General features: G+C 47.2%; 10 protein-coding genes across 10 annotated transcripts; 4 read left to right on the top strand and 6 right to left on the bottom strand.

The window, feature by feature from the left end:
- Nucleotides 1-29,424: 29,424 nt before the first annotated feature.
- PtA15_17A33 (uncharacterized protein) lies at nt 29,425-80,150 on the bottom strand (the record flags this gene model as incomplete). The annotated part of the gene is made up of 4 exons (XM_053164446.1): nt 29,425-29,528; nt 29,658-29,751; nt 79,306-79,607; nt 79,826-80,150. The coding sequence occupies 4 exons, from the start codon at nt 80,148-80,150 to the stop codon at nt 29,425-29,427; spliced, it is 825 nt and encodes a 274-aa protein (XP_053028107.1).
- Nucleotides 80,151-80,938: 788 nt separating this feature from the next.
- PtA15_17A32 (uncharacterized protein) lies at nt 80,939-81,397 on the top strand (the record flags this gene model as incomplete). Its single annotated transcript, XM_053164435.1, has 1 exon — nt 80,939-81,397. One exon carries the CDS (start codon nt 80,939-80,941, stop codon nt 81,395-81,397), a length of 459 nt encoding a protein of 152 aa, XP_053028106.1.
- A 17,833-nt stretch (nt 81,398-99,230) lies between these two features.
- Nucleotides 99,231-99,827, top strand: PtA15_17A31 (uncharacterized protein; the record flags this gene model as incomplete). The annotated part of the gene is made up of 1 exon (XM_053164424.1): nt 99,231-99,827. One exon carries the CDS (start codon nt 99,231-99,233, stop codon nt 99,825-99,827), a length of 597 nt encoding a protein of 198 aa, XP_053028105.1.
- An 877-nt stretch (nt 99,828-100,704) lies between these two features.
- Nucleotides 100,705-101,133, top strand: PtA15_17A30 (uncharacterized protein; the record flags this gene model as incomplete). Its single annotated transcript, XM_053164413.1, has 3 exons — nt 100,705-100,779; nt 100,868-101,002; nt 101,089-101,133. 3 exons carry the CDS (start codon nt 100,705-100,707, stop codon nt 101,131-101,133), a joined length of 255 nt encoding a protein of 84 aa, XP_053028104.1.
- A 209-nt stretch (nt 101,134-101,342) lies between these two features.
- On the bottom strand, nt 101,343-102,405 carry PtA15_17A29 (uncharacterized protein; the record flags this gene model as incomplete). The annotated part of the gene is made up of 4 exons (XM_053164401.1): nt 101,343-101,580; nt 101,654-101,754; nt 101,813-101,965; nt 102,049-102,405. The coding sequence occupies 4 exons, from the start codon at nt 102,403-102,405 to the stop codon at nt 101,343-101,345; spliced, it is 849 nt and encodes a 282-aa protein (XP_053028103.1).
- An 8,985-nt stretch (nt 102,406-111,390) lies between these two features.
- PtA15_17A28 (uncharacterized protein) lies at nt 111,391-112,763 on the bottom strand (the record flags this gene model as incomplete). The annotated part of the gene is made up of 4 exons (XM_053164390.1): nt 111,391-111,438; nt 111,858-112,038; nt 112,119-112,320; nt 112,550-112,763. 4 exons carry the CDS (start codon nt 112,761-112,763, stop codon nt 111,391-111,393), a joined length of 645 nt encoding a protein of 214 aa, XP_053028102.1.
- A 5,747-nt stretch (nt 112,764-118,510) lies between these two features.
- Nucleotides 118,511-119,421, bottom strand: PtA15_17A27 (uncharacterized protein; the record flags this gene model as incomplete). The annotated part of the gene is made up of 3 exons (XM_053164379.1): nt 118,511-118,929; nt 119,094-119,150; nt 119,358-119,421. The coding sequence occupies 3 exons, from the start codon at nt 119,419-119,421 to the stop codon at nt 118,511-118,513; spliced, it is 540 nt and encodes a 179-aa protein (XP_053028101.1).
- Nucleotides 119,422-121,548: 2,127 nt separating this feature from the next.
- On the bottom strand, nt 121,549-125,380 carry PtA15_17A26 (uncharacterized protein; the record flags this gene model as incomplete). Its single annotated transcript, XM_053164368.1, has 14 exons — nt 121,549-121,897; nt 121,988-122,172; nt 122,293-122,306; nt 122,371-122,542; nt 122,611-122,675; nt 122,747-122,930; nt 123,020-123,281; nt 123,429-123,538; nt 123,627-123,752; nt 123,821-123,928; nt 123,995-124,672; nt 124,734-125,079; nt 125,145-125,233; nt 125,303-125,380. The coding sequence occupies 14 exons, from the start codon at nt 125,378-125,380 to the stop codon at nt 121,549-121,551; spliced, it is 2,766 nt and encodes a 921-aa protein (XP_053028100.1).
- A 162-nt stretch (nt 125,381-125,542) lies between these two features.
- PtA15_17A25 (uncharacterized protein) lies at nt 125,543-126,657 on the top strand (the record flags this gene model as incomplete). Its single annotated transcript, XM_053164357.1, has 4 exons — nt 125,543-125,563; nt 125,621-126,375; nt 126,440-126,584; nt 126,655-126,657. 4 exons carry the CDS (start codon nt 125,543-125,545, stop codon nt 126,655-126,657), a joined length of 924 nt encoding a protein of 307 aa, XP_053028099.1.
- Nucleotides 126,658-132,827: 6,170 nt separating this feature from the next.
- PtA15_17A24 (uncharacterized protein) lies at nt 132,828-133,467 on the bottom strand (the record flags this gene model as incomplete). The annotated part of the gene is made up of 3 exons (XM_053164346.1): nt 132,828-133,083; nt 133,149-133,346; nt 133,391-133,467. The coding sequence occupies 3 exons, from the start codon at nt 133,465-133,467 to the stop codon at nt 132,828-132,830; spliced, it is 531 nt and encodes a 176-aa protein (XP_053028098.1).
- Nucleotides 133,468-139,229: the final 5,762 nt, after the last annotated feature.

The raw sequence follows: 139,229 nt of genomic DNA, 5'->3' as shown, positions 1-139,229 counted from the left end.
CTACGCCCCCATACGCTGCGCTCCTGAAAACTTCCAGTACACAAAACACAGTCGTTGACATGAAATAACAGCAAGACTTGAGACTGAAAAAAAAATTCAAAAGTGAGAGGTGAGAGGGACAAAACAAAGGAGAAAAGAGGAGAAAAAGAGGGGGAAATCATCGAGGGGGGAGGTGATCTGAAAACCGGTTTGTGTTGCGTAAAAAAGTCGCCACAGCCAGATCGGCCTTCCGAATGTTGAGAACCTTTTCAAGCCTCTCCGACCTGAAACGGACCTTCATATGCCGGAGATGCTTTCAAAGAGTCGCCCGTTGACCTTTGGCGCTTGGGCAAAAGTTCATCAAATGAAAAACCGTCTCTTTCGCCCCACAATTAGGGCACAGAGGATCGAAAGCCCTACAAATACAAAAAAGATGTCTTTTCAGTGCACAATGACCTGAATCAAGTTGATTGATTAAGGCGCTATAGCCTATGGGTAAGTCCGAGGGCGCCGGCCTTTTGGAGCACAAGCCTTTGATTGCTCTGCGGTGCACATTCCGATAGTTGCTCTTGGATTCCAGGGTTTGCGTCGAGGGGGACTCCAACGCCTCCTTGGCCAACTGATCCGCAAGTTCATTGCCTAAGATATCACTGTGGCCCGGACACCACACAAAAGATATCCTTAAAGTTGCCGGAAGTTCCGAAATAGCCTCATCTATTGGGGCAAAGAGCCATTGCCCAGGCTTTGGAGTATAAGGGTTCTTGGTCCTTAAAATGACTCCTTGGTTATCAACGAAGATTACAAGGTGTTGGTGTTGCGAATCCACATATAACTCCTTAGCCAGCCTTTGCCAGCATGCCAGTGAGAAATCCCGGCGCGTGCTCACTTGGCTATGAAAGGTTATCTGGTTATGTAATGGCTCATCCATGGTTGTGTTTTTTTAGTCATACATAATTTTTTTAGCCTTTTTTGCAAGTTGACAACCATATTCATTTATGATTGTTTAGGCTACATTCAGGTATGCCACACTCTTGAGAAGGGAGGAGAGAGGAAGAATTGTTGTAGTTGGGGTCGGGCTTTTCTACGAATCAAGAAGTGTTGCATGAAGGGCACCTTCTCTCTTCATATTCTTGATTGAGCCGGAGACTGTAGTACATAGATCGCAGTGATTCAAAAGGATGCATTAGCGGGATGAATGTATTTAGTTCACTCAAGCAGCCCACCACCCTGTTCAATGCAAAAGTGACATTCCTCAAAAGTTATCATCTCTTGACAAGATAACTCACTTGATCCAATCTAGAACCAGGGAGTTCATGTTCACCCCCGAGCTTAACTAAGCCTCTCCAAGGAAACGCTTGCACCCTGCGAGCATGGGAGGGGCTTGTGTTAAGTTCGGTTCCTCTACACCAGGGTTTGCAGTTGACACAGTGTCAGCCTTAGAGATACAATAAGTATCCTAAAAGACTGCAATAACTAAGAAAATAATAATAAATACTAAAATATTATTACAGATTCCGCTTCCTCATCATAAATTAAGGCACTGTGAAAAAAACTCAAGAAAGCGCTGCCAGTTGACATGCAGCATACTCAATTCAATACTCAATTAGAACCAGGTTCATACAAACTAATCCCAGGCTGGGACACCCTGGAATATTTGGAAGTTGCTCAACTTCTTGTAGGGCACAGTGCACTAGACAAGCTGAGCTTTGAGGCAATTGATCAGCTGGGATCTGCATGGTGTCTGAGGAAAATGCTCAGCTGGGATCCATTGGGCTTGTCAGGCAGCATCAGCCCCTCCTCCCCGGTCAAGAGGACCAGACAAACAAGCACTTGGAGGACTCCCTCCCGGTCGACATCAGCATACACATGTCTACCGGAAGGAGTCCCTCCCGGTTGAGAATTGAGGAGTCCCTCCCGGTCAACATCACCATACACATGTCGACCAGGAGCAGTCCCTCCCGGTCAACAGTCACCTCCAACAGGCGACCTGGAGCGGCCCCTCCCGGTCAACATCAACATACACATGTCGACCGGGAGGAGTCCCTCCCGGTTGACATCACCATACACATGTTGACCGGGAGGAGTCCCTCCCAGTCGATAATCGCATACCACAGCCGGCCGGGAGCAGTCCCTCCCGGTCAACAGTCACCTCCAACAGGCGACCGGGTGCGGCCCCTTCCAGTCGACATCAACATACACATGTTGACCGGGAGGAGTCCCTCCCGGTCGACATCAAAATGTTGATGTCTTCCGGGAGGGACTCCTCCCGGTCGATATGTGTATGTTGATGTCAACCGGGAGGGGCTGCTCCCGGTCGCCTGTTGGAGGTGACTGTTGACCGGGAGGGACTGCTCCCTGTTGACCTGTGTATGGTGATGTCGACCGGGAGGGGCCGCTCCCAGTCGCCTGTTGGAGGTGACTGTTGACCGGGAGGGACTGCTCCCGTTTGACTGTGGTATGCAATTCTTGACCAGGAGGGACTCCTCCCGGTCAACATGTGTATGGTGATGTCAAACGGGAGGGACTACTCCCGGTCAACATGTGTATGTTGATCTCGACCGGGAGGGGCCGCTCCCGGTTGCCTGTTGGAGGTGACTGTTGACCGGGAGGGACTGCTCCCGGTCGACTGTGGTATGTGATTCTCGACCGGGAGGGACTCCTCCTGGGCCACTGTTGTGTACAGTGGTCAACAAGGGGGAATAGTTGACCCTTGTCCCAGCTGAGGACTTCTTAGGGGGCGCAGTCATGAGCACTAATGACTGAGCTGCACAGATCTGGTGGGCTTAGCACCAGGCCATGCTGAGCGAGTCTGGAAGACTCGTGGACTCAACAGGGAAGGAACAGGGAAGAACCCTTGTACAAATCAAAGTAATATCAAAGACATCGCATGTCAACTGACACCAATTTCTCGAGTTTTTTTCACAGTGAGGGGGGTTACCCACTTGAAGTAACCCTTTATTCCTACTCCTTGTAGTACAATAATATAAAAGGAGTAGCACAGAGAGCACACTACAAAGCGCTGCAAATAAAAAACCCTTACATAAAAAATTGTTACATAAATATAAAATACATAAAATTATATTAGAAGAGATATTACCTGTACACCGTGAAAAGAGAGCACGGGTGAGAAAATATCCATTGTATTATTCATGTTACTTTTCACACATAGTTTTTTACACGTGACAATTGGTTATAAAATGTCACGTGTCAAAGCAAGGGAAGTTAAGTAACATAGTACAAATAATTGCCCACAGCCAAGGAAGTTAACACGCCAAACTGTGGCCAATTCCCGTAACCAAAAAGTGACTGTGTAGCGTGTACAAGGTCCCCTCCAATATTTAAAGGAGCCCTTAGGGCCTCAGAAATTAATCCCCCAGACTATTCACCCACCATAACCTGCAAGTTACTTGTGAATATTCTCCTCCTGCTTCCAGAGCAGTGTAAACCTTATAAAACTCCACCTAGCACGTCACAAATACTAGAATCTACCCCTAAAATTCAACAAATTCCCTTATATAGCAATTTTTAGCGTAAATTCTTTAAAAAATAACTGCAGTAAGACTACAGCCTCTGTCAAGCAGCCAATCAGCTTAAGCTCTTACCAGTTATTTTTTACGTCTCAAACTCCCTGTTATTAATAATAAAGTTCTTTACCTCTTACATAAGAGAGAAAAACCCTTGTAGTGGCTAATTACCATGTAACAAGCTTGGTATTATATTACCAGTGTTTTATTTCAGCACAGTTATAGTGCAAGGGACTATAAAGCCTTAATTTACATATAAAATTTACGGTTTTGACCCTTAGCTTCATAAACAGAGCTGTCAAACAGCGACGACGCAAAGAACTGCGCCGGCGCGACCTCCCCAACGCCACCAAAGAATTTTGGGGGCTGAACTGATGTCTCTACGCGGGAGGCCGTCAACACCGCGGTCGGCATTGCTTCCTGCGCAGGGCTTGCGTCAGAGTCCGCCGTCGGCACATCATTGACGGGGGGCATGCGCAAAGGAACTGCATCAGGCTATCAGCATTTCCTTTGACCAGGCGTTGCGCAACGCCAGTGCATTGGCATTTCCTTTGCGCAACGCATGCGCAAAGGAATTGCATTGGCATTTCCTTTGCACAACGGGAGTCGGAATGTAATTCTTGGGAATTAATTAGGGCCTGTACCATAGCTTTCCGCGGATTAGGAGCTTGGATTCCAAGCCCCCAAAAATATTGGTTTGCGGGGATTATTTTCCCTCCTGATTTATCTGAGCTCACAATCCCTGATGTGCTAAAAAGCGTACCATAGCATCAGGTATACCAGTACATAACCTGAGCAGCAATCAATCACTCCATCAAGACCAGCCCTCAGCCCCTCACCACTGATCAACCGCTTCAAAACTACCATGGACAACCACCACCGGAGGACCATTCTAGTACGGGCAGAAATCACGTTTGTTGGCATATTCTTCCTCTGGGAGTCAAGCAATAACAAAGCATATTGCAGCAATGGCGGTAAAGCAACCATAGCTCAATTCCTCCTTGAAGAAGCAAGGCCAGAGCTATTCCAAGAAGTCACGGCCCTTGACCTCCTATGTACTTTTGATGCCCTTGTGGCAGAATTCCGACGACAAGGTCTCCTCGTGAACGGTGTGGTGAGCGCAATCAACGCGCACAGCGTGCAAAATAGCCAAAAAACTTAACATTTTTAACATAAACAGGTGTAAATATACTTTATATCACTTTCACAAAGATGTTACATAGTTTTCTCATAAATTTAAGCGCTTTAAAAAGGTATTTTCTGGCTATAAATATAAGAAACACTCAATATATGTAATCCTTCTGAAATAGCCACTTACATATACAAAAGTAGTATAGAAAGAGATTTACAGTAATTTTCTTTACACTTCAATCTAGTATTCAATTCTAAGAATTGTTTAACATCTTTGAGAAGTATTCCAGACTAAAAATCATAGAAAAGCCAAGGCTCATATGTAACCACAATTTCATTACATAGTTGTAAATCTTCTAAGATTAAAAGCTAGTCTGATATTGGTTCTTTTGTCTATAAAAGAAGGCCATTTTGGATACTATTTCTCCCCATGCTTGCATTAGATAGTAATATTATAAATTACTAGCATTCATCACACTGATAATTTGAAATTGATAATTTAACTGATAAATTGAAGATAAATTGAAATTGAACCCCCTTGAAAACTTGTAATCCTCAATTCTCTTTGAGCTGCGCCATAAGAGCTCATTGATCAGAAGGTATTCAGACGTAGCAACACCAAGAAAGATAAGAAAGTGCCAAATCTTTTTTCTTCGTGTTACATTCTCCCAGAGTTATTCCGGAAGGCAGCCCTTCAAGCATTTTATTCCCTTCCAAGCTCATCTCCCCGCCGTGAGTAGTTCCACAACGGTTGCTCTGTCACCGTTGAGGAGCAAGTATTGATGTTCCTTGATGGTGTTGTCAGCAACAACTTGATGAGGCAAACTGCCGTCAAGTATCTTTGTGGTTTATATACTGTCCAAAGGTACTTTCTATCAGCTCTATGGATCCCCTTGGGTGCTAACAATTGGATTTTTTTTGCAACCAGGTACTTTCATGATGTCCTTGACGCGTTGGGGGCCTTGTACCCAAAATATGGCAATTTAAAACCGCCCAAAGGTACACCGGAAGGACTTCAAGACCCCAAGTACGCGCCTTTCAAAAAATGCTTGGGAGCGCTTGACGGGGTCTTCATCCCAGTCACCATTCCGGTCCACCTTCAAGCTCCGTACCACAACCTCAAACAGTTTACTGCACAGAATTTCCTCGCCGTAGTGAAATTCAACTTCAAATTTGTTTACCTACTTGCCAGTTGGGAGGGCAGTGCCCATGTGTCAGCCTACGTGTTGCCAAGGACTATAACCTTCTAGCTACACGTGCTGCAAAACTAGTGTAAAAGAGTATAAACCTCTGGGACAAAAGTACAAGGGATAGTTCCAATGATATATTGATAATTATTGCGTAAAATTATGGGCAAAAATAGAGTAATTATATGAATAAAATTAGGGGGTTAATTATAACAGTACCCGGTTTTTCCGCGTTTGTACCTGGTTTTTGCGTACCCCCTTTTCCGCGTACGTACCCGGTTTTTTTCTACTCATTTCTACGCAATGCAAGTAATATCAAAATCTAAGTTCACTAAAACCTATAACTCATGGAACTTTGGTTCAAAGGTTTCCCCTCATCAAAACCAAAAAAACCATGATTTTTAACTCAGTAGGGCTGGCGCGAATTCCGCTAACCAGTATCCTAAGCCCCCATTGCCTTTGACACTCCCCTGTGGCTTTAATGTGCCTAGGTGGGGGAGCGTGGGAGAAAGCCATTGTTGAAAATGGAGGCCCTATTTATATTCTTTTCTACTGGAAGGTCTTCCTTCCAGTTGGTAGGGTTTACAGCCCTTTTGGACAGAAGGGATTCCCTCCAGTCAGAGAGGCTTTAGATCCTCTTCGCCTGAAATGATTTACTTCCGGTCAAAGAAGCTGTAGAGCCCCTTCGACCGGAAGGGAATCCTTCCAGTCGAAGAGGCTGTAGAGCTCCGTTGACCGGAAGGGAATCCTTCCAGTTGAAGAGGCTGTAGAGCCCCTTCGACCGAAAGGGAATCCTTCCAGTCGAAGAGGCTGTAGAGCCCCTTCCTTCCAGTCGAAGAGGCTGTAGAGCCCCTTCGACCGGAAGGGAATCCTTCCAGTCGAAGAGGCTGTAGAGCCCCTTCGACCGGAAGGGAATCCTTCCAGTCAAAGAGGCTGTAGAGCCCCTTCGACCGGAAGGGAATCCTTCCAGTCGAAGAGGCTGTAGAGCCCCTTCGACCGGAAGGGAATCCTTCCAGTCGAAGAGGCTGTAGAGCCCCTTCGACCGGAAGGGAATCCTTCCAGTCGAAGAGGCTGTAGAGCCCCTTCGACCGGAAGGGAATCCTTCCAGTCGAAGAGGCTGTAGAGCCCCTTCGACCGGAAGGGAATCCTTCCAGTCGAAGAGGCTGTAGAGCCCCTTCGACCGGAAGGGAATCCTTCCAGTCGAAGAGGCTGTAGAGCCCCTTCGACCGAAAGGGAATCCTTCCAGTCGAAGAGGCTGTAGAGCCCCTTCCTTCCAGTCGAAGAGGCTGTAGAGCCCCTTCGACCGGAAGGGAATCCTTCCAGTCGAAGAGGCTGTAGAGCCCCTTCGACCGGAAGGGAATCCTTCCAGTCGAAGAGGCTGTAGAGCCCCTTCGACCGGAAGGGAATCCTTCCAGTCGAAGAGGCTGTAGAGCCCCTTCGACCGGAAGGGAATCCTTCCAGTCAAAGAGGCTGTAGAGCCCCTTCGACCGGAAGGGAATCCTTCCAGTTGAAGAGGCTGTAGAGCCCCTTCGACCGGAAGGGAATCCTTCCAGTCGAAGAGGCTGTAGAGCCCCTTCGACCGGAAGGGAATCCTTCCAGTCGAAGAGGCTGTAGAGCCCCTTTGTGAGACCCAGCCTACTATCACTTCGCTATGTGGCTATGAAACTATCCAAGAGGATAGTTCGCCGAAATGCTTGATAGTAGATCTAAGTTTTTATGCTTTTAAGTTTCGGATAACTTTGACACGATATATTTATAAGCTTTTGATGTTTATGCTTTTCTCGAGAATGAATTACTCGGATAACTATAAGGATGAAGTAATGATAACAAAGAATAATCCGATAAGGAAAGAAAGAAAAGGAAGGAGAGAAAGACAACAACGAGGAGAAGAACATAGGGAAAATCCTGATCGTCCCAAATGACGACATCGCTGATTAAGATACGTCATCGCATGATGAAGGATAAATTATGCTTACTAACCCCGCAAAGTTGATCGAGTTGATCAACGATTTACCAGCGGCCTAATAATCCACCGCATAACAATACGCAAGATTAACAATTAACTATATTCATCAGCTCGGGTCGTTACAAAATAAGACCTGCCTACTACCCTAAACAGGGAGTTTCTTTACCTTTTTCTTACCTTTGGCGTTCTTTAATTCCGCTAGTTTTCGGAAATCATCTAAAAATTTGTTAGCAGAGACGGGAATATGATTCTGGGAAACCCAAGTATCTTCCCCAGGTGTAGAATTCTGCCACGAAACCAAGTAATCAAACTTACCTTTCGCCGTGGATCGCACATCCAGAATTCCCTTAATTTTCGACCAATCCACGATCTGATTATCAGTGTAATATTTGTCCTTAACCCCCAAATTAGTCAAACGACCAGCTACCACTTCCGGACTCACATAACGCAGCAGCAAAGAAACATTAAAAACAGGATGAAGCTTTGGGTAGTCAGCCGCCAAATCAATCTCCACCGCATTAGGCCCTACCATCTTAACCACAGTAAAAGGACTGATGTATCTGTAATCTAATTTAGAGTTAATCCAACAAGACTGTATAAACTTTTGCAGCAATAATACTCGATCACCCGCCTTGTAAACCGGCGCGTCCCGCTTTCCCTTATTATAGTAAAGAGATTGTTTGATGCGAGCCTGGCGTAAGCAATCCACTGCCGTCTCTTGTATTAACTGCAAGTCAACTATGAAATCATCCAAACTTTTCCGGCCCGTATTCTCAGTCATAATATTAAACCGCGGATGGAAACCGTAAGTGAAGAAAAATGGGGAAATCTTCAAACTTGCCGAGTCAGAGTTATTAATCAAAAACTCTGCCATGTCCAAACACCTATCCCAATTGTCTTGGTAATAGGAGCAAAAATGACGGAGGTAATCTTCCAGAACCTGATTCATCCGCTCCGTCTGCCCATCTGTTTGCGGATGATAAGCGGTCGACAAGGCCGACTTAATTCCCAACAAACGCATCAAAGATCTCCAAAATTCACTAACAAAAGTGCTACCCCTATCCAAAACAATCTTGTCGGGTAAACCATGCAATCGAAAAATATGCTTTTTGAACAAACCCGCCAAGACTGCCGAGGAAGCCGCCTCTTTGCATGGAATAAAATGTGTCAGCTTACTTAGCAAATCCACAACAACCAAAATAGAATCAAAACCTCCGGACAACGGCAGCTTGACGATCATATCCATACCAATAACACTCCAAGGTTTAGAATCAGCTACTATAGACACCAGCTTACCGTGTGGCGACATCCGCCTAGCCTTCACCCGCTGGCAAGAGTCGCAGCTCCCGACGTATTTAACCACAGAAGACTTTACACCCGGCCACGAAAACGTCCGAGTCAAGGTGGCCAAAGTCCTAGCCACTCCTGGATGCCCCACAGAAGGGGAGTCATGATACATAATCAAGACCCTTGTCCGTAAAGAAGTAGGCACTAAAACCCGGTTGTTGCCAATAAATATTATCAACAAACCGTACGCCTTTAACCTCTTTATCCTTCGGCGTATAATTACTGCTAAAGTAAGCCAACAAATTAGCCGTTGGACGCTGAAAAAATAAGTCATGCGTAGAAAGCGGTGAATCAGACACCACCTCATTAGCCGCATTACAAGAAACCATGCGCCTCGCAATCAGATTAGCGTCTTTACTTAAAGCCTTACCATCATAATAGTCCTCTCGCCGGCTCGGACCATCCGCTGGATTTTTAGAACCAGCAATATGATAAATTAACATATTGAAGTTATCCAAAAACAAGGCCCATCGAGCCTGCTTAGGGGACAAGTACTTAGCCGTTTTGAAATAAAGGAGATTAGAGTGATCAGAATACATTACCACCGGGTTGAGAGTTCCCATCAACCACGCCCTCCATTCATGGCAAGCGGAAACAATTGCCAATAGCTCCAGATCAAACACTTTCCAAGAATGTTCCCGTTCCGAAAGCTTCCTGGAGAAGTAACTGACCGGCAAGTAGTCACCTTCGGAGTTCGGCTGACTTAAAACAGCCGCGATTGCGTATCCCGAGCTGTCGACATGAACTATTCTGTCTTTCTCAAAGTCAAAGTGAAGCAACAATGGTTCCTTAATAAACAAATCCTTCAGCGCCTCAAAAGATTCCTCCGCATCAGGAGAGTTTAGCAGAGTGGAATCCGAATACTTTTCCTGGGTCAAAGTAGTTAATGGGCCCGCCACTGTTGAAAAACGCGGTATGAAACGCCTATAGAAATTCGTAAACCCCAAAAACTTTTGCAGTCCCCGGACAGTTGTTGGAAATGGCCAATCATTAATGGTCGTGAGTTTACTCCTGTTCATTTTCAACCCTTCATCGGTAATATCAAACCCTAAAAAAGTTACCTTTCTGCAGAAAAATTCACACTTGTGCAGAGAAGCCTTCAAAGAAAATTTACGCAGCATCTGCAATATATTAGTTAGGTCAATTAAGTGTTGTTCCTTGGTCTTTGAAAAAATCAATATATCATCAATGTAAACGAAGCAACAAACATCCAAAAACTCACAGAGAACGTGTTGAATGAAGCGCTGAAAGGTCGCCGGCGCGTTAGCCAGTCCGAAAGGCATGACCTGATATTCATAAAGTCCCCAAGGCGTCCGGAAAGCCGTCTTCCACTCATGACCCTTGGCCACCCGTAGTAAATTAAAAGCCGCCTTAAGATCGATTTTAGACAGGAACTTGCAACCCTGTAAATTATTAAGCAGATGAGCAATCACCGGCAAAGGGTATGAATCCCTAACCGTCATTTGATTCAGTAGTCGGTAATCAACGCAAGGCCGGTTAGCTTTACCTTCCACCTTAACATAAAAAATAGGAGCCACCGCCGAGGACGAAGATACCCTAATAAACCCTTTAGCAAGATTATCGTCAATATAAGATTTCAATTCTTCACGCTCCGGTTTACTCAAGTTATACATCTTGCCAAACGGAGGAACCGCCCCCTTCTTTAAATTAACCTTACAATCAAACTGAGCCCTATGCGGCGGCAGGCAAGCCAACGCCTCCGTGACAAAAACATCGGCAAACTCATCGGTAAGCAACTTAGCTTCATTACAAGGGAGCGTACAAATCTCTTGTAAACATTCATACATTACAACATTGCTATCCGACCCCCCAACAAATGTTCGCGAGTCTTTTAACCACGAATTTCCTAAGATAACATCCGCTGAAGCTAATTTAGTTAAGTACAAGGTTACATGCGAGCGCAGAAAAGAACCACAAACGGTGGGGATCAAAACATCCCCTTTTGTATAAGACACAATTTCGCCCGAAGCCGCCGTTGACCCGTCAAACGATTTGCATTGGACCCGGGTCGCCAAATTGAGGGTGTCTATTTTAATCTTCTTTGCAAAATCAATATCAATAAACGACGCGGATGCGCCCGAATCAACCAAGACATAAACGTCAGTAACATAATCCCTATCAACTAACAACCGTCCATTAAAGAAAGGCCGATTGTCCGAAACAGATGCCTTCTTTATTACATGCGACTGCTTACCCTCGGCCACATTCATCTTCTCTGACATGCAAGTGTTGAAGAACACCTCCCCCGCCGACATGTCTCCCATAGTAACGACATCAGCAGACAACAATGGGTCGGTTTGCGCGTCCGCACGAGACGGCCCGGTTTGCGCCTCCGCATGAGGAGCTCTCTTCTTGAAAGGCAAACCGTCGATTTCAGATAATGATTCTCGCTTTTTGCCTTTATCAGGTCGAGCCGGTTCGACAGGGGAGGAAGCCTCACTGCCGTCGGTGGATTGTTGACCAGCCTTAACGCGAGAAGAGCCGGATCCACGTTGGCGAATATTTTCAGGCGCCCATTTGGATTCACTTCTCTTACTCTTCTTTTGGCGAACCGCCCCTCCCCACTCCTTCCACAACTTCAACATTTCGGATAGATTCATTTTCATTTCCCGTCCCAAAATGCAACCGCGAGCTTGATAGTGAGCGTCATCAAAAGTGCCTCCACATCGAATACAGATACCTCGATCGACACACTCCTGACGAAATTCAGGGTACGAAAACTCCATCTCACGCATAGCCGACGAAACATTGTCGATCTCCATGGAATCACCATCCGGCACCTTGACTTGAGGTTGATGAGTTGGCGGCTTTGGTTGAGTTGGATTTGCCGATCGAGGCTGATTTCCTTTTGGGTCGAGGATCCTGCTGACGCCCGCCACCAAATTTCGAGAAACGGTAACCGCGATTTCTTGCTTAGCACCTAAATCAATCAAATCAGTCCACGGTCCTCGAATGAGTGCCAGCTTGACAAGATTCGCATCGATGGCCTTGTCGTAAGATTTGCACTTGGATCGCTCGTCCAACTGTAAAGGACGGAGTAAAGAGTTGAAAAGAATGTTGAACTCCTCAATAGTTCTGTTTCCTTGCCGAGCAGCATAAAAGGCCGATTCCGCTTCTTCAAGCTCGTGATGATTAGCGAAGGTGTGTTCAATGGCGTTGATGAAAGAGTTAACGTCACGAAGCTCAGCTAATACATAAGTCATACTAGCCGAAGCTCTGAGAGTCGGCAAGTGAAGAGCCTCCGCGTTGCTTGAAAGAAGCCCTCGCCACCATGTGTACAAAGGGACCTCGCCATCCATTCGTCCAGAGGCAGACCAAAAGTACCCGGAGATCCACATAATTTTCTGTTTCTCTGTATTAAACTGTTCACCGATCCGTTCAAAAGTATTCCTTATGGTGAAACAAAAATTATTAGTTTCACGAGGCGAACCAGTGAAATAAATATGAGATTGGTGGGGAGGCTCAATAAAGATCCTAGCAGGCGCCGAAATCGGCTGAGTATTTAAAACCTCCAAACGCCCCAACCGACCACCCAACGCATCGTTAGAACCCTCCAATAGACCCCGAAGATGCGCGATCAATTGCTGATTTTCAGATCGACTCTTCAGTAATTCATCATGGAAGATATCCTTGATTTTCTTCGTTTCCGCTTGTAGTGTGGCGATCGCCTTCTTGTCCTGTCGCGCCTGTGCGGTTAAAAGAGCAATAGAAGAAGCCTGCGCCTCAATCAATGTCGATTTTGTCGAGTTATCGACTCGAAGGTTTGAAAGAAGTGCCGTAATGTCGTCCTCCGCGTGACCAGGATAGTCGAATGCTTGAGAAGATCCTTGCTGAGGAAGTTGAACACCCGGTTGAGGGGTAGTCGTTGGAATAGGTCGAGGCGAAAAGGTCATGAATGCCGGGGAATTATGGTCGATTGGCGAAGGTGTGTTGATCGAAAAAAATTGATGAGAAGGTCCCGGTATCGGAAGAGTTGAAACGGGAGGTGGAGTAGGAGTAAATGTAGGAGAATTTCGGATTGGAGTAACAGGTGCGAATTCCGAATTATCGGACATATTTAGATTTATAAGAGTAATTTTTGAAAAGATCGGATTATAATTGTGAGACCCAGCCTACTATCACTTTGCTATGTGGCTATGAAACTATCCAAGAGGATAGTTCGCCGAAATGCTTGATAGTAGATCTAAGTTTTTATGCTTTTAAGTTTCGGATAACTTTGACACGATATATTTATAAGCTTTTGATGTTTATGCTTTTCTCGAGAATGAATTACTCGGATAACTATAAGGATGAAGTAATGATAACAAAGAATAATCCGATAAGGAAAGAAAGGAAAGGAAGGAGAGAAAGACAACAACGAGGAGAAGAACATAGGGAAAATCCTGATCGTCCCAAATGACGACATTGCTGATTAAGATACGTCATTGCATGATGAAGGATAAATTATGCTTACTAACCCCGCAAAGTTGATTGAGTCAATCAACGATTTACCAGCGGCCTAATAATCCACCGCATAACAATACGCAAGATTAACAATTAACTATATTCATCAGCTTGGGTTGTTACACCCTTCGACCGGAAGGGAATCCTTCCAGTCGAAGAGGCTGTAGAGCCCCTTCGACCGGAAGGGAATCCTTCCAGTCGAAGAGGCTGTAGAGCCCCTTCGACCGGAAGGGAATCCTTCCAGTCGAAGAGGCTATAGAGCCCCTTTGACCGGTGTAGGGACTCCAAAGGGATGGATGAGTGGTAATCGAAGTTCCGTTGAGGGGGAGATAAGTTGTGAATAGGTTGAAAGCCTATTACAATTTACGGGTGGTTTGAAAGACCTGCCCCTCTGATGGTACTATGCAAATAACCAAGAGTCTTGTAATCAATATTTAAATGGTGTGGCTGATTCCAAATATAGCTCTTACTTTTGTATAGTAATCTCTATCTGACCTAGATCACTTGCATCAATAGTTGAGGTGAATCTTTTGTAACTTGGTTTAACGTGGTGGGTGCGATAAAGTTTGATATATGTTGTAAGAATTTGTGATGTTAAATTGCTGACACTATGTTGTTATAAATAATCTGTTACAAAGTAAATATATATATATATATGGGTTGGATGTTGGATGTTGGTTGGTTGGTTGTTGGTTCTACTTCCGTTCTTGACACACACTACAGTTCTCTACACTTCTCCACTACTAATAACCACAATAAAACAGACCTTCCTAGGCTGCTACAAACTAAAACTAACCACAGTGACCAAACCTCTATAGGCTGATCCTAACTAAACTAACTAACCACTTGTGACCAAACCTCTGTAGGCTGATGGCGAAAAAAGAAAATTATAGTGGGGAGAGGCCCTCCTTTTATGTTGGAGGATGAGGGATTTCTGCTGCAGGAAGCTCCTTGTGAGGGATTTCTGCTGCAGAGGTTCTCACCTACACAGCCTTTCTACACAGCCACAAATACAAACAACACAGCTTTGCTGTGCTAGATACACTTTAAATCCACAGCCAAACATCTATGATATACAAACTAACAAACAAATACACAGCCTTCAGATAGATACCTTCTAACTCCACCTCCAAACAAAGCAGCCTCCTGATAGATACCTTCTAACTCCTCATCCAAACAAAACAGCCTCCTGATAGATACTTTCTAACTCCACCTCCAAACAACACAGCCTCCTGATAGAATCTTCCCTGAACAAACAAATACAAAGACTCCAGCCAAAGATGCTGTGCAGCCTGTGTTAGATACCTTCTAACTCCCCCTCCCAAACAACACAGCCTCCTGATAGATGGTTCCATGACCAAACACCTGCCTAGAATGCAAGTACCCTTGCCTGTCCAGAATTATGGGGGTCTGGGGCTCTCCTCCTCTGCCTCCTGTTCCTTCCTTTCTTCCTTCCCTGTTGAGACAAGTTACTATAAATCTTTTAATAAAATCATTCCACCTCCCTGCCATCTTACCTGGTCATTTCCTCCGTTCAATCCCTGGTGAAATCATCCATCATATGTAATCCTGGTCTGCTGTTCCATCTGTGATAAAACCACCTATCCTCAACCACCCTAGTCCTCCATTCCATCTATAATAATCCATCTTTTCCATTTACACATACACTGCTTGTATTATACATACCTTCCCCCTCTTATAATGAATGATAGCTGTATCTATGCTGTCCCAATACATCTGAAATGTGCTTTTGGCATTGTCACGCAAATGGAGCACCACACCGGAAGGGAATCCTTCCAGTCGAAGAGGCTGTAGAGCCCTTTTGACCGGAAGGGAATCCCTCCAGTTGAAAAGGCTGCAGCAATGGTGAAAGGCTGCGCTGCGCTACAAAAAGCGCCCGTTTTAGCGCAGCGAAGCGGGTGCCCGCTACGTGCCCGCCCCAAAAAGCTGTAGCGCAGCCATAAACCGCTGCGCTACGGCTAAATGTAGCTCACTTGCGCTATTTCCCCAGGTGAAGAAGCGCAAGCGCAGCGGAAAAAGCTGCGCTTTTGAGCTAATATAGTGCAGCGCAGCTGGAAAAAGGTTTTTGGCGCTAAAGTTGCGCTGCATGCGCTTTTCTGCTGTGAAAGCGCAATAGCGCAGCAGCTCTGATTTGTTTCGAGGCGGCAGCATAGCCCACAGTAGAGGTCTTTGATATGATGGATCCCAAGACCTCTGCTGTGCACTGCGAGAGACTCTGGAGAGGGTGGCCGCTGGCTTTGCAAATACCCCTTGGCTCCTCCAATTCATACATCCCGCTGTGGTTTGGTTCCTCAAGTTCTACTTCCCTCCCCTTCCTCAGTCTGTCACCCCCATCATCTGTTCTTTCAGAGTTTTTGCTTCTCAATTTTTTTAGTTATGGCTGCCAAAGACAAAGACCCCAGACAATCAACCCCTCCAAACAATCCCGAACTCACCAGTGATCAACATCAATCAAACCGCAGAGAATCTTCCCGTATGCGCACCCCAATTACAGCTTGCAACTATCTTTCTTGTCCTGCGAGCTCTTCTTTGGTCAAACAAACATTCTTTGGCGCAGCAAAGGTGTGCTCATCAGGTCGGTCTATTCTTTTGGTCCAAACAATCAAGCACTGCATTAGCAGCCACATGTGGCTGTGAAACAATGTTATGATGGAAGGCGAGTTTAAGGATTGTCAGAAACTTATTGATGTGGTGCTTAAGAACCCCAAATTTGGTGAGGCCGCAAATATAGCAAATCAAGGAACATCAAAATAGATTATTGGGACGAATAGCTTGTTCCATTATATATCCCCCCTCTACAAATTTCTTCCTTTTTCTCCATCTGTACTACCAAATCAACCATTAAAATAAAATAAAAAATCTACTTCCTCCCTCCCCCCAAAAAAGCGCAAAAAAGCGCTATAAAATAGTGTAGCGTGCTGTTTAAAAGCTACTTCCTCCCCTTCCCCAATAAAAGTGCAAAAAAGCGCTATAAAATAGCGTAGCGTGTTGATTTATAGCGGCAGTGTAGCACTTTTGCACTATTTTATGGCTACAAATAGCGGCTAAAAACAGAAAATCTACAAGCTTGCTCCAAAAAGCACAAGCGTAGCCCAAAAATGCTATAAAAAAGTGCAGTGCATCCGGGCCAAAAAGCGCTGCGCTATCTGCAGCCCAGCCCTTTCATCAATGGCTGCAGAGCCTCTTTGACCGGAAGGGAATCCTTCCAGTCAAAGAGGCTGCAGAACCCCTTTGACCAGAAGGGAATCCTTCCAGTTGAAGAGGCTGCAAAGCCCCTTTGACCAGAAGGGAATCCTTCCAGTTGAAGAGGCTGCAAAGCCCCTTCAACGAGAAGGGAATCCTTCCAGTTGAAGAGGCTGCAAAGACCCTTCAACCAGAAGGGAATCCTTCCAGTTGAAGAGGCTGCAAAGCCCCTTCAACCAGAAGGGAATCTTTCCAGTTGAAGAGGCTGCAAAGCCCCTTCAACCAGAAGGGAATCCTTCCAGTTGAAGAGGCTGCAAAGCCCCTTCAACCAGAAGGGAATCCTTCCAGTTGAAGAGGCTGCAAAGCCCCTTCAACCAGAAGGGAATCCTTCCAGTTGAAGAGGCTGCAAAGCCCCTTCAACCAGAAGGGAATCCTTCCAGTTGAAGAGGCTGCAAAGCCCCTTCAACCAGAAGGGAATCCTTCCAGTTGAAGAGGCTGCAAAGCCCCTTCAACCAGAAGGGAATCCTTCCAGTTGAAGAGGCTGCAAAGCCCCTTCAACCAGAAGGGAATCCTTCCAGTTGAAGAGGCTGCAAAGCCCCTTCAACCAGAAGGGAATCCTTCCAGTTGAAGAGGCTGCAAAGCCCCTTCAACCAGAAGGGAATCCTTCCAGTTGAAGAGGCTGCAAAGCCCCTTCAACCAGAAGGGAATCCTTCCAGTTGAAGAGGCTGCAAAGCCCCTTCAACCAGAAGGGAATCCTTCCAGTTGAAGAGGCTGCAAAGCCCCTTCAACCAGAAGGGAATCCTTCCAGTTGAAGAGGCTGCAAAGCCCCTTCAACCAGAAGGGAATCTTTCCAGTTGAAGAGGCTGCAAAGCCCCTTCAACCAGAAGGGAATCCTTCCAGTTGAAGAGGCTGCAAAGCCCCTTCAACCAGAAGGGAATCCTTCTAGTTGAAGAGGCTGCAAAGCTGTTATGACTGGGCTAGGGGAGAGAAGGACCGGACTCTGGTGATTGACCTAGGATGATGTAGATTGCTAGATGGGGAGAGTTAGAGGATCTCTCCCCTGCTCCTCCTTATGGAAGGGAGCTGTGACATGTATGTACAATGGTGACATGTCCCTCAGAGTATGGTATGGCGCGCGGTGCAGCTCATAACACTACTCCGCCCCTAACACCCAAGCCCCCGGCTCTGCGTTCTCGTCCCCAGGCAGCATTAAAAAACCCATTGGGTAAAAAAGGTTAGCCTTCATTTAAACCTCCTGGACCTCCTGTGCCTCGCCGCCGCTGTCGGGAATTTTGTGTTGAAGTCCTTGAGTAGTTCCTGTGAATGCGCCAAATGATTTTCTGGTTCCCAAGAGTTTTCCTCGGGCCCGTAACCTTTCCAACTAATCAGGTATTCGCGCCGTTTCCCCCTCTTTCTACAGTCTAAAACTTGTTCCACCTCCCATTCCTCGTCCCCCTTGATTACCACCGGTCCTGGTCCATCCGCTTTCCGGCCTGGTATTGTGTCTGTCTTGTGTTTTCTAAGCTTTTACACATGGAAGACGGGGTGTACGCCGCGCATGGAAGCGGGAAGGGTTAGCTTATAAACAGACGGCAATACTTTTGATGATACAAAAAAAGGTCCTAGCCATTTATGCGCCAGTTTGGCGCTTGGTCTTGTTGTCGAGATATGGCGACTGTCCAGCCACACCGCGTCTCCGGTCTTCCACTCCGGAGTTTTCCTAACTTTGCGGTCGAATTGCTTCTTCATGTATTCCTGTGCCGCTTCCAGGCCGGCCTTCAATTCGTCCTGCGTTTCTGTCAGAATCTTCATGCGCGCCTCCACCATCGGCAGACACTGGTTGGGGCTTGGCACATTGCCAAAGGTGGGATCGAATCCGTAGTTGGCTTTGAACGGCGACATCACTATGGATTGGTGTTCGCTGTTATTGTACGCAAACTCAGCCGTTGCTAAAAGAGGCTCCCAATTGTCTTGTCGGTACCCAATAAAATGCCGCAAGTACTGTTCAATGGCTTTGTTCACGATTTCCGATTGGCCATCTGTCCGTGGGTGGTAGGCCGTTGACGGGGCCAGACAAATTCCCATGCGCTTGCTCAGCTCTTTTGTGATTTGGGATATGAACACGCTCCCTCTGTCCGAAATGATTGTTTTGGGCGTCCCGTGGAGCTTCCAGACGTGGCGCGTCATCAGATCCGCTAGTCCCTCTGCGTTGGTTGATTTCTTGCAGGCGATGAAGTGTGACAATTTCGTCAGTCGGTCCACCACCGTCAGAATGCAGTCTGCGCTGTTGGATTCAGGCAGATCCGTTATTAGGTCATAAGATATGTCCGTCCAGGGCCCCGCCGGTATTGGAAGGGGCTCCAACATCCCAAAAGGCAGTTGGAGTGATGGCTTCACCCGCTGACAGGAGTCACAACCGTCGACGTATTGATTAATGAATTTTTTCATTGACGGCCATGCGAAGCAGCGTCGGACCAGCGCTAAGGTTTTAGCTCTCCCGGGGTGTCCCGCCAGGCGACTGTCGGTCGTGACGGCCTCTGAGAATTGCTGTCTTTAAGCTGTCATTGGCTGGCACTTCGATCCGACCCTGTTGATAGACTAGCCCCTTGCGTAACGTGTAGTCCTCCGCACAGTTGTTTATCAGGCTTGTCAGTCTAGGGTCCTTAGGTGTAGCTCCGCGGATCAGACTCAGTAATTCTGTATCTGAAAGGACTTCCCCTGTCTTTGTGACTGCTTCGCCAGTCTGTTCCTCTTGTACTCCAAGCACATCCACCTGAAACCATCGGTACGCGTCTTCCAGGTCCACTGATTCGTCGAGGAACCATTCGTTGATCTCTGCCGCCTCCGCGACCTCTGCGAATGTCCGTGGCGTTATATTCTCCGGTCGCAGCAGTTGCCCAAAACTGAGCCTGTCTTCGCGCTTTGGGGCCAGATCTGGGCGTCTTGATAACGCATCCGGTTTGCCGGCCTGTCGGCCCGGTCGGAATACAATTTCGGAATCAAAGCAACCGAGGGTCTCGGCCCATCGCGCCTGGCGGAGCGTCAACTTCTTAGTCGTCATGAAACTCTCCAGATTACGGTGGTTGGTATAAACTATGGCTTCCAACCTATTGGGGTTTCCCTCCAGGTAATGTCGCCATTCTTTGAAGGACGCGACGATAGCGAGAAGTTCCTGATCAAAGATCTTGTAATTCCGCTCGGCTTGAATTAGGGACCTAGACAGGAATGCTACCGGGTGAAGCTCCCCGTCTCTTTCGCAGACCTGAGACAACACCGCTCCCAAAGCAAAATCAGAGCAGTCACACTCCAATATGAATGGACGGTACGGGTCCGCTATCTTAAGCACCGGTGCCGTCGTGAATGCTGTCTTCAGAGTGTCGAAGGCCTTTTGACACCGCGCGTCCCACCTAAATTGCTGGTTGTCCTTCATCAAGTCATGCAAAGGCCGTGTAGTCCCAGAGAAGTGGTTGATGAATCTCCGGTAGAAGCTGGCGAACCCAATGAAGCGCTGCAATTCCGTAACATTTGTGGGGTTCGGCCAGTCGGATACCGCCTTGAACTTCCCTGGGTCCATTTGCACTCGGTTGCACGAGATCAGTAAGCCCAAATATTCCACTTCATCTTGCAAGAACTTGCATTTTTCCGGCTTGAGCCACAGTGTGTGTTTACCAAGAATATCAAGTATACTACTGACAGCAGCCTCGTGGTCTGAACCCTTCTGGGTGTAGATCATGATGTCGTTGAGATACGCCGCCGTGTCTTTGCCGATGCGCCCCAGTAGAATGTCTTGGATAAAGAACTGGAAGAATCCGGGGGCCCCCGTAGGGCCAAACAGCATGGTTAGCGGCGCGAACTGGCCGGCCCTACACATGAACGCCAGTTTTTCCTCGTCACCCTCCGCCACTTGTAGGTTACCGTATGCGTTGCGGAGATCAAGCTTGGTGAACGTGTTTGCGTTAAGTAGGCTATCCACTAAATCCATGGTTAATGGAAGAGGATACTTATTTTTGACCGTAACCGCGTTTAACTTCCTGTAGTCAAAGCAAGGCCTAAGGTTGCTGTCCTTCTTCCCCGTGAATAGGACCGGGGCTGCCCATGGGGATGTTGTCCTCCTGATGGTCCCGTGTTCCAGGCCTTCCTGAATCAGCACGTCGAGCGCCACATTTTTGGCCAGCAACAACGGGATAATCCGACTGGCCTGCGGCAATGCACCCAGAACCAGGTCCACGCTGTGGAGTTCTGGCGCGTACACAAGATCAAGACACTGGGATAAAGTCTTCAAGATCATCAAGACCCCTAACACCCAACGGCACAGCGCGCACAACACCCGCAAGGCTTTGTTTTAGGCTCCTGTTCTTTTTCCTTCCCCTTTTTCTCCTCTCTTTCTTTTTCTTTTTCTCCTCCTTTTCTTCCTTTGCTTCCTTTGTTTGTTTCTTTCTGTTGCTGTTCCTTTCTTTTTCCCTGTTTCTTCCTTGCGCACGTTGGAGAGGTTGAGTTGGAGGAGGGTTGGTTTTGGTTTTGTTTGTTTTCTTGGCTTTTGTTGTTGGTTGTCTCTTTGGTTGTTCTTTCTCCTCTGCTCATCTTAGTTGTACAGGCGCGGCGGGCACAAGGGCTCGTCGCGCAGCATGTTGCGGCCCTGAATCCAAGTTCAGCTGAACTTGGAGGAGGGATCCGCATGGTATCCACCTCTGAACCACGAGGAATATCATCATCTTTTTGAGTTCTGAAGTTTATTGATCCTGGATTGTGTCGATCCATCCCCGCATCCTTCTGAGTTTTGAGTACCCGAGCCTTCTGAGTTTCTCCTATTCTGATTCACCGGCCTACATTCCGACGAACACGCCGGCTTTCCTCTGATTTTCCCACTTTTCCTGAGCTTTACACCCAACCAAACCGCCGAGGGTATTCCAACCCCCTCGTTCCCTCTCAATAATCCCCCCCACCGCTATCACATCTTTCGACCCGTAACCGATACATCTTGCAGGATCACCGACAAGGGCAGCACTCAAGCACCATCCCCTCAACAGACTGCCTCGGCTCAGACCCAACAGGAGTCCATAACGCGGAAATCGTACTTCCTTCTGGGGGGCAGTCTCTGGGCCCCAGACTTGTGGAACATATCCAAGTACTGGTGGTACCGTCGGGGGACTAGCTTTCTGGTCTTCATTTCCGGGTCGCCCTTCCTCGCCTCCGCGGCTATTTTTGCGGACGTGGACCATGCCACCTTTGCGGCGTCGACGGACGGCTGGGTTCCTGCACTTTTCAGAAGGGATAACTGCTTGCCAGATGTCCCTAACAAATTCAGATGTGGAAGGAGGGTCCTCGACTCACATTGCGGGGGTGTTATCTCACACAAAGTGTGCACCCCCTCGTCATTTAACCTAGCGTGCCTCACGGGCTCCTCCCCGTCCTTCAAGGCTTGTTGCGGTAAAGACGAAGCCACCGCGGTGGCTGAGACGGGGTCCCTATTGTCGCCGTTGCGCGCAGGACTCGTTGTCTGTAGGGGAAGTTCTCAAAGGTGTGCCCGCTTGCCAGCGGTCCCTAATAAATCTGGGTGAGGATGGATGGGCCTGGACTCACATCGCGGGGGTGTTATATCACACAAAGTGTGCACCCCCTTGTCATTTAACCTAGCGTGCCTCACGGGCTCCTCCCCGTCCTTTGAGGCTTGTTGCGGTAACGACGAATCCACTGCGGCGTCCGCGACAACGTTCGATACCTGCTGTAGTAGTTCCAGAAGATGTGCCCGCTTGCCAGCGGTTCCTAGGATTTCTTTTGGAGAATTGGGGGTACTGGACTCACATCGCGGGGGTGTTATCTCACACATAGTGTGCACCCCCTCGTCATATTGCCTCGCGTGCCTCACGGGCCAGTCCCCGTCTGTCAAGGCTGTTGTCGGCAAAGACAAAACTGCGTCTGCAGCCGCGATGGGGTCCACGCCGTTGGTCGTGGGGTCTTGAGCCAGGCGTCGGCTCCGCCAGTTGATTAGGTGGCCGTGTTGTCGAATCCAGGGCATTCCGAGAATGCCGTCATAGGGGTCCTTGAGTTTGGTGATGATAAAAATAGATGGGGTGGGGTCGCTGTCCAGGAAAATTTTGATTTCTCGGGAGGCCTGGCTCCTTGAGCCATCAAAGCCCAATACGGTCCTCTCAGACTGGGTGGTGCTTTCATGCAGCCCCATCCTGTCAATAAAGTGGTCACTCATGACATTGTGGGTGGCCCCCGAGTCAACAAGGAAAGTGGCGCGGATGGGAGTGGCTAAAGGATGATGTGTGGTTTTGATTGCTACTGATAAAAACAAGGGTCAGTCTAAATGCACCCCAAAGATTTACTTCATGTACACCAACATTTTGGTGTACCCACATTTGCACCCCAATATTACTGGGGTGCACTTCTGGAGTACCCCAATTTATTGGTGTGCAGACCTGCTTACCCCAAAACAATTGGGGTGCAGGTGTTAAAACCCCTAGACTGCTTCAATTTTTGGGGTGAAATCTATTGTACACCAAATGAAATGGTGTACATAAGTAGCGCACCCCATCAAGGCGAGTTACTCCCCCACCCACCCGCCCGGCTTGTTATAACTGCACACAGCTTTCATCGAGGGGAGTAGCACCCTTCAATGACCAACACAGACCGGTCATCAAGGGTGCTACTCCCCTCAATGACCAACACAGACCGGTCATCAAGGGTGCTACTCCCCTCAATGACCGGAACAATCATTCATCAAGGGGAGACAAAGCACCTCCCCTCGATGGCCGGCACATATTGGTCATCAAGGGGAGGAATCAATGACCAATCTGTGCTGGCCATCAAGCGGAGGGAGCGTAGCACCCCCCCCCCCCCCCCCCTCAATGACTGGTCTGTGTTGGTCATCAAGGGGAGGTGCTACTCCCCTTGATGACCAATTGTGCCGGGCCGGTCATCCAGAGGAATAGCACCTCACATCAATGACCGGCACAGATTGACCGGGTAGAGATATTCCAAGTAGGAATTCTTGGCCATTTGAATCAGAAATAAGACAAAAAAAAATTAACTGAAAAGAGAAATCTGAATGATGCCCCTCTAGAGCATTAAAAACAAAAAAAAAATTCTGACCCCCGCAAATCAAGAGTTTTGGGGATCATATTTTGAAACCGTATGACTGGTTCACAAACTAATAGATAATCATATAACTGTGATATTCACACTCAGACTCTCAATTTTTTTGCTGCAGACAAAGTAAATGGTTGGAGTAAATATTAAATAATTTCAGTAATTACTATTTACATGTCATCCATTGCACCTGTTTCATTTACAAGTTCCTCTATCATGGTCTGATTTACCAACTCGTCAACATCATTGAAGTAATTGTTCTCATCAAATGTGTCATCATAATCACCATTGTCATTGTCAAGAGCCGTATCAGCCGCATGTCTTTCTTGAGGAACTGGATCAGGAATGCATCTTTCTAAAGCAGCTAATAAATTTTTGTTGTTGCCGGGTATCTGGGAAACATTGATAGCAAGGGTTTCCATTTGGGTAGACCATTCGCTGCGAATTGTCGCGTCATCCTGGTGGCTCGCAATATCAGCAAGAACTTGGAGACAATATTTGTTCTACAACATCTGGAGACAACATATACGGATAAAGTTTGAATGAACTAGAACCTTGGATGCTAGTACCCGACTGGCTTGGGAGAGAGATTGCAAGATAGGATGATTGGTGAGTCTGGCAAATTGCTGGTTTGGTTGGATGGAACCGGAGAACTCGGCGATCAAGTTCTGTAAGCAATTGTGCTCCCTGATTGCCCATTAGCACTGTTCACGTGAGAAATCTATGACCATGGTGAGAGATATACATCAGCATACTTTCCCAGCCAAATTGGCTGGCACAATGGGATAAACTTTATTTCAATCTTGCTGATGTTTAGCTTACGTGAACAGTGCCATTTCATTGATCTTCGTACCTCCCAACCAATGCGACGCTTCTCCTCAAGACCACGATTGAGTGATGCCAGCAGCCTTATCCCCTTTTGAGTATTTGGATCCATGGCCCACGGTTTGTTCTGATTGGTAAAAACTCCACCATTCCAGAACAAATCTTCCAAATCCAGCTGCATTAGATGTGTGTATTCAATTTTGCGCGGTCGAGGTTGGTCAGGGAAGCATTGGGAAAAATCTTGGACTCATTTGTTATACTTGTTTAAAGTTTTGTGAAGTTTCTTGGCCTGTTTTTGTATTGCACTCAAAATTTTCTGCTGCCAGTCAGTTCCTAAAATGATGAATAATGAGTACACACAAAATTAGCTTCCTGATTATAGAAACACTCACCAAGGGATGACTGCTCTCCCGGACGACACACTTGGACCAGCGGAGCCCTTTCCTCAACTAAAGCCAAGAACCTCTGTCGCATCTCAGTTTTAGGGTGCCAGATTTTGAGAAGCTGGTCTTGCTGGGTTTCTGGGATGCTTTACAAATCAAAAACTAATTTGGATTATATAGCTTGAAACACACAAAAGGCAACTTACGAGTCAAGTTGATGAGAAAAAAGGGATCCCCAACCTTTGCCCACTGTGCCTCAATATCCTGTGAGAGTTTTGAAACCAGCCGCGCACAATGAATTGCTTCTGCCACATTGAATGTATCTGCAGAAAATTCTGCTTCAAGCTGATCTTCTATCCGTAGCAGCCAACCAAGCTCTTTCTCTTGCTTCTCCCGGAACAATATATTGGTTTCAAGATGATATGCCTGCTTGTTGTCCCACTGAGCTTGAAAAAAGTTGTTTGTATAACGTCCGCGAGCCAAGTCATTGAGAATGAGCTGCTGGTGAAGCTTTTGCAGGCCTTCACGAGATTTTTTGATAGTGCTAAGCGCCATTGATAGCTTTCTATGGAGCCATTCTCCTGTTGGTCAAGACAGGAGACAGGAATTTTAATTTTTTCACCAGAATTATCCAAATCAAACTGTACTGCACTTACCTGCTGATTCAGTCAACTCTTTGGCTAAGTATTGTGAGAGTAGATGAATTGCGTGTAGCCTGTGGAGCCAAGTAGAAACCCAAAGGGAGTGTATCAGGGGAGACAAAAAAGACCATAATCTTTCCAGCCCTTCCCCATCTGATAATCCCCACCACTTATTGAGCTGTGGGTTGTATTTTACCTGACACAACTATTTGTGGACATAGGCGTGGAATACCAACGTACCAAATAACAGATTTGGTTGGTTTTCAACAAAAATATGGTGCTGTTGATTGTTTACACATTATAAGATGATTGAATCATTTCATGTAATATAGAAAATCATACCTTTTTTATATGAGTCTCTAACTGGCAGCCAATGTCATACAGTATTCCTATTTTTGACTCTGGAAAATCGGTTAATATCCTTCTAAGCAGTGAGACTGGGTAACAACGGTGTAACCATCACAATACATTGAGCGTATTGGGTAAACGTTTTTCATTGAAGATGCATACCTACATGTCCAATTTTTTGTTTTTGGCTGTTATTGTATGGATAATGGCTAAAAACAAAAAATTGGAGATGTAGGTATGCATCTTCAATGAAAAACTTTTACCCAATACACTCAATGTATCGTAATGGTTACACTGTTGTGGGTAATAGAGCCTGAAATGTTTTTAAGATAGACTTCATTCTGGGTGAAATGCCAATTTGATTAATTAAGTAACAATTATACACACTTTTCTCCCGTTTTATATATATTGGCATATAGCAGTGGCACATCATGTTGGCACGCACTCCCAAAAAGCCCACTGTCATCAAATTTTTCCCATGTTGTTGCATCCCAGGTGTTGTTGGCAACTTTGTGTGACTGCGCACATGGGTCCTAAGGGTTAAATGCAAGCACAGTGGCCTTAGTAACAGCAGGAGTAGATCAAAGGTAGATCAGTGAGGACTTACATCAATTCCGGCTACAGGAACCTCAGTTTCCTTGCATAGTGTGGTACTTGAACTTATCTCTGATGGCTGAAGGAAGATTGGTGGGTATTGGTTGTTGAATGGGGAGTCTTTACCAGCATGAGAATAGTGCCTCTGTTGATAGTTTCCATCCATTGCCAGGATGAAGTCTGGCTCTTGAGGGTTTGCTTTTTGCTCATTCTCATTGGGGCCAAAACATCAGGGACATTGATTGGCCCACTTTTGATTGGTAGAGTAGTCAAGTCCCTGCTCAAGTAATTGATCTTTTGCTTACATAATTTTACAAAAAAAGTTGGTACTGTGTGAAAATGGAACTTGCAGCTGCCTCGGTTTCTTGCTTCCTTGAGCTAACATCGGTTGTTGGTGTCGGGAATCCAGAAAGGTTGAGAGCGCTTTGACAAACAATACGGTCAATATTGTTGATGCTTGCCACAGTGTGTGATGGAACTGGATAAGTCCAACAGAGAATGCAGTTTGTGGTTTTGTTGCCAAGCTTGCAAGGAAGCCAAAGTGTAGGAGTCCGATAACATTGGGTGTACATTGGCAGAATGGAATTTGAAATGCTACAAATCGCTCTGTAAGAGTCAAACATGTAATAGCAATATCCATAGCCAAAGAGCAATAAGGAATATTAATTGATTGACCAGTTAGACCAATTAAATCCACTGATTAATGATGTGTTGCATCAGGTGGGCAGGTGCAATCATAGGGTACACACTCTGTGGGGAACTTGACAGTTGTCCAATTGTGGCTTGACTGCTGGCAGAATAGGTACGTGGCTGTTGCTTGGTTGACAAGCCGCTGCCATTCTTTGCTTCTCTGTTGTTGTAAGGCGGCATAGCGTTGAAGTCAGTGATACCTAGCGTGCGCAATGGCCCGGCAGTAGGCCTCTTGATCTTTGGTATGAGTTTGATCAACATCCATGGGATGTTGGTCTTTGTTGGTGTCAGCCTACGTGATGCCAAGGATATTATCCTTCTAGCTACACGTGGTGCAAAGCAAAAGTTTTAGAGTTATAAAGCTCTAAGACAAGGTTATAAGGGATAATTCCAACGTAAATGTTGGGAATTATGGCGTAAGAATAGGGCAATTTGGGCCAATTTGACGTAATAAAATTGATATAATTAATTTTAAGAGGGGCCTGATAAATCAGGGGTGTTTAATCCCTCTAGAATGAAGAACTGGGGCCTGTAAACAGGGGTGTTTCAAATCCCAGAAAGAAATAGCGGAGAATCTCAAGAAAAGGGGCTTAAACTTACTAGTATAAGACCCTAGAGTCACTTGATGTTCTTCAGGTGTGAAGTTGGGCAGTTGGAGGCGCTCAGAGGAGGTAATCTTGAGGGCAGGGTGGTTACTGGACAGCTTCAGGGCGGAAATTGGGGCTAAAAATCACGAAAGTAGGTATTTTACCTGGCAAATCACAGGCTCATCAGGCTGTTGAAGGCGGGTAAAATTCTAATGGGTAATGTAAAGCTGGGGAATCTCCTTTTGGGCGGAGAAAGGGCCCTTTTTATAGCCTAGGCAGGCCTCCAGGGGCGCCCAGGGGACAAGGGGACACTCGTGGGCGCTTTCTGAGGCAATTTGGTTGCGCTAGGAGGCGCTGTTGGTCGTGGAACCTTGGGGCTTGGATACAAGGGTTGCCAAGGACCATTTACAGAGGTTCTGCGTGTTTTTACACATGCTTTACACGTCATAGGGGCTGGTTTGGGGTTTCTGTGACGCTCATTTCCGTGGAAATGTGCCACAGGAGGTACTAGAACTAGCCTCTGTGCATTTGTACACGTGCAAGCAGTGCTTTATACATGTTCTGGAGGCGCTTATTGAATGCTCCAGTTCATTTGACCCCTTCTACATATTTACTACAGTTGTAATTTACATGTAGTGAGGCTTGTGAGAAGCTGGGGCGCTTTCTAGTCTCTCCTGAGCACGCTACAAGAGTTCTTTTCAGTCTAGAATGTTTTTATATTGAATGACGTGGTAATTACATCTTGTTTGGTGTTTAATTACATGTGTACAAGACATATAACACATGTAATATTGCTATTGGGGCGTATTCTGGCCCATTCTCACTTACTAGTAGCCTAGGCGCATTGGTTACGGGACAGTTCATGCAATATGCATATATGTACACCTTGAGTGCGGGCTTGAGCTCTAGGCAACAGAGCATGCGGGCTTGGGTGCGCCACGCAACAAATAAAGCCATCTTTTAAACTATACACAACACCTCAGTTACGTCACTAAAACTGGGTGTAAACATATGTACTTATATATATATGCATACAAGTGCATTCACGCGGGGCGTGATGCACTTGCTTAAACTTTGAAGTTAGTTTACACAAGGAAGGGATAATAATTAAGGGTACGTGTAAGTGAGGTAGCCTAGGTTATTTTACCTGTAGAATCAGAATCTTCTATAATATTTTACTTATTGATTACACAAAGCTAAGTAATCAATTATTTACATATGTATTTAATATTTTTGCGTAGTTTTACATATGTAAGAGTAATAATGTCTCTTTCATATGTAAAGCTACTTTTTATATTTTCATTTGTATCTTGTCACGGTGTCTCTGCCATAGTAGCCAGCTGACAGTTGGCTGCTGGAGGTGGGATGTAAGTTGGCCTATGTTCGCTTGGCGGAATCATACCATAGTCCTCAGCGGTTTGGTTTGAAGCGGCAATACGGGCTGCCTCAACCTGAGGATTTATCCGGGACCTTCGGGCTCAGAATCGTCCCCTTGTGGGTTTGTTGAGGAGCATAGAGCCTGCGGCGAGTTGACGGTTCCGGCGAGCTCTGGCCATAGCAAACCTAGATGGGCAATGGCCGGAAGTCAAAAGCAATATAGCAATATTTGAGCCGAGTTATTTAGAGGGCCTGGCAGAGTGGTCAGAAATAATACTGAGTATTACTACTGCTAGGGTCAGAAAGAATACGTACCAGTAATACCACTGATAGGAGGTACTTGGATTTTGCCAGCGATTGAGCATCCAAGGTCCTTGAGCGGATAGTGCTCAGATGAGCAACCCGCGAACTGGAAGTTCGAATATATAAACATGTAGACCCGAACTTAACTAAGTCCCTCCTGGGCGCGAAGCGCCCGCCTCCAGCTAAGTTCGATGTAGACCCCAAGTTGTGTAGCATGGTTGTGAGCGAGGTCGAATTACGACTCTACAGTCATCTATAGGATCGGGGTATGTAGCTGTCAGGGTAGTCATATGTAGATCTTATGTAGTGGTCTGTACCGGCCATCCAGAGTACACAACCCTCTCAATGACCGGTAGAGACCGATCACCGAGAGGAATTCAACCCTCTCGATGCCCGGTACAGACCGGCCATCGAGAGTACGCAATCCTCTCGATGACCGGTCCCGGCCATCGAGAGTACGCAATCCTCTCGATGACCGGTCTGTACCGGTCATCGAGAGGATTCGACCCTCTCGATTCCCGGCACAGACCGGCATTGAGAGTACGCAACCCTCTCAATGCCAGGTAGAGACCAGTCATCGAGAGTACGCAGGCCTCTTGATGCCCGGTCTGTACCGGTCATCGAGAGGATTCAACCCTCTCGATGGTCGGCACAGACCGGTCATCGAGAGGATTCAACCTTTTCGATGGTCGGCACAGACCGGTCATCGAGAGGACAAAGCCCTCTCGATGACCGGCATGTCGCTCGAGAGGACACATCCCTCTCGATGACCGGTCTGTACCGGCCATCGAGAGGGTATGGGGACGTGGCACTTGGTATGTCAAAAAATGAAGCATGCTGGGGGTTTTCATGAAGGAACGAAATCTTTCAAGTAATTTAATGTATTGGTGGAGATAGGGTTTGATCCTGTTTGATCTTATGACAAACCAACCACTACGGGGGACAATGGCCATGATTAACTGCACGGCACAAATTCACGTGGGGATCATGCTGAGTTGATCTGGCAGCCAAGTTCACAATGTTCGAGCGTTTTTTCCCATCAACCATCTGCAGCAGGTAGAGTTGTCAAAATAAACGGACAAGACAAAGCTCAGATGTAGTCTTCATGAGAATAATCATGAGTCTACCGGAAGGGGCTGCACCTACGGGGGTTGAACAGATCGACATAGGAACCAAAGTCGCCAAGAGAATTCGTCTGACTGAAAACATTGTAGGGGCTGTTAAAAGTTATAAACAGAGGTCAGTAATCGGATTGGATGACATAAGCGATAAGCCGTGATCCAGAGTAACGACCAAGGAGAAGCTCACTTTATGTGCTGAGGCTGATGAAGGAGTTGAGGAGCAAGATCTTGCAAGTGTTAGAGGGAGCTGCTTACGATGTTGGAACGAGTGTGTGTTGTGTGTGGTTGGACTGCATGATTGGCGGCTAGGATGGTGGGGCTTATATAGACGTCTCCGAAGATCTTGAGCGAGTTGTTTATGTACATGCATACCTCATCCCTTTCGTTTGTAAATTTATGGTGTTCAAAGTTGGTTTGCATAATTTTATGCATGCATAAATCATAAAATCATAAAATATTTTTTGCAGGGGATATGACTGTCTGATTATGTAATACAAAAGTTCCTCACCAAAACATTTTTATGATTTTATGATTTATGCATGCATAAAATTATGCAAACCAACTTTGAACACCATAATTGCCTGTCTCCGTATTTATGTATTGTGTCTCTTCCTCTGTGAGTCTGGTAATTTCTTTGCGGCCAGGCTCACATGCCACGGCTTGACAGCTGGCCATCGATGATGATGCGACGCGAGCTTGGCCAAGCGCACCGCGATGCCGAACTTAACACAAGCGTACCCTCCTCGGGGGAGCGTGGCGACCTCCGAAGGAGGGACTTGCCTCTAAAGTCGCATGTCTCGCCCTACAGGATCGAGACAAATGGCAGGGAGGACCCTACGCTCCCCCATTTTCTCCAATATCTCCCTGTTTCCTTTTGATTCATCCCGCGCCCTTTGCACCATTGGAATGGCAAGCTTCTTAGCTTATTTTCCCCCACTTCAAACTCCCCCGTATCCATCCCCCCTTGTAAGAAATGTCCTGTAAATGTTGTTACATGGTGGATTTCTGTACCCAATCCCCCCCTTCGAGCCCACGCGGGCTCAGGGAATTTCAAATTTTGAGCTCAAAAACCGCTGGATCACCTCTCCAGAACCACTTCACAGTAGGTGGAGTGGGCTAGTAATTATGTGTGTCAGCTAGGTAAAAAACTGTGAAATGGAAGCTGAGATTGCAGGCTACAAGTCTGTCTACTCAGATTTTTTTTAAACTACAAACTACATTTTTAAAAACATTTTGAAAATAAAACATGTGTTTTTTTGCCAGAAATTCTCGAGTCTGTAGGGCCAATGGTGTGACTTTAGAGGTAAGCCTCTCCTTCGGAGACGCTTCGCGCCTCCTCGGAGAGGCTTTGTTAAGCTCGTCGCGATGCGTGCTCGCTTGTCTCAGGCTTTTTAGTCATTTTTTCCGGCTGGGGTCATGGGAGGTGCCCGAAGAGCGCAGCTCCGAGGGCCCCGGTGTCCACGTAGCCACAGGGCCAGGTCCGGTGCTAAGTACCTGAGTCGGGGTTCCTATTTCCGTCTAAGCTAGTCGGTGACACAATCAACTAGCGTAGAGCCTGCAGCTAGATTGGATAGGCTTGGGAGTGTCCCAAGACAATGATGACGTCATGAGACCAGTGCAAGACATGCAGCAAGGTCTAGAGCCAGGCAAGCAATGCCTGGGCGTCCGTTTCCCGGAGAAACAGAGAGCCTCATAAAGAGGCCGGCAAGCAAGCAAGGCAACAGGTATTCCCCTGTTCCAACTCGTTTCTGCTTTCCGTTGTGCTGCTTCCCGGGAAACACTTTCCTTTTTTGCACCACCCACCCACCCATCAAGAGACAGTCCAGGGAGCGGGCTTAGCGCCTCGTCCCCCACTCCCGGGACTATCAGTTGCTGTTTCTGCTCGGGAATACGGCTCAACACTGCAGGCCAGGGAGAACCTCGCCTCAGAAGCAATGAAGAGCCACCTTTCCCTTCGACCCACACGCAACTAGGCACTTTGTGAGACACGGGCTCCCTTCCCAAGGGAAGGTTGAGCCCATACAGCCTAGCCACTTCAGACTCAGTAGCCCACACAGGTGAGCGGCGTGAGAGCTGATTCGCTGCGCTGCGCAAGATGATAGCACGCCGCGCAGCCCGCATCCATACGGACGCCAAGCCTTGTGCGCTTAGAGCATCCGCATCGGTGCGGGTGTAACTCGAGGAGTAACAGATCTGCTTACTCCTGGATTAGCGCTAATCCTGGCCGGCAGCCGCATTGGTGCGGGATAAAAAGCTGTGTAAGTATGTGGTATGCACCTACAGCTTATGTAAGCTGTGTTTGGTGCATACGTTTGGGTGGGGAGCAGTGTCTGCATGCAGCACTTACTCCCAGGATTAGCAAGGAGTAACTTTACTCCCGCTTACTCCAAATCGTACTCCCAGGAGGAGTTTAGTCCGATTAAATCGGACCCAATGCGGTTGCCAAGGAGGATTAGTTACGCTAATCCTCCCTTAATCCGCAACCAATGCGGATGCTCTTAGTGGACATGCCAAGATGCAGGTCTTCCCAATTGTGGGCCACCGCAATGCGAGTTCGGTTGTCTCAGGCTTTTTGGGCATTTTTTCCGGCCGGTGTGGGAAATAAGAGTGGTTAGCTAGTGTAGAATGTCCGCTGACCGCCTTCTTCAAGAATATTGACGTCCGGGCTTTGTGATTGTTGGTAACTTGAGCCCACACTGCTACTTTCCGCTAGCCTTCAGCGCTCCTCTACCAAGCCTGATCTATAGCGTAATAATCCGCAAGTGAATAAAGCTCCGCACTTCGTAAGCGCCAGAATCCGCAGTAACTCTCTAATAAGAATAAGAACACAGATAATCTTCCAATAACGCTTGTACGTCCGTAGTTGTAAGTACAATGATGAGTGAAAATCTGTAATAATTCAATAGGATAAAGATAATAGGATGCTAGAAAAGAAGAGAGAAAAACCCTGAGCCACCCCCGTCCTTCCCTCCACGCATGTCACCGTTCCCACCCGATCCCGCACACCTGACACTTTCCCGCACTAGTCCTCCAGCCCCACCCGCTATCCCGCTTGTCACTCTCCCAGACTCCGCTCCTCTCCAACGCTTGTCCTCCCACCGTCCTCTGTCTAGCCCCCGTCAGTCGTTCTCTTGCCACCGCCTTCACCCCGGTTCCACCCGCTGGTGGAAACCGCTCTGGCTGTCATGGCTCACCCGCTGACGCGCCGCTGCTACCAGTCCACGTGTGTAGTCCCGCCGCAGTCCAGCCCTGTCTTTTCCGCTCCGATCCAAATACCCGATCCGAAATCCGCAATCCGCAATCCATGATCCGTGCATTCCAATCCGCGCGTGACTTTCCGTAAGCTTTCCTAGCGTGCTTTCCTGACCTCATCCTCAGTGCTTATGTCACCGGAATGCACTCTGCCTGAGCGGCTTTGTGCATTCCCCGCCTGCGCTATCCCCGTGTGGACATTTCTACCGCGCTTGCCTATATAAATCACCACATCCGCCCCAGTTTTGAAGTCCTGCCCCCAGGATCTTCCCACCCATTCGCCCGCTCCCACACTCGTCACACATACCCATACCCCATCATCCTCCTTTCCCACACATCTCCTCCCGTTCAGTATGGTAGCTTGCAATCGCTGCACTCGACTCGGACTACCCTGCGTCTACTCCTGCGCTGGTCGTGCGTGTAACAACTGTAGAGATTCAAAACGCCGCTGCTCCGCCTTCACTCTCAAATCCGACAGCTCCCCCAGAAACCGCGAATCGCAAAACCGTCCACCGCCGTCTGGATCCCGAAGCTCTTGCGCGGAACGTTCCCCGTCTGTTATCTCGGTCAGTTCCCGCACCAAGTTGCCCTCCGCACACGGTGAAGACCTTATGACGCCGCCACCCAATTGTGCCGACTGCTCAAGCGCCAAAGAATACGTCCAACAAGCCCAGGCGTGGGCCCGTAAACACGGCGTCAACAGACCTTTAGTCAACAAGCGTCTCAAATGTCCTCAAGAACCCGCATTGACCCCTGCCTCTGGACCTTCATCGCCCCCAGGCCTTCTCCCACTACTGGTTCGAAGCGCCCCTCGGCGGATTCTACGGATCGGTCCTCAAAGCGTCCATGTCCAGCCGGTCCGGCGGCTCTAGATCTCGCAGCCCGTTTTTCCGCTCGTCCGCGTGACCCAACTCCAATCGTCCTTTCTCCAGAGCCCTCGTTTCCCCAGGCTCCCGGTAGGTAATCTTTCTGCTTCTGCTTGTTGCGTCCCCGCTAACCATTTTTTTTTTTTGCTCCAGCCACCCCAGCAAAGGACACCGAGATGGCACCTGAAGACCCGTCCCATACCCCTTCCGGCTCACCGCCCAGTTCCCCGCAGTCCGTTCCGCACGCTGAGACCCCGCAAGCCAGAACTGCCCGCGCCGCCTCAATCCACACTTTGGAGTCCACGGACCCGCCTTCTCCGCCGGCCGATACCACTCCAAAGGCACCTCGACTCCTTTCCCCGCCTGCCACTACTGTTCGAGCCGCGTCTTGTGACTCTCCGGCTCCACGCCCTTGAGCCTCATCGGTTCCTACCCATCTACCGCCGCCTGCCAAGTCTGCCGCGGAAACCGAAGCTGGGTTGCTAAATCGCCAACTCGCGGAAATCTCCCGCGACCTACGCGAAACCTTCCCCAACAACCCCCTCTGGGAGCAAGCCGTGTTCCCCGCCACCGCCGTACTCAACTTCGTAGGCGCCTTCCGCAATATGTACCGCGCCCTGCTTCACATCTCCGCAATATTGCCTGCACAACGCCGCCGTAGGTACGCATTCCTCCTTGTCGGCATCAACCAGCTTGTCGAACGACTCGAGCTAGCCGTTGTCGTTCCCGCCAACAAACGTACTCTCCGAGCTTGACAGAACATGGAGGACGCGCTACGGAACGAACCGCACCCCGCACAACCTACCACCGCGGACTATGACGCTCCTATCCCTGCAGAGCACGTTCGTACGGAGCGTACCCGCCGCTCCTCTGACTCCTGACTTCCCTAGCTTCCCCTTTTTTTTCGCTTCCTCTTCTCCTTCTCTGTTGTTGTATCCCCCCTTTGTATATAGTCCTACCCTGCGGAAACAATGCTCAAAATACACGCGCATCCTGAGCTCCGCACCCAGATAATTTCCACCTAGAGGGAGAAAACTGCTGAGAATCCACGGCAAAGTGAGCAAAAAGGTCTGCCATCCCAAAAAAATATTTTTTATAAGTGCCTGGACCGCCCCAGAATGAGAACCACTTTAGTCTTTGCACTACGTTTTCCATTTTTATCCTTCTTTTTTTTTTTTTTTCTTTTTTTTTTTTTATCCACCACCCTTTTACCGTAACACAATCCAGAAAGAAACCACAATCCACGAGAGAAAAAGTCCGCAATCCACAAGAGAAAAAAATTCCGCAAGGTACCTGGTCCGCCCCAGAAGGATTTTTCCACACAAAAATCCCCGTACCCCGCACCTAGAAATACAGATAGACAACAAGCCAGTGAAACGTATAACAAAACTGAAACTGAACTCTATAAGATAACGAACATTCTGGGGTGGCTATGTAACCTGGCTGTAGACCAGATAGCGCACCCCCTCACCAATGATCACTTGTGGCTTTTGCCTGCCACGGCTTTCCCCGCCCCAGCCTTTTTACCGCTGTCCCCAGCGGTCCGCAAAATGGTGGATGTGCCTGATCCGCACCGTCCTCTTCCGACACCGCTCCCGAACCAGAATCCTCATTGCTAGATGCCGCATCCGTGTCCTCCGCACCATCTGAGCTCGCTGAAGACAAGACTTCCTCAGGAACCCAAACCTCCTCCTCGGAGTTGTCAGATTCCGCGGTCTGGTTGAAATCCGTAGAACCCCGTGCATAAAACCGCTTGACATGCGTTGCCGCCGCCTGCCGCTTCAGAAGCGTCCCGTCCAGTTCCTCCAGCTCGCAACTTCCCCCAAGAAATTGCGACACAATGTGATAAGGACCATTCCATCGGTTAGCAAACAGCTTAGGAAATTGCGACACAATGTGATAAGGACCATTCCATCGGTTAGCAAACAGCTTACCCCACTGAGACTCGAGGCTACAATTGTAAAGGAGAACCAATTCCCCCTTGCGGAGAGAATCCCGCAAGCAATGAGAACACCGACGGTCCCAATACCGGACCGCCTTAGCATGACTCTCCTTAAGGCGCGTCGCCGCCTTTGCGATAACTGAATCCCTCCGCAACAGCTGCTCTGTTCGCGCCAAAAGCAAGTCGTCCACTGATTTAACTTTCCACCAGTCTACCGCCAGATACGTGAACATCTCTATATCTACCGGAAAGACCGGCTGACACCCAAACAACATCTTGTACGGCGAATAAGACCAATCAAAACCAAAATCTTTGAAAATAGGTTAAAAATACATTTCACATACATTAAATTTATATACATACCATCAAAAAGCGTGGAAGAATTCAGTTTACAAGTCATAAGGCTATTACATACAAATTACATAAGAACTGTTTATCTTAAAGAGCTCAAAAGCGCTGAACACCCTTGAAAATCACATGTACACAATTTTGTTTTCACATGGTGTTTATTTTATCACAAGTTCACTTAAAAACCACTCATATCTTGGCAATCACCTGAATTAGGTCATATTTTCCCCAATAAGAAATTTCCCCACTTTGATCTTCAATCACATGTAGCAAATCACTTCTTAGACGTAATTTTCCTTCCCAATTAGTCCAAGCCAAGTGATCTTAACCCAAAGAGGAAAATTGTTTTCATTACATATGTAAATCTTTCCCAACTGGTACATTTATTTCACATTACATTGAACAGCTTTCCTCATTAGTACATTTATTTCACTACATTGTAAATCACTCTCAGACGTGATTTTTCCTATAAAAGGAGGCCTCTCTTGCTCCTTCTTGTTTTCTTTCCCCCTCATGCTTGCATTAGTGAATGAAAATTGATATCATTCAGCAGACATCACTTCAAAAATTGCCCCCTTCCAACATTGCCTTATAAAATTGCCCCCTTATCAAATATTGCCTCAACTTCTCACTTGACTCGAAAATCTGACTTATTAATTTAAGTTCAGGAATCTCCCAGAGTACTCATCACGCCAAACTCTTCTAAATTATAACATTACATCCAAATTACATATTACAAGGTTTAAATAGTAACAAGATTTACATAGCTAAATTCAGGAAGATTGCGCCACACTTAAATAAATAGTGTATCTCCTAGAGCTTAATTACAGGAGGGCAGCCCTTCAAGCACCCGTGTAAACTGTCAAATCCTTGATATCTTGCATATCCCCTCCAAGCTCTGCTTACGCCTTGCGTGAGAGTTCCACATCGGCCAATCCGGTATCTTGTTCCGCTTAGGTTCCGCAACCCGCTGTCCGTCTTTGGACACCTCGTGCCCTAGGACCTCCAGCGCCGGTACACAAACCGCAAACTTCTTTCCTGAAACCGTAAGGCCCGCTTCCTCAATCCAAAACAAAACCCGCTCCAGAGCCACCGCGTATTCCCAGATAAACCGACAAATATTAGGATTCTCCGCCGTAGTCACTCCTCGGTCCTTTTACGGCTGCATCGTCAATAAATATCTGCGCTGTATGAGGTAACTCATCCTGAAGGATCCAGGACATCTGCGCCTGATACACCACCACCAAATTCGTAGCCCCCTGCGGAAGCCGAGTAAGCTGCAAGCGCCCCAATTGCGTCTTGAACGCCGTCAGCGGCCTTGACTCCGTATGCAATTCCCGCTGGTCATATCCACCCATTACGTCCACCAGACCATAGCAAACCCGCCCCGCCATAGTGTCAATGAGCTCCTCTATGCGTGGCGGCAACCCAGCGTCCAGTATAGTGACCGAATTAAGCCTCTGCAAGTCATGCACAATCCACAGACTCTTCTTGTCCTGCTTAATTACCGCAAAGATTGGACTAGAATAGCTGGAGCATGATTGCTCATACAACCCCGTCCGCAACCGTTCCCGCACCAGCTCTTTCATCTCTCCCCAAATTGCCGCTGGTATAGGGATGGGCCGTATCTGCCATGGCTCATGCGGAACCGTGGGTATTCAATAAGGATCCCCAATACTCCGCTTTAGTAAGCCCTGATCTTCCGGTCCGAATGACAACACCTTCTCCCGCAATGTGATGGCTTCGGCCAATAAGTGGAGCCATCCCAGTGGCCCAAAGTTGAGACTAGCCAACTGTTCTGCCGTAATCCGCATCGTCGGCTTGAACCTTGGCGGGACCCAGTGCAGAGGTGTCTTGAACGGATCCCGGCTCCACTTGATCTCCCTCAATGGCGGGTTGAGCTCCTGCGGCATCGCCACATTCCGCGGCCGCACCTTCTTCGCCACCGGTTTATACCTTCCCCTGTTGACTCAGCTCATTCTTGCTTCACCGTCGCCGCCAATCGTCCTGGCTAAAATCAAACCCCTGTGCGGACGTCTCACTTCGCTCACGACCATGGCACAATGGTAGGGTTTTGTAGAAAGCCGACTCGGAAGTGCATACTTGGGAGGACTTACTTGTACACTGCTCGCCTCCGCCGCGCAGCTCCCAATTTCCGCACCAATTTTTCTGCTCTCGTCCATTCCTGCTTTCCCCTTGTTGCTCGTCCCTGTCGCAGAGTAGCGGCTCACCACAGTGGCGCTGTGGTAGTGCTTTGATCCTTCCACACTCAGAGATGCACACAATGGAAAGCTCACTTTGGTATTGAACTGCCCCGCCGTGCCTTCGCCAATACCCTCCCGCTTCTTAAATGTCGACCGTCCAGGCTGAGTCAAAGCCTCCTCCGCCTGGATAGCTCGGCCAACAACTAAAAATCCTCCGCGGGAGGCTCCGCACAGTGATGCAGTGCCCCATTGCCCACCTCCGTCACCCAATCTCCGCTTTGAGGCTGGCAGATGATTGTCTCGTACTGCTTCCCGTGAGTTCCTTCCACCCGCATCACTTCCTCTTGCCTTGCGGGACAGAAACGCAGCTGCGCTTGAAAGGCAAAGAGCGCTGGTCGACCAAGGATGATCTTGTGAGACCTAGTCACCAAGAACAATAACTTCTTGACCACTCTTGCCACCTCCACAGTCTCCGCCTCCGCTACCCCGTCCACTTCACAAGTAAACCCGCCCATTGTGCAGATTTTTATGTGAGTCTTCCGCAGCACCAAGTTAGCCTCCGACGCCAAATCCGCTGGGAGAATGTTGATCATGGACCCTGTGTTGATCATAGCCCATTTCGTGACGTTTCCTACCCTCATACTCACGTATCCCAGTGGGCAGGACACGGCCGTAGATGGTAGAACGGGAATTGAGTCCAGCGAGTGTCCAAACTCCGCAGTTTCCGCGTTAGTGGTGACAGCCCGGTGGGCGAAACTAACAGAAATAAGTCGAGGTAAAATGCATAATGACAACAAAAATCTTCATTACCCAATGTGGAGTGATGAATTTCTTGAGGTGCACTAGCAACACACTCATTTACAATATTCCCTTCAGGAATGCACCCGTCCGCCAACTAGGAACTGTTCCTGGTGAGTAGGACCGAGGTGTTCTGCAAAGATAAGCCTTCCCCAAGCTTGTACCTGCTTTCTGGGGAAGAGCGGGTACAAGGTGCTCGCCAAGGAGGGATCCTCCCCGGCAAGCAGGTGATACATACATCTTGAGGTGAGTACACCTTGTAGCTGCTTGGTGTGAAGGAAAAGTTCTTGGTCAGCAAGGACAGCGTTAAGGTGGCATCCACCCCGCCACACTCTCTTACAAGCTGGCATCCTTGCCGCCGTTGTTTTCGTCGGTAAGAAGGTATACAACCTCAAAGCTTTTCCAAGGCATCATTGGCAAGCGGGTTTGGCCCGGTCGCCGGCTAGCGACCCGCTTCATGGCAATGTCTTCTTCTGTGAAAAGATAATATGTCCTTACACCCGTGGTTATAGATAATTTATCCCAACAAGCGGGTACACCTAGCTTAGCTTGTCAAAAAGTGTATGCCGCTCTCGCCGGCAATGTCTTCTTGGGTGAGAAGGGTCAAGTTGCTCGTGCCTTCCGGCCATTCCTTCCAAAAGGAATAGGTACGTAGTGGGTAAGATGGGTGTTTCATTACTTGTCACAGATGGTTGCTCTTGGTAACCGCTACATAAGGATCGACCCATTCAATATGCACTCCAACGGACTTATTGTTGCTAGTTTCGGCAACGCGTGACAGCCGTCGCCGCTGGCTTCCTTTCACCCGACGCCTCTTTCAACACACTGATCATTTCATCCGCCATCACCGGGGAAATTGCCGCCAGCTCCCTCAAGGTAAGGGCTACCGTGGTTTACGCACCCATTTCTCGCCGTGCAACTTCTGCCGCCTTTTTCTTGTTGCCCCCCGCCACCGGAGCTACTGGAAGCTGCTTGGCCGGCTCCGGTCTGGGTCTAGGAGCGGGAACGGGATCCAAATTCATCTTCTCCAAACGCTCCCCTAAGAAGACTTCCCCCGTTTGCATGCACTTCACACTGCTGGCCACTGCTGGCGGCTTCCACACCACGCCCTTGACCATCCCAATATTCACTTTCCCTTCCACCTCTTTTCCTTTCGCCAAAGGTTGCCCGGCCCGCACCACGTCCCTCGGAACCGGTCCATCCACTGGCGTACAATCCGGCCAAAAGAAAGCGCGCCCCCACGAGGAAACTTTTCCCGCAGCCCGATCCGTTTCAAAGTACTCGCACTGATTCCGCATATGGCCAGTTTCCTTGCAGTAGTCGCACACCGGAGGTCCTTGCCTCCACGGCGGCATCCCGCCAGCTTGCGGAGCACTGTCCGTCGGAGGAGCCGCGGAAGCGGCTGCTGGTGCCACGGCCACCTGTTGTTCCTTCGGTTGCTTGTGCGCTGCTTTCTGCATGAACAGCTTCAATTCCTTCAGCGTATCTGCCAGGTCACTCACGTCTTTGACCGTCACCGGCGCCTGCGGAGCCGGTTCCGCCCTCACAACTGCATCTCCTTGGCTGTCGTTCATGAGCTCCAACACTTCGAGTTCCGCCTTGACAGCGGAGCGCAGCTCCTTCATGCTGGGCAGCAGTTTCGGCCCACCTAGTCGTGGTTTGACCATCAGTCCTCGCTCGTTAAGTCCCCAAAGCACCTTCTCCGTGAAAGTCCGGTTGAATCCCTTCAAGAAAATCCGCTTTGTCGTACCCATATCGGCCGTCACGATCTCGTTCCGCTCCAGATACTGCAGAACCTGGTCGAAACTGGTAATGTAGGACACATACTCCGCTCTTGTCCGCACACCGCCCTTTTCCGCACGCTCCAAAGCCACTTTCTCCAAGTCACTCTCCCAATACCTGGGTCCTCAATCTTCCCACCTCTCAAGTATCTCCTCCTTGAGCTTGGTCCAATCCTTACTCTTAAACCCCTTCATGTCCTCCACTTCCCGCAAGTCCTTGCCTTCCGGAAAGAAGTTGACCACCTGGTACGCTTTATCCGCATCCGTCAGACCTTCTTGCAGAGCCGCTCTTTCGAACCGGTTGATAAAACGCTCCACCTCTGCCTCTGAAAACTTAAGGTGCGGATAATCCCTGGGCCGTATCTTTGCTCCGCTGGGCGCAGGAGCCGCGGGTCGTTGTCCACCTAGTGCTTCTTCCATGGTCTCGTCTTCTGTCTCCTCTGGTTGAACTCCGTAAGTTCCGCTTGTCGTTCCTCCCGCTGACACCGCTGGTTGATCGTTCAGGGTGCTCCGCTGATACAACTGTCGCCTCCTCGCTGCAATTGACTGATTAGGTGAAAACTGACTCCGCGCCGACAAAAAATATATCTGTCCTAGTCTTGGTCCTCCCGCTGATCCTAACCACGATTGTCTTTTGGCTTGTCTTGAAGAAGAACCTTCTCCATTTTCCGCAACTACTGTGTCTCCGCTGTCCAAACCGCCTGATCCGATCTGAGATTCTTTGTCACCTGGAGTAAAGAATTTGCCTTCCAAAGGGTTCATTCAACGTTTCCGCGCAAGTCTAGTTCCCGAGTATCCGATAACGACACAAAGTTGGGTTCCCGGCCAGACCCCCACTTGTGGGAAATAAGGGTGGTTAGCTAGTGTAGAATGTCCGCTGACCGCCTTCTTCAAGAATATTGATGTCCGGGCTGTGTGATTTTTGGTAACTTGGCTCCGCACTGCTACTTTCCGCTAGCCTTCAGCGCTCCTCTACCCAGCTTGATCTATAGCGTAATAATCCGCAAGTGAATAAAGCTCCGCACTTTGTAAGCACCAGAATCCGCAGTAACTCTCTAACACTACCAAGATGGATGAATTTGCAATGTCGTATATTGATCAATTTATATTGATCAATTTTTTTATTTATTTGTTATTCCTCTTGATACCTTTGTCTGTTTTCCATGTCTCCTTGATACTATCATATAATCTCTCTCCTTCTGCCTGTGTTAGCTTCAAGCCACAGGAATTTTTTTTTCTTTTGCCTGATAACATTCATAAATTTCTACATACACCACTCAATTCTTCCTGAAAAAAAGACGTTGCAAGTTTTAGGATTAATCCAGGGTAGCTGAGGGGTCTCAATTTTTTTTTCTTTTTTTTTTATGTTATCAGAAGTCTCCAAATCGACTTTTTTTCAAAAGAGGAAAAACATTGACCCCTGACCTCTCTCATGATACCATCCTGCACACATTTTTAATTTGGTTGGCAGAACTTGCTCAGGATATTGCATATCATACTTGAAGTGCTACATGCATAGAAGGCCTTTTTGAAATTAGTTTACCATGGTTTAGCATATTTTTGTCAGGTTCTTTTTTTTATCTACTTTTGTTATCAACCATAGATTAATGAGGAATATTTCCACATAAAATTTCATTGGATAATTTTTCTGCATATGAAACCCAGAAATATTTTAAAATATAATTTATTTGGGGTCGCATCCATTATGCAGCAGCAACAATGTGATCAGTTCCCAAATATCACTAATTTGGTAGTTTCTGGCCCTTTCTGCCACTATATCTCAACACAGCGTGGGAGTTCTTCCATGATATTGGTACCAAGATGATCAAATGCCCTCAAAGACTGATTAAGTACCTTGAATGACCACAAAACCCCCAAGTGTAGCAGCCAAGATGTGGTCAGTTGCCAAATATCACTAATTTGGTAGTTTCTTGGTGTTTCTGCCACTATATCTCAGCGCAGCATGGGAGTTCTTCCATGATATTGGTAACAAATTGATCACATGCCTCTGAAGATTCATTCTGTACCTTGAATTACCACAATACCCCGAAATGTAGCAGCCACACTGTGATCAGTTGCAAAATATCACTAATTTGGTAGTTTCTTGGTGTTTCTGCCACTATATCTCATCACAGCATGGGAGATCTTCCATGATATTGGTACCAAAATGATCACATGCCCTCGAACATTCATTTGGTACCTTGGATGACCACAAAACCCCCAAATGTAGCAGCCACAATGTGATCAGTTGCCAAATGTCACTAATTTGGTAGTTTCTTGGTGGGTGATGTGGGTGAGAGGGAGCTAAGCTCAACCAGGAGTGGAACCGGGGACTGGTTACTGGTGAAAGGTGTGTGAACTGAGTAGTGATATAAATTCCAATAAAAGTGTGAAAGGTATGTGAACTGAGTGGTGATATGTACTGATAACTGTGATATGGATAGAGGATAATATGAGTGGTGATATATAGACTGCCGGATGGCATGAGGAGGGAACAACTGGCAGGCAGAGGCCTCCTTATATAGACAATGATGAGGGAATTTGGCTGGTGAGAAAGTACAACTGAGGGAATTTAGCTAGTCTATCTACAATGCTTCCCTTTGATATGCTAACAGGAACATATATATTCATACAAGGATTTTCCAAGATCAAAGATATGCAAATGGGAAACAAACATATGCAAGGGGAAATAGGAGGTGAGGACTGATAAAAGGAAGGAAGAAAAGTAATTCTTTTGCTGTATGCATTATGCCAAGTATGGTAGCCAAGGGTTGAGTCTGTGTGTGAACCCGCTCGGGCTGGTGCGTGAAAGGGATGATTTGAGTATCTTCTGATCCGGTAGAGATATGAGAGTGGTTCCAGTGGGTGACTAGGAGTTATTTTGGTCCTAGATTCCATTTCTGATGTCCATTTGGCCGTATCTTGAGGATTTTTGTGAGTACACATAAAAGTTTGAATTTATCTACTACAAACACAGGAATAATGACCAGTGTAGAGGGTTATTTCAACTAAAATCTTTCTGCAGTGAGTCTATGCTGGCTACCACCTGGTAGTTAAAATATATATCCTAAATGCTCACAACAAATACGTCAGTTCTAGCTGGTCCTTGTCTCCTGACCTTATAAGTGATTTTTCAAGTATTTAACTATTTAATCCGGAGTTCTACTAGGAACATGTTAAAGACTGATTTGTTATAATGATACCAGAAAGTGTTTTGACAGAGATATTTTTCTTCAATTTAATGTAACAAGTTAGTTTTCCTGCCACCAACTAATCAAAATTCGCTAAGAAAATACTTATAAAATTTGCAACAGTGGTTAGAGATATGTTAAGCCACGTGTTCAAAAAGAGAAATCCTCTATCACGTTGGGGACTCCCTTGTAAAGCTCAAAAGTGTTCCTGAGAAACTTTTGCTGAGTGCAGAAAGGGATGAATGAGGTTACCTCTGCCTTTCCTGGGTTACTAGACACTAAAACAAGCCCCCCAATCTACAATTGGAAGGTTTATGTAGTGATAGTGGAGGTGTATCAAAAGATAGCCTGCGTTGAACAAGTGGCTTAGGGGATATGGATGATGTAGCTGGTGCTTAGTGAGTTGTAAGTTGATATGGTCCGTGTGTTGCCGCAAAAGGGGGTTGTGGAACACCCTGACAGAGGGGTTAAGGGTGACTGAGCAATGTAATAGAGTTGATATGTATGTAATTGTGATGTAATAAGGGTAAAACCACAATATAGTGGGGGCTAATACTGTAGAGTGAGCAAGTGTTGTACTGTTATGGGGTAAGCTGAGTGCAAGCAGTTTGCTGAGAGAAATTACAACTGGGTGGAGGAGAGCCTCCTTAAATAGAAAAGAGTGAGGGATTTTAGCTCCAGGGGAACCAGGGAATGAGGGATTTTAGCTGCCCTGAGCTATCAAATGAGGAATTTTGGCTGGTGGTACAGCCTAGATGAGGGAATTTAGCCCAATTGACAGGTCACATGATGTAATGATGAGGAAGTTGAGCTGGTGAGAAAGTGGAGGTGAGAGGTTTGAGTTTGGCCTATGATGTCATTGATGTATGATGTCATTGGGTCATCTGATCATCTGTACTGCCCCTGTCTGTCACCTGCTGTCAAATGGTGTCATACGAGGGAATTTAGCTAGCCTGAGCTCTCAACTGATGTCATTTGCAAGCTGCATGAGGGGTTTTTGCTAGCTTGAAACCTGCATGAACTGCAGCCCCTATTACACTAGTCTGCATGCACCTGCATAAGCCTGCATAATACTGCATAAGCCTGCATCTAGTGTGCATGACACTGCATGACACTGCATGAAACGTGCATAACACAATTTAATGAGTGCAGCTGATGAGGTAAAGCACATGTAAAGGGTAGACAAGTGTCAGAGTGGTCCATGTAACGGATTACATGGTCCTGGGTAAGGGTGGTTCATGTAACGGATTACATGACCTGAGTATGGTGTTTTGTGTGTATGAAACTGACTGATGGTATCTTGAAGGGGTTGTATCTTCTGATCCAGAGGGGATTAAGGTGTGTTGTCCATGGTGTCCTGTGTAGTTTTAGCTGTAGAATCCAGTGATGCCGCCGTATTGGTTGATTTGTGAGTGTACATATGAGAAAATGGAAAATTTTGAAATGGGCTAGATGGGTAACAATAAAGCATACCACATTGGCGTCCAAGTTGGGGTGGCCGGCAAAGCTCGGATGATGGCCGCGGTCGCCTGGTTTAGGAAATCCCAAAATACCTTTGGCTTCAGATGGGGGAGGGTACCAATGGGGCATGGTGATTGGCGCGGGTGCATCAAAGTACTGGGCAAAACTGTTTGAGTTAGACATGTTGAGGTTTGGGTGAATTGGTATTTGAGATTTTGGGATTCAATTTGGTGGCGGGAAGTGGTTGAGAATGAATTTGGATGGTTGGAGGCAAGGGTGGGGGGAAGGGGGGGGGGGGGGGGGGGGGGGGGGGGGGGGGGTACCTGGCAGAAAGCAAGACCAGTACCCCGCCAGAGTCAATGGCTCATTTGCGTATGGGAGCCGGCCGGGGCTGGATTTTCAGGATTGCAAATAGCGTCCAATATCTGCAGCCCCACAGTTCATATGCAGGCGCATGCACGACCTGCAGGCTCTGGTTTTTGGATTTTGGGAGCCAGCGACATCCTTTTCCAAAACTGCTGTACCTTCCAGGATGAAATTTACGGGACTCCCAGAGTACGTATGTACTGCCGACTGATTTGAATATTGTCAAGCTTGTGGGACATGCTTATGAGTTCTTATGAGCCTGTGAGGAGACACAGTATCGCTGAGAAAAAGGATTGGGAACTGCAGAGGGAGGCAGAGGGATGGGATAAGTGTCAAACTCGGGTTGGAAACCATGAAACAAAAGTTCAAAAAAAAATCAAGACAAAAGTTCTATTATCTACAAATGGTTCTATGCAAAGCGCACAGATCAAAGGATGCGCTCATTAGACAACAACAAAGGATCAATTTTATGTTACAGTTTCTGGACCTTAAGATGTTCTCTCAAATTCTAAAAATTAATTTCATATATATATATCTTCAAAGAATCGTTGTAATTTCCCTTTTCTTTTGTCAAACTTGGGTCGAAAACCATGAAACAAAAGTTCAAAAAAAAATCAAGACAAAAGTTCTATTATCTACAAAAGTTCTACGCAAAGCGCACGGATCAAAGGATGCGCTCATTAGACAACAACAAAGGATCGATTTTATGTTACAGTTTCTACACCTTAAGATTTCATATATATATCTTCAAAGAATTGTTGTAGTTTCCCTTTTCTTTAAGAGATTTATTTTGTTATTTTCTTTATCATCTCAAGATATATTGTTACACAAATCATCTCAAGTTACACGTCAGAAAGTTCAAATAGACAAAAGTCCAAAACACATAAAAGAGTAAAAGTTCTAGGGTTTTGAAGTGAAAAGGGCCGTGTTCTTCACATTATAAATCTCTCATAAAAATCACTTGACAGTAGTAGAGTATAAATATAGGGTCAGCCTAAATGCACTCCAAACTTTTACTTCATGCACTCCAAATTTTTGGCTTTGGGGGGCCAGCACTCCAAAAAAGTTGGAGTGCCTTGATTTTGTACTCCCAAAACATGGAGTCCCCAGATGGGCACTCCATGTTTATTGGAGTACACAACTGGGTACTCCAAGATTGACCAAAATAGGGGAGTGCAGCTAGATGCACTCCAAAAAAAATGGAGTGCAAGCCCAAGCACTCCACCTTTTCAGTGGAGGATTTTGGCTTTGCACTCCAGCTGGCAAATACCAAATGGAGTCGAACTTAACACAAGTCCCCTGCTGCGGGGTGCGCCAGCCAGTTGGCTGGCTGGTTGGTTCGCGAAGCGAACCCCCCCGCAGGGGGGACTTGCGCCTTAGGTCGGCAAACCCGCGTGATGAGTTTCCCACCTTTTGGTGGGAGAAAACTCCAGCCTCGAATTACACAATGTCCTCAAAACTTTGAGGATCTCTGAGCAGGTTTTATGGAAGAGCAGCATCTTCCTGTTCATCCAACCCAAACTCAGAACAAGTACATAAACTTGTGATTTTATAATGATTTTCATAAAATCACACTTTGAACTTTTTTTTGCTCGAACGAGCGGTTTGAGTACCCCGCGCACACCAAAACAAGTCCTCGGGAGCTGAAAACAGACAGTTTTCAAAAATCTTTATAAAATCAGTGAGGACCAGTACAACAGGATACATAACACCAAAAGAAAGACAAGAAGCAGGCCTTCATTGCCTGCTAAGGAAATCAGGTGGATATGATCAAAGAAGCGGGTACAGGAGGAGGAAGTCAAAAAAGAGGGTTTTCCCGCGAAATCGAAAAACTCATCACGCGGGAATCCCGACTTAAGGTATAGGCCTCCACTGGCGTGGACAGCTCCGCTGCTCGCTACCGCTCCCGCCTGGAGGCCTAGTTAAGCTCGCATCAAGGGGCACACGACCGGTCATCCAGAGGACTCATACCTCTTGATGACCAGCGCGGATCGGTCATCAGTCACACCTCTTGATGACCGGTGTGTACCGGTCATCGAGGGGGGGTGCTACTCTTGATGACCGGTCTTTACCGGTCATCAAGGGGACTCCCACCTCTCAATGACCGGCGCGGACCGGTCATCAGTCACACCTCCCGATGACCGGCACAGACCGGTCATCGAGAGGACTCACACCTCTCAATGACCGGTCACCACGGGTCATCGAGAGGACTCACACCCCTTGATGACCGGTCAGACCGGTCATCGAGGGGACTCACACCTCTCAATGACCGGTCATCACCGGTCATCGAGGTGAGTCACATTTCTTGATGACCGGTCAGACTGGTCATCGAGGGTAATAACACCTCTTGATGACCGGTGTGTACCAGTCATTGAGGGGATGTGCTACTCTCGATGACCGGTTGGTCTGACCGGTCATCAAGAGGAGATGTTACTCCTCTCGATGAACGGCACAGACCGGTCATCAAGAGATGTGACTCACCTCGATGACCGGTCATCACCGGTTATCAAGAGGTGTGAGATGGTGTGAGTCCTCTCAATGACCGGTCTGTGCCGGTCATCGAGAGGTGTGAGCCCTCTTCATGACCGGTGATGACCGGTCATTGAGAGGAGGTGCTACTCTCAATGACCGGCTGGTCTGACCGGTCATCGAAAGGTGTGAGTCCCCTGGATGACCGGTCTGACCGGTCATTGAGGAATGTGACTCACCTCGATGACCGGTCATCACCGGTCATCAAGAGGTGTTATTACCCTTGATGACCGGTCTGACCGGTCATCGAGAGATGGGACTCACCTCAATGGCCGGTGATGACTGGTCATCAAGAGGTGTTGTTACCCTCGATGACCGGACTGACCGATCATCGAGAGGTGTGAGCCCTCTCCATGACCGGTGATGACCGGTCATTGAGAGGAGGTGTTATTAGCCTTGATGACCGGTGGTGACCAATCATCAAGGTGTGAGTCCCCTTGATGAACGGTCTGTGCCGGTCATTGGGAGGTGTGACCGGTCCGCGCCGGTCATCGAGAGGTGTGAGTCCCCTCGGTGACCGGCACAGACCGGTCATCAAGAGGAGATGTTACTCCCCTGGATGACCAGCACAGACCGGTCATCAAGAGGAGATGTTACTCCCCTTGATGACTGGCACAGACCGGTCATTGAGAGGTGTGATTTCCCTCAATGACTGGCGGTCCGGTACAGACCGGTCATTGAGAGGAGATGTTAATCCGCTCAATGCCGGTCTGTACCGGTCATGGATATCAGGAGGATCAAGTGGGGTGTGTTTGTACATAGCCCGGTTGAAGTTGTAGGCACTCCAGCTCTGGCTGGAGTGCACAGTACTGCACTCCCCTTTTGAGGAGGAGAAATATCAGGAATGGAGTGCTAGGGGAATGCACTCCAATCTGATGGAGTGAGACTCATGGGCACTCATTACATTTCCTGGCCACTGGAGTTCTTTGTGCTGCACTCCAAAGAGTCTTGAGTCCCCGGTTCTGCACTCCAATTGACTTGGAGTACTCTAGTCTGTACTCCAACAATCATTGGAGTGCACACTCCATACACTCACTTTTTGAGTGCTTTTGGGATTTTTTTGGAGTGCATTTAGGCTGACCCTAAATGGAAGACTTCCCGTAGGATCTACGCCCCCCAGACAGACTAGAATATCACAGATCTGTCACCCAACAGATCACCTGACAGATCTGTCCGCCCGTAAGCACACATGATACAAAGAAAGCCAACAGACCTAAAACCTAGACAGCAGTAGACAGCACGCTGGACAACAACCCTTCCTGATACCTCAACGCCTCCGAGCTCACCCCTCCCCTCAAAAATCATTGTAAGTTTTTTTGTTGTGATTCTTGCAATGCTAATTTTAACCTCTCAAGATATCTTGCACCTTAGGATACATGGACCAAGACGATTTTATTCCTGCTTGTGACGTTCTCCGCAATTTTAATGAGGCCAACAAGCAAGCTGATGAAGATGATGAGGGCCTTCTGGCGATGGCTATAACTGTTTTTCAAGGAAGAAGGCAGCCCGATTGCACGATTTGCACATATCTAACTCAAGCAGACCCTTTCCCAAACCCCCAATCAACTAGTCCATGGCTCCAAATGCTGAATGCTTCTAACAATGGAGCTTTCATCAATACTGTTGGAATGAATATCAAGACTTTTCGTTACCTCCTGACTCATTTTGCAAACCGATGGACCGAGCAGACAGTACCCCGCGCTGACGTCAAGCAACATGGAGAACCTTGCCTCTGTCGTCAATCATTGGATGCAGCAGGCTGCTGAGGCTTAGTACTTCGCGGCGGCGGCGGCTACGCCCAACCTTTGTCTGATTAGCTGCCAGCCTTGAGAGCCCAATGTCGTGGCTCCAGGCGGCCAGGAGTGGCGCTTGAAGATCCTCGGCTGCCTGCAGCCTTTTTTTTTCTCCCTAATGACTCCCCCCCCCCCTCCCCGTTTTTTTTGTCAGTTTGTCCTGATCATTGATGCTCGGTGCTCGCGATTTTCAATCAACTGAATATGTATGTCATAGTGCAGGACTAGCACTGGACAATCCCGCGCGCCCAGGAGTCACGTTTGATGGCAAATCACTGCTTGTCCCATCATCTGAGGAATTCTCTTGCCTGGCAAAATCTTGATTTGCCAGATTCCTGCGAGCTTCTGGGAGAGTTTCTGTCAACCCAGGAACTGGAGCATAGAGCCGGAAATTGAGGGATCCACCGGGGCCCCTACACCATCACTGAAGGCCAAAATAGATGTTAGCATGTTGCCTGCATTGAGATGAAGAAAGAAACATAACTTACTCCTCAAGTTGAGCCTCCAGACGTTGGGGGTTCTGGGTGATCATCAACCCACTTCACTCCTCTATTTCATGCAAAATCTCCTTAGCTCGTCAAACGTATTCCGGGGGCGCCGGCGATCCGGTTGCCTTTTTTTTGCAGGCAAGGTTGTGAAATTTGGTTTTGATTGATTCGACTGTACGATTCATACGGCCAGCACTTTGAGGATATTCGTGGTATGTCTCAAGGACACGGTTCCACTCGTTTTGTCCAATTGGCAGAACTTACAGCGTCGACCAGAGCACACATGTTGGGGACGCTGTAGCCTTGCGAACCAGCCACTCGTTCGGGACGGTTTACTCGACTGGGTTGGGTGAGGGGAAGTCTGGGGGGCTGGCTGGAATCAAGGGACTGGGAACGCTGAGGAGGCATTGCAGGCGGGTTGGCGAACTTAACAAAGTCTCTCCGAGGAGGTCGCGCGAAGGCCCTTTGGGCCCCCCTCGGAGGGACTTTGATAAGTTTGGCGGGTTGGCTGTTGACGTGTGTTGGGGAGGAGACGCCGACAGCTGGCGGGGCTGCCTCGTTGGTGGTTCAGCAGCCTGATCTACCAGGCCCTGGTAGATCTGTTAGTGACAGATCTGTGATATTCTAGTCTGTCTGGGGGGCGTAGATCCTACGGGAAGTCTTCCAATATATAGTATACAGTTTATAGTCATAGTTTTCGTTTCACAGACAAAGTCGTAGTTTTTAGTCTCACAGACAAAGTCATAGTTTCAAGTAGACACAGTTCAATTTCTACAAACACATACTCATTGTCATCCCTCACCATTCCGTCATACTCTCCAGATACTTCTTGACGGGGATTCGGACCGTTCAGGGTCTCCTTCCCCTTCTTCTTCTTCTGGTGACTCTCAACAGTGGTTCTCACCGACCACATCCCCGCAAAGACATCACCTCCCAGCAGTTCCATCCCCACTTTGACAAAGCAGTAATATTTTGGATCTGACTGAGAACTTGCAGGCAAGAGACTTTGGCCGACAGAATCCCCCTCATCTCCCACAAGCTTCCGCGAGTTTATCTCCCACGCGGGTTGCCTCTCTTCATTCCCGATTGGTGCGATATCGGCCAAACAATCAATATTTCTCTTGATCTTGACTTCTACATTCCCAAATTCGACGACAGGCTCAACAAATTTCCTCAGATACCAAGCTTCTTCATTTGCAAGTTAATAGTATTATTAACTCTGTTGCTTCTTGTTCCTCTTCTACCTTTACACAACATCAGATGGATCAAAACACTTTGGGGGATCATCAATCTCAGTCCACATCAAACCCTCAAATAGGCAAAGATCACCAACAACCAATGTCTCAGGAGCAACAATTAGATGGGTTGGACAAGCAAGTAGGACAAATGGCGTCAGGGTTGGAGCAGTTGATTGCAATCATGAAGGATACCAACATACGACAATATCCGCCTCCTCCTCCAGTCAAATTTGAAGAGGTTCCAGCGGCACCACCAGCGGGGACTCCGAATTTCGCGTGATTTGCTTTTGTTCCCAATCCAGCAGCACCAATGCCTCAGTTGAGACAGGGGGAGACCTATCAGTTGGCGGGCGGAAATACCCAGCAAGGGCGACCGGTGCCTTTTCCATCGCATGAACATCTGGTTGATATGGGAGGAGGCCAGGGTCAAAATTTAGTCTATCTGGAGCCACCAAAGATTACTAAATTGTGGTTCTCCAACAACCCACAACAGTTTTCACGTTTTCTCCAACAGATTTGTGATTATCTTTATCCTTGTGAAGCCTTCTTCTCATCTCAAGCATGGATGATTGTTTGGATCTCTCAACATTTTGGCTTCAAACCTTCGGACGTAAATCAAAATTCCAGTCCTGCGGAAGATTGGTACAATTTGCTCATTCTCACCAACGCCAGAGCTCAGAAATTATTCAATCAATATGGGGATTTAAATTGGCTTCCCTTTCTACATCCCATGTTGCTGACGGTACGGGCCTTTGGGAAGGGATTGGTCAAGGCTTTTGGGGACAAATTTGTGGGAGAAACGGCGAAATGAAATCTGGAGGCTTGCGTTCAAGGAAATCAAACGGTAGCTGAGTACAATGCGCACTATCAATCATTGTGTCATTTGGTGGTTAACACAGAAGAGGCAACACCAGGAAAAAACAATGATCACTTCCCTACAAGTGACATGAGAAAGTAAAAAGGCCCCTTTGTACTTTGCTATGTCACTTGCAGACAAGTGATGATTGTTTTTTCCTGGTGCAATGATTGAAAAATATGTGGAAGGGTTGAACAATGATATTGTGGATCAAGCGATGTCAGATGCTTGGCTGACAACTCCTAATTTGGCAACAAAAATGAGCATGGCTCTCAGTGCAGCTCAGCAGATCGAGAATTTGGCAAGAAGAAAGCAGAAGAAAAAAGGAAAGCACGGGCAGTCTTTGTCTTTTCCAGTCCACCATCCACCCACCCATTTCTATCAACATCCCAACACTTTGGTTTGAGCCCCTGATGCCATGGATATTGACGCCACTTCAACTTATTGCGCTGCTCGAACTCCGGAACAAAAGTTTGAAGCGCTATTCCGTACAGTCTGTATGGCGCAGAGAGTGTGTTTTTGATGTCTACAGAGAACGAGTCCTCCTGATCACATCAACACTTACAACTGTCCTAACATGGGGGTTTCGGGAGCGGCTCAAAAGAAATTTGTCAAGCAATATCTGTTGAGGGGCACAGGGTTGCAGGACTGAGAGTACCGGACTGTCTTGTGACAGGTGGAGCAGACACAGAACAATGTGGTTGATATTCAGTGAGTAAGAGCTCTAGGGATCAAGGGCTCTGATAGACTAAATACATGACCAAAGATTGACTATAGTGTAGAAGCATACTGGGATAATCATATAAGCATATATGTACTCTAACAATATCAAAATGCGGTTCCGCAGCAAGTGGCTGAGATATCTTTTGGTCTTTGACCTCCGGGGGAAAGTAGTGTTTGTCGGTTACCTTTGTATCCTGAAGGACCACCTCCAGCCCCACAAATTCCCCAACATCCTAGCTGGGATTGGAACAGTGTGATTGACAATCCGCTGGGAACCAATTCAGCGGAGGCTTCAGCGCCGGGGACAGTTTCGGAGGCTCAAGTTAGATATGACAAACGCCAAGGCAACAATGAGGTGATTCCGGTGGCTACGGTGCAAGTGCAATTGGATTGTTCGAAGGCGGGTAGGATTCTGATTCCGGTATCATTTTGAACGGCGGGATTGAATTTGGTCATTGCGTCAGTTCTCGTGGACACGGGATCCATGGCGAATTTCATCAGTGATTGTTTCATTTGGGAAAATTGACTTTCTTCCCACAGGCGCAAGACGGCCATCAAGTGCGTTGGATTTGATGGACAACCAGGAGTAGGGGGGACGTTCACTCACGATTGGGCCAGCAAAATCACACTCTTGTTGATTAACAATCAACTGGTACAGCTCAACAGTTCTTTTGGATCACTCAACTGGGATCGGTGGATGCAATCTTTGGTTTGCCTTGGTTGGATCGTCAAACCTGGAGCATGGAGCATGGTTATTGCTTCACATTGGGGTCGACTCAAGTCTTTGTCATTGATTCTTTGGATCTTGGGGAGGGACTTGAAGGTAAAGTTGACTCTTATTCTTGTATTGCTTCCATCTCTGAAAATCCCTTCCATTTACCTTCAGAATTCAAACAGTTTGCTCATGTTTTTCGTCCCCAGGATAATTGTACCCTCCCTCCGCATTGGGACATGGATATTTCCATTGACTTACGGGAAGGAGCTATTCCTCCATTTGGGGGGTTATACAATTTATCCGTTGTAGAGTTAGCACAGCTTAAAGAGTATATTGATGAGAATTTGAAAAAAGGTTTTATTCGAGTGTCTTCATCTAGCGCAGCGGCGCCAATCTTTTTTGTGAGAGTGCCTGGTAAGAAACCACGTCCTTGTGTGGATTACAGAGGTTTGAATGCTTTAACGGTAAGAGACAGCTACCCAATTCCCATATTGGGGCAGTTGTTAAATCAATTACAGGGATGCAAGTTTTTTTCAAAAATTGACCTCAAGGCGGTGTTTAACTTGTTAAGAGTAAAAGAAGGACACAAATGGAAGACAGCATTCAGGACTTCATGGGATTGTATGAGTATTTAGTCATGCCGTTTGGGTTGGCAAATGCTCCGGCATGCTTTCAAAGATTCATTCAGGGGATTTTTACATGTTTCTTGTTTTGTTTACATTGATGATATTTTAATATTTTCAAAAACCAAGGCGGAACACACAGAACACGTTCAGCAGGTGTTGTCTAGGCTCAAGGATAATTTTCTGTTTGCTTCTCCGGAGAAATGTTCATTTTATGTTGACAAGGTTTCCTTTCTAGGTTTTGATATTTCACCAGAAGGGATTAAAATGGATCCGGCAAAGTTGGATACGGTGGTCCAATGGCCGTACCCGGCATCTGTTTGTCATTTACAAAAATTTCTGGGATTTGCTAACTTTTATCGGAAATTTATTCACAGATTTTCAGAAGTGACGGCACCGCTCACGGCGTTAACAAAAAAGGGAGTGGATGTTCCAAAAAACTTAGAAAAGGAAGAGTGTCACCATTTGTTTTCCTTTTTAAAGAAATGTTTCACTAGGGCCCCTCTATTGATGCACTTCGATTTCTCTAAACCACGCATTTTGTTTGTAGACAGTTTGAAATATGCCATATCGGGGGTTTTGTGTCAACCAGATTAGAAAGGGGAACTCCATCCAGTTTCTTTCCTTTCTAGAAAGCTAATGCCTTGAGAATCTCTTTGCTAGGTACATGATCAGGAACTTTACGCGGTTGTGTCGGCATTTGAAGAATGGAGAGCTTGGTTGATCGACACAAATGAACCCGTCATAGTAATGTCAGATTGTGCAAATCTTAAGTATTTCATGGATAATCAAAATTTGTCCAATTGACAAGCAAGATGGGCAGTAAAGCTTTCATCATTCCATTTTGTTATCAAGCATGTCTCAGGTAGAAACAATCCGGCAGACCCAGCAACTTGACACCTAGATTTTGTTGTGGACGTTGAATCGGAAGACTCATAGAGGGTTATGTTTCAAAAAGACCAGGATGTATTGAAGTTGACGGAATCGGAGAATCAGGAAATTTCGGCGATTGAGGATTCTGGCTTAACTAATACAAAGGATAAGATAGAGGATGAATTAATTGATTCTGGTTGTCACACTGATCACATGTTTTGTCAACCATCAAGGAGGATGTTAGATATTCTTAGGAAGGCATATCGCAAAGAACCGCCGAAAAGAGATAAGGAAGATGAAGAATCTCCTCTCCGATTCAAACAAGGTCTATGGTGGCTAAAGGATTGTATCTTTGTTCCTCTTGCAATTTGTCCTATGATTTTACAGATGTTTCATGATGATATCTTGGCGGGACATGTAGGATTGTTAAAAACTCTTCAGAATATCACGCAATCGTTCAACTGGCAGGGAATTAGAGCAGATGTATTGAAATACACAAAGTTGTGTTTATCCTGTCAGAAAGCAAAGCATTTGAATCAAAGGCCGCCGGGATTGATGGTTCCCTTATCAATCCCAGAACGACCGTGGAGTATAATTGGAATTGACTTTGTGTTCAAACTCCCAATTTCAAGAAAATTTGATTCAATATTGGTTATAGTAGACCATTTTTCAAAAGCAGCTCATTTTATTCCGGCTTGCAAAACTTGGACGGCGGAAGAATTTGCTGACGTGTTTTTGGACCGTTTTATTAGATATCATGGATTGCCGGATAAGATAGTCTCAGATTGAGGAGCTATCTTTGTGTCTAAATTTTGGAAAGAATTTCAGAGGCTACTTCGCATCAGACCGGCTCCTTCAACTGCATGGCATCCAAGAACAGATGGTCAAACAGAGCAAACAAATCAAACAATGGAAACTTACATTTGTCACTTTGTTTCAGATCAACAGGACAACTGGGAATCTTTGCTTCCCATGGCCAAACTAGTTTTCAACACCTTGGTTGCAGCATCAACAGGATATTCTCCATTTTTTGCACAATTTTCCTTTCACCCAAGGATGAATACTCTCACAGGAGGATCTCTGGTACCCGCGGCAGATGAACTAATTGAGATATTAGCTGACATTCATCATTCCTTGAAAATATATATGACCAGGGCAAAGGAGATCCAAAAGGAATACTTTGATAAACAGGCGCGTGAAGGACCGAGTTTTTGAGAAGGAGATTGGGTTTGGCTGCTGCGTCGCAACATCGCCACAAAGAGGCCTTCGGGAAAATTGGATTTCAAAAAATTAGGGCCGTTTAAAATCACGCAACAAATAGGAAATGAGGCCTTTCGTTTATCACTCCCTCAAGAACTGCGTCGCACACCCAGTTTTCCATTCTTTGTTATTAGTAGCGTATGTTAATCCGCGATCTTTCCCGGGCAGGAAGGGACCTCCACCACCCAAGTTGCATGAGGGTGATCCGGAACGGTTTTATGATGAGTCCAATATAGAATCCATCATTGGGTATCGCAGATTGATACAAAATAGACACAAGTATTTGGTAACTTGGCGACATGGTACTACGGCAGACAACTCATGGGTACGGGCAGGACATTTTGCGGAAAACATGCTTGAATATTTGAAGACTTTTCACGACAAATTTGGGATCGCGCCAATTATATTGCCCTCAAATAAATTCATCAAGATCAAGATGTAGGGTATATGGCAGGCCATTTTGTCAAACTTGGGTCAGAAACCATGAAACAAAAGTTCAAAAAAAAATCAAGACAAAAGTTCTGCGCAAAGCGCACGGATCAAAGGATGCGCTCATTAGACAACAACAAAGGATTGATTTTATGTTACAGTTTCTACACCTTAAGATGTTCTCTCAAATTCTAAAAATTATTTTCATATATATATCTTCAAAGAATCGTTGTGATTTCCCTTTTCTTGAAGAGATTTATTTTGTTATTTTCCTTATCATCTCAAAATCTATTGTTATACAAATCATCTCAAGTTACACGTCAGAAAGTTAAAATAGACAAAAGTCCAAAACACATAAAAGAGTAAAAGTTCTAGGGTTTTGAAGTGAAAAGGGCCGTGTTCTTTACAAGAAGTGCATGTGCCATCATATGTACATGTGTCAAGCGATGAAAAATCTTGCGCCCAAGGAATGAAAGATCTTATCAGTGATTTGACGCAAATACATAGCTCCAGCTGTTGATCAGCGCTGGTCGTGCTGAGCTCCGGCTTGGGTTCTGTTCGCAAATTTGTCAGTGAGCGCGGGGAAATCGGGCCGGTCTCCCAGTGCGGCGGGCACGGCCCGGGATTGGCCAAGAGGCTTGCTCGGGCCGTCCGGCGAGTGCGGAATAACCGCCAGCTCTCATGAGGATCCGATTCCCAACCGATGGCCCCGGCTTCTCCTGGTTATCCAGCCGGTCATCGACTGTCATCGATCACGGCTGCACCCCCGATTCCAGCCGCAAAGCCTATGTACTCGATTTCAGCCAGTTGATTATTTTCAGACTCCGATTCCCTCGATCGCCTTCCCCATCGACACACTCTCCTCGCCGATGAACTCTCCCCACTCTTGAAGTGACCGAAGTGAAAGAGAATGATAATCCAAGTGAGGAGAACAGACTCTGGCTGCAGTCTGTTTCTGGTCGCCCCAAGTGGCAGGCGAGTGTCACAGACTGTAACCTAACAGGTTAGGTTACAACAGCTCTCGGCTGCTGCCCTCCCCTTCCTTCAACAATAACAACAGCTCTCTCAACCCTGAAAATCAACCACTCAGCAAGCCGGCTCCATCGACTGCTAACAACCCACATCGTCGATGCCTTCGGTTCTCTTCAACTCAATTCCTCATCTTGTCTGGTGAGAAAAGCAACGATCACAAGTCATCTCGACTGAACAGAACTGCTTCGACGGTATCAGATTCTACTCGTTCTAGAACACTCCTCTTCCCCTATGGCTATCCCCATTCTTATTTTGTTGTCCAAGCCATCTTTACGGTACACATTCTAGTCGGTTACGATAAGGTACAATGGTTTTGGCTTCCGCGTGAATCCTAACCATCCTGATTAGCCTCTCTCACTCCTCAGTTTGCTTCCACGTTGAAAACTGGCACGCACTGTCTTCAAAGGGGCACCAGAGGTCGGGCAGCTTTCTTCTCGATTATCGGTATGTAACAGCTCAACAACGGACACATAAAACTCCCAAATTCCCCCAACTGACTATGGATCTCTGTAATGTGAATACTCCAGAAACGGGCAGCTTTCCGGACGGGTTTGCATGTCCAAGTTCTTGCAAAAAGCGTCCGAAACCATCGATGTAGTGAACACAGCCCTTCCCGTACCAATGACACCTGCTCTCAAGCGCTCATCGTCGGTGACCTGCCCCGGGATTGTTAGAATTCAGGAACTCGCGACTGCGCATTCAAAACACGCAGTCAACATCGTACTATGCAAACAATTCTCACTCGGATCAAAAAGGCGAAACCTAACCCTGATTTTTCGAACCGCATACAAAAGCTCAAGACATCGGCACCGTATCAGTCTCTTTTCTTCACACGCTCAATCAAGAATAAATCTAAGTGAAGAAAAGAGACTGGTAAGTGAATCAATCCTCGAACAGAAATCAACCCGTAACTCGCATCAGGACTAACATTTTTCCTCTATCCGTTTACTACATTGTTATAATTAGATAAAAACCAAAATCTCTTCGCGTGTCCTTCACAAACAAAACCGCTCTTCTCTATCTCCCCTGCTCGTCTATCGTGCAGGTGTGTGTGCTAGGTGGTGTCTAAGTTGTCGGTGGTGTGAACTTGTCGGCTCATTAAGATTATCTCTCAGGTGTGTGTGCTGTCGGGATTATTCCAAATATTACAGGGATGAGGCAGACAACTGCCTCCATAGACTATTAGGACCTTGTAGAGCACCTCGGAAAAGCGGTGCGTCTGGAGCTGATGGAAAGAAACTTCCTCCACCCTCAACCTATTTCAAAAGTGGTGGTTTCCAGCTCTGTGGTATGGAAGTTTTTGCTGCTTGTCCAAGATGCTTTACTAACACTTCCATTGCACGTAGGGCTGGTTCGCTTTGAGCCGTGCAAAGCCAACCAGCCCTACGTGCAATGCAAGAGTTGTTAAAGCATTTTGGAACACGGCAAATGGTTGCCATGAAGGAAGCTACAGTTGTGAAATTGGTTGATGATGCAGGAAGTTTCATTCTGTCGTCTCCTCAGCCACTGCTTTGCCGAGGCGGTCCGTGAAAAAAGAGATTGCGCATTCGACATCATCCGGGTTATATTCACTCCAATTGATAAGTTTGTATGAGTTTGTCCGAAGTCAGTGAGTGTTTCCTCGGAACACCTCCTGTTGAATGCGCGCTCTTTAAATGAGACACCGACCTGTAATGAGAAATTGCAGCTCCGTCCCATACCCAATAGTGTGTGCATCTGTGAGCCGTTTGCGAGGAGGCCGTCCGCAAGGAGGACTGGGGTGATCCGATTGAGCGCGACGGAGTTGAAGAAGAAAGGGAGAACTTAGCTAAGTCCTTTGATCGGAGGCGCGCGAGCGCTGTCGCGAAGCGACCCTCCGAAGGAGGGACTTATGCCCTACCTTGCAAATGAGTAGGCAGCAGATGTCTGTTTTCAGCCTTTTTTGCTTGTCCCTCCGTTGAGGCTACGCAAGGACAGCTGGGGCCAAGTCAGCTGCTTCAAGAAATAGCCAAGAAGCATGGCTCTCTGCTGGTATCTTTCTTTTACCTGTAACACATGAGCTTGATTTTTAAAAAAATAACCAAGAGCTGCTAGGTTTTGACAGGTGTCAAAAGTATGGCTTTGACCAAGGCCTGTTTGAACAATGCCCTCCCAAAACCCATGAACTCCTTTTTGTTTCATTTGGGATTCAAAAGTGTTTTTGGAGGGATCCAACCTCAGGAAGGTGGAAAGGGAAAGGACAGATGTAGGCGGACAAATCTGTCTGCTCAGATTTTCAATGGCTTTTACTTGAGTCGAGATATCAAGAGTTGAAGATTTTGGTAATTTTCCCCAGCCAAATGGGATTTCTGCTGCCTACTGTTTTGCGAGGTAGGGCGTAAGTCCAAACTTATCAAAGTCCCTCCAAGGGGGCCCAAAGGGCCCTCCACAGGAGGGACTACACCTAAGCGGTGAAAGTTGGCATGGCAGGGAACAAATTTCAGGCTCCATGAAGGGGTTTTTTTTTACATCAGTATTTATACCCCCATGTCATGGGTTTTTTGCATGGTATGTTACACCACAAGATAGAGAAGAAGCAGGGCTTCATCTTCATCTTATCATTTTTCCCTCAGCTCTACATTCCTGTTTGTCCGGGTGCTCCAAAGGCAAAAGTGTACGGACTTGCTTGAAGATACCGCAATGCCATACTCTCACAAACTCATTGACACACGCATGCAGTTTCAATTACAAAGCTGAGATTAGTATAGGCTACTGAGCATGATATGTCAGGTGGCTGTCTAAACTCTGAAAGGAAAAAAGATGTTGGGGCAGTTTATCAAGTTACTCACTCCTCCCCCTCAGGAGAAAGTTGGATGGTTTGTTGCTTTGATTACAAAATGAAGAAAGCAGATAATAAAACTTTTAAAGCGGCAGTCCCCCCCCACCAGGAAAAAACAATGATCACTTGTCTGCAAGTGACATCAAAAATTACAAAGGCCCCTTTCTAATTTGCGATGTCACTTGTTGGCAAGTGATCATTCTTTTTTCCTGGTGCCCGCAACATGCAGGGCTTTCATGTAATGAAAATTAGGAGAAATAACTTGGTAAGATGAGGGAGAAATTGTGAGATTACTAAAAAAAGTGTGATTTTCTCAAAAAATCATGTTCCTCCTGTGCCAAAGATCACCGCTTGCGGGCAAGTCCCTCCTGCGGAGGTTGCGCTAAGCGCGACTTCCTTGGAGAGACTGTGTTAAGTTTGGTGTAAGTCCCTCCTTCAGAGGGTCGCTTTGCAACAGCGCTTGCGCGCCTCCGATTGAGGGACTTAGCTAAGTTTGAAGAAAGGGTGGGGGTCAAGGTCGGCGGGGCCAGTGATCCTCTTGACCGGCCCGCCGTTGCTGACTTTCCCTCACAGATCTTCACCGTTGGCTGTCTTACCTCCCCCGTTGCTCGGCGAGCCCGGCTGGCGGAGCCTCAGACAGTGCTGGGGGAGGCAATCTTCCCAAGCTTTCCTTTGGCCTCCGATCTACTGCTAGCTTAACTAAGCCTCTTGAACGGAGGGTCCGGGGGACCCCGCCCGGAGGACTCTCCGCAGGAGAGGCTTACACCTAATGTCTGAAGTCTGGCAGGGAAAGGAAGGATATTCAACCCCAAAATCACTAAATAATTATTTAAAAATCAGCAAAACATGCACAAAAAAAAAAAAATAGACAGTTTCATTGGCAGTGCCGATGTGCACCCTCACCCAAAAATTTGAGCAAAAAGACCCAAAACTGATTGAAATAATCCGTTTTGAAGGTCAAAGGAACCCTGAAGGATATTACATTGCTCTGAAGATCCATTTTTGGATTTTCTGATAATATGCATAATTGAATTTCCTTTCTGCAACAAAATGCAACACTACATGTTTAGGATCTGCGGGTTTGCAGATCCAGGATCCACCAGGCATGATGGTTGCGCATCCTTAGTTTACATTTCTTCATGTTTTTTATTTATTTTTAAACCATCAGTACATTGCAAATGGTTTGGATTGAGGAGATGAGACCAGTGCCAAATGAAAGCTGAGGTCCAGAAGTATCTTTTGTCTCTGGGGCAGGTCCACAGGACCTGAGGGGGAGGCTGGCTGAGGCTTAATATTTTCCCTCCAGCCAATTGTGATTTCTTTCCCAGCCAAAATTTCAACATTACGCGCAAGTCCCTCCCTGCGGGAGGGGCCGCTTCGCGGCCAGCCACAGCGAGCCTCCCACCAGGGGGGACTTGCGTTATTGTGTTTTGAATAATTGTTGGACATTTGGTTAATCCCCCCCCTCCATCACAAAAACACCAACTTCACTTGATGTAAGCCAAAAATGGGGTTCACTCACAGATTCTACTCATATCCAGCTACCAGTGCCTCCCAGACCCCAAAAGTGTAACTTTTGGACTTTCCGGTGCAGAACTGATTTTGGAAAAGTGTCCAAGCTTTTTTCAAAACACAATAAGTTAGGATCTACTGTGCTTCCCTGCAATCACACTCCGGTGTAGTTGATCGGCAAAGCCTCTGGTTGTGCTCAGTGCCGGCGCGGCTCTCGGCCACCTTTCTGGTGGATATCATCCTTGCTGCCGCTCTCCGTGGGGATTTTCTCTTCCAGTGTGTTGACGGCACAGGGGCTTCTGGTCCGATGGCTCGGGGAGCCAAGCGACCCTCATCGGACTCAACGAGCGCCTAAATCCCCAGCATTCCACTGCAACCTAAAGTGACATGGCTCGCAAAGAACTGCTTTGATCAAATCCCAAACTTGATCAAAGCTTGATCTTCAATCTGCGCGTGCTTGGCTTGCCTGCGATGGCATTCATGTTGATCGGCGCCGCCCGTGCCGAGTTCGGGCTCGGCTTTCGGCCGCGTTCGGCCATCTTTGTTCTGCATAGGATTCCGGCAGCCGGGTCCCGTTGTGAGGTTCATGTCGAGTGTGATAACTGCCGAGAGCCTTCTGGTCCGCCCAAAAGCCCCGGCAAAACCCGTCTATACATGTACAATGAAAAGTGCCATGCCTCACCAGCAGCGCCTCACAGAAGGCTGCCCTGACCCTATCCAAAGCCAAGAATCACAGTAACGCGCAAGGCTAATTACAGAGCGGAGCCGTCCATGTGGCCAAGGCGAGAATCTTGAAAGTTAGGGAGCTGCAGGCGCAACTGGCCGCCGGGGAGGATGCGCTTAGAGGCCCACGTTTCAAGGGTGGATGAAGCTGGTGGGATGCAGGGTCTTGGGCCGCTGGAAGGAACGGGTAACGGTGTGCTGCACTCGAAACGGGAGGCGTATAAAGGTGTCTCCAATCCTCTAGGTGCGATTCCCTATCAAAGGCCCAGGCTCTGGAGGAGCCTTTCAGGTAGGACCTTCATTTAAATATGTAACATTGTACATTCGCACTGCGGCCCCGCCAGAAAACACACACCCGCGTGCAAGGACATACTCAAACTTGTGTCTGTCTTTCACGCCACCATATTCGACCAACAAACACACACAAAAACAGTAACAACAACAACAGCAGGAGTGTGAAAAAACCAAAAGGATAGGGAGATCGGGCCACTAAGACATACAAGATACAAAAGAAGAGGCGGCGGAGAGATAAAGATGATAAACAACAAAGATGGACAGCCGGCGCTGGACTAATCACTAACAACACACTTCATATTTATATTTTGGGGGGAGAGGCCTTTGGTGGGTGGGAGACCCAAGTCGTGTTTTTTTTGTGGTTTTGGGGTTTGGGTGGGGGTGGAGGATGGGGAGAGGAGACTCGGACACAGACACTGACAACATACATACGCACAAATCTACTACTTCACTTTTTTGGGGGAGAGAGGGATGTGAAAAAAACAGGGGTGAACAGGGGGGAACGAAGGGAGACGAAGCGGAGGGATGGGTGATTGCCTACAGGCACTGAGGATGATAACAGAGGTGAGAGAAAGTGTCCGTGGGGGTGGGGGCGACCCCGGTCAGGGCTTCTTGCAGGCGGTCTGTTGCTTCCAGACCTGTGTGCAACAGTAAGCGTGAGTGAGAGAGAGAGAGAGAGAGAGCAGGAAGGGAGGGGGGGGGGGAGAGACGTACGCCGAGGACGCGTTTGCGGGTCCTGAGGATGCCGAAGCGGACCTCGAGCTTGACGAGTTCGAGGCGCTTGCGGAGGGCGGAGAGGGGGAGGGAGTTGGAGGCGGGGTCGGAGGGGCAGAGGAGGCGTTTGCGGCGGGGGCGGGCGGGGTGGGGGAAGGGTGCGACGGGGATGGAGAAGATGGGGTGTGTGGGGTGGTGGAGGTGGTAGGCGTGGGTGCGGGGGGGCGGGGCGTCGGGCGGGGCGGGGCGCAGGTGGGCCCAGAGCGTCTTCGTCCAGCGGGCGGGTGCCGAGTCGGCGGCAGGCTTGGCCCGACGGCCGTGGGGGCGCAGCGAGGACCAGCACGAGGGCCGCGCGCCCGCCGGGCCGGCCGACGGCAGCGTGTGCGTGTGCGACAGGGCCAGGTGCGCCGGGAGGTGGCTCGAGTGGGTCGAGCTGCTCGGCGGGCTCGGGTCGGTCGTGCCCGTCGACGAGCCCGTGGAGGAGGCCGACGAGCGCAGACTGGCGCTCGAGCGGGAGCTGGCCGAGGACGAGGAGGTGCTCGATCGGGCGTGGCGGGTGGCGGTTGCGAGGGTCTTGAAACGGCAGTCTGTGGGTGTACAGATTAATTGAGTTTCAGATACATGAATAATTACAGCTGTATGAGAGTGGAGACTCACGCTCGGGGTCGTGCTCGTTTCCGTACTCGTCGATGAGGAAGCCGCTTGCGCGTTGCTGCTGGAGCGAGAATGCGGAGCGCGAGGAGGACCAGGAGGGCTGCTGGTGGCGGTGCTGCTGGTGGAGGTGGTGGTGGAGCTTGGAGCGGGACTTGGGATGGTTGTGCGGCCTGGGGGGCAGGCGCGGGTGGAGGGCGGCGGGGTCGGCGGAGGAGAAGGAGAGGGAGGAGTGTGAGGAGAGCATGGCGATGGGCTGGGGGTGGGGGTGGGGTGGATATGGGGGGTGGGCAGAGTGTTTTAAGGAGGCGGCGAGGGGGACGGTGCGAGTGGGAGCAGGGCGATCGTGGGCCTGGGAATCGCCCTGGGCCCACACAGGGGCACGCCGCAACTCACCGCGGCCCACTCCCGCCGACGGGCGGTCATGCGCCCCCCGAAGCCATGCACAGGCCAGCTGCCCATTCTCTCCGCCCCACACCCATCACCCACAGCCCCAGCCATCGGCTGCAGATGAGCGCACTCTCTCCTCACAGCCCCCAGCACCGCCCCGCCGGACTGGCCAGCCACTCTCCCAGAACCTGCCATCGAACACACCAGCCGCACGAGCTGTCCGTCTCATGGAGCACCCGAAGCGGAGCCCAGCGCAGGCTGCGTTCCGCCGTGGCCTGGCCATCGCCCAGTGTTAATGGCCAATTCGCTCCCGCAGGAGGTTCATGCCAAAGTGCAGCCTGATAAACTATATAGATACATGGCTGTGTACATTTCATCCGAGCAGCGGAAGACATCAACATATCATAAAGTTCGAGAATTTCACCCCCCCCCCCCCCCATCAAGGTATATCTGGTATTGGAGACTTCGCTCATGGGTTCTATTTTCTAAGGGGAGTAACAGCCGTTTCTATGCTAAGAAATAGAAAACACCAAATAGCCTGCTCTCTAAATTGACAGCATTCTCTTTTGCACTAGAACTGCTGGAATTTTTGCAATTTTTCCCATTTGGTTAAAAAGTAAACTTCTTGCCAAGCTTGAGGCAAGCCTTGAATTCAAGGGTTTACTAGCACTGTTCACGTAAGAAATCTATGACCATGTGAGAGATATACATCAGCATACTTTCCCAGCCAAATTGGCTGGCACAATGGGATAAACTTTATTTCAATCTTGCTGATGTTTAGCTTACGTGAACAGTGCTACTTTCCCAGCCAAATTGGCTGGCACAATGGGATAAACTTTATTTCAATCTTGCTGATGTTTAGCTTACGTGAAGAGTGCTACTGCAAGCTCATGCACACAAAAATCCACACCTAACCTTAAACCAAACCTTCAGATAGACTTCTGTCTGCGATGTCCTTCTGTAAGGACCCAGCGCTCAGCTGGCCCCTCCCTGCCCCCTCCATACAGCCAATGGCCATGGGCAATGAGAAGGAACTGTGGTTCTAAACATGAAATTGCAGGTTTGTCTCTAACCCAACTCCAAGACAATCTACTGGAGGATGTTGGCCTTGGGCCTCAGAGCATTCACACATTGGTTGGGTTTGATTGCCGGGTTAAGGCAAGTTAACCCAACCAAGCCTGGTTGGCCACCCGCATTGGTGCCCAGGTTAACATACCAAAGGTTGGGTTTTTTCAGGTTACTGGCTTCTAAATTTGGCAACCACTGACCTGGAATCAAGCCTCTGGTGGGCCAAATATAGCCCTGTTGGGTTTGTTAACCCAGAAGTTAACCTGGATGACAAGGTTAGCTAACCTGAATTTTAATGGAACCAATGCAAATGGTCTCATCTGACATCTGTCAGATGCACCATCCAGAAAAGATATAAAAAATATGTGATTGCCCCCAGTCAATGAAACCGGAAATTTTGGAAAAATCACCCAACAATTCTGCAAAACACAAGAGTAGGAACAAACTGATGATTGCTTAATCTCAAACTTCAAACATATCCAAGTGGGTGTTCAGCTGTTTAATTGAGGCTCTAAAAACTGTGTTGAAAAAGATTTTGAATGGGGATCTTATGGAGTGATCTGCCCCAAAGGCAATCCTCCTCAATTCCTTGTACTCAGACCCTGCCTCTCTCATCCAAGATTCCACGGCAGACCACGTCACTGCGGGTATGCGCTGGGTGCCATTTTTGTCTTTGTATGTCCTCAAATCACGCACTGCAAAGTTCTCAAAACTTGTCTTTGCATTCTTCAAAAGTTCTTCAAAAAGATATCGTTCATTTTGGGGCTGATCCCCGGGAGTGGATGAGCGATGTAGGATGGGTAGTTGGATGATGATGAAAATCATCTGGACATAAAAAAGAAACACTACATAGGTCCTTTCCAGCAGGTATAATGGGAAATCTTTCTTTTCCAATAATTCTATTCCAAAGTTGAGATCAACTAGGTTGATGTTGTTGTTCTGCCTTTCCCAGAAGATTAGCCACAGATTTCTAGTTTCTAAGAATTCATCAAGTGTTCTACCATGCAACTTCTGAGAAAACTTCATGTCTGCCCTTCTGTCGCTAGGGCCATTCATAACATGACCATCTTGATCAGTTGGCTCGTGATCTGTGCATTCAAGTTGGAAAGCTTTTTGCATGCTAGAAAACCATTTGGAAGCATCAAATTCATCAACCAATGCAATGCTTCCTGTCCATGGCTCTTCGTGGATGTCTCTGAAGATCTGATTGACTGCTTCTTGGATGTTCTTATTTGTGTCCCGGATAAAAAGACTGTCTTTGGTGAAATAAATCCTTTCCATCTGGAACTTGCAAGTAAACCGCAGGTGATTGTTCAGATGGTCAAATGAGGATATCAATATCAGGTTGAAAAACGGCTTGAAAGAGCCTTTGACATCTCTTGCTTGATTCAAAGAAATTTTCTGCACTTCCTCTGAGCATGCACTCTCAATCCAATACTTCAGAAAGGTCCAAATGTTGGCAGGAAATGATTCTTTATCCCTTGTTTGAATGCTTGTTCCCTGAGGCAGTATAAGTGGTGCATGAGATTTGAAGATTTCTATTGCCTGTGCCATCAGGTGTGGAGAATTCTGAATCTTTTGTGCCACAGATTGACCAGGATTCATGATGTGATCAATCATTTTCACATAGAATAGGAACACAGGGAAGATCTCATTTGCACTTCCACCAGCCAAGAATACCTCATCTGACATCTCTCTTTTGAATTGGATTTCACCATTGGTCTGTCTTTCCCAGAACTTAAACCACATCTGCTTGTTTTTCAAGAGTAACTCAAACTTGTTCAAGCATGTTCTATGGCTGAATTTATTCCTGCTACTCAATCCACTCTCTACAAGGTCCTCCAACACTGTGCATTTACGGGTGACACTGTTTACAGCCTTGAAAACTTCAGTGAAGGTTTCAGAATCTAGCAAAATACTTCCAGTCTTTCCCAATCTTAGTGAACACAGAAGCCTCTGAAATTTCTCCTGGACATGCCTCCATGGATCTTCAGCAACAAGACTATCTTTGTTGAAATACATGATTTCCATCTGTGAATTAAATCTCTTGCTATAAACGGGAACCTTGTGTCTCTTGTTGCGGAGAACTGAACATGAAATTGCTTTGGATCGCTCCTGGGCTGACATGGGTGCCTTTCTCAGGCTTTTCAAAATCCCCTGCTCAGATTTTGCTTCACTTTTTGGAGAAGTTGTGTCATAATTTGGAGTGCCTTCCTTGGAGCACCCAACCCTATTTAACTTGAGTGTGATTTTCAGGGATAAATTAGGTTTTATTTTTTCTTCCAAGTCTCTTGATCTTTTGCAGTCATCTTCTGTAGATGAGGCCTCATTCCTTAATTTCTTTATTCCTTTGTTCAAATAGCCAATCCTAGCTGGATTGGACTGTACTGCAATAGATTGCAAGCCAGCTTTTGGAAAATACTGGCTTGTCTCTTTGCTGCTTATTGAAGTGGAACCAGGTCTCACATCAAGTTTAGAGCAAGACCTAGTGTTTGAATTATAATGCTTTGTATTCAGAGGGACTGGTTTATCAAATTCCTCTTTGGAGGGGTTGGAGCCCATTCCATCCCCCATCTTCCTTTTTTTACTTATGTAAGGGCCATTCTTTGTAACTGGTGCTTTGGGAGAGATTATAGGCAATGTTTTCTTTGGACCTAAATATCCCATTTGTTCAATATTCTCTTGTTTGATGATCTTCTGAGAAACTTGTGATGGTTCCCTGTTGGTTTTGCTTTTCTTCAGCAATCTTTCTTCCAGCTGATTATCATATTTTTTTCTAATCTTATCATTTCCCATAAGGCTAGAGGCACCAAAGATGGAATTAAAAAGTCTTGGAGGATTTGATCTACCTTCCTTTATGGGAATAGATCCCATACCCTTTTTCAAAGCAACTGATACACCTGAGGAAGAACCACTGGTTTCTTTGAATGGTTTGATATGGCTGGAATTTCCAATTGATTTTCCCTTGGTCTTTAATTCATCTACAGAGACCTTGTCAAAATTGGTATTCTGTGCCCCAAGTTGTTTCAAAGACTGATTGGCTCTAATCTTCTTGCCTACTGTTCCAAGTTCAATGTACTGACCATCAGGGGATTTCCTGATTTTAGAACTTGCCATTGAGCTCCCAACACCCTTCATTATATTGAACTTCATGTTGTGGTGTGGAACTTGATCATTTGAGGAAAATGGTTCTCTGTGTTTTTGAAATCCTTGGATAGATCTGGTATTCATGTAGGATGATTTGAAGGAATCTCCCAAGAGATCCAAATTTGTGTCTTTTTTCTGTTTTTGGGTGTTAGTGATTGGAACTTTAAGTTTTGTGTTGGAACTTGTTTGGATTTCTGGGACATGAGTTGGTTTGGGTTCTGTACTTGTAATTGGCCATTCACTCCCAAATTGATGATTGAGATGTCTTTCTGGAAATCTAGAACTTCTTGTCATTGAAAATGATGAAGGACATCCAACAAGGCTAGATTCATAATGGTGTATTTTCTCTGGAAATTCAAGGTCTACCTGGACAGTATTCTTTTTAGCATGTGGCTGATTTTTTGATAAAGGCACTGGCTGGCCATTAGTATTTCCGAGATCTGCTAGTGTGGAGACAGTGTTTTCAAAACCCATCTGGTCCAAATGGGTTTGAACTATATGGTCCTGGCCATGAACGCCTGATTTTGATGATAGTTTACCACAATAATATTTCCCATTTGCCTGTTGGACCTGAGTTTCCTGATGAGATAAAGAAATTTTATCCACAGACTCACAAATATCCCGCATTGCATGACAAGGAATAATTATGGCCAAAAATGACAGGATGTGATGCACTTTAGGCCTTGATGTTGTTTTTGTGAGTGGAATGGGTTTTGTTGAGTTGGGGAGCATCAATGTTTCTGACCAAGTGTGTAATTTATAATAATTTGGTGAAGAGTATCAGGAATGAGGAAACTGGTGATTGTTGGAATGTGAGGGGAGTCAATAGCAAGAAAATGTACACAGAACAAAAAAAAATCAGATGATTTCAGTCAATTTTTCTGTGGCAGCTGACACATACACAAGTTGAAACTGTTTGGAAAAAAGTATCTACCTGGTATATGGAGTTTTGAAACAAAGGGCACATTTAATTTAATGTGGGCAAATGAGGATTTTGAATGATCTGTTTGTAGTATTTTCACATAACAATATGTATTCCCACCAAGGCTTTACCTTCTGTCCATCATTCATTTTGTGTAAACAAGTATGCAGTCAGAGAGGGCATTTGAGCTGTAACTTGCTCCTTTTGAATGCCCACCTCAACATTTGCAAGGTCTAGAGAGCCAACAGGAGGACATGATGTCATGGGTATTGGAAGCAACGGTGCTATGGCAATACATGTATCAACAATGCAACTATTACGCTACGGTTAGCGTGTAATACGCTAATTTGGCGGTGTTTTAAGCGCCGCTACACTAAAATTTAGTTTAGCGCCAGCATATTAAATTTAACGCTAACTGCTATCTAGGGAAAAAACCAAAGTTTTTAATTGCTAGAAAGTAGCTATTTTCAGCGTCTTATTGCTACACTTCAGCTATATTTAGCAGATCTGTGCCAATATAGCAATATATTAGGCCCCGTTTGGACGCCCCAATTTTGGTTATAAATTGCGTGATTTATAACCGGGGGTGCTCGGGGTATAATGCCTCATTTATATGTGTTTGGGCCGGCCAGTTATATCGTAAAATTCATTACTTGGTATAACAGGAAATTTATTCCCCCAGCCATTCCGGAAATAGAGGTCCTGACCTCTATTTCCGGGTGATAAATGGCTGGCCCATGGCTACATACATATGTACTGGCCAATCTAGGGAGTACTACACAACCTCCCAATGACCGGTCAACCGGTCATCGAAGAGCACACATCAACTTCTGGATGGCCGGTTTGACAGGCCATCCAGAGGACACCCTCTCAATGACCGTTCAACCGGTCATTGAGGAGGACTTCACCTCTTGATGACCCAACCAGTCATTGAGAGGGACTCTACACCCTCTCGACGACCGGAAAAGTCATTGAGAGGGATTCTACACCCTCTCCATGACTGGTTGAAACCAGTCATCGAGAGGGACTCTACACCCTCTCAATGTCCGGTCAACCACTCATCGAGAGGGTGAGTCCCTCTGAATGATTCTACACCCTCTTGATGAGTGGTTGACCGGATATCAAGAGGGTGTAGAGTCCCTCTCGGTGACTGGTCAACCACTCATTGAGAGGGTGAGTCCCTCTCAATGACCGGATCGAGAGGGACTCTACACCCTCTCAATGAGTGGCTGACCGGATATCGAGAGGGTGTAGAGTCCCTCTCGGTGACCGGTCAAGCAGTCACGCAGTCATCGAGTGGGATTCTACATCCTCTCAATGACCGGTCAAGCAGTCATCGAGAGGGTGTAGAATCCCTCTATGACTGCTTGATTGGTCCCTCTCAATGACTACTTGACCGGTCACCAAGAGGGACTCTACGCCTCTTTGATGTCCGGTCAACCACTCATCAAGAGGGTGTAGAATCATCCGGTCATCAAGAGGGACTCACCCTCTCAATGAGTGGTTGACCGGACATCAAGAGGTTTCAGAGTCCCTCTCGATGACTGGTTTCAACCAGTCATGGAGAGGGTGTAGAATCCCTCTCGATGACTTGTCCGGTTGTCAAGAGGGTGTAGAGTCCCTCTCGATGACTGGTCGGGTCATTGAGATTCATGAGGCGTTGAGATGCTATCCTTGTACGGATGTTTGATTGTCTTCAACCACTGACGGAGGCCAATCAGGATAATGATGAAAAGTGCCATCCTCTTTTGTCCGAGCTGGTACTGTTTTTTTTTTGAAGCATGCTGGGAGGCGACATTGTGAGGGATGGTGATGAGTGTGTATGACACCGAGTGAATTTTGGTTTGCCAAACAGACTTGTAATAAATGAGTACTATATGATTATTGAGTGGACGCGCCAAACAGACCTGTCATAAATGTGCTGGTTGCATCATTGATTTTATGACAATTGGCTTTTCACTTTTGTGCCATGTGTATTATTATGTGATTTATCATATCACACCGGGCGTCCAAACGGGGCCTTAGCGTTCCTTATAGCTACACTAATCCAAGTATATTAAAGCCTCAGGATCATAGAAAAAAAATTCAAGGGTTTCCCCTTACAAAAAGCCTAGAGATCGCCAAGTGGACCCGCGCGCGGGTACCCGGCACCCGTGGGCGGGTACCCGCCACATGGCGTCGGGTACCCGCGCGCGGGTTCCGTGTACGGGTCCGGGTGCGGGATTTCGGGCAAAAAAGCACCAGGTACCCGGATACCCGCCAAAAATACCCGCGGCAGGCGGGTCTTCCAGGTACCCGGGTACCCGCTGTTACGGTCACCGAGGGGGTTGATTCCTCGAGATGACCGGGACAGATCCTGGTCATCAAGGGGAATAAGCCCTCTCGATGACCGGGACAGACCCCGGTCATCGAGAGGAATAGTACAGCCCTCTCGATGACCGCATCAAGAAGAATCAGCCCTCCCGATGACCGGGATCTGTCCTGGTCATCGGGAGGGTTGTTTTCTCTCGATGACCGGGACAGATCCTGGTCATCGGGAGGAATCAACCCTCTCGATGACCGGGACAGACCCCGGTCATTGAGGGGAATGGAGTGACCCGGACAGATCTCAGTCATCAAGGGGAATCAGCCCTCTCGATGACCGGGACAGATCCTGGTCATCGAGAGGAAACAACCCTCTCGATGACCGGGACAGAACTCGGTCATCGTGAGGAAACAACCCTCTCGATGACCGGGATAGAACCCGCTCATCGAGAGGGTTGTTTCCTCTCGATGACTGGGACAGACCCCGGTCATCAAGAGGAAACAAGCCTCTCAATGAGCGGGTTCTATCCCGGTCATCGAGATAGAACCCGCTCATCGAGAGGGTTGTTTCCTCTCGATGACTGGGACAGACCCCGGTCATCAAGAGGAAACAAGCCTCTCGATGAGCGGGTTCTATCCCGGTCATCGAGAGGAACCATCACTCCCGATGAGCGGGTTCTATCCCGGTCATCGAGAGGAAACAACCCTCCCGATGACTGGGACAGAGCCCGGTCATCGGGAGGAACCATCACTCCCGATGAACAGTCTGTAGCTGTCATCGAGTGAGGGTGTTGGATAAAAAAAAGCGCAAGTACCCGCGGTACCCGCAAAAAGTACCGCCGGTACCCGCCCGCGGGTGCCGTGTACGGGTACGGGTGTCTGAATATCACGAAAAACACCGCGGGTACCCGGACACGCGGCAGGTACCCGGGTCCACTTGGCGATCTCTAAAAAAGCCAAAATTACAAAAAAAAAATTCAAAGGTTTTCCCCTTTTGAATACAACAAGGCAAAAATCCGCCGTTTTGCATACAAAAAACAAGAAGAAAAAAAAAACAGGCTACAAACAAAAAACAAAACGCAACCCACAACCAGCCACCCAGCGCAGCAAGCTGACGCACCGTGGCCCAACGCCCATCCCTGTCTAGCAGGGTCAAAAAGTGTTGGCTGGAAGGCCCCCAGCCCTAAAGCACAAGGGGGGCCCACGAATAATCCCCGCCAGACTGCGCAAATGCAACAGCGGACGGGGCTGAGGCGACCCCCTGCTTGAATTACAGCCGGGAAGTTGCCTGAGGAAATGACACCTCAACCAATCCCCTCTATTTATAACCGCCGCGCATGTGCTCACCTCCTCCTCCCACAAAGAACCAACACCTCAATCCGACCCCGCCCCACCATACACCCAGGCCCTTGCAACCTATTACAGTATCCTCGGCTATCCCCACGGCAATGAACCTCCATCCAATCCGCCTTAGGGATTTGCGGTATTGGTGAGTCTAACCTTAGGTCATTGCAATGGTTAGACTCACTCGGAGTCAGTTGGGAAGTAATCACAGTTCTTGTCTAGGTCAACCCAGGAATTCCTTTTCCTCAAATTGGCCGGGTATGGGTTGGAGAGGTGCTCTCTCTTCCCCCCTTTTTGCCTTGTGTGCTGTCTCCCAGACATCAGGCGTTTTTCGCGGCGCGCTTCTCACGGAGAGCGCGCCCTCTTGGGGGAAAAAGGCATAGCAGCCCCAGGCTTATGCCCCACTTAGCAATCAAGGTCGAGCCCGCCGGGCGGGTGGGACCCCAAACTGGGTGGGTGGGTGGGGCGAAATTTTTACTCTGATTTCGCTGCTTCGATTGTACCGGACTCCTTTGGGTTTTGGCGCCTCAGTTCGGTTAGGGAGATCGCTAAACCGGACTACTACTGAGTTCCGGTCCAGGATTGCACCGGTACCCGCAGCCCCGCGCCGTGGGCCCAAACCTAACTCCTCCCCAGGATCGGTCCGGGCCCCGCGGGCCGCAATTCAAGGCCCGGCTCCTTGGACATCACCCCACTCCATTAAACTACGTTAAGTACCAATCCAATCCGCCTTAGGGATTTGCGGTATTGGTGAGTCTAACCTTAGGTCATTGCAATGGTTAGACTCACTCGGAGTCAGTTGGGAAGTAATCACAGTTCTTGTCTAGGTCAACCCAGGAATTCCTTTTCCTCAAGTTGGCCGGGTATGGGTTGGAGAGGTGCTCTCTCTTCCCCCCTTTTCGCCTTGTGTGCTGTCTCCCAGACATCAGGCGTTTTTCGCGGCGCGCTTCTCACGGAGAGCGCGCCCTCTTGGGGGAAAAAGGCATAGCAGCCCCAGGCTTATGCCCCACTTAGCAATCAAGGTCGAGCCCGCCCCTACACTCCGGGGTTCCGGAGCCTGGCTCGCCTTGGGGTGTGTCCAACCCTAGTTATCCCGGTGCTCCGCTCTTTTTGAGCCTATTCATTGCATCACTACTCTACCACCTGGTATATCAGGCTCCTCAGGTCTTGTGGTATGCTTACCATCATCTGATCTTCTTCCCTTCTCCCCTCCCTTCTTCCTCTGGACAGCGCGTCAGCGCGGTTGTCCTCCGAGCGAACCCTTTTCGCCACTAGATCAACCTGGTGTTTGATCAGCAGGTGTTGGATTGCTTTCCACTCCTTGTTCACAAACGTGTCCTTTGACCTTCTCTTGAGGATAGCGTTCTCGGTCGTTGTGTTATCTGTCCACACGATGAAAGATTTCCCTTCTTCCGCCCCTAAATCCAGCAGCATCAGCAGGCCTAGCCGCACCGCTACCGTCTCCAGTCTAGAAATCCTCTCCTCTTCGTTTCCGGTGTCTAGTCCGGAATTGAGTTGGTCCACGGATTTCAGGCAGAATTGGGCCCATCGTCGGCCAATGGTCACCCCGATTCCAAAGCTTGTCGACGCGTCGCCCATCCACCCAATATCTGTCGGCTCTGGTCTTGCAATAATTCTAGTCGCGTCAAAGGTCTTGAGCGTCTCCCTCCACTCTTTTAAGTCTTGTTCTACCTCTTTAGGGACCGCTCTTGCCGCGTGTCTATCGATCCATTCGCTTAGCCAGTGATAAATGCTATTGAGGTAGCACTTTAATTGCGGGAGGCAATAGTTTATGTGGTTCAGTCTTCCTACTAGAATTTCAACTACATCGTATTTGAACGTCGCTTTTGGTACTAGGAAGGCGTTAATCTGTGTGATTCTCTTCTCCCGCTTCTTTTCCGGGAGGCCCACCGTCTTCCTGATACCGTTCCATATGAAACCTAAATACTTTTGTTCCTCCTTGAAAGGTGAGAACTTTTCGGCGTTTGTCTTCACCCCTAGCTGGTCGGATCTTTTCACAACTTCTTCCATTTCCAGCTCGGAGGTCAACCGTTTCACAAATAGGTTATCGTCGACCCACCGAAAGATTGTCAAGACATCGAACTCCTCTATCATGATTCGTTTCCAGGCATCCGCCGGCCTCCCAAAGGAGCCGCATCCCGCTACGCCTCCGAAGGCGATTCTCGTATCTAGGATTATATTATTGTTGAAATCGCGTACCATCAGGAATGGCCACTGGTCTGGGGCCGTTGGAATCTGCCGGTACGCTTTTTCCCAATCGAAGAGTGCCAGGAGGACTGGTTCCTTCGTTTGCCGGAAGAATTCTGCGACTACGTTGTAGTCGTCCCAAGTTGTCTGGAATTCCTGTGAGTCCACAAAGGAATTTACCGATGGGATTCCTGCTTTTGAATGTGGGTACGACAAATCATTGATTGGCCTCAATGATCCGTCACCGTTGATCACCGCTCCTAGCGGGCTTGTCCTAAAGAATGGGAAAACCTTGTTCACTTGTTTTCTTGTGAACGGGCCGAACATCCGCCTCGCGGCTATCTCCTTCCTAATTGATTCCTCGATCTTGGTCTTTGCCTGGAGGGCCGAGCTGTGATTCTCCGGGGTGTAGAAGTTGGTATTCTCCCCTACCGTGTGTCTTGGAATGCCCTGGTCGAATCCGTGGATAAGACCATGAATCACATCACCAAATTCTTCCATCAGGTTGTTCTCCTGTAGGGCTCTCCTCCATTCACCTATGTTCATCTTGCACCTCGCGCCTGTTGGCCACTCAGCTTCACTCCGTCTGCTCGACCTCCGTGTCTCCAATTGATCATTGGAGGACTCACGGGGGGCACTGGATACAATACGGCTGACGAGAACCGTACAGCAATTAGACACTCATTTCTTTCATTACTCCTTTCAAAGGTGTAACCATAGTTAACATCAAACAAAGGCCCCTACTTTCTCCCATATCCCCCATCCCTTTGGTCCTCCCTTCCATCATGTTTGGTGCCCCGGTATCCGTTGGTCCTTGGGCCCCTCGATCCGCTCGGTCTCGTCGGGTTTGATGGTCCGGTTGGTGGTTGTTGGTTAGGCGTTTTGGAAGACGGGGGGCTTACCGATTGTTGTCGTCCGGCTGAGTTGTGACCGCTTCCTCCACCGCGTCCTCCACCTCCACCACCTCCTCCCCCTCCTCCGCTACCGCCGCCTCTTCCTCCGTTCTCGGCCCCTGAGCTTTTCTGGAGCCCCGTGGCTGGATCCCAGTTCCAACGTTCTCCTGTTACGGAGTACGGGTTATCCGTGTACTCGAGTTCATTGAACTTCCTTGCAGTGAGGTAGGCCTTCTGCGCGATCGTTTCTCTAAACTCTCCGATATTCGCTACTGAGAGGGAACCGTCTTCCATGGTCACTCTGCGTGAGAAAACGTTGTATCGGACTTGGATATCGTACCTCAACCCCACAATGAAACGGTTGGATAAGATGATCCGGTCGCAATTGGCTTTGTGGACCATGAGCCAACTAGCGAAGCGAGTATAGTTGCAAACCTTGATGAGTGCTCGGTGGAAACCTTGGTAGTTTATCGACCACTGTGCGTAGGTCTGGGAGAATTCGCTCGGGTAAGGGAAACCAGTATACCGATCTTTGTCCGATGAGTTCTCGCTGTGGCGCGGGCGCTTCTCAGCCTGGTATGCGATTGCCTGGCTTTGCCACTCCTCGTTGAAGATGGTGAGCGGCAGAGGACCTCTCAGCTCCCTGAGGTTATCTTCGAAGAATCTAGTGAAGCCTATGTCGTCGGTGGTCGCCCTCGCTTCCTCGTTGAATGTCACCCCCCCCGGCATGACGTTTTCTGGTCGGCTATCGTTTCTTCCAGAGCTTGCTATCTCTGTAAACCTCGACATCTCATTGACTGGTACCTTTGAGATGGGGATTGAGAAGATCGGCCGATTCTCGCCACCTTCACGAATTTCACTCCTGGGGGCCGTTTGGGATCCTGGCGTAGTGGCGGGCTGGTTCTGCTGAAGTGGGTGTTGAGACGGGTTAGCCTCCTCGTTTCCTTGTGCTTTGCCCAACGCTGCGACTATTTCAAAGAACATTGTCGCCTTCGCCTTATCTCCCGCTTCATCTGCTTCCCACACCTTCTCCAGTACCCTCATTATATCTGCCGGCCTCTTCTGGGAGTTATCAGGTTTGGTGGTCGGCCGCACTGGATCATCCGCTAAGTGATTTACATCAAAGGCGTTGTGATCTCAGTGTTCCTCTTCCCTTCCACTTCCTAGTCACGGTACTTACAAGTCCCTTTCCTTTTCCCCTTCGCTTCTTTTCCCTCTCCCTCCCCTATCCATCTTGCTCCCAGCGCTTCCTTCATCGAGTCGGCTATCTCTATCGCCGTCCTTTTCTTCCCGGATTGTTGGCCCGAACCTGGTATCTCCTTACTTTGCTCTCCTCCTATCTCCTCTTCAATCACCGTTGGCTCCGTTGGTGCCTTTGATGTCGCCCGAGTCGATTTCCTCACCGCTACCTTCTTTGGTTGCTGTTTCTTCGCCTTCGACTTGGACGAATTCGCTTGTCCTTGCTGCCCGGCCGCTGTGGTCATCTGCTCTTCCACCTCCTGCTCGGATTCCTCCTCGTGTTCGGATAGGAACTCTTCACCATCTGCTTGGCGCGTTGGTCCTTGATTTGCTTGATTTATCGAGATTGGGTCCGCTGTCGGTCCAGGGCCTAAAATGCCTACTGTTAGTTCGTCCAGTCTGTTAATCATGGCGAAATTTTTACTCTGATTTCGCTGCTTCGATTGTACCGGACTCCTTTGGGTTTTGGCGCCTCAGTTTGGTTAGGGAGATCGCTAAACCGGACTACTACTGAGTTCCGGTCCAGGATTGCACCGGTACCCGCAGCCCCGCGCCGTGGGCCCAAACCTAACTCCTCCCCAGGATCGGTCCGGGCCCCGCGGGCCGCAATTCAAGGCCCGGCTCCTTGGACATCACCCCACTCCATTACACTACGTTAAGTACCAATGATCACCGTCACCCATGAATCCCATCAAAACATCTGCTGGATACACCACTACTGTTGCTCTGGTGAGCCCTTGCCACGTTCTCCTGTTGACCTGGACTCCATTGTTAGGATATTTGGAAAGGTTTGCTATTTCCTTGGCAGTCACGTCGTCAGCTTGCCATTTGTTGTCGGGCTCCAGAAAGCCCGGCCACCTCACTGACAAGGACGTAATAGCCATCAAATTATTCCCCCTCGTTTTGTTTGGTCTTTGTCTTTGTCCTGATAGCAGTTTCTGGATCACTTGCCGGCCAAAAACTTGAACCTTGGCAAGCACCACCGCAGCTCCCTCCTCCTGCACCTCAACCCCTTGGACTGCCGCCGACACAACCTCCTTCAAAGCCAGAGGGGGGAGGGCCTAATACTCTCCCACCCGTCGGTAGCAGGGAAATCGGCACTGTGGTTGTCAAATCTGTCCCCGACCGGAGTGGTGGAGGTCGGGAAGCTGGCACATTTTTCAAGGCCGGGTGGCGATCCCAATGGCGGTAGTGGGGTATGTCGTCTTCACAGCTCCTACAAGTACTCCTGCATTCACTCAACTGGTCTGCATACTTGCGTTCCCCCACTAGGCTTCTGAAAGCGGCCATCCAAGCCGCAGGCGGGATGCCGTTCTCAGGGTGCCAATTCAACTTCCGCTTGATCCTGACGGATCCCATCACCTTTCTGGCCTCCGCCCAGTCGATCGAGGCCGCCGGCGTGAGTGCCTACATGGGCGCGGCATCCATGATCTCACAGAACGCCGTCCTTTCTGCAGCAGTCACCATCCTTCCCGTCGAAGTCCGTCATTCCACCCTCCTCAATATGTTCTCCGGCGGCAGCGCTTCGCCTCAGGCTTTTGACCTCCCCCTCTCTCCGCCTCAGGTCTTGGCTATCGTCGGCGGCTTGCTTCAAAACTGCCAAGCTTCTGACCTTGGTCTCACTGCCAATCAACCCCTGAGTATAACGATGGCTTGACACAGGTGAGCAACTGGATCTTGACTTTGTTTGATGATGTACAAGCCCCTCTCATGAATCTAACCAATACAAAAAATCCTCATTCTAAAGCACACTGTTTACGGCAGGATTGATTCTGCAATTCCAAACATCAGCACAGGTCCAAAGCCTGAAAGCAAACACACTCTCATGTCAGATGCTCGTCAGGGGCATGAACACTGCGCTGGTCATGCCGGCCTCTTCCGGTATCATCCCAGTGCAAACATCCTGCAATGGCCCGTTGAATGGACTGGTGGCCGTTTATCTGACCTTGAATGCCCAGCCCCTAACATCCTTGTTGAAAGGCCAAGCACAAAACATCGTAGCTGAAGGTTGTTATTGTTTGTGTTGTGCTTTCCCTCTCCAAAGGCAATTTGTTTACTATGGAGACATGATTGAAATTAACCAAATCACAAATGTCGCCCGTATGAGATCGGCTGAAATTCAGGGCAAAGCGACTGGATTAAACATGGAGAGTCGTAACAAAGCTGACAAAGGGATTCAATTACAACCTCCCTGAAGCTATTGTGTCGCGGGCCCATGAGTACGGTGAATGCGGTTCAGTTCACTGGAAAGTGGGATTGGCCATCACGGGACACCTTGGAGGGTCTTACGCGGAGAACTTGGGCTGACAAAAAAACAAGTCAAACAAAACCCAGCCTGATGCTCAGTTTCATGATGACCGTGTGCACAAAAAAAAATGTGTTGTGAATAACCAAAATCTGGTCATGTTGAACTTGAGTCACTTGTTGTGCCATCATGTGTGACTCAGATTTGCTTAATGAAAATTGATTGTTCGCGAATTGAGTCAATTGTGAAGGGCTCCTAAATATCTTAGTCAAATATTCTGCGAGATGATACACAATGGCGATATTGGACTGACTGTGGGTGAATGAGTGTAATACTATTGAGATCTCCACACCTGTTGCCACCGCGGTCAACAGCTTTGCCATTATCATACCAAGGGCAGGCGGATTGGTGTGTGCTCAGCTGGACATTGAATTAAACTCTACCATAACGTAGCCCCAGAGGATAATTGTTTGATTCAAATTGGTGTTTCTTGGCCCGGTCTGGCGGGAAGGGTGGGGGGACCGGGAGGTGCCAGGGCGTGTGGAGTTGTGTTTGTGCAGGTGTGCCGTTTGCGGATGAGTGAACTGGGGTGGTGGGAGGATCGGGGGGTTTGAGGGGGTAGGACTGGGGTTGAAGTCGGTGGTAAACAGGGCGCGGAGTCGTGGGGCGCACGGGGATTGGGCATGATTGTGAGGGTGGCCCTGCAGCGGCGGAGCTGCTTGGCCTCTAGTTTGCAAGTAAACCTCAGGTGATTGTTCAGCTGATCAAATGAGGATAAAAAAATTAGGTTAAAAAATGACTTGAAAAGTTCTTTGACATTTTTTGTTCCATTCAAAGCAATATCCTTCACCTCCTCTGTGCATTATATCTCAATCCAAAATTTCAATAAAACCCAAATCTTAGCAGGGAGTGGTTCTCTAGAATTCATTTTTTCATCCCGGTGATTCAATATCATTGGTAAATAAATTTTAAAGATTTCTATTGCCTTTGTCATCAAGCTTGGTATATTCCCAATCTTTTCTTTCATGGATTCACAAGGATTCATTATGTGATCAATCATCTGAACATGGAACAGAAACAATGGAAATAAATCCTGAATACTTGATCCAGATAAGAATGTTTCATTTTCCATTTCCCTTTTAAATTGTATTTTTCCACAAGTCTGTCTCTCCCAAAACTTGAACCAAATTTGCTTATTTCTTAAGAGTAAATCATATTTGTTTAAGCACATCCTCTGAGCAAATTTATTCCTGTCATTTAATCCACTTTGCACAAGGTCCTCCAAAACTATGGAACTATGAGTAGCTAAGTGTACAGAGTTGAAGAATGACAGCTCTGTTTATGAAGCTTAGGGCAAAAAACCCGTCAAAATAAGGGTTTTGGGTAGAGATGGCAAACGGGTACCCGCGCGGCGGTACCCGGCACCCGCCGGCGGGTACTCATCAGGGTCGCGGGTACCGCCGCCGCGGGTGCCAAGTACGGGTACGGGTGTTGGTTTTTGTGTGATTTTTAGGCGGGTACCCGGGTACCGCCGCTTGATACCCGCCAATACTGCTACCTATTTTCCGCTGTGTATGTCCCCGACCCCCTTCTGGACTTGTCTCCTGCAAGTCCTGTGTGATATCCCCGGCTGCAGCGCCACCAGCTCGCCCACCAGCCCGCCAAGAGGGATTCCTCTCGGCGAGCAGGTATACACACACCAGCTCGCCAAGAGTTTGGAGAGCTGGTGTACACACACCAGCTCGCCGAGAGGTCGGAGAGCTGGTGTACACACAACAGCTCGCCGAGAGGTCGGAGAGCTGGTGTACACACAACAGCTCCCCGAGAGTTCGGAAAGCTGGTGTACACACACCATGACCGGCTCGCCGAGAGGGATTCCTCTTGGCGAGCACCGGTATACATACACCAGCTCGCCGAGAGGGATTCCTCTTGGCGAGCACTGGTATACACACACCAGCTCGCCGAGAGGGATTCCTCTCGGCGAGCAGGTAGTGCTCGCCGAGAAGCAGGTATAAATCCTCTCTTGGCGGCAGGTATACTGATACCAGCTCGCAGAAGCCCCCTCTCGGCGAGCAGGCACATATCTACAAAAAACAACTTGGCGGGTACCGCCGGTACCCGCCAGAAAGACCCGGGTACCGCCGCCGCGGGTGCCAAGTACGGGTACGGGTATCTGTTTTGGGCCAAAAAAGCAGGCGGTACCCGGGGTACCAATTGCCATCTCTAGTTTTGGGCCCTAGCACTATAACTGTGCTGATGTAAACACTGGTAATTTAAATTACCCAGCTTGTTACATGGCAAATATGGCCACTACAAGGGTTTTAACACTCTGTAACAGAGGAGGAATTAATTATTTAATTAATAATATGTAATTATTAATTACAGGGAATTAATTTGGCGTAAAAGTAGGTGGTAAGCGCTTAAACTGATTGGCTACTTGACAGAGGCGGTGGTCTTACGGCAACTACTTATAAGGATAAAGCTTTAAATATGCTAATAAGGGATTTTTGATGATTTGAAGGGTTTAATCCAGTGGATTTTACGTGCTGGGGATGGTTTATAAGGAAAAGTGGCTACAAATGTAGCAGAGGAGAATATTCACGGCAAACTTACAGTTTATGGGCGGTGTGAGAACTCCTTTTGGGACGGGTGGCAGTTCTGCGAGGGGGAAATAGCAGTTATAATATTTCAAGTATGTATGAAGCTTTTACAACTGTTACGGGTGGTTTGAAAGACCTGCCCCTCTATAATACTACACAAGAGTTATCACAACAAATTTATTTTTATTGTTGTGGCAAACTAATGATAGAGATAACTATATGTAGCAGTCTCTAATCAAACCTAGATCAAACTTGAATTCAGCGGAAATGTTGAGTGGATACGGGGAAATGGAGTTGGTGGTGGAAATCAGTAGGAACGTAAGATATGTTTTATATGGTTTATATGTTTATTGAGTGAGAGAAGTATGTGCTGAGATATAGAATGTTGCAAAAAAAAAAGACTAATGGAAGATGTGAACTATTCAAAGTGTCTTTTGCCCTCCTCCTTAACCTTCAGTTAAGAGTACAATGGGTTAAGATCACTTTGACTTGTTAAGAGCACAAGTGGTGATGCTTGCTACTTGACTACTTATATATCCTCTGAGGTATGAAAGATGTTGATGGGCAACTTGATTGAGATCACACTAGTGGATTTATGTTGATTTTAGCTTGTAGCTTCTGAGTGAGATGTGTGTTCTGATTAGGATTCCTGCCCGGCATCCCCCACTGAGGAGGGAAGACATGCTCCTTATATAGTAAAATGTGAGGGATTTTTGCTGGTGGGGAAGTCAGTTGAGGGATTTATGCTGTTGTGACTTCTCCTGTGAGGGATTTTTGCTGCATGGAAGCTTCCATTGAGGGATTTTTGCTGCATGGAAGCTTCCGTTGAGGGAATTTAGCTAGTGAGCCTTCTGATAAACGTGTGATCCAACATGTGACTGATGATGTCATGCGAACATACAGGGGTACGTGTGTGCACCTGTATAAACTACACCCTAACTATGTACTTGTACCTGATTCTATACTATGTACTACCAAATATAATTCTATAGTATTTAATTGAGTTATGTCACAAACAGTTTAATCCAAATAACTTTTGACTGAGTGGAGCTAGCCTAGTGGTTCAAGTGAGTGACTAGGGTTTAAATGACCTGTAGAATCTAATCATGCAATAATACATCCAAGAATATGCCTCCTTCTCATACAGTGAACCAAGACTTTATGCAATTTGATACTTGAAACAGATTTGGCACACCACAGCGGTGAATGGTCTGGGGGATCTTTTCCTGAGGGCCAAATAGGCCTCTATTTATAGAGGGGACTTCAGTGGGCGTAAACACTGAGTCCTTTTCTCCCTATGGGAGTATCCAGGGGTGTAGCCGTGAAAAAGGGCTTGGCTGTGGGTAATTTAATTGTATTGTAATAGACTAATTTCCCTGACTCTGTCACATGACATGTTTATAACCAATTGTCATGTGAAAGAGCTTCAGTAGAAGTCTACATAATACTTTTCACGGGGTATTTTTACACGAGTAATATTACTCATTAATGTACAACAGTTTAATTTTATGTACATTGTTTGTTTTACTAAAGTTATGTATGTAACTAGGGAAATCGCGGCTGCGCCGCGTAAATTAAAACACAGCCAAAGTACCACACTGAGTCCGGGCACATTACAATGGCTACTGCTCACCTCACACCGCTAATGTCCTGAATATCCACGCATCCGTGGAGCATTGGTCCAACTTTACAAAATAGTTACTTCACTAAAAAAAGACAAACAGTACAAGAGAAGCAATGTTGCCCCGTCTATGATGTACAAGTAGCCACCACTAGAACCTGATGCTTTGTCTCACACCACAGCATCTCTAATGACACTTAGGTTCACTACATTTGTCGTCTCCGATATATTTTTCCCACCTACAATGCCGACAAGTAGGCCTTCACAACTTGTTGCCCGCGACAGGGCAACATATAGTTGCCCGTGAGAAGAAACCGGTTGAGGAAGATAAACTCCCACACGGCCTAGAGTCTGGCCTTGAGCTTTGTTGATCGTCATTGCGAAAGCCGGAACAACCGGAAACTGACATCTTCCAAACCTCGTAGCACACAACTGATCCGGCTCGTGGATCAGAACCATCTTTGGGAGTAACACCTCGTCTCCTGCGTTTGGGCCAGTCATGACTTCGCACTTCAGGACATGGGGCTGAACACCTTTGATCAGGAGCCGCGTTCCATTGCAGAGCCCGCTCCCAAGTGTCAGGTTCCGGATGCAAACAACTGGCATACCCTCCTTCAGTTGAAGAGAAGGCATTGAAAAGCCGGAAATGTCGATGTTAGTCAGTGATTCTGGTCCCAATGTCTCGTCACAATCGCTGAGCACTTCGTCTACCGCCCGGACCACAACCTCTTGTCCTGGCAAACGGCGCAGACAAATTGAATTCAGCAGTTTGACGTTGACATTCAGCGGTGTCAGAATTGCGCGTGACCTATAAAACTGAGCTAGATCATCGATGTGCGTGCACTGTCGAGCCGCTTGCAAATCACCGTAAACAAACTCGATGAGCTGATTCAACACCGGGCCTTCCACCCGGCCGCTGATCACAGGTACTTGACCTAAAGAAACCACTTTGGCATTATTTACCATCGCGGCCCCCGATCCGATATTCAGTAACCAGATCGAGAAGAAATTGATGCCGACATCTGGAGAGGCGTCTCCTCCGTGAACACGAGTACCAACCAAGCGCATGTTACCCGTCAAGCTGAAACGTTTCACCAGAGGCCATAGATACGACCCAATTAAACTGGCTGAACCTTGCGCAAATATATCACCTCCACGAACTACGGGCAACGTTTGCCGGAAGTTGCCACCGAACACGACCTGAACACCTCCAAACGGGCACTACCAAGACGGATGAATTTGCGATGTCGTATATTGATCAATATAGCTTATATTGATCAATTTATATTGATCAATTTTTTTGTTGTTATTATTCCTCTTGATATCTTTGTCTATTTTCCATGTCTCCTTGATACTATTCTATAATCTCTCTCCTTCTGCCTGTACTGTTAGCTTCAAGCCACAGGATTTTTTTTTTCTTTTGCCTGATAAGATTCATAAATTTCTACATACACCACTCAATTCTTCCTGAAAAAAAGACATTGCAAGTTTTAGGATTAATCCAGGTTGGCTGAGGGGTCTCAAATTTTTTTTCTTTTTTTTTTACTTCAACAATTGATGTTATCAGAAGTCTCCAAATCGACTTTTTTTCAAAAGAGGAAAAACATTGACCCCTGACCTCTCTCATGATACCATCCTGCACACATTTTGAATTTGGTTGGTTGAACTTGCTCAAGATATTGCATATCATACTTGAAGTGCTACATGCATAGAAGGCCTTTTTGAAATTAGTTTACCATGGTTTAGCATATTTTTGTCAGGTTCTTTTTTTTATCTACTTTTGTTATCAACCACAGATTAATGAGGAATATTTCCACATAAAATTTCATCGCACAATTTTTTTGCATATAAAACCCAGAAATATTTTAAAATATAAGTTATTTGGGGTCGCATCCATTATGCAGCAGCAACAATGTGATCAGTTGCCAAATATCACTAATTTGGTGTTTCTGCCACTATATCTCAGCGCAGCATGGGAGTTCTTCCATGATATTGGTAACAAAATGATCACATGCCCCTGAAGATTCATTGTGTACCTTGAATGACCACAATACCCCCAAATGTAGCAGCCACACTGTGATCAGTTGCAAAATATCACTAATTTGGTAGTTTCTTGGTGTTTCTGCCACTATATCTCATCACAGCATGGGATTTCTTCCATGATATTGGTACCAAAATGATCACATTTCCTCAAAAATTCATTGAGTACCTTGTGTGACCACAAAACTCCCAAATGTAGCAGCCACAATGTGATCAGTTGTCAAATATCACTAATTTGGTGATTCTGCCACTATATCTCAGCGCAGCATGGGAGTTCTTCCATGATATTGGTAACAAAATGATCACATGCCCCTGAGGATTCATTATGTAGCTTGAATGACCACAAAACACCCAAATTTAGCAGCCACAATGTGATCAGCTGGCAAATGTTCTAATTTGGTAGTTTCTTGGTGTTTGTGCCACTATATCTCAGCGCAGCATGGGAGTTCTTCCATGATATTGGTGCCAAAATGATTGCATGCCCTCAAATATTCATTTGGTACCTTGGATGACCACAAAACCCCCAAATGTAGCAGCCACAATGTGATCAGTTGCCAAATATCACTAATTTGGTAGTTTCTTGGTGTTTCTGCCACTATATCTCAGCGCAGCATAGGAGTTCTTCCATGATATTGTTACGAAAATGATCGCATGCCCTCAGAAATTCATTGAGTACCTTGGATGACCAGGAAACCCCCAAATGTAGCAGCCACAATGTGATCAGTTAACAAATATCACTAATTTGGTAGTTTCTTGATGTTTCTACCACTATATCTCAGCACAGCGTGGGAGTTCTTCCATGATATTTGTACCAAAATGATCACATGCCCTCAACAATTCATAAAGTACCTTGGATGACCACAAAACCCCCAAATGTAGCAGCCACAATGTGATCAGTTGACAAATGTCACTAATTTGGTAGTTCCTTGGTGTTTCCGCCACTATATCTCAGCACAGCTTGGGAGTTCTTCCATGATATTGGTACCAAAATGATTAATGACCCCTGAAGATTCATTGTGTACCTTGAATGACCACAAAACCCCCAAATGTAGCAGCAACACTGTGATCAGTTGCCAAATATCACTAATTTGGCAGTTTCTTGGTGTTTCTGTCACTATATCTCAGCCCAGCGTGGGAGTTCTTCCATGATATTGGTACCAAAATTATCACATGCCCCTGAAGGTTCATTGTGTACCTTGAATGACCACAAAACCCCCAAATGTAGCAGCCACAATGTGATCAGTTGCCAAATATCACTAATTCAGTAGTTTCTTGGTGTTTCTGCCACTATATCTCAGCGCAGCATAGGAGTTCTTCTATGATATTGGTACCAAAATGGTCACATGCCCTCAAACATTCATTGAGTACCTTGGATGACCACAAAACCCCCAAATGTAGCAGCCACAATGTGATCAGTTGACAAATATCACTAATTTGGTAGTTTCTTGGTGTTTCCGCCACTATATCTCAGCACAGCGTGGGAGTTCTTCCATGATATTGGTACCAAAATGATTAATCACCCCTGAAGATTCATTGTGTACCTTGAATGACCACAAAACCCCCAAATGTAGCAGCAACACTGTGATCAGTTGCCAAATATCACTAATTTGGTAGTTTCTTGGTATTTCCGCCACTATATCTCAGTGCAGCATGGGAGTTCTTCCATGAGATTGGTACCAAAATGATCACATTCCCTCAAACATTCATTGAGTATCCTGGATGACCACAAAACCCCCAAATGTAGCAGCCACCATGTGATCAGTTGCCAAATATCACTAATTTGGTAGTTTCTTGGTGTTTCTGCCACTATATCTCAGCCCAGCATGGGAGTTCTTCCATGATGCTGGTACCAAAATGATCAAATGGCCCTGAAGATTCATTGTGTACCTTGGATGACCACAAAACCCCCAACTGTAGCAGCCACAATGTGATCAGTTGGCAAATGTTCTAATTTGGTAGTTTCTTGGGGTTTGTGCCACTATATCTCAGCGCAGCATGGGAGTTCTTCCATGATATTGGTACCAAAATGATCGCATGCCCTCAAATATTCATTTGGTACCTTGGATGACCACAAAACCCCCAAATGTAGCAGCCACAATGTGATCAGTTGCCAAATATCACTAATTTGGTAGTTTCTTGGTGTTTCTGCCACTATATCTCAGGCCAGCATGGGAGTTCTTCCGTGATACTAGTACCAAAATGATCAAATGCCCTCAAAGATTCATTGAGTACCTTGGATGCCCACAAAACCCCCAAATGTAGCAGCCACAACGTGAACAGTTGCCAAATATCACTAATTTGGTAGTTTCTTGGTGTTTCTGCCACTATATCTCAGCGCAGCGTGGGAGTTCTTCCATGATATTGGTACCAAAATGTTTGATCACCCCTGAATATTCATTGTGTACCTTGAATGACCACAAAATACCCAAATGTAGCAGCCACACTGTGATCAGTTGCCAAATATCACTAATTTGGTAGTTTCTTGGTGTTTCTGCCACTATATCTCAGCGCAGCATGAGAGTTCTTCCATGATATTGGTACAAAAATGATCAAATGCCCCTGAAGATTCATTGTGTACCTTGAAGGACCACAAAACCCCCAAATGTAGCAGCCACAATGTGATCAGTTGCCAATATCACTAATTTGGTAGTTTCTTGGTGTTTCCGCCACTATATCTCAGCACAGCTTGGGAGTTCTTCCATGAGATTGGTACCAAAATGGTACATCACCCCTGAAGATTCATTGTGCAGCTTGAATGACCACAAAACCCGCAAATGTAGCAGCCACCATGTGATCAGTTGCCAAATATCACTAATTTGGTATTTTCTTGGTGTTTCTGCCACTATATCTCAGCGCAGCGTGGGAGTTCTTCCATGATATTGGTACCAAAATGAACACATGCCCCTGAAGATTCACTTTGTACCTAGAATGACCGCAAAACCCCCAAATGTAGCAGCCACAATGGGATCAGTTGCCAAATATCACTAATTTGGTAGTTTCTTGGTGTTTCTGCCACTATATCTCAGCACAGCGTGGGAGTTCTTCCATGATATTGGTACCAAAATGTTTGATCACCCCTGAAGATTCATTGTGTACCTTGAATGACCACAAAATACCCAAATGTAGCAGCCACACTGTGATCAGTTGCCAAAGATCACTAATTTGGTAGTTTCTTGGTGTTTCTGCCACTATATCTCAGCGCAGCATGAGAGTTCTTCCATGATATTGGTACAAAAATGATCAAATGCCCCTGAAGATTCATTGTGTACCTTGAAGGACCACAAAACCCCCAAATGTAGCAGCCACAATGTGATCAGTTGCCAATATCACTAATTTGGTAGTTTCTTGGTGTTTCCGCCACTATATCTCAGCACAGCTTGGGAGTTCTTCCATGAGATTATTACCAAAATGGTAAGTCGCCCCTGAAGATTCATTGTGTACCTTGGATGACCACAAAACCCCCAAATGTAGCAGCCACAATGTGATCAGTTGCCAAATATCACCAATTTGGTAGTTTCATGGTGTTTCCGCCACTATATCTCAGCACAGCGTGGGAGTTCTTCCATGATATTGGTACCAAAATGATTAATCACCCCTGAAGATTCATTGTGCAGCTTGAATGACCACAAAACCCGCAAATGTAGCAGCCACAATGTGATCAGTTGCCAAATATCACTAATTTGGTAGTTTCTTGATGTTTCTGCCACTATATCTCAGCACAGCGTGGGAGTTCTTCCATGATATTGGTCCCAAAATGATTAATCACCCCTGAAGATTCATTGAGTACCTTGAATGACCACAAAACCCCCAAATGTAGCAGCCACCATGTGATCAGTTGCCAAATATCACTAATTTGGTAGTTTCTTGGTGTTTCTGCCACTATATCTCAGCGCTGCGTGGGAGTTCTTCCATGATATTGGTACCGAAATGGGCACATGCCCCTGAAGATTCATTTAGTACCTAGAATGACCACAAAACCCCCATATGTAGCAGCCACAAGGTGATCAGTTGCCAAATTAGTGATATTTGGCAACCATTCACATTGTAGCTGCTACATTTGGGGGTTTTGTGGTCATCCAAGGTACACAATTCATCTTTGTCATTTTGGTACCAATATCATTGAAGAATTCCCATGCTGCGCTGAGATATAGTGGCAGAAACACCAAGAAACTACCAAATTGGTGATATTTGGCAACTGATCACATTGTGGCTGCTACATATGGGGGTTTTGTGGTCATTCCAGGTAATCAATGAATCTTTGAGGGAATTTGATCATTTTGATACCAATATTATGGAAGAAATCCCACGCTGCGCTGAGATATAGTGGCAGAAACACCAGAAACTACCAAATTAGTGATATTTTGCAACTGATCACATCCTAGCTGTTACATTTGGGGGTATTGTGGTCATTCAAGGTACACAATTAATCTTCCGGGGAATTGGATCATTTTGGTACCAATATCATGGAAGAACTCCCACGCTGTGCTGAGATATAGTGGCAGAAACACCAAGAAACTACCAAATTAGTGATATTTGGCAACTGATCACATTGTGGCTGCTACATTTGAGGGTTTTGTGTTCATTGAAGGTACACAATGAATCTTCAGGGGCATGTGTTCATTTCGGTACCAATATCATGGAAGAACTCCCACGCTGCGCTGAGATATAGTGGCAGAAACACCAAGAAACTACCAAATTAGTGATATTTGGTAACTGATCACATTGTGGCTGCTACATTTGGGGGTTTTGTGGTCATCAAGGATACCCAATGAATTTTGAGGGCATGTGATTATTTTGGTACCAATATCATGGAAGAAATCCCAGGCTGCTTTGAGATATAGTGGCAGAAACACCAAGAAACAACCAAATTAGTGATATTTGGCAACTGATCAGGTCGTAGGGCTACATTAGGGAGTTTCATGGTAATTTAAGGTACACAATGAATCCTTGGGGACTATTGATCAATTTGAAACCAATACCATGGAAGAACTCCCAGGTTTTGTTAAGATATAGTGGCAGAAACACCAAGAACCTACCAAATTAGTGAGATTTGGCAACTGATGAGATTGTAGCTGCCACATTTGGGGGTTTTGTGGTCATTTAAAGTACACAATGGATCCTTGGGGGCTACTGAACATTTTGATACCAATATCATGGAAGAACCCCCAGGCTGTGTTGAGATATAGTGGCAGAAACACCAAGAAACTACCAAATTAGTGATATTTGGCAACTGATCAGGTCGTAGGGGCTACATTAGGGAGATTCGTGGTCATTTAAGGTACACAATTAATCCTTGGGGACTATTGATCATTTTGAAACCAACATCATGGAAGAACTCCTGGGCTGTGTTGAGATATAGTGGCAGAAACACCAAGAAACTACCAAATTAGTGATATTTGGCCACTGATCAGATTGTAGCAGCTACATTTGGGGATTTTGTGGTCATTCAAGGTACACAATGAATCTATGGGGGCTTTCAAAAATTTTGGTACCAATTTCATGGAAAAATTCCCAGGCTGTGTTGAGATATAGTTGCAGAAATACCAAGAAACTAACAAAGTAGTGAGATTTGGCAACTGATCAGATTGCAGCTGCTGCATAATGGATGTGACCCCAAAAACATTATTTCTGGGTTTTATATTCAGAAAAATTGTCCAACAAAATTTTATGTGGAAATATTCCTCATTAATCTGTGGTTGATAACAAAAGTAGATAAAAAAAAGAACCTGACAAAAATATGCTAAACCATGGTAAACTAATTTCAAAAAGGCCTCCTATGCATGTAGTACTTCAAGTATGATATGCAATATCTTGAGCAAGTTCAACCAACCAAATTAAAAATGTGTTCAGGATGGTATCATGAGAGAGGTCAGGGGTCAATGTTTTTCCTTTTTTGAAAAAAAAGTCAATTTGCAGACTTCTGATAACAGATCAATTGTTGAAGTAAAAAAAAAAGAAAAAAAATTGAGACCCCTCAGCCAACCTGGATTAATCCTAAAACTTGCAATGTCTTTTTTAGAAATTTATGAATGTTATCAGGCAAAAAAAAAGATTCCTGTGGCTTGAAGCTAACACAAGGGGAAGGAGAGAGATTATAAAATGGTATTAAGGAGACATGGAAAACAGAGAAAGGTATCAAGAAGAATCATAAAAAAAAATTGATCAATATACATTGATCAATATACGACATCGCAAATTCATCCATCTTGGTAGTGGGGAGGGAAGAGTCCCGGAGGTATTGTAACGATCGGTCAACCATTTCGATTGCATTCTTGTGAGTCATTGTGATTTCGTCCCAGATTAACAGTTTGAGTTCTGCTAACGTCCGCCCTAAAATTGTTCGGATGTCGTAATTTGCGTGAGACTCGGAATTGACCTGTAGCGGTATTCGGAGCTTTGAATGTGCTGTACCGCCACCATCGAGGACCATGGCTGCAACTCCGGAGGAAGCAACAGCCATCACCAAAGCTCCGCTCTTACTAAAATGTTGAATTAACGTGTTCATCAAATAAGTTTTGCCACATCCCGGAGGACCGTCGATGAACACCGGGGCTGAATTGTTGGTGTTATAATTTCCGACAACTTGATCAAATATTACTCTTTGTCCGGGATTCAGGGTACTAACTTCGATGATTGGTCTTTCTCTGATGCTCTGATTAACCTGTCCAGGGCCCTGCCCATATTGCTGCCAATACAACTGATCCACAGGATCGAGGCCGACGTCTTCCCAGGTCCGACCTTCGACGGCCAATTGTTGATTGATAAGGAAGCAACACAGGCTGTGCAAGACTTCTATGGACACCGGAAGACTTGGAAAATCAGTTCGGAGACGGTAGGCACAATCGTTTGCGAGTTCGTCCAGGAACATGGCCAACAATCTGCTCGGATTGCTCGGTGGGCTGGAAGTTAACAACATGCAGAACATGCTTCGTAAACCATGCCCTAACATCCAACCACACGCTTCTTGTAAACACAACTCGTAGTGTGTATCAGTCATCAGGAGGCCTCTCGCTTCGCACGCTTCTCTGAAATTTTTGTGGGTAATGCCTTCAAATGTCCTCAAGTCTTCAAAACTGGTTGGGCCTCTGAAATTCAGCAAAAGCAGCCTAAGATAATACCGTTCTCCATCCACCGGAGTCGCGAAATACAACCGGCCAATGGTGTCCGAAGGACGGCGTCTGGGCAGCCATTCTTTGGCAGAGGTCCAGTAGAAATGGTCAGGAATTTCACTGTAAAGGAGTTCACGTGCCGGTTTACCATAGCCATGCGCGTTGTCTTTATTCAATTGAAAAAACTGGGTCAATGTCGTCAAATCCGCAGTTCCTGTTTTCATCTGTTCTCGTGCTCCCTCCGCATCTCGGTAAAATATTGTTTGATGTCCAGGCAAGTGCAAAGCAAGTCGCATTATAGCGGGATACCTGTCAGAAATTGGGTATTGCAAAAGTCTGTGGACAGCTGCAAGAAATCACATGAAGAGGAATCAATACTGGAAACCCTCAACCACTTCACAAATGGACTGATTGAGAAGGCTGCGAGCATAACATTTCCGGCACACTGATAAAAAACATGACAATAACTCGGCCCATTCCAATATCACAGGAGTTAATGAACACATTGGACGATGGGCTATAATGTGGCCTGTATCTTGCAAGAGGACAGATGGAATAGTCATAACGATTCATGTCCTGACACTCGGCCAACTGCCTTCAATTTGTACGTACATGCAATGAAAAAACGCGATTCCGAAGCATATGAAAGAAACCGGATAGCGGAGATGGGACAACGGACAAAGAAGAGAATACTAACCCTCGCATGGACCAATGTATCGACCGTGAACGAACCTAACAGTTTCATCTCCGTCTCTTAACTGCAATGCCGAACGGTCAACACCTTTACATATGTATTTGAAAAGGTACTTCGTCGCTGTAATGCCGTACGGAACCTCCACATTAATGTGGCAGTTGTACCGGAGTAGTAAGTACTTATTATATGGCACAACATGTTGACTTGTGTACCGTTGACCTGACTTGATAACAGTTCTGCCACTGTCCCGGCGCCGATAGAGCGGATAAGCGTCATCGCTGAGCACCGTATCATGTTGCCACGGTTTAGGGAACTTCTTCGAACAACGGCCATCGACAATACAACCTTTTACTACAGAGCACGGCCCGTGGATCATCTGCGTCTTCACTAAATTATATAACGTTGGTTCGGTTTTGTGGTCTGGAATCTTGGCGCAAACCAAAGCATCGACCGCTTCCGCTGTCCGAGGTACGTCAGCTGGGTGTAACATTAGCATGATGTGACAATGGGGCAAGCCCCGCTTTTGAAATTCGACGCAATAAACAAATGCTCGAACACGTCCCAGGCGGTGGTTTCTGGTCAGGTCGTGCAAAATCGACTTCATCTTCAGGCGGAACACACGCGCAACAACTTCCGGACGATCAGTGGCAGTTTGGCCAGTTTGCAACATTGACTGAATCTCTGGCCATTGGGGATTTGCAGTTACTGTTACAAAGAGAGAAGGTTTGTCGTAGTGATCGACGATTGCCATCGAGTCTTGATACAGTTGAACCATGTGACGGGGAGAGCCGATGAAAGTTGATGGCAGTATAACTTTCCTTCCCCCTATGTCGAGCTCGTTGCGGATAGCTTCTTCCAGCCCTTTGTATAGGTCAGCCTTCAATTTTTGTTGATTTTTGCGAATAAAATTGAGTCAACTCCGCTCAACACAAATATACAGATCTACGACCAGCTCTTGGAAGAGTGACCGACTCATGTGCAGGTGATTAAACGTGTTGTTCTTAGCAAACAACATTGATGCGTACCATTCGGTCTGGGAGATTCTCATTTCTACGGGCAACAAATCAGATTTCAACACAACACCCTAACAGTTATGGCTTGTGGCACTCACTCCTATTGACTGAAGTGCTCGGAGTTTGGTAAACCCACCCCCCTTCACCCCTGGGGAAAAGGATTGGGTATCGCAGCGGCAAATACCCCGAATACTCATTGGTAATGCGCTCTATTTGCCCATTTTTATTGTGTAGGACAACATCCCGGGGGGCAATCTGGTCTTCTTTGGGACGGTCGATAACCATAGCTACTTCTTGGACCGTTGGTTTGTTGTAAGTTTTTGGGTTGAAATTGTGATATGTTACGTTCCGGAGAACAAGCTGAGCGGCGGGCGAAGTTTGGGTCACAGTAGCAATTTGGCGGTAGAATTGGGCGTACGGATTAAGACTATTCATCAAGTCCTGGAGCCTCAACATCAAACGTGCATTAAGTTGAACACCTGATTTAGCCACCCGATGATGCGCCTCATCGTCTCCTCCACTACCTACGACATAGATCTGAGAAAACCCGGCATCTGAAGCTCTCAAAGGGAATAATGACCTTAAGTTATGATATAGGGTCCCTTTGACTCGAAAGCTGAAGACGCCAAATACACCTTGGGTCAAACGATCGATTTCCGCGCCCAGTGATACAAAAGAGAGGGCATTGTTGTATGCGCGGATATGCCGTTGGAATTCGCGAGACACTGTAATGTAAGCAACGCGGGTCAGATTTTGAATCTTGGCACACAAACACTTGAGCTGACTTACCTGTGTCATCCTTGACGAGCAGCTGTTTCAGGAAGTCTGGATAGTGAGTAGTATAGTTAGTCGGGATCAAAGCTGATCCCATTTGGCAGCAACTCGGAAACTTGGCCCGGGGGCTTCGAAGATCAGCAACATTACGTTCCAGTTCCCAGTGCAGGGCTCCACATTTGATGCACGGGTCATTGCACGGGCCGAGCCGGTGGGGTATTTCATGGGCAAAGTGAGCAGTGATGAATCGTTCTGTATGGTGTGAAGGTAATTTTGTTACGGGAGCAGGATCAAATTGTGGTATCATTGTGATGTATGTACGATAAAAAACTGGAATGTAAAACGACTATGTGTATTGAAATATGATTTTGTGCAGGAATATATTTTGCGAAGGGACAGGGTTCTTGCGACTGGGAGTTTGCTCCAGCGAAATGCTTGCCTCATTTATAGCTAAATCCACGACGCCCACTTCGGACAAGTTCTCTTTGTTCCCGGAATTCCAAAGCGAGTCAGTTACCAACAAATTATTTGTGTTGTGGCCCCTCAGCCCGTGTTCCTCTTGTCATTCATTGTTCTCCGGATGAGGAGCCGTGACAATAAGTTCCTGATCGTGTTTAAAGTGAGAACAAATCCTAAGTGGTAACCATCTCCCGGATCAAGGAAAAATTCACAAGATCAAATAAATAGTGCCATTTTCCAAAGCAAGGTCGTGTTGCCAAATCACCAATTCCAAATGTGATACCACATTGAGTATGTGCACAAAGAACGGCTTTCTGCCATGTTGAGGAATCATGTTTTCCGGATTCGGGGCCAAAGGGATACTGGGTTCTTGGATATATTCCCTCAAGGGACCATTAGTGCAACTGTACAACGGATTCCCGGAACCGGATTGCGGAATCTTAATGGACATAGCTGGATCACTGTGAGTTCATTCAAGGAATGTCTCATGAACGCCTGCCGGGTAAGTTCAAGAGAGTTTGCCATCATTACAAATAAAGCAACAGGTAACAGTGCCCCGAGTTAACGTTTTAAACACTTGTAAAGCATATACAGCAATTCCAACCACATAATTATCCTGCAACAGTGCGCATTAGTGAACACCGTGATCCGTTGTCAACACAAATACGAGGACCCAAGTCCAAACAGGAATATTTGGTGAGATCGTAATCTCAAAGATTGTGCAACCAGTTCAAATTTGCTATAATTGAGTATCACAACGTCAGCAGACTCATGCGTTATCATTTGCCACTGCCGGAACAACAGATGTGTGACGACCAGATGCGTTAACATGACTGGGTCGTGGACAGAGGATATTGTTCCTGCTACCTCAGGGTTTGTGCATTTATAAAGAACTTGTGCTTCGGGAGAAAAATCTGAACCAAAACCGATCTAACATGCCGTTCACCAAACTTACCCTCAAGTCCGTTGTATACGTTGCAGACCGACCCCGCCTGGGAGTGAACAACCTTTACAAAATTCCCTCAGTGCTTCCATGGACAATGGCAGGAACTGAAGTTCAGCCTCAGCACGGTCTGTTGTTGAATGTTTTTACTCCTGCACCAATGCCATCTGGCTTGGATCCCGCATCCTGGTTAATCTTTGACGGGCAGTTCACAGCTACCTTGTGGAAACCTGTCGCTGACGTCTATACACACGCCGCGAGTTTCTACTCTACCGTCGGGCACAGGCCTACAGAATTACAGCACGTACAATTCGAAGGAGTTCTCGAGGTCACAATGACAGGGAGCAAGGTTGTTGCCATTGATCCAGACACAGAGGAAGTAAGTGTCTCCTTTATACATATAACTTGCATTCCGTTTTCTGACTACTGCCCGCAGTCCTGCTTGTTCCATTTGTCAACGAGTTCGCGCCCTGTCATGGAGATTTTCCGGTACAGTGATATTGGTGACTGGATATGGATTACCGGCAATATAGACCGTCGGGTTGGTTCTGTTCTTGACATCGATGTAAGTCATGTTGGTAAAGTCTAGCCCCTTTCATTGTTCACTGACAGGTAACAAAATAGGTCAACAATGCATTTATCACAGATTAGATATCGGCTAGGAGCCATTACCCAAACAAAGACATTAAAGGGTTGTCCAACACGGTCATCAGATCATTGAATGTTGTATTTGAAAACTTAGAAATATGTAAATCCAGGTAGTAGTGGTATATTATAGTGGGAGCGCAGGGATTGCCAGGAGTATGATCTCCTGTTAACTGGCGGTAATTGAATTGTCAACGACAAGTGGAAGGCTTTATTAGTGTTCTGCCGAAACAGGCAATTTGGTAGCGGTTTAGGCCCTGGTCCACTCATCGTAAAAGCCCGAGTTACCTCAAATGTAGTATTGACCATCAGTAACATCGGGGATGGCTCATTTTCATTGGCTCAGACTTAGAACAGGGTTATATTTTTGCCGCAGGGTGTTTGCAAACCGTCAGGCGGGTTGGGGAAAAGCCCCCGGCTTATTGTGCTTTCATGCCCAATGGCAGATCGTATATAATACCCTGTGCCTACTGAGCAAAGTAATCTTCTGGCGGCAGTGTATCTTTTCAATTGAATCCCCTAGAATGAAGATTAAAGGTTGTGAAGTTATATCCAGCATTCGCGAAATTCGCGACAGCAATTCATATTCTTTTACAGTACCACAACAAACAAGGACCCCAAACACCAGTCATGAGGCCGCTTATACATCACCCGAATACTACTTACTCTTCCGCAAAGTTGACCCTATGTCACCGGCACCGCGAAATGGCCAATGGATCTCTTTTACCGGGAACCTGCTTACACGTACCATTGGGAAACGCATTGTTGTAATAGTGGAGGTCGCGAATGTATTGGATACACCACCACCGAATTTCTTGCCAATGTCGAACATGGGCCCGGTCATCAAGGGGCAAGTCAAGTATCTCTGTAATGGAGATGCACCATTCAGAGCCATAGTTGAGAGTACAACTGTGCGTTCATGTTGTGTTTATTGCATTGCAAAATTGATCTCGACGTTTCGAACTAAATATGTGACGATTCTAGGGCGCAGTTCTGTTCCTAGTGGTATCGGACGATGTTTGGCAGTTTCACATCGGATCAATTACGGGAAACTCTTTTGTCCACGTCCAGGGAAGGCTGATAACTGAAGCTCAAGGACCTGACACGATTCCTGTCCTAGTCAGTGGCGACACCCATTTGTGTCTCTTAGCCTATATGCTGACAACTATATACAGTGCTCAAACTTTTTGCCCGCCAACATTTAGGGCCATATTTACATTCGTCGCCTCATCAGTGCACGAGGACGATGAGTGGTCGGGCTATTTTTGGTTCAGCCCAGTTTACTTTGGTTGTAACATTGCACAGTCACAGCTATGTATCATTTTACACAAGATGTAAGCGTCCGAGGATGTGTCAATTGTCAAACAGCAAAATCCCATTTACAAAAGTATGAACTGGATTTGTACAACACGTTTACAATACTGGATAACTGGAATATGTCTAGTTAAAGACTAAGTTGCTACACGATAGAGGAATCTGTCACGAGCGCGGGTACTTTTTCCGGAGTGGGCTGAGTGTTTCGCTTGGTGTGTTTGCGCTTCTTTTGTGGAGCCTGAGGTGTCTCTCGGGTAGAAGCGAGGTCTGTTTGGAGGGCCGCGGGATTGTCTTCCTGAGGAGTCTGTTGAACAAAATCGCTTGTTCCTACAGGGACTTGGGGGGCATCGTCTCCATTTTCTTCATCGCTGCCGAAATCAATTCTGTTGAATGAGTTTTGAATCAAATGGTCAATGAGTGCGGGTCCAGCGATTCTACTCAGGGAGTATGACTTACTGAATGGGTCGGCGACGATTGCCTGCAACAGGACTTGGCTCCGCAGCGTTCACCGCGGCGGATGAAGAGGAGTAGCCAGAAGACAAAGACACAGACAATGCCTGCCGCAAAAGGTTAGTGTTGAAATTAAACACCATGTGCAATGATGAACGGACCTACATTGACTTGGAGCATATGCTGCTCAATGTTGTATCCAGCGATGTAGCCGGAAATGAGAACTTCACGGCCAACCTGGAACAGACCAAATGTTTTTGCCAGGTTACAGTTACCAGCAACTTTATACTGGACAATAAAGCTGACCGAGTTGCGCGTCTGCAAAGTTTAGCAATGGAAAATAAATTTTTAGTGTGACTTGGATAGCCGCCCAGCAGTTGAAGTTAGAAGCAAAAACTTACCTGGACGTCATAGTCGGTGTGTCGGATCTTTACCAGTAAGTTATTAAAGGTAGAGGTTGCTGAACTGTCATCCTTCTCCTCAGCCTTTGAGATAACTACACCGAAGCCGTAACATCCTGCCTTGTTAGCGAGGGAAATCAAATAGCCCTCGGAATCAGCAATAGGGAATGTAAGTTCTTGTTCAAAATAGAACACAGGTGGTGTTTTTGCGTTTAAAGCTATAACGCGGCCCGACAAAAAATAAATTTTGTCCTTGAGGAGCGAAGTCGCAGTCGAGCCGTAAACTTGAAGCTTGACCTTCATATTGACATCTTCAACAGTTTTGGTATTGAGGAAAGCGAGAGTAGATTCAAACATGAGTTGGCCGTAGCTTGAACCCGGGGTAATTACTGGTGGGAGCTAGCAGACAATTATTAGAATTGCGCAAAGGCACAATATAAATGGTACTCACTGTTTTAGTTATGTCAAACGGAGCACGACTGAAAAAAGGGTGGCTTTGACGCCAGAGAGTGGATACTACGGGTGCCATCGGGGAGAACTGATGTGGAATGTTGATATGACAAAACTTGAGTTGGGGTCCAGAGGAGGAGGAAATGGGCTAGATGGTGATGCGTCAAATGTGGAGAGCAGCTGATTAAATATTGTCAAACCCATTGACTGTTGTCGGTATTTTCAACATTATAACGTCGGAGCAATGTACAGTTCTGGAAATCGGATGTTGTGTTAGCGCCGAGATGAGAAACCAATTCGTAGCCACGGCTTCAGGGTGTCACTTGAGAACAGTGCACAGCGACCGACACAACGGACGCGACTTCCCAATGCGTCATAATATTCACCAGTTATGGTATTGTTGGTATTGCAATATACGGGATATGGGGGTGGTTTTTGGTTACAATAACAGGATTAATGACGGGATTGGGAGGAACTCAAATTGATAAGCGGGATAGATACTCACAAGCAACCAAAATAAGTAGTTATTGCGGTTGCTGATCTGCCTTTAAAATTGTTGGGTGCGATTTTGAAAAGCGAGTTGATAAAACCGGGACCATTTCCGACGAGGAGTTGACACAATTTTATTGTGCTGCTTTAGCAATTGTGCATTTGGACTGTTGAGTAGTCTTTTATAGAAAAGCACAACATATGTCGGAGCCGATTATGGCAGATACAGCGATGATGGTGTTTTGATCTGTAGAATTGTGGTGTTTATCAATCTGATGCATTTGCCGGAATTGAATGCGTTTCCAAAGGAACAAAGAACCGTGCAAGGTGGGATGGAATGTCGGGGACCAAATGCTGTGTGAGGAAATGTCGTTGGCCCGCGGCTCTTGTGACGGTGGAGAATATAAATAGGGCTTCGGCGCTGGCTTCGGGTTGGTCATTTGCATCACCGGGCCAGTGGAGGCGGCACATCTAACTAATTGTATTCAGAGCTCTTATATTTCATGATATTCACAGGACCCTGAGAGGTATTGACTGGCTCTGCCATAATAGTCGTCCTCTCAGGTTGTTCCTTCTATTAAAAATAATTGATTACGCCAACAGGCACTTTTTCCGCAACCCTGCATGGGGAAATGCTGCGCGGAAAAAGTGCTTGTCGACGTAATTAATGATTTTTAATACTATTTTTGGGCGCTTTCTGGGGCCAATTCTTATTTATACAATTAGTACATGAAGGAATAGGAATAAGGGGGTACTTTAAGTGGGTGACCCCCCTTAATTTAGGATGAGGAATCGGATTCTGCAATAATAATTTAATAATTATTATTATTTACTAAGTTATTGTAGTCTTTTGGATACTTGATGTATCTCTAAGGCTGACAAAGAAACTGGTGAAATTTTCAGAATTCAACATGACACTTCCTGCTTTTCCAAGTGGCATTGATGAAAAAACAAGAAATCATAAAAATGACAAAATATCAATTTTTTGACCAAAATTCACCCCACTCAGCCTATCAGTCACCGCACCCAGAAGACGTCCAATGGCCAATTTCCCAAGGACTCCTCATTTCACCCAGTAAAACTCAAGCCTCAAGCTTCCAAAAGTCAAGATACGGCACTTTTTTGGGGGAATTGTCTGGGGAAAGACAATAAGTTGGGGGAGGATGTGGTAGACGGAAAAGTGAAAAATCAAAAGTTTTTTCTCATACATATATTTACTCACCCTAGGCCTCAAGATAGCACCAAATGGACCTCAGAAATGGATTCTACGGCCAATTTTACCCCTATTCACCACTGGAACCTTGCTGGATTGGAAGTTACACCCTCTTGGACCCTGATGAGTCATGGACACGGCCAACCCCAGTCATCAACCTGTCACACCCCTCAAGTCACCTTTCCCAGGTATACAATACAGCAGTTGAAATGATTAATCAAAAAGTGTTGTGGAACTTCTCACGGCGGGGAGATGAGCTTGGAGGGTAATGAGATGCTTGAAAGGCTGCCCTCCTTTGACTCTGGGAGAAATTCACGAAGAAAACTAAGAGATGTGGCTTTTCCTAATATTTCTTGGCACACTACTTCGAAATTCCTTTTGATCAAAGGCTCTGGAGGCTCAAAGAGAAATGAGATCTTTTAAGGGGTTGTAAGGGGTTGGGTTTCACTATATTTATCAGCTAATTTAACACTTTAATTTATCAACTAATTTATCAAAGGTGATGAAAGCAAGTAACTTATATATTACTATCTAATGCAAGCATGAGGAGAAATAGTATCCAAAATGACCTTCTTTTATAGACAAAAGAACCAATATCAGACTAGCTTTTAATCTTAGAAGATTTACAACTATGTAATGAAATTGTAGTTACATATGAGCCTTGGCTTTTCTATATGTGAATGATTTTTAGTCTGGAATACTTCTCAAAGATGTTAAACAATTCTTAGAAGTGAATACTAGATTGAAGTGTAAAGAAAATTACTGTAAATCTCTTTCTATACTACTGTTGTATATGTAAGTGGCTATTTCAGAAGGATTACATATATTGAGTGTTTCTTATATTTATAGCCAGAAAATACCTTTTTAAAGCGCTTAAATTTATGAGAAAACTATGTAACATCTTTGTGAAAGTGATATAAAGTATATGTACACCTGTTTATGTTAAAAATGTTAAGTTTTTGGCTATTTTGCACGCTGTGCGCGTTGATTGCGCTCACCACAGCGTAAAGAACCATTGCTACTTAAATGTCTATACGCACTCATGGGCTACAGTCATTGAAACAGCATAGTATGTTTCAGCACTGAATACAGTATGAATGTGTGGAAGTGCCTGGAATTCAAGTTTAATGCGCAAGAGGAAATAAAAAATTTACACATCAGGATAGTGAAGGCAGCCGATGGGATGGAGACAAAAAAAAATAGTAGGTACATGGGGACCGCTTGCGTGGTCCCAGAAATGAAAACTAGAAGGAAAAGCGTCCAGAGACGAGTGCGTGAGGTTGATTATGAAAAACTGCCCACCAAAAGCTGAAATTCTCTCAGGCCACGGAGTTGACTTAGCACGTAAGTCCCTCCTTCAGAGGTCGCTGCGCTCCCCCGAGGAGGGAAATTAGCTAATTTAGTGATCTGCTTGACACCAGGTTTCATACTTGGTTTAGAATAAGACCCAATTTTGAAGTCAGAATGCATAGGCTCAACACTGCAACTGTTCCAATCCGTGGAAAGGTATTGGTTGGTATTGGCCCAAAATCCGGGCCAATAAACTGGATTTGTATTGACTGGACTGGCCAAAACAATCCACATTATTGATGTCAGGTGTATCGGTCCAATTGGTCCGATACACCAGCCGGGGTCTTTGTGGATCGGGACTACCAATCCAATCCATGTAAATACCAGGGTGTGTTTTGATACTCTCATGTGCATCGGGTTAGGGCTTGGATTGACTGGGTATAGAGGAGCCCCAACCCACAATTTGCATAAAAATATGCAAATGCACCTTATCTACCAATGTGATTGGGAGATTGCCAAGAAATTGAATGATGTTGCTGTAAGTAACACCTTGTATTTTGTTTATCACTTATTTGTTGAAAAAACAACAACTTAAACTGATTGGTCCCTCATGTTTTAACTAGGAATTCTATTTCATCACAAAGAAGATGGAAGCTGATACCTTGTCCGCATGCCTGATGCTTGCCAAATACCAATACATCAAAGAGATCATCAAGAAGAAGCAGTCCGCACCCAAACCAGAGTTCCAGGCTATGTTCAACAAAATGGCCTCCAAGACTGAAACTTATCTCTGCGAGGCCCTTGACTGCGATGTAATCCTTCTTGCAATAGTTCTCAACCCAGCATATCGGCTCTCCATGTTTCAGGCATGGTTCCTGAGTCACCACGACACGCCAAGTCACTGATCCAAGAGAAATATGAAGCTCGGAAATCTGAAGTCAATTCAGCTGCAAGGGAACATTCAATTGAATGCTTGGCTCCGATCCCAAAGAAGTCCCAAGGCAGCAAGCATCACCGCCTGGTGGCGGATGTGGATTTTTTCCCTGAGACCAACCATGGCCCATTGGACGATGAGATGACCGTTTATCTCCGAGGTAAATATAAGCTGCACTCATCTGATGCCAACCAGTGCCTCGGCTGGTGGAAGGTGAGCAACAACCCGATGCTATGTAGAGCTACTCGAGAACATTTGAACTAAATATTTACATGTTCATTGATTCAGGAAAATGAACATGAATTTCCAATCTTATCAAAATTAGCCCGGGACTACTTGGCTTGCATTGCAACATCAGCTAGTGTCAAACGGACTTTCTCTGCTGCCACAGATACATGTGGACAAGGCCAAGGTGGTTTGGCTGCGCGAATGATTGAGAGATGTGTTAGTTCCCATCAGTGGCTCAAGCAGGGAGTCAAACCCGATGGCTATTTTGCCAAAGCTCAACTTTTAGTTGAATCATGTATGGAAGACACAGAAATGATCAAGACCAGAAAGGTGCCTAATCAGGAGAAGCCGTAAATTTTAGAGTTTCTCTCTATCCTCCCCCCCTTTGTTTCTCATTACTCCCTATTTCATCTTCTATCTATCCCGGCCCATACCATAGTCTGTCTCTTCTGCCAAGTCCAAGCCCCATAATATACACCACTTTTACTAAGGGGCCGCATAGCTGCTAGTTGAATATATAAACAATTAAAATATAGACACAAAGTAAAGCTAGTTAAATATATGAATACAATATACACAAAGTAAAGAGTTAAACTTAGGGTCTTGGAAGAACGACTCCCAACTTTTGGGAAAACGACTCCCATACGTCGGCGCAACTATTTTTTGACCAGCGCTCAACGTCAACCTAGACACTTTTTTTGGGTACGGGTTTTTTGGGAGTTGTCGACCCAAAACAATTTTTTTTTGGGAGTCGTTGTGCTAATTTTTTGTATTATTTTTTATTATTTTTAATATGTATAACTTTTTTGTTCCATGTACTAGAGAAATAAAAATTTGAGAGCAAAGATATTTATGCATAACTTGTACCCTCTAAATTTCTTAGCAATAGTGTGTCATCAGAACATGACATATAAGGGGTGCGCGTAGGGCTTAGTAGGAAAATGACCGCCAACCACATAACTTTTTTGTTACACACCCAAAAAGTCCAAAAATTTCAGGAAGCTTTCCATGATACATATATTTTGTGCTATCAAATTATTAGAAATATTGTGCCATTGTAGAATGACATATAAGGGGTGCGCGTAGGGCTTAGTAGGAAAATTACCGCCAACCACATAACTTTTTTGTTACACACCCAAACAGTCCAAAAATTTCAGGAAACTTTCCATGATACATATATTCTGGGCTATCAAATTATTAGCAATAGTGTGCCATTGTAGAATGACGTATAAGGGGTGCGCGGAGGGCTTAGTAGGAAAATGACCTCCAACCTTATATCTTTTTTGTTACATACCCAAACAGTCTGAAAATTTCAGGAAATTCTCAATGTAGCATATTAGGCTTGCTATGAAATTCTTAGCCATGGAGTGTAATAAAAATAGGATATATAAGGTGTGCGCGGATAAAGCCCGCTGCGCACACCCCATATCTCCTATTTTTATCACATCAAGTTTCTAAGAATCTCATATCACAAATGATATGCTAAATGAAAGATTTGCCGAAATTCTTGGACTGTTTAGGTGTGTAACAAAAAAGTTATATGGTTGGCGGTCATTTTCCTAGTAAGCCCTCCACGCACCCCTTATATGTCATTCTACAACGGCACACTATTGCTAATTATTTGATAGCACAAAATATATGTATCATGGAAAGTTTTCTGAAATTTTTGGACTTTTTGGTTGTGTAACAAAAAAGTTATGTGGTTGGCGGTCATTTTCCTACTAAGCCCTACGTGCACCCCTTATATGTCATGTTCTGATGACACACTATTGCTAAGAAATTTAGGGGGTACAATTTATGCATAAATCTCTGTGCTCTCAAATTTATATGTCTCTAGTACGTGGAACAAAAACGTTATACATATTAAAAATAATAAAAAATAATACAAAAAATTAGCACAACAACTCCCAAAAAAAAAATTGCTTTGGGTCGACGACTCCCAAAAAACCCGTACCCAAAAAAAGGGTCTAGGTCGGCGTCGAGCGCTGGTCAAAACATAGTCGCGCCGACGTATGGGAGTTGTTTTCCCAAAAGTTGGGAGTCGTTTTTCCAAGACCCTAAAATTATACACAAAGAAACCATGGGGTAAAGAATTATATACACAAAAAAAAGCCCTGCAATCCCGGATTGGATTGTACCGGTATTGCAAGACGATCCATGATGTGAGCTGAGTATGTATTGGTTTGACAGATCCAATCCCATGGATTGGATCGCCCCGGCTATCCATTACCCTGCCTTGGGAAAACTATGGAACAAAATTAAATCCAATCCATGGTATCACCGATACAATCCACGGATTGGAACAGTTGCAGTGTTGATAGGCTTTATTGTCTCCAGAGAGACTGATTGGTCTCATTTTTCTTTGGAGCAGTTAGAGTCCATTCCATCCCCCACCTTCATGAGTCTACCTGTGTAAGGGCTATTGTTTCTAAATGATCCTTTTTCAGGGACTAATAAAGCTATAGTTGATGGTTTATTACATCCTGGAGAGCCCATGTTTGGATTTTATTTTGGCTTATGCTGTTTAATTGAGAAACTGATGGTTCCAAGTTGGTTTTATTTTTCTTTAACAATCTTTCTTCAAGCTGATTATCACATTTTTTTCTAATCTTATCATTTCCTGTATTAATGCAGGAGGTGCCACAGTTGGGATCAGCTAGACCTGAGCTCTTTGTTTTAACTAACTGGATTGAGTGGAAGACCCTTCCATTTTCCTTCAAATAAATTGATGCACCTTTGGAAGCAGCACTTGCTTCTTTTATTTGATTGAGAGTGCTTGACTTTCCAGTAGAGCTGCCTTCTGGCTTTGATTTTCCCAACATCATTATATCATGATTTCTGGTTTGTGCACAAAGTTTGAATAAAGGCTGGATGGATTTAAGCTTCTTGCCTCCTGTTCCAGTGTGTTGACTATTATCATCAGGAGCTTTTCTTATTTTAGAAGTTGCCATGGACCTCCCAATATTCTTCATTGAATTAAATTCCAATCCCTTGGATGGAAATAGTTCTGTTGAAGATGATGATTCTCTTTTTTTTTGGAACTCCTTCCTCAACTGCTGTTATCATGTAGGATGATGTTAAAATATTTCCTAAAAGATCTACTTTGCTATCTGTATTCTTGGCTTGGGTGTTATCAATTGCACCTTTGAAGGAAGCTCCTAATTTTTTATTCACAAATTTTTGAACCTTGGAAACCTGATGTGGATTAGAGGACGCAGGCCCCGGGCCCTGGAACTGATTTTTAGACTTGAGCCCTGACTGGCCAGTATTTTTTAGATCTGCTAGTGTGGGTATAGTGTTTCCATGATCCATTGGGGACAAAGAGTTCTGGATTATAGTTTCCTTGCACTTGATCCCTGAGGTCAATGACATTCTTCCACAGTGATCTTGGCTGTTTTTCTGTTTAACCTGATTTGCCTGACTGGAACAAAAGCTACTATCAACAGGGTCACAAATATCCTGCAGTGCATGACAAGAGATAAGTATACCCATAAAGGCCAGGGCATGATGAACTGCAGGCATTGGTGTTATTATTGTGAGTGAGATAGGTTTTGTTGAGTTGCTCAGGCTCAATTTGTGTGGCCAACGATGTGAATTAGATTTGTGTTGTAGTGAAGATGGAGGATGAGAATTTTGGCTAGGTATTCAGAGGAACAGGAGAATGTTTCATGGGAAATATGCGCAGTCATATACATGGTATTATGTAACAAGGTATTTGTCAGGTGTGTGAAGTTTACATATAATCACTTGCAATAAATAATAGATTGAATCAAACTCAAAGTTTTCCTTGGGGGTGGGGAAATGAGGTGTTTTGGGTTGATTTAGGATGATTGCTGTCAAGAGGAGAAATGCTTGATGCAAAAATAAAATGTCAATTTGACTCAATGGTGAGACAGTAGACTTCTAGACACTTGAACAGAAAGTTTGTTGGAGACTTTCCCAAAGCTTCAAAATATGGTGCCAGTTGGGCATCAACAAGCTGCTGTATGTACTCTTAGGAAGGCTGACTACATGGCCCCTCACTTTCAGCTTCAGCGTGGGAGGTGTGTACTACCCCCAAGAAATACTATAGCAGGTGTGATTGGTGCTTTCTAAAAGCCACAAACTTTTGGTGCCCTCTGGAGCACCCCAGAAGCTGTATATTTTTTTTTCTTGAATCAATTTTTTTTTCTTGGCAAGATCATGTGATGTCCAGCTCTGGCTCAAAAAGGCACATGTGGCACTTTCCTAAACCCAACCCAGCACCTGGAATAAAATAAAAACACCCACCACAGCATGTCTGCGCTGAAAGCTTACCACTCTCAAGAAAGCAAGGACCAATGTTGGGACGCCCGGTTCCCTCTTCTCTCTGCATGCACCCAGATCAATAAAGTAAATGCGTTGAAAATTGAAACCCCTTTTCTGTTCTCCCCAGGAAACACGAGGTGGGATGGAAGACATCCAATAGACAAGTGAAATAGAGAGAATACACGGGGCGCCCGACGGGTACATATAACATGGAAAAAACAATGCGAGAGTGTCCAGCCTTCGTAAATCAGTCAACCAAACGAGCAAAAAAAAAGTACAAGTGAATTGTCCGAGTAAAAAAGGAAAGAGATGGAGGAAGTGGAATGAGTGGGAAGTTTACAGTACAGGAATATGTAGTGAGGTGCGTATTTTTTCAAAGAAGAGAAGTGGAAGGAGGTTGTTGATGATGGTATGTATAGCAGAGTGTTTCTTTTCTTCGTAGTGAGTGTTGTTATAATGCGTAAACAAAGTTGATCGTCGGAGACTCGATGTGTTTAAACTTGAGGGTTGTGAGGAGACGGGCGGTGGTGTCAAAAGGTCAGCCGTGGATGATCAATAAAGAGAGAGGTAAGCAAGGTAAAGAAGAAGCACACAGGAGGGGAAAAGGTGTACATATCTATTCAAAAAGGGGAAAAAATGGTTGGAAGAAGAAAAAAAAAGTACAACGAAATAAAAGAAGGTGTGGAGTACAGGGGAAGGAAAGATGGTGTACAGCGAGAGAACGACGGGAGAGGATCAGAACAAAAGATGGCTGTTCTTAGTAGCCAGGAAGGAGTTAGGTAGGTTGAAGAAACGGGGGCCAGAGTCAGGATGGAGGATGGGGATGTTACGATGATGGAGGGAGAGGGGGAGGTCGAGGAGGGAGACGTCCGAGGAGGAGGCGGAGGAGCAGACGGAGGCGGAGCGGGAGGAGTGGACGAGCGGGGGCGTCCTGCGGCCGGCGGGCGTCCGAGGCGCCGCGACTCCCGTGCTCGTCGGCGGCGTCGCTCGTCCGCCAGGCCACAGCCCGCGCTTGCGCCGCATCTTCGTGATCTGGTATGTGCCCATCAGGAACTGCTCGAAGGTCAGCTGTCCCCGCTTCGCGCCATCGACGGACTCCCTATACAAACAAGAAGAAAATGCGAAGAGTCGGTCAGGATCTCTGCGTGTTTAGGCCAGTAGAGACGGAAGAGGACGGACCAGATCTGGGCCAGGGTGGGCATGTCCAAGCCTGAGCGGGTCCAGACGGCGCGGACAATGGCTCCGGGGAGGGTGATCTTCTGGTTATGGGTGTCGTAGTAAGAGTGCTGGTGGTGGGAGGGATGGTGGGGATAATGTTGGTGGATAAGGGTGGCCCAGAGGGCTTGGATGGCCTTCCTGAAGCAGCCGAGGTCGATAGTTCCTTGGTCATCATCATCCGTGTGGTCATCATCATCATCTTCTGCGAAATCATCTTCGTCTTGCAAGTCTTGGGGGTGGCGAGGTGCTTGTGTGGTTGGTTTCTTGGCGTGCTTTCGGGGCGGGACTGGGGGGCGTGGACGGGAGGTGGATGGACGAGGAGCTGGAGGGATGCAGAGTCAGCTGGGACGGTCTCGGTAGATAGACGCTCTCTTCTCTCTGATCTCGCTCACCGGCTTCCTGTTCCTTCTTCGCCTGTGTTTGTGCAGCTGTAGGCTGGGGTTGGCCCAAGCTGAGCCATTGTTGCAGGTCGATCTGATAGCACTCTTCGGCTGGGCGCTCGATCAGTTTCTTTTCTGGCTCGCTGAATGCTGCTGGCTGGATGATTGTCTGGTTGTTGTTGTAAAACGAGATGAGGTGGTGGATGGATGGATTAGGGGTGGCCATGGCTTGTTTTGCGGCCCGAGTTTCTTTTCGTGTGGCTTGGTTGGCTTTCGGTTTAATATGTTGGGTCGTGAGTGATGAAGCGAGTGTTTAATGAAGGGGTTCTTGATGGTTCTGGTTGGGAATGGGCTGGTTGCGGCTGGTCGCCCTGGCTACGCCAACTCAGTAATTACTGGCCAGGGCTAATTAAAGCGGCCGCGCCATTCCAGGGATCATCCCTGCACAATCCCTTTCATCCTCAGTCGCCATAGGCAACTGCGCTCAATTTTAATTCGCCAGGGAATTGCACAAACAAGGGATCATCAACCTGCTCAAGTCTCAGTCGACTACATATACATATTTATGCCACAAGTCAACCGAAATTCTCCGATGGCCGTGTCCCGCCACACCGTCACAGGGGCGAGGCGTCTCACTGACCTCGCCAAGACCCATCTTCTTGGCGTGAGAAAATGGGAACGGTTTCACGCGCCCGGAAGATGGCCCACCTGATTGGCGCCTTTTGATCCTCAATGTACCCGGATTCCTCTTTCTTGTAGAAATCATTCATCAACCTCGCTCCAATATTATCCACATGGATCTACTTGCAATCACACTGGTGGACTTTCTGTCACATCTGGAGCCCCTGCAGATCGTTTTTTTGGCAGGGAAATGGAAGACTTCCTGTGAATCTGGGAACTCAGATTTTTCCAGATTTTGGACGGAAATCTAGGCTTGATTTTCCCAGAGCCTATAAGATCTGCATATGTTGGGCTGTGGGCTGTTCATGCAACAGATTACATGTACCTGGGTATTGTTGGTCTGTATTTAACTGGACATGTGTCTTGAGGGGGTTGTAAGATCTGATACAGAGAGGTGTATGATGTGTTGTTCATGATGTTCCGGAGTAGTTTTGATTGTAGAATCCAATGGTGTCACCATTTTGGTAGATGGGAAAAGCTGGAAAAGTGAAAAATCAAAAACCCAAAAAACGAATCTGCACCATCTCTTTACTCACACTAGGCCTCAAGGTCTGGTGGATGCTTTTGACAGAAAAGCGTCCACCGGATGCAAGGGGAGCATTCCGCAGATGGCAGGTGCACTGAGCATCACATGGACACTTTTTTAAAGCATCCATGTGCTGCTCAGCTCTCAAAATTGTTGGGTAGACATCCCAAAGAACCATCCATTGGACACTCTCAATTAAGATTTTCCAATGGACATCTTGGGTGTTCAAACAATGAAGCATCCATTGGACACTCTGGCTGGAGTGTCTGATGTACACCAAACCAACATTTTCCGTTGGCCACCCTTAAGTTGAATGAGAGTGTTCTATGGACACTAAAACAACACTGTGCATCAGACACTCTTGATTCATGAGGGTGTCCAATGGACACCAAAAATAACCCGCTTGGAACTCAATCAAGAATGTGCAATTGATCAAGAGTGTCTGATGGACACACTGGTGGACTCGGGTCAGAGAGGTGTTGCTGGTTGTAGTAGGGTACTTAAGTGACAAAGGTGGCCCACATGCGTGGGTGTATTGTTTGTGGCGCTGTTGGCAGAGTGGTGAGGTGCAAAGATGGAATTTGTGTTCCTATGCAGTTTGCGTGTTTGAATTTGTCTCCATACCTGCATGAGGGCAATGTGGCTGCAGGCACTCACTGGATGTTCTTTGGGCCAGTAGGGTGATTAAATTTCTACATCCTGGCTGAAGAATAGAGACATCCAGCAGACAGTTCTTCAACCATCTGCTGGATTGTTCCAAACCATCCAGTGGTTTTTATCTTCTGTTATATCTTGGAACTGTCCAAGCACTTGATGTCAAAAGACATGTCCAACAGGACATCCAATGGATATCAGATTTGTCCTGTGGTGTATTCAACAGAAATTCCTGTACGCAATGAATTTTCCTTGACACACAAAGTCAATCCAAAGATTTAAACTATAGAAAATAAATGCTCATTGATATAAAGGATTAAGGAGGTCTTTTGGACATGTACTAATTTCTCTAAGGCTGACACTGCTGCTCACAAATGTCCACCCTGATGTTCAGGTGGACATTTTTTTCTTAAGAAAAGAAAGAAAGAAAAAAACACAGTCACACCCTGGGGACACTAAGCTGATATATTTCTGCCCTTGTGGCCATAGTTGACTTGTGCCAACCTTCAAACTCCCTGTCACCAGTTTTTTTAGTCCATGTAGGTTGCACCCTCAAGCTTTACATGTTTCAGAGGCTGAGCGTTTAGGGGGTTTCCCTTTAGCTCCACCTCCTAGGGAAGCCCAAGCCTTCCATCTCCATGGTTGGTTCCAGGCTTCCCAATGTATGGTTCAACTGCGAGAGGAGACCCTTCATGGTGGAGGAAGGTAGCAATATAGCACCTCCTTCCAACACGCAGGCGTGTCATAGGCGCATGGTGTGCCAAGAAGTTTGTCCTCCGCAGGGCCTAAGAGCCCAGTGGGAGGATTCTTAAAGTTAAGAAGGTTTAATGTGATCCCCAACCTAGGATCATTTGACCGTATTGATGTGTCAGCTTTGTAATATTTGCAGGTAATAGGGTAGATAGCTGGCTCATGAGACAACAATTGCTACATGTAGCAAGGGTTGGCTCAAATTGTAGCTTCATGATAATTTAGCTGTGGCTTAGCTCAGCCCGGTGTGGTTGAGTTTGATGGCTAAACTAGCTAGCTGCAAGCTACACTAGCCACTGGTAAACATGCTCTTATGTAGCACGTATCCAGGGGAGTTTTTTTGTTTTTGCAAAATGCTCCTGATGCAAGGTTCCAATCCGGCGCCCCAGATTAGGTTATTGCCTTTCCAAGATCCAAACCCACAGTGGAAGCAAAAACCAAATATTTAGGTCATGGGTTCAATTCCCAACCACACTAGGCTTCTTTAGTCCAATTTTGCCCCACTGGGCCTTTCTCCCAAAGAATCCTCTTTATTTACTTTATATCTAAACCAGGTCCAATTGGGAAAAACCCAATTTCCCTGCGTATCCAATGTTGAGTGTAATTTGTGGACACGGTACATAGTTCATATGCAATATGAAGTGTACTCATGGAGGCTTTGATAAACACCAGGCTGAACTTCTTTCTTGGTCTCACTCATTGTGTTGACTGGTTGCTGGTGGATTAATCACATCACTTGATCAAGTCACTTGAAAACCGTCACATTGAAGGATCATCTGTCCAGAGGAGGAGAAGTCATCAAACTCAGGGAGTCACAGCTTATTTGTTGTTCTAGTTTTTGATAGTTCTTCATTGTTGTTGTTTGTGTTCAGTTTACTTGTGTAGATTGCTTCTTTGTTCTTCATTCTACTACTACTACTACTGGCTGAAATAAATAACAATTTACAATAAAGACTGACCTGGTGTAACACTACATCCAAAACCTGAATTTACATGAGGCGGCTTGGTTGGGGCTTTCCAGGGTCCTGTGTGAATATGACTAATCTACAAGATAAAAGGTGTGAACTATGTTGGGATGTGTGTGGGCTCCCTGTTAGCTGTTAGCGGATTTAAGCTAGCAGTGAGCACTAACCACCAACAAACCAAAACTAAGCCCGCTACGCTGTGTTATGTCTCTTTTTAGCCCCCCTTGTCCATCATCCAACTTTTGCCATCCGTTTTCCAAGTAGTAGCTCATCAAGTCTGATTTCTTACTGGCAGTACCACCCGCCCTCCCTGTCAGTGAGAGCTCACAATGGGACCTCCTTAAGACGCTTCCCACTGAGCGCTCAGAGCTGTCTCGCAGAGCAGACCGGGCGCGGATGCGCTGAGAGGCGACACAACACGTGTGTCGTCCCCAGCCCCCAAAAGGGTCTTCTCCTCGGGGAGCTTGGGGGCAAACTCCGAAAAATGTACAGCCTGAGGGCGCAAGTACATGGATCGCAGATGAGACCGATATACTGTTTTATCAAGGATTTCACCCACCTCAATGGTTGATCAGCACGTATCTTGTGGGCGACCTTGCTGTTGCCAATTGTGTCAATGAGTGAATTTTTTAGAATTCCCCCCACTCAACATCAGCCACCAGGTTTTAGACATTCCTACTCTTTGACAACAATCGTACACAAACCATCTGGGAAATGGTATGTGTATCAAACATATGCTCACTAGTTTTTCCGAATCCTTTTCCTTTCAAGTGGGTAAAACTGATGCTTAAACATCACATTGTAACACTCTATCACTAAAGCAATGGTGTTACGTAAAAACGAAAGCGTAAAAATGTCAGTTGAGGGGATCTTTGGCAATCGGGCGCCCTGGCAAGCGTATCGACCGGCTTTCAGGTTTTTCCAGCTTGCGAACATATGTTCCCGCTGGTTCCGAAACCTCCTTCTGACTTTCGCCACACGGCCGGGGAAAGTCAGAATCAAGTTCCATGATTGATCAGCTTGCCAAGCCTGAAAGCGAAACAAACCCAGGCAGATTACTGAACAAGTTTTGTTGCATGTGAACTAAGAGACAGCTCCTGCTTACCCGGCAAAGGTTCGGTAAGCCAATCACAGCAAGTATCAGCTATCTTTGGGCCGAGGAGGCGCAGTGCCAAGCTTCTGTTGGGGAGACTGGAGATTCAAGGATCAAAACTTGAATTTTCCTCTCTATCCTATCTCTTTACTTTGTTTCAAATTCATATGAACAGTATTGGTTGTTAACTTGTCACTGGCTGTTGCCCTTGAGCCGATCGTGGCGTTAGCCCCAAGGGTCCCCATAATGTTGAGGTGACTAAGGAGAGGTTTAAAAAGGACAGTGAATGCCATGAGTGGTCCAGTGAGCTGGAAAGAAAAATCAATGGGTACAAGTACTAGGGGCCATCGTCACCAAAATACCAAGAGTCCGTTTGAATCTGCTTGCTGCTGTGTGAGAAACATGATCACGCTGGTCAGTGGGCCACTCATTTTTTCAGAGAAGCATTGGCCACATGAAGTACTATATTGAGCAAGCAAGCTTTGCTAACAACAATCAATTTTCAAATGAGAAACCCTGAGGAAATTCAGAGCAGGTTCAAGTTTTTTGAACAGGCATCCTGGAAGAGCAGTTTGTCCTCCTTGCAAGTGTTTGACTTCCTTTGCCCGTCACTCGCAGTGCCAGAACAGCATGATTCTGTGGCCCCTAATCGTGGAATTCTTGCACTTTATTTCAATTGGCTTCTGGGTGCAAAACTGAGATCTTCCCGCAGCAACCAACTTCAAGAGTCACCGCGGCGCCAACCAGAAAACCGCATATCCAAAAAGAAGATGATTTCTCCTCAATAAGATCACCAATCACCTGCAAAGAACTGGAATCAAGAGGGCCCAGCTCTCCCAATCTGAAGACTGTCGGCATCTTACTTGGCAATAGCGGAGAAGACACGGAGGCTTTGGGCCTCTGGCTTGGCAAGGATCACGCCGATCCCCACAGAGAGACACTTGCTGGTCTCCCTGACACAGCTGCCTCATGGGGGTATTGGATGCGCGCACAGAGCTGCATGGGGGTCTGAATGACGTGCACATGCGCAGCTCGGCGAGTCGACGCCCCCTTTCGCGGACGCAGAACTCTCGAAGCCACGTTCTGGCGCGGCACACACAAACATGTATCAAGCCCTCATCCAGCAGGCCTCCTTTGGCTGATTGGCTCTGCAGGTGCTTGATTTCTAGGATGCAAAATTGGGCATGATTGCGTAAATAACACAGTGTTCTAACTGAGAGACTTATTTTATTAAGCAGACGTGTCGAGGGGAAATTATCCAGCTTGAAATGATTTCTAGTACTACTTAAACAAAGCTGGCGATTTTATCCTGAATAAGCATTGCTTTCGTATTTCTGCACTATTTGGTCGGGTCGCACATATTGAGGATTTTCATTGCGTAAACGGTCGAACACAATCGCTGTTGTTTCTCTGTGACGCGCATCAGAATTGATAGCGCTTTGGAATATTTTCGAGAGAGCTTCAAGGGCTATGTCCACCACGTCGGATTTTGCATCAATGTCTCGCTCTTGCAGGGAAATCGTTACCATCGCATATATCTCAACGAGGTTGTTTTCGAAATCGGTATTCTTCTTGTTCTCTTTCATAAGTTTCTCGCAAATCGGCAGGATTTCGGCAATTCTTTTGACGCGCCCGTTAGCAGATTTATAATGTATTTCTGGGTAATTTTCTGCAATGGTGTCTAATTTGCCAATGAGGGTAGTTGGTTTCTCGGAATCGGATACTTTCCGGACCAAGTTGTGCGTAGGAAATTGTTAGAAGAAAGTTGAGGTATTGTATGCAATTGTTGGAAGAAGGTTGAGGTGTGAGCCAGTGCCAGGTGTTGACGCCAATGGTTAGCTTATCTTTGTGATTAAGTTGGACACGTCTCAAAGAAATAGCACTTACGCATCCGTAAATTGTCGCCTTCTGTCTTTCCGACTCGTGGATAGCGTTTTGAAGAAGCTGGTCAAATGTGGAATGTTTGTTAGAAGCTGATTCCAATCTTGGGCTTCTCTGTCTGCTTACTCGTTCATCGCGACAAGTGAGGAGAAGCTTCGGGGATCATGAACGTGGACTCACATCTGCTGAAAAATGGCTTTCGTGAAAAAGATGGCCAAGATGATAATTTTTTAACCGGACTGCTGACCGCTCCTACGGTCACTAGCATACTGGAGAGAATGTGCAAGAGGACCAGGGCGCTCGGAATGGCCATGGATTGAGTTTTGAACAACATTCTGAAAGTAGAAAGTAACTGAGTCCAAATGCCGGACTTGATGTGAGTTGGAACTTGTAGTAAAGAGTGACTTATAATAGGGGAGAGTATTTGTGGCGAGCAAGCTGACAAAAAGGCCGCTGGGATCACCAGACGGCGGGTGTTTTATAGACGCCTTTCCATGTAAGCAGCGGGGCGAGTTGGACGCCTGACCGTGCCCGCCAAGGCAGAACGCCCCCATCCACGCGCTGCCGAAACACATTGTGCCGGTGGGCACAACACATTTTCTCAGGCAGCTAGTATCTACTGGCTTGACTTGACTGCTAAACAAAATAACCATTGATTGGTTGTAGATGGGAAGTCTGATATACTGTTTCATGATCACGTATGACACCCGTTCCAATGGTCTGGCACGCATTTTTGGGGTCGATATTGGTGTTGCCAATTGTGTGTCCAGTAGACATACAATTTATTTAAGCTATGTATAAACAGGTTTAGGAATTCATACTATTTGACAAACATCGTGCAAAAAAATGGTATGTATGGATATCAAACATATCCTCACTGGTTTTTCCGCATGATTTTTTCCTTGGAGGTGGGCGCAACTGATGCCTAAATGGTTTATAAAGGACGAGACACGCGGGATCATGGTGCAACATTCTATGAATGGAGCAGGTACGTTACGTAAAAAGGACAGCGCGGCATAGGTTAGGGGATCATGGCTTATTTATCATTGACGACCGAGGGTCCGAGCCCGACGTGCCAAGCTCGTGTGCCGGCATTGAGGATGTTCGAGGATGTTCGAACTTGCGGCAAGATGTTTCGGCTGGTTCCGAAACGGTCTTCTGACGTTCGCCACACGGGCGGGTCAAACCCAGCGCCATCCGTGTGCCAAGCCTGGAAGCAAAACGACAGAAGGCAGATTATCGAACAGGTTCTGTCGCATGTGCACTAGGGCATAGTTTACCCGGCAGCGTGCCGATCACGGCAAGCCTCGTCCGCGACTATCTTCGGCCCGGTGAGGCGCAGTGCCAAGCTTGTGTTCGGCAGACTGAAAATTCAAGGATTAACACTTACCCGCTCAAGTCACCTCTCTTTCCGATCGATTCTCTTTACTTTGTTTCAAATTCATATGGATACCCAGAGGGTCCCCACAACTTTGAGGAACTTGGACTCCGGAGAGGATGCCTGATGCCATGAAAGAAAAATCAATGGGTACAAGCTCCACTGCCGGGGCCATTGCGAGCTTAACTAAGAGCATCTCCAACGGCCCGGGGGGCAGTTGGCCTGTGTTCCCCGGCCCTCAGACACATTTCACAGCAGTTGCGGCTCAGCTCCAATTATGGACTCGCAATCCGACGGAAAGCTCACTCCTCCAGCGCCACCCACCAGCACCCACCACCCTCTGCAAGCCTGATTCCGGTCATCAGGATGCACACATATCGATGACTGGAACGTTCTGGTCGTCGGGACACATGTATTTCGGTGACCGGAGCAAACCCGGTCATCAAGTGGAGGAAACACTGCTCTTGATGACCAGAACGGACCCGGTCATCGAGGGGAGTGTTTACTCCTCTCGATGACCGGAACGGACCCAGTCATCGAGGAGTGTTTACTCCTCTCGATGACCGGAACGGACCCAGCCATCGAGGGGAGTGAACACCCCCTCGATGACCGGAGAGAACCGGTCATCACTCCCCTCGATGACTGGGTCCGTTCCGGTCATGTTTACTCCTCTCAATGACCGGAGAGTACCGGTCATCGAGGGGAGTGTTTACTCCTCTCGATCATCAGAGAGAACCGGTCATCAAGGGGAGTGTTTACTGCTCTCGATGACCGGAAAAGACCCCGTTATCAAGACGAGGCTCGTTGATTCAATTGATGAAGTTTTTTGTTTCTTGCTTGGTGAGCTGCAAGTGTTGATACTGTGTCGTCCATCTTTGCGAGGCATGAAGACGAGCGGATGCAGGTGTGTGTGGTCGATTGCGGCCGGGAGGCGACCGGCAGAAGTCAGCAGGTGATCGCGGGTTGGACTGCCCCCCGTTAGCGCGCAAAACAGGAACCCGGGCAGCCAAAGTTCGCCCCCGAACGCCCAGTCGCGGCTCCGGTAGAGATGCTCCAAGGCACTCCGAGGAGGCGCCAAGCGTCTCAGTTGTGGGAAGCCCCCGAGTGCGAGCGGAGGGCCGGAAGACGAGCGGTCTTGGGCGGCGTTGGCCAGCCAGACCCGGCGCCAAGCTGGCGCGGCCCAGCAGGGAAGCGCGGCGGCGGCACACTCAGACCGCGCGACGGCATCAGGCTTCCGGCGCCCGCTCGAGAACCAAGGTTCTCATGGGAGCAGGGGATGGGACGAAAGCCGGCGGGCGCAGAAGACAGGTATGTTTCGTGGCCGTTGTGGAGAGATGGGCGCGGCGTGTAGGCGGCGTGATTGGGGAGTAAAAGTATGTACTGGGATGGAATAAGGAGGCCAGGACGCAACAAAGGGTGGTAATTTTGTGGACTGTGGAGGATCGCTGGCGGAGTGCGCGTGGCACGAGCGCAAGACATGTACAGAAGGGGGGGGTGTCAAGAGTTGCCCTCAGCGACCCACGCGAGATACTCGGCATGGAGTTTCTTCTGGCTCTCCCACTCCTTGAGCAGCTTCTTGCGGCGCGACTTGGCGAGTTCCTCGCCGGCGGGCGCGGCATGGGTGGGCACGCCGTTGGGGTCGAAGCGTGCGAAGGCGGGGTCGGCGGCGAAGAGGGCCTCGGGGGGTGTTTTTCCGCGGAGGATTTTCTCGCGGCGCTTGCGGGCGTTCTCGGCGGCCAGCGCCGCCGCCTGGCGCTCCCGCTCGCGCGCGGCCTTCTGCTTCTCGTCGCGCGCCTGGAGAAGCATGGATGCGGGCAGCAGCTTCACCAGCGCCTTCCCGTCTGGTGGTGTGTGTGGGCCGAGAGGTCAGTGCATGGACGCCGGGCGGAGCAGGGATCGGCTTACCGTCTTGGTCGTCCAGCGCCACCCCCACCTCGACCAGCCGCTCGTCCCGCAGCTGGTCGCACGCCTTCAACACCTCGCCGGCCGTCGGCATCGCGTCCGGCCGCGAGAGCTCCGCCAGCGCCGTCCAGAACGCGTGCCAGATCGGCAGATGGCCCGCCAGCGTGCTCCTCAACTGCCCGGCCCCACTGGATCGTCAGCCCCCACATGCGCGTCCTCTTCTTCGAGAGCAGAAACACTCACGGGCTCAGACAGGTGGTCCACATGCAAGTCTTGGCCGCCGAAAAAGGAAGCCGAGTCGGCGTGGTCTAGAGGGGACGAAAGAGATCCGAAATCAGCACCGGCCCGAGCAGAGAGAGACCAAAGAGAGAGCGTGTACCTGAGGGAGAGAGGTTGAGCAATCGCAGATGGGCTTCGAACTGTTGCTGGCAGAGCGCACTCAAGGCCTCAGTCAACGCGGCGGGATCGGCGGGCTTCTTGAGCATGTGTTCGCGGGCGGCCTTGCGAGCGCGGTCGCGGAACGAGGACCATTGGATCCAGTGCTCCATCGCCTGGGGCTCGGCCTACGCTGGGCGCGCGGGACACGGGCCAGGGGAAGACGGTCCGTCAAAAAAGCGTGGAAGGATGGGCAGTGGGGGGCGAGAGAACGCACCGGATCGCAGACGTTCCAGCCGATGAGATCGCCGGTCGCCGGCGGGCCGGGCTCAGCCAGCCCGAAGACGCGGAGCATCTTGCTGACCCAGGCGGCGATAGCGGAGACGACGCGGAGACTGTGGCCGTCGGGCTGGACCCTGAGGGCGCCGATCTCGGCGGAGATGAACTTGTTGGTCTCGGCGACCAGGGTGAGCAGGTGTTTCATGGCCTCAGGGGTGTTGAAGGAGTCGCACAGCGCGGCATGGAAGTCTGAGCGGGCGCTCTCGAAGCTGTGTGTGTGTGTGTGTGTGTGTGTGTGTGTGTGTGTGTGTGTGTGTGTGTGTGTGTGTGTGTGTGTGTGTGTGTGTGTGTGTGTGTATGTCAGTGGCCTGGGCGGGGCTACGGCGGGGAGCGTGGGGGCGGCTTACGTCGCGCTGAGCGGGTGGGAGGCCGCCACGGAAGCGCCCAGGTCGATCGCCTGGATCATCTGCTCGGCCGACCGCTCGTACCGCAGGGCCTTGACGACTGCGAAGAAGTTCTATCTTCATAGCAAAGAAGCATCAGCCATGCGCAGACCAGGACGAGCAGAGCAGGGCGCTTGCTGCTGTGACGACCAGCTGACGCACGTTGAAGGTCGCTTCCTGGTGGCGGACCTCGGCCATCGCGCTCTCGGCGAAGTCCATGCCCAGGTCCCATCGTTGGCCAACAAACGAGAGCCGGAGGTGTCTCGCGGAGTGTTGCTTCAGCGCGTCCTACGATATCTCTGAAAAGGTCAGCACACAGATGCACATGGCGGGGTTAGTGGGGGAGCCGGACGTACGCCGATGGTGATGAAGTTCTTGAGGGACTTGGACATCTTGAGGCCTTCGATGTGGAGGTGGCCGGTGTGGATGAAGTAGTTGACCCATTGGGGACAGTTGTGGTACGCCTGTGCGGAGGAAAGGAGATGGAAATTAACTTCTGAGGTGATGGGGGATGGATGTGGGGGACGGACCTCGGACTGGGCCATCTCGTTGTCGTGGTGGGGGAACATGAGGTCGACGCCCCCGGAGTGGATGTCCATGGCGTCGCCGAGGACGGCGCTGGCCATGACGGAGCACTCGATGTGCCAGCCGGGGCGTCCGGGGCCCCAGAGGCTCTCCCAGGCGGGCTCGCCGGGCTTGCTCTTCTTCCAGAGGGCGAAGTCGGCGGGCGAGCGCTTGCCGTCGGCGGCCGCCAGCGCGCCCTCGCCCTCGTCGAGCAGCTTCTTGTTGGCCTTCGAGCCCGGCTGGAGCTTGGCATAGCTGTGGCAGAACTCGCCGCCGTTGACCTCGGCGCCGTCGAAGGCGTTCACGTCGAAGTACACGCTGCCCTCGTGGGCATACGCAAAGCCCCGGGCGACGATCTTCTGGACGTACTCGACGATCTGGGGCACGTAGTCGGAGACCCGGGTGAGCACGCTCGGGGGCTCGACGCCCAGGCTGGCCATGTCGTCGAAGAAGGAGCGTTCCCAGTAGGCGGCGAGTTTCTTGAAGATGGCGTGGTCGACGACGGTCGAGCCGTGCTGCTGGTCGAGCCATTTCGAGAGCACTTCCGAGGCGCCGTCGACCAGCCGGTGGGCCTCCGACTGCGAGTTCTCGGTGGGTTGGTCTAGAGCGCCGATAGCTCGGGTGAGGGCGCTGTGGCTGGCTGCCTGTAGGATCGAGGGAGATGAGATACAGAGAGGTGTTGGGATGGGAAGGAAAGGGATGTACCATGGCGTCGATCCACATTCCGAATTTCTCCTCCCTTGCGACCATCTCGGCCTTCCATCCGGGCTCGCGGGCGGCCTTCTGGAGCAGCTGTTCGATATCCGCGGACTGGTCTCCGAGCAGTTTGCTGGTGGTGTTCCGCTGGTATGCCTCTAAACTCTGGCGGACCTGGCCGACGAGTTCCTGGGTGAGGGTGCTGAGTTCTGTGCGCAAGTTGTCGAGCAGATGCTGCTGGCGTGCGCGCTGGATGATCTTGTCGTCGATGTCGGTGACGTTCATGACGAAGTTGACCTGGTATCCGAAGTAGTCCCTGGCAATCCTCCGGAGGATGTCTTGGGTGACGTAGTTCCTGTTTTTTTGAGGTTGTTGGTCAGCCTTTTTCTTTGGTGCAGTTGTTGGTTGTTGCAGACGTGCCTGGCGTGGCCCATGTGGCTGGCATCGTACACGGTTGGTCCGCAGTTGTACCAGGTGATTCTGTTGGGATGCTTGGGGATGAACGGGACCTGGAGGGGGGGGGGGGCGTGTTAGTGTTTTGTGTGTGTTGTTTGTGTTTGTGTTTGGGTGGTACTGACTTTGGATTTGGTGAGTGAGTTGTATATGCTGAGGGGCGATGTTGTTCCTGGTGGTTGTCTCCAGTGGGTGGGTGCCATCCTCGGTGTCAGTGTCCTCGTCGTCGCTCGCTGCATCCTTCCCTCGGCGGAGGAGGAGGAGCGCATACAGCCAGGCAGCACTGCACACTGCCCGCTGACATAAGCAACGACATCCACAAAACCAACCACAAACCAACAACAACCACACCAACTCACACGAAAATGTCTTCATCGAAACTGATGGTAAACTAACTATCACATCCCCACTCAATCAAACCACCAGCTGACGGCTTCCATCAGTTCAAGGGCGACAAGAAGGAGAAGAAGAAACACAGGAAGCGCCGCAGAGACCAGCACGAGCCAGACGAGCACCCCGAGCCCACCGAGGGCTGGCTGAACCCGCCCAGCCAGGCGCACATCCAGGGCCCACTCTACATCATCTGCATCCGGCCGGCGACCGGGCGGGCGGAGGAGAGCCGGCCGAGTGCCCTGGCCATCCAGCCCTCGCCCCTCTCCCCCATCGCCCCCCTCGTCCCCGCCCCGCTCGACCCAGCCGCCCTCCAGAGCCTCGAGCCCGCCGACGTCAACCACGTCCTCGTCGCCACCCGCATCATCGACAGCACCCACAAGCTCACCCTCCGCACCGCCAACGCCCGCTACCTCGCCGCCGACCAGCTCGGCGCCGTCTCCGCCGAGCAGGAGGCCCGCGGGCCCCAGGAGGAGTGGGCCTTCGAGCCCGTCCCCGCATCCCCCAACGACGACCATCCTGACCCCGACGGCATGTTCACACTCAAGTCCTGTCTCTACAACAAGCTGCTCTCCGTCGAGGAACTCGCCTCCGGCAAGCTCGTCCTCCGCGCCGACTCCGACTCCCCCGCCGAGCCCGCCGCCCACCTCCTCGTCCGCATGCAGGCCGCCGAGCTGCTCAAAGCCCGCAAGCGGCTCGCCGACGAGCAGGCCCAGAAGGGGCTGCTCTCCGCGGCTAAGACCGCCGACGCCGGACTCACCATCCTCAAGCCCGGACAGTCCTTCCACGACCTCGAAGCCAACAACATGTACGCAGCCTCCTCTTCTTACTCTTCTACTCTCAAACTCATCCATCCACCCTTAACTTAACAGTCGCCAGTATCAGGCCAGGGGCGCCGGCCGACTGCAGCTCCCGGCCGAAGGCAACGCCGGGCTCAAGAAGGCCCGGAAGGAGGGCCGGCTGGCCGAGGAACTGCTCGACCGGCGCGCCAAGCTCAAGAGCGACCGCTATGCCAAGGTACCCCCGCCCTCCACCTCGACCTCACCATCCCTCACACTAATCTCTTCTTCTCTGATCTCTTTCGTAGTAATCATTTCACCTCGCCCGTCAAATCCTTCTTTTTTGTAAATTCATCCACCCCTCTGCATGCTCCCCGCTCGGGGACGCGTTGTACCAACCAACGAGTGTGGCATCCGTGGTGCCCGCCAGCCCCGTGTGTCAGAGGAACGCTCTCCGAACTTGGCAAATCTCCTCTGCTGCCGGGTGAAGCAAGCCTCCGACAGCCCTTGGCAGGCGGCACTTGAGGCTGTAACCCAAACCCATGCCCCGGGCCCCGGGGTTCAGGGCTTGGGATGGCGCTCTGGCATGCCCCCAACCCCGGGCCCCGGGGCATTGCATTCTCATGGGTCAATTGCTCAGCACAGGTTTGAGCCATTTTTTTTGGATTCCTGTGTTCATGCAGGAATGGCCATGTGACATGTGCATGTTGTGGTGGCATCTTAGCAAGAAGAAAATCAAGGTTAGTTGCCTAAACAGCAGTAAATGGAGGCTGCACTTGTCCAGCTATGGTGTCCAAAATTGCATAAGATTTTCTTACATAAAATCATAAACTGCAATTTTGGCTGGGAGATGTCACTTTAAGTTTTATGCACGCTGACCTCTCCCAGCCAAAATTGGCTTCATGATTTTATGTAAACTGTGACATACACCATAATCAAAGATTGCAAGTGATGATCTTGCCTAAACAAGGAGGGGGAGGCTTTGCTGGCCTGATTGTTGTCAGAATTCTAGTTTCTGTCGCCGCTCACAGCAACGGTGCAACAAGTACAATACATGTAATTGTATTTCACTGTATTGTATTGAAAAAATATCATATCTGTATCGTAATTTTTTCCAAAAACTGTACATATGTATCATTATCATTGGAATCGTTTTGTGAAACCAATACAAAACGTATTTATTGTAATTGAATGTATCTGCATGAAAATACAATACAATACATGTATTGTAATTGTTGCAGCGTTGCTCACAGTCTCTTTCCTATTCCTGTCCTGTCATCCTGTCCTGTTCCCTATCCTGTCCTGTGCCCTGTCCTGTCCTGTCCCTGTCACCTGTTCAGTTCCCTGTCCAGTACCCTGTTCTGTTCTGTTACCTGTCTTGTCCTGTCCTGTCCTGTCCTGTCACCTGTCCCTTCATCTCCTGTCACTTGTCTACGCCCCCTTTGGATCTTGTTGAGGGGGCTCTCTAGTTGTCTTCTTAAGTTTGCTCCTCACATTTGAAATAGAGCATTGGGTCTGAGCCCCAATCATCCTCCTGTTATGCTCCTTGGTCCTATCAGTGACCCCAGATAGTCTTGCCTCATCTTCTTGCGCTGAAATCTTAACAATTCTTTCCATCCAACCTTCATAATTTGAGGTGGTTCATGAAATCACAGAAATTCCGCAAAAATCCACAAACAGCTGGATTTGCAAGCAGTGGTTAACTTGATCACATCTGAGACATATTTCAAGTTGAGACATTCAAGGTGAACCTGAACTACCTCATTCCTTGACCAGACTGATTCAAATTTTGTTTGAATTTGATTTACATAATATTATACATAATTTGAATTACTGTGACCATACACTGGGTCCCAAACTTGTTTCAAAAGACAACTTAACTGTGTTTCCTTAAGCCCCTCTTCCCTCACAGCATGACCAGCTTGCTAATCCATCTCAATCAATCACATCCTTCACAGAATCCACTAGCCTCCTCAACTGATCAATCACCCCGTTTCACTGAGTTACCTATGATGTATCCCATCCTGGCCTTTTTGGCTATACTTCTATCTTGTCATGCAATGCAGGATATCTGTGAACCTGTGATTGATAAGCATTTTTTATCCCATCATGAGGAAACTCAGGGCCAAGATCATTACTCTCAACTGACATCAACCTCAGGAATCAAACCCCAGGAAAACATAATTCAAAGCCCATCAATGGCCCAAATGGATCATGAAAACACTGCCTCGACTCTGGTAGGTATCAGAAATACTGGCCAGCTAGACCCTGGAGCTCAAGAGCAAACACACCATCATGGATCTAGCATTGTTAAGGGTTCTTCATCATTGTCAGCAGTAAGGTTCAATAGACTTCCAGAAAATAATCAGAATCATCAATGTGGAACAATTACCAAAACAGACTCTGATCCCCTTCATGTCCCAGAAGCCCAACGAATTTCTGAAACAAAACTCACAGATTCAATCACTAAAACCCAAGCCAAGAATAGAGACACAAAGATGGATTTTTTGGGTGATTTCTTTGACTCAGCCTATATGAGAACTGCACTTCATGAAGGATTTCAAAGACACAGAGAGCCATTCTCATCAAGAGAGAAACCTACACACAAGGATCTGGAATACCATTCAATGGAGAAAGCTAAGAGCTCAACAGCAAGTCCTGAAATCAGCAAAGCTCCTGATACTGGCAGTGGGCTGGGTAAATTTGGAACAGTAGGGAAGAAGCCTAGAACACCCCGTCCTTTGGCCATAATTGGGACACGGAAAATGAATCATGATCTGATGTCTTTGGAGCAAAAACTGATCAAAGGCAGGCCCATTGAGAACTCCAACAATCTCAAACAAATCAAAGAAACCAAGCATGCTTCCTTGGGAGTATCACTTGATGTTAGTGAACATCTGGAATTGGGCTCTACTTCCATCCAAAAACCCACATCAAATCAAGCAAGCCACATGACTCCCAGATTTGCCACCTCTAGTAGCCCTGCAGAAAACAATATGATAAGACAAGTTCCTCAAAAGGTGAATGAAAAAATGAGATCTTCAGGACCCAATAAACCACTGGATAATATTACATCCTCTATTCCACCCAAAAGAGCAGTTGGAAATGTTGGCCCTTACACAGGTAGAATCAGGAAGATGGGTGATAGAATATGTTCTGAACCACTCAAAGAAAAATTAGATGAATCAGTCCCTCTGAAGAAAATGAAAGCCAAGCATTCAGATTTCAACACTGGGTATAATGCTTCCTCAGGTGCATCAATTCATTTTAGTAAAAAGGAAATGGGTTCTATTTCCATCCAGAAACCTAAATCGAATCACCCAAGCCAAGTGCCTCCCAGCTGTGGTACTTCTAGTAGCCCTGCAGAAAAAAATAAAAGAAAAAGTTTCGATGATTGCTTGGAGGAAAGAGTGCTTAAGAGACCCAAAACCAATGTGGACCTTTCACAAGTTTCTCAAAAGATGATTGAAAAAATGCAATCTTTGGGATCAAATAAACCACTGAATAATATAGCATCCTCAGTTCCACCCAGAGGAGCAGTTGGAAACAATGGCCCCTACATAGGTAGAATCAGGAAGATGGGGGATGCAATAGGCTCTGACCCACTCAAAGAAAAATTAGCTCAACCAGTCCCTCTGAAGAAAATGAAACTCAAGCATTCTGATTTCAACACTGGGTCTATCTCTCAGCTGAATATGAGACCTATTGATAAGGGGATTGTATCCAATTCAATGAAAATAAAAATAAAAATCCATGAGTCCGCAAAAGCTGGCTCACATTCTACAGTACAAACCAATTCAGCTAGAATTGGTTATGTGACAAAATGTATGAAGCAATCAGGAACCAAGGTGTTATCTGGAGAAGATGAAAGCTCAGTAAGAAGGCCAAGGTATGTGGAACAACCTCATTTGTCCCAGGCAATCAAACTGGTAAATAAAATAGGGCACTCCAATCAAGACACTCCAAGTGACCCAACCTCTTCTCAAAACAGCAGAAAAAAGTCCGAAGATCTGCTTGTTCAGAGCCTGGACAAGGCTCCCAAGAAACCCCAAGAGCGGGCAAAAGCCATTGCATGTTCAGTTCTCCGCAATAAAACAGACAGATTTCACCTTACAAGCACAATTGCCAATTCAAAGATGGAAATCTTGTATTTCAACAAGAATAGCCTTGTTGCTGAAGATCCTCATAAGCATGTTCAGGATACATTTCAGAAGCTTCTTTCTTCAATAAAATTGGGAAAAACAGGAAGCATCATGTTACATGCAAAGAATTTTGAAATGATTTATAAAGATTTACACTCAGCTACCCATAAATTCATGGTTTTGGAGGACCTTGCAAAGAGTGGACTGAGGAGCAGGAAGAATTTTATTCATGCGATGTGTGTAAACAAATTTGATGGTTTCTTGAAGAACAAACAAATGTGGTTCAAATTCTGGGAGAGACAGACTGATGGCAAAATCCAATTTGGAAGAGAAATGAAAAATGAAATATTCTCATCTGGTGGAAGTGCAGAGGAGATATTTCCTTTGTTCTTATTACATGTGCAGATGATTGATCAAATAATGAATCCTTGTGAATCCATCAGAGAAAAGATTGAGGATGCTCCCCATATGATAAAGCAGGCAATAGAAATCTTTAAAGCGTCTGCACCAGTCATATTGAAAACAGGAGATTGCAAAAATACTTGGAGAAATGTATTTCCCTGTAGGATTTGGAGCCTATTGAAGGACTGGATGAAGAGCTCGTGCACAGAGGAAGTGCAGAGAATTGCTTTCAATGAACAACAAGAGTTAAAAGGAATTTTCAAGACGTTTTTTAACATTGTTTTTATCTCATCATTTGACCAGTTGAACAATCACCTGTGGTTTACTTGCAAATTTCAGATGGAAAGAATGTATTTCAATCAAGACACTCTTTTCATCAAAGACCCAAATGAGAAAATCCAAAAAGCAGTCAATGATTTACTGAGAGGAATCAAAATCAATCAAAGCACAGGAAGCATCACTTTGAATGCTGAGACTGCCCCCAAAAGGTTTTCTGAGTTGAAAGAAGCTTTCCTGTCTGAATCTGAATACCATCAAGCTGCATTGGATGGTAATGACATGGAAACTAACAAAAAAGTAAGGATGGACGCCAATTTTGCTCAGAAGTTTCATGCCAAATCTGTGAATGAGTTTTTAGAAGTCAAGAATCTGTGGTTAAACTTCTGGGAAAAGCAGCACAACATCAAACTGGTTGATCTGAACTTTGCAATTGAACTGCTGGCAAACAATGAGTTCCCGTTGGATCTTCTTGAAATGACCTATCCATTGTTTCTCTTTTACATTCACATGTTTTTCATTGTCATTGGACCACCAATCAGATCATTGGCTAATGATCAGCGCAACAATGACAGAAATATTGCAGAACTGTTGAAAAAGGCAAAGAGAATCTTTGAGGAATTTGCGACTTCTGGCTCTTTAAGAAAATATGCACAGAGGAATGCAACCCGGCAGGTCCCCTCTGTGGCATGGTACTGCTTAGAAAATTGGATGAAGGAGTCTGGCAATGAACAATTGATGAAGATTGCTTTTGGAGGAAAGAAAAATCTGAGAACCCCTTTCAAAATCTTTTTCAATACAATCTTTAGAGCCTCAATCTCGCAGTTGAACACCCACCTGACTATGTTTGAAGTTTAAATCTTAATCACTGTTTTTAATTTTCACCAAAGCTTCAATACAATCACATCATTAGCTTTCACCAGTTCTTTCATCTCAATGTCACAGCCTGTCTGATCTAGCAGAAGAGGATAAGGATTCAATTGTAATACTGATCCTAATCCCTTTTTTGTAATTTTGACTATAGATACTAGAGGCTAAGGTGGCTTTGCCGCTGCAGGTTTATGGTCCACCCTCATAGCTGAGTACTGCATATAAATTACTCTATTTAGGTTGTGATGGATAATCACTTTACTATAAGTTCCACCTTGACCAAATGCATCTTCTACAAATCAGCCTTCATGCCTAGTTCATTATGCTTTAATTGAACATGATTGAGCTAATCTCTTAGATTACCTGCATTTTAGATTACATATGCTTGTATGTAGTGATGCTTATACTAAGACTATCTTGTCTAATCTCTATCAAATGAGGAATTACAAGGTAACTTTTGAACTGTGGCCTGACTCCAAGAGAGAAAAATATAAAATCACTTGCAATTAGATTTTATTCAAGTTGGCACATCACAACTTTTTTCCCCAACCTGAAAGTATGCCACCTTCATCATATAGTTCATATCAAACTAAGCCTCAACCTTGGTTAATTATAACTGATCCATTGGCTTGCTCTTGCAATGAAATCTGATGGACAAGTCATCAATCCATACAGTAATAGATCAGACAATATTGAATGTAAATAAAGGATATATAAGAAATAATCAGGAAAGGATTTTAAAATAGGAGTGCTTTGGAACTGCTAATTGAGAGAGAAAAGAACAAATCTGCTCAGCCAGAACAATTAATCCGGAGGAGCAAATGGAGAGTCTGTTTGGCTTTGATTGTGTTGGCAAGGGGGTTGAGGACAATAGGCTTGTTGGCGTCGCCCTGGAAGACGGGCTGGCCCTGCTCGCCGGGGAAGGCGTTGTCGAGGGAGTGGGCAAGTAGCTGCTGGCCGTGGTTGACAATCTCGACGCAGTCGAGGAAGCTATCGTCGCGCGATCCCGGCTCGCCGTCCTCCAGCCAGCCCTTGCTGTACGCCACCCTGTAAGCCAAAAAACACGTCAGTCTGGGCTGGGGGCTGGGGGGAGAAAGAGGAGGGGGACATACTCCCGGCTCCAGCAACGGTACTTCTGGTCCCGCTTCGCCTTTGTGATCGACGGCTTGAACACCCTCTTGCCCGCCGAATGGGTCGCGAAGAGCGTCTCGGGCCGCGCCAGGTCAGCCAAAGAGGCTGATGGCGTGCCCCGCGAGGAGGGCGGCGCCCAAGGCGGTCGTCCTGGGGAGAAGCCAGAGGGTGAGCCCTGGCTGGGAAAAAGGAGAGAGAGAAAGGGTGTGAATTGATCACTCACTCTTTCATCTCGGAGCGCTCGACCACCACGCCCAGCAGGTCGGCCTGGAGCTGCAAGAGGGTGTCGCTGGCCGACATCCCGCCGTTGACTTTGAGCAGTTGAGCGGGCCGGTGGGGGCGGGGTTGTAGAAGGTGAGGGACTCGCGGGTCTGGAGATGGGGGCGTCTGGGCAGGGAGTGTTTAGCGGTGGGCGTCTGGGGGAGGCCGCAGGTGGGGAAGGTGGAGGAGGTGGATGAAGTGGAGGCCAAGTAGCTGTGGGAGAAGCGCGAGTTGGTCAGGGGGCAGAGTTGGGCGGGCTGCCATGGCGATGGAGGTGGTGAGACTGGTGCAAGGCATTTGCATGGCAACAAGTATTTGCCCGTTTGGATAAAACAGTGGTGCATCGTGTGACGGTTTGGTGGGCAAAACGGTTGAGGTGTTTGTGCTTCGGATGGCGCTGTTGGGCACGTGTACATCATCGTAGTCGAGATGGTCCAGGTGTATTGTCTCCACGTCAGTCGCCAGGGTTGCATCAAGGCATGTGGAGGCGGTCAGAGCTGCAAGTTCGGAGCAATATATAAGAGCATCTCCAGCAGTCCGGGGGTGGATCGCGCTGCTTTTGGCAGGCAGAGATTCACTTTTTTCCAATCTCTCAGAGATTTCCAAGTCTCTCACCTGCCGCTGGCTTCCACAGGCTGCTATAGACATGGGAATGTAGCAGGCCAGAGGCAAAAATGACACATTTTTTATGCTTCCATCAAAAAGTACCTTCTGGCACAAAGGCCACCCAACAGGGAATGCTGATTGTATTGTGAAGGATGAGGCTGGCTGGACCTTCAAAAGCACATGGACCAGCTTGAGTAAGCAAAAATTGGCGCAACCCAAGCCACAGCCTGTTTAAGTCAGCACTATCCACCCCCGGACTGCTGGAGATGCTCTAAGGGGAGGAAGGGCCGCGTGAGGGTTGATTCCCCAGCCAAGCGCTTCACTTGGCTCACGCCCCTCCGTTGTCGCACTTGCGCAGTCTGAGGGGATATACATAATGGTGACCCCCCTTTTGCATAATGCCTTCACTGCGTGCGCTGGGGGTCATCCGTGTTTTGTCTTTTAAACCTGCTAGACAGGAAGGGACAATTCACAAGTTTTTTGTATTTTTGGGGTTAAACGGTGGGTATTAAATAGGGGGGTTCACAATTTAATTTTATAAAACTTTGGAGGTGGTTTTAGGGGCAGGCTTTAGGCACGCCAAAAAATTCCCAGATGCCCGCCAAAAAAGGTGTGCACTCCTGACCACTCCAAGATTTTTGGAGTGCAGGATGGTTTACTCCAAAACCAGCCCCCATTTGGAGTGCACAACCCTGCACTCCAGGTGGTATGGAGTGAACACCCCGCCACGCCAAAACCAGCCCTCAGCTCCCCTTGACCGCCGGTCTGCGGCGGCTACACATGTCCCTCTTGATGACCGGGACTAACCGGTCATCAAGAGGACAAACACAGCACTCTTGATGACCGGGACGGACCGGTCATCAAGAGGACACACCCCTCTCAATGACCGGGACGGACTGGTCATTGAGAGGACACACCCCTCTCAATGACCGGAACCGACCAGTCATCAAGAGGACAAACACACCCCTCTTGATGACGGGGACGGACCGGTCATTGAGAGCAACACTGGGTCGCTACGCTACGCTACGCTATTTCAGCGCTACGCGTTAGCGTAGCGGCAAAAAGCGCCCGGCTATTTTGCATAGCGTTAGCGCGCTGTTAGCGCCGCTACGCTACGCTAATTTTCAGCGGCGCTAACAGCGCGCCAATTCTTTGTTAGCGTTAGCGCGCCGCTACGCTACGCTGCGCTGTGCTACAGCGCTTTTAGCGGAAAAAAAGCCCTTTTTTCCCGCTAAAGGCGCTGTAGCGCAGCGTAGCGCGCGCTCTTTTGCGCCCTGCATGTTTAGCGTTAGCGCAATTGCGCGCATCTGCGCTAACGCTACGCTATCAGCTAAAATAGCTGCGCACCGCGTGCGCGTAGCGTTAGCGCATATGCGTGCAATTGCGCTAACACTAAGCTAAAAAATAGCGCATTTGCGCTGCGCTACGCTACGCTAACCGCTATGGTTAGCGTAGCGACCCAGTGTTGTCGAGAGGACACACCCCTCTCGATGACCGGCACAGACTGGTCATCGAGAGGACAAACACACCCTTCTCGATGACCGGGACGGACCGGTTATTGAGAGGACGCTGGTCATCAAGAGGAGACAACCCCTCTTGATGACCCGGAAAGTCCGGCCATCGAGAGGAAAAACCCCTTGATGACCGGGAAAGACCGGCCATCAAGAGGACAAACCCCCCCTTGATGACTGGGACAGACCAGACCGGTTATGTCAGCCTATGTGATGCCAAGGATATTATCCTTCTAGCTACACGTGGTGCAAAGCAAAAGATTAGAGTTATAAAACTCTAAGACAAAGTTATAAGGGTTAATTCCAACGTAATTGTTGGGAATTATGGCATAAGAATAAGGCAATTTGGGCCAATTTGGGCCAATTTGACGTAATAAAATGAATATAATTAATTTTAAGAGGGGCCTGATAAATCAGGGATGTTTAATCCCTCTAGAATGAAGAACTGGGGCCTGTAAACAGGGGTGTTTCAAATCCCAGAAAGAAATAGCGGAGAATCTCAAGAGAAGGGGCTTAAACTTACTAGTATAAGACCCTAGGGGCACTTGAGGTTCTTCAGGCGTGAAGTTGGGCAGTTGGAGGCGCTCAGAAGAGGTAATCTTGAGGGCAGGGTGGTTACTGGACAGCTTCAGGGCGGTAATTGGGGCTAAAAATCACGAAAGTAGGTATTTTACCTGGCAAATCACAGGCTATTGAGGCTGTTGAAGGCGGGTAAAATTCTAGTAGGTAATGTAAAGCTGGGAAATCTCCTTTTTGGCGGAGAAAGGGCCCTTTTTATAGCCTAGGCAGGCCTCCAGGGGCGCCCAGGGGACAGGGGGACACTTGTGGGCGCATTCTGAGGCAATTTGGTTGCGCCAGAAGGCGCTGTAGGTCGTGGAACCTTGGGGCTTGGATACAAGGGTTGCCAAGAGCCTTTTACAGAGGTTCTGCGTGTTTTTACACATGCCTTACACGTCATGGGGGCTGGTTTGGGGGTTCTGTGACGCTCATTTCCGTGGAAATGTGCCACAGAAGGTACTAGATCTGGCTTCTGTGTACTTGTACACGTGCAAGCAGTGCTTCATACATGTTCTGGAGGCGCTTATTAAGTGCTCCAGTTCATTTGACCCCTTCTACATATTTACTACAGTTGTAATTTACACGTAGTGAGGCTTGGGAGAAGCTGGGGCGCTTTCTAGTGTCGCCTGTGCACGTTGCAAGAGCCTTTTTCCATCTAGAATGTTTTGATATTGAATGACGTGGTAATTACATCTTGTTTGGTGATTAATTACATGTGTACAAGACATATAACACATGTAATATTGCTATTGGGGCGTATTCTAGCCCATTCTTACTTACTGGTAACCTGAGCGCTTTGGTTGCGGGCTAGTTTATGCATTATGCATATATGTACACTAGGAGCGCGGGCTTGAGCTCTAGGCAACAGAGCACGCGGGCTTGGGTGCGCCACGCAACAAACAAAGCCATCTTTTAAACTATACACAACACCTCAGTTACGTCACTGAAAATGGGTGTAAATATATGTACTTAAATATATATGTGCATACAAGTGCATCCACGCGGGGCGTGATGCACTTGCGCAAACTTTGAAGTTAGTTTACACAAGGAAGGGATAACAATTAAGGGTACTTGTAAGTGAGGTACCCTGGGTTATTTTACCCGTAGAATAAGAATCTTCTATAATATTTTACATATTAATTACATAAAGCTGAGTAATTAATTATTTATATATGTATTTAATGTTTTTGCGTAGTTTTACATATGTAAGAGTAATAATGTCTCTTTCATATGTAAAACTACTTTTTATATTTTTATTTTTCACGGTGGCTCTGCCATAGTAGCCAGCTGACAGGTTATCAAGGGATACAGCTCTTGATGACCGGTCTGTGCCGGTCATCGAGAGGGGCTTTGTCCTCTCGATGACCGGTCTGTGCCGGTCATCAAGAGGGGTGTGTCCTCTCACTGACCGGTCCGTCCCGTTCATCGAGAGGGGTGTGTTTGTCCTCTTGATGACCGGTTGGTCCCGGTCATCGAGAGGGGTTGTGTCCTCTCAATGACCGGTCTGCGCCGGTCATTGAGAGGGGTGTGTTTGTCCTCTTGATGACCGGTCCGTCCCGGTCATCAAGAGTGCTGTGTTTGTCCTCTTGATGACCAGTTAGTCCCGGTCATCAAGAGGGACATGTGTAGCCGCCGCAGACCAGCGGTCAAGGGGAGCTGAGGGCTGGTTTTGGCGTGTGTTCACTCCATACCACCTGGAGTGCAGGGTTGTGCACTCCAAATGGGGGCTGGTTTTGGAGTAAACCATCCTGCACTCCAAAAATCTTGGAGTGGTCAGGAGTGCACACCTTTTTTGGCGCGCATCTGGGAATTTTTTGGCGTGCCTAAAGCCTGCCCCTTGTTTTAAGGCCCTTATGAACATAATTTGAAAATTTTGGCAAGATGTCTAGAAAAAGGTGTGACTGATCAATCAGTGCAATTGATCAACTTTTTAAAAATATGTTGATAAACAGGTTAAAATGGGTCCTAAAGTTTTACAAATTTCAATTGTGAACCCCCCTAATATGTAACTATCTAATAATGTTGTAAAAAATACTTAGGCCCCGTTTGGAGCCGATATAATCCAGGCAATATATAAGTTTTTTTGTATGACATCCTATGTGACATCTGATCAGGTCCACCAAAACTTGATCAGATGTCACAAGTTTCCAGATTACATTGCGCAATTATATCGGCTCCAAACAGGGCCTTAGTGGCCCCTTTTTTTGTTTTATTGATTATTCAAAAAACAGGGGGAACCCTTGATCCTGAATTCTATGTTTTGCTGTCTTTAATAAACTTAGATGATCACATAATCAGCTTTAATCATATCTGTCATCTAAATAGCATAATTGTTCTGATCTAAAGGGTAAGCATCCAATTTTAGTACCTATTCTAAAATTTACCTTCAAGATTCAGACAAAAAGCCCCAGAGCCACCATCTCCTCCTGTCAGCTAGTACCAGTGCATAGAGAGTAAGCTGGGCAAATGGCATGGCAATTATTAGTACTAGTCTCTTTGAGACTGATCAGCTGTTAAAACTTGGCCTCTTCTACGCAAGTGTGTAAGAAGGAACAATCCAGATAGGTGTGGATTGTGGTAGTTTGTTGTTGGCGGGGTTTCATAACAGTTTATGTCTTTAAGTTTCATAAGACCAGTGATTTATGGAAACTTAGATCATGGGTTTGGCCTATGCCATTCTCCCAGAAAGACTTGGGGTCACCCGACAGAGTGGAGGACTTCCCGTCAATCTGGGAACTCTGATTTTTCCAGATTTCACAGGGAAATCTGGGCTCGATTGTCCCAAATCCTAGATCTGCCTAGATTTAGCTGCAAAACCTGGGAAAATCTGGGTTTCCAGATCTGCAGGAAGTCCTCCAGTCATAGCCCACTTTGCCCTTATTGTGGTATGTACATAAAACCATGCGCGAGTCCTGCTGACCAACCTCAACCCCCTTTGCCCTTCAAGCCCCCATTGCCATAGGCGGCTCAGACGGCGCATAATGTTGGAGCAACAGGGGAAAATTAAACCATGTCTCCAGCCTCCTTATTTCGGACTGAAAAAATATTCCTTGACTGAACCATCCTTGCAAGTGATGGCTTATTCTTTCAGCCCCACAATGCGCCAAAACCTAGCTCTATGTACAC

This window comes from Puccinia triticina, chromosome 17A (assembly GCF_026914185.1).
Source record: "Puccinia triticina chromosome 17A, complete sequence".
Classification (NCBI taxonomy): Eukaryota; Fungi; Basidiomycota; class Pucciniomycetes; order Pucciniales; family Pucciniaceae; genus Puccinia; species Puccinia triticina.
Note: the sequence above shows the minus strand (reverse complement) of the source record. Positions and strands in the feature narration are given on the sequence as shown.